Source organism: Pseudonaja textilis, chromosome 1 (genome assembly GCF_049901715.1).
Source record: "Pseudonaja textilis isolate UNSWEBS1 chromosome 1, rPseTex1.2, whole genome shotgun sequence".
NCBI lineage: Eukaryota > Metazoa > Chordata > Lepidosauria > Squamata > Elapidae > Pseudonaja > Pseudonaja textilis.
The window spans coordinates 243,639,392-243,749,910 of NC_141990.1; the positions used below are offsets into that span (position 1 = coordinate 243,639,392).

Genomic DNA, 110,519 nt, shown 5'->3' on the forward strand with positions numbered 1-110,519 from the left:
ACTTGGATGCAAAAAAATATTGGACTAAAATCCACACATGGTTGGAAAAAAATGATAAAATGACACATAGACTTTAAACCAGAGAATTTTTTTTGTTGGGAATTATACTGGAAATATATAATAAAGAATTGAAGTATTTGATTGTAAATATTTTAACAGCAGCTAGAATTGTGTTTCCTAAGAATTGGAAAAATGATAAAATACCTATGCAGGAGGAAGTTATTAAAAAAATTATGGACTGTGCTGAAATGAGTAAATTGACATTTGAAATTAGAGAACAAGAAGATAAACAATTTTATATGATATGGGATTTATTTTATCAATGGCTGGACAAAAAGACATGGTAATGTAATAGATTTGATGACTTCGTAATAGGTTTAATAGATAGATATAAAATATAATATAGACATATATAACCATTGGATGAAAGTATAACATAAATTTTAAAATAAAATTTGAAATATCTTATATGAAGTGATAGAATAAATAGTTTGGTCATGGATGATTAATAATTGATAAATATATAAGCATATGTTAGCTTGATAATGTGGAAATTTATATAAATTGAGAAATGATTACAAAAGGATAGCACAAAAGATTTGTAACCAACTGACACACTGTATGTATATAAGATGGAAGATGGTTTTTATGTTTTTATGTTTTGTTTGTATATGTTTATTTTAAAAAATAAAAACTTTTTTTTTAAAAAAAAAGCAGGAGTCATCTATAATGCACAGTGCAAAGACTATAACAGCCACTACTGTAACTAGGACAGGCAGGCAGAAAATTAGCAGAGTGCATCTATGAACACCAACTATCTTTCAGTAGACACAATGAAAATTTCTTAATCTTACATGGACAGAGTCAATCATAGTTTCAACTGAGAAGCAGTGAGCATCCTAGACCAAGCCAAATAAAAAAATAATAAAAATTAAAAAATTAAAAAAAATAGCAAAACTGCTTGTGAATTCCTGGAAGCTTGGCAATGAGACAAATCAACCATCAATATACATGTAGAAACAAACCATATTTATTCAAGAGGGAAAAAATGTTAAGAAGGATACAAAAAGACCAGATCATATCCTTCCCAGCAGCCTATATCCAGATAAGCAGAGATTAACATCAGGAAAACCATCAAATAGAAAACAATACCCAAATGAAGGAACTACCACACCCTCAACAAAACAGGCAAGACAAACCCACTTCCTTCTAGCATTGATGATATTACCTAGTGAGGTAATGAAATGTCTGCAAGCAAACAACCAAGCTTATAGAGCCCCAAGGACTCCACAATTCGAGCCTGAGCTATATATGTTCCATTTTACTGGAATTTAGCTCTTGTATACATTGTGGCCCTCAGCTATTTGTATTCTATGTGTATGACACCTGGAAATTTATTTATTAATTGGATTTTTTATCCTACCTTTACACTTTTACAAGTAAGTAAAGGCAATATACCTAATATTCCTATCACCTCCTATTATCCCCATAGCAACAACCCAGTGTGTGTGTATGTGTATAATGTATATATGAAAAAAGTATCAGCGTTTTACCATTTTTTACATCACTTGAGCTAGAAGGGGAAAGTGACAAAATTCTTGTAAATTTTACTTAGTTAACAAAATCTTATCTTGGACTATTCCATCAATAAGTTTGCTTTTAAAAAGTCCTCTTTTCCCTGATTTGTGAATGAACAACAAAACAGCTTCTTCTTTGTTGTATTTTTTTTTAAGTCAGTAGAGATCACTGGCTAGTGACCAGAAGGATTGGAGCATTTGCACCATAGGCCATAGTAGCCAGCTTCATGCAGGAGTTTTCAAGGAACTGAAACACCACACACAAACCAAGACAATGCAACTTGAGCCAGAAGAAATAGAAGGACTACTGTTGATGCAGAACCAGGAAGCATGGTTGGAGGTTCCGTTAACTGATAGTGGGCAGGGGGATTAAGTTAAATTTCATGTGTTTCTGGTTCCAGAAATGGTAGACAGCTGATGCACAAAACTGGGATAAGCTGGCAATGTGCTACTTTCCTGATTCTGCAAAAAAATGAAAATAATGCTAATTTCCCCACATCCCCTTTTTGTGGGATGTGGGAAAACAAAAGAAATATATAAGGAGGTAGAACATAAACATAAAAGGGGAAAATTAATTGAATGTCCTCGCTTCCATACTTCCAAGACTACGCACATTGTCCTTGCTGTTAAAAAACAAAAATCCAACCAAAAACTGAAGAGCTCCATTGGAAACTTGTTTTAGCATTTTATGTGATTTTTAAAAATTCTTGTTCTCTATTTATGCCATTCAAACAGGGATTCAGCCCTAGATTTATAATGGAAATAGGGTAGATCCAGGGGTGGGATTCTACCAGTTCACATCTATTTGCTAGAACCAGTTGTTAACATTCTAAGCAGTTTGGAGAACCAGTTGTTAGAAGAAATTACTGGCCTAATCTTGTAAGGAAGGCAGGAAGGAAACTTTCTGGTGTTGCTTACAGAAACTGCCTCTCCGTTAACCCTTATTACATTCTTGGCAGGACTAGACTTCCTGTCTCAGGAACCTCTCTGGAGTTCTTTTCCCCTCCTTTACTGATACTTTGCTTGTGTGGAGTGACCATTCAAAGTTACAATGGCATTGAAAAAAGTGACTTATGACCATTTTTCACACTTACAACTGTTGCAGCATCCCCACAGTCATGAGAGGCCAGGCGAGGAGATGCGTGCCTCGATGTGAGTGATATTGAGTTGGCCACTAATAATATGACCACCAAGCTTTGTCCCAGTCACATGACCACCAAGCCACGCCCATCACTTAAGCCACACCCACAGAACCAGTTGTTAAAAATTTGAATCCCACCCCCGGGTAGATCTATGGAAAGATCTGTGGATTATTTTCAGTAAATCGACTGAAGCATCTGACATCCAGTATATTATCAAAAGTTTATTTTGAACATGTGTTAACTGCTCTTCCCTTGGCAGAAACATGCTGCATCTCAAAAAGGACAGAATTAATGTGTTGGCTTTGAGAAATTTTCGATCACACATAGACTTTGACTTAACAACCATCATTAAACCTGCCAATTATGGTAGTAAATTTGGATGCTTGTAATGTGCGTCATCATATGAGGTACCCAATTTTACCACTTTTTTTTCTCACCAATTGTTAAGTGACATTTTTTCTGATAGCCATAAATGCCAGTTTTCAGCCAAAACATAACTTGGGGTTGTATGATCACAGAATGCCAGAAAGAGCTGTAGATGCTGTTGGTTGCATGTTGTTGGTCAAAATACAGTCACATGACTGCAGAGGCTTTCAGAGTTTTAGATCCAGGTTGTTTTTGGGAGGGATCCATTATAACTTCAAACAGTCACTAAATGATTGTTGTAAGACAAGGACCATCTGTATTGTATAATAACTTGCAGAATTGTTGTTAGAATTCCCAGTCTAATTCAGGAACAAACTGCATGATATTCAAAGTGCTTGTTGCTCTGTACTGTTTTCTGCTTGTATCTTTGTTTTAATGTTAAAGAAATGGGATATGATACAGATTGGAACCACTGTGCATGAGTGAGGAAAGCCTGCTTATCCATGTACTTTTAAAAAAGTATTTGTCCCATGTATATCTTACACTCATATTTTTTTTCTTTTCTTTTTGTCTGTCCAGTCCTTTGATCCTTATCGCCACCACTGGTTTCTTATATGATGCAAAAGGTTTCAAACATTTTAAGATCATTAAGTTTGCCCCTCGAGTATGGATCTGCCTTCCATTGTGGTTTGTGCATCTGCAGAAGAAAAGAGGTGTACTCCTCTAATTTGTATCTGACGCTACTTAGGAAGAAGACAGAACAGATGCCTGCCTACACAATCTTTGTTTTGTTCTCAAGAGTTCTAAATGATCCTTTATGTGTGTATTCTTTGTTTTCCTCAACTCAGGTTGCATCATGACATGACATGACTTGACATGGACAGAAGGGGTTGCTTCCACGAGAAGTGGGGGGGGGCTATTGACAAAATGGCTGACAGGTCAGGCATGCCTAATCCTAAAATGCATTTCTTTACTAGAAGATAGATAGATAAATGGTCTCATCATCACTTTTTTGAGATGATCTCTACCATCCAAGCTTATTTTTCCAGGTGAAGAACTGAGCTATTTGCCATTTGTATTTTCCAAGACAGTCCATGGCTCATGGGAAGTCCAAAGATAACTTGTATATATTTTTTTAAAAGCTGTGGTAGGCTAGCATTTTTTAAGTAGCATTGTCAGCTTTGTGTTTCCCATTTCCACAGGTGAAGTGAAAAAAAGAAACCCAGCAGCATGAAAAAAAAAGTCTGTCTGTGGGTACAAATGCAGAACGGCAGATTTCCCTTCTTTTGTGAAAATCATGTGAGAATGCTTATAGAGAGGGGCACGAGATTAAAAAAAACTTGAATGGAGTTAGGAAAGAGAGAAAGGGAAAAATGGACTGTAGTATATGTACGTTTTGTCATCTTTGTGCCTGATAATTTTGTACAAAGAGCCCATCCACATGACTACATGCCCTACACTATGGCAGCCATGTTCAAGAGCTGCCCATTTAAAGTTGCCATTCTTTATATGAAAACTCTGCTAAGTCAGCAATTTTTGGCTTTTGAGGCCATATGTGGGGAATCAGTGCTGCCTCTTTTTCCCACACTTGTCTTATGGCAGTTGTTTTTTGTTTGTGTTTGGCAGACTGAAATCATTTTTATGCAGGTTTCACAAGCTAATACAACTGGAGTGAAACCTGCATAAAAACTATCTCAGTATGCCAAAGACAAACAGAAAACAACTGCCACAGGCAGTTTTATAACTACATTCAGAGATGTAGAAATACACATCAAACTAATGCTCCTTTCTCACTTGCAGTCTCAATGTTGATATGGGCATATCATATCTAAATTAGATATCTCCCACCCTTCACTCACAATGTTGAGGTTTTAGAGTTACATTCTGGAACAACATTCTTCAAAAAGAACTTTTGGTGGCCAAAGATGTGCATTGATGTTACCGTTTGCTAAGATACCATTTTTATACGAACTTTTGCAAAATAAACTCAGGAGCTTAGCCAAAGGGTGGGGAATTAAATACATATGCAACAAGAATAAAATTAACATAGGATGTAATTAAATAAAACAAACGTTTAGAGGAACTAAACAGAATCATCTTAGAAATGCCCATTGCATATCTATTTTTCAGATTATTCATCATTCTTTATTTTTCATAAGTCAAGTGATTTGAAGAGGCACAGCCTGTGCCAGCCTTGTGAGGTAGTCCAGGCAAAAAACAAACCCAGAAGTAGTAGTTCTAACTTTATTGCAAGGATACTTTAATTGAATCTTGCATGTGTGAAAGACATATCTCCCCTTTACAATCCAAGAAACCAGGGAAGGTCCCTTCTGACATGTATGCATTGCCCAATTCAGTGGTGGGATTTTTTACTACCGGTTCTGTGGGCATGGCTTGGTGGGCATGGCAGGGGAAGGATACTGTAAAATCTCCATTCCCTTCCCCACTCCCTGGGGGAAGGTTATTGCAAAATCCCCATTCCCTCCCCACCTCACTAACCTGTTTTCCAGCTCCATTCTCCTGTGCAGGGCAACAAAAGAAGACTCAGCCGATCAGCTGGGACTCCGGAGGCAGAGAATAGATGAGGGTGGGACCAGTCAGAGGTGGCATTTGCTGGTACTCCGAACTACTCAAAATTTCCACTACTGATTCTCCAGAACTGGTCAGAAACTGCTGAGTACCACTTCTGGCCCAATTCCTTCTGCAGACTCAGCTGTCTCTTTTTTGACCATTGTCTAGTCTACAACACTTCCTTCTGTCTCCCATGATCATTCTCATATACCATTACAGGCCAGAATCTTATTCTCACTTACTTGGGAGCAAGCCTCAGTGAACTGACCTGGAATTATAGGTGAGAAAAATGTGTAGGATTGTGTTGTATGTAGTTTTTGTCCAAGATAAAATGGATAAGATGGATAGGATAACCTACTCCTAATGCAAACATTTTATTTAAAGCTTCCAAAGAAGATTTGAGCCATATATCATGTAACCAAAATGAGATATATTTTACAAAAACTAAAGGGACATGATATAAACATCTAACATAAGCAAAATAGAGGACAAGACAACATAAGAAGAAAGTATATCATTGTTTTCTTGACTGCTTTGACTGTCAATCATGCCAGAATGCAGAATTAATTAAAACTAACAAGCACTAATCATTCTTCTGAGGAAACTTTATAATTAAGAAGGCACCTGTAAGACCAAAATGTGAGGAACCTGGAGAGTCAAACATGACTCCGGCATCTAAATAATTAATGGAGAAGAGGGGGAAAAAAGTTACCATAGAAATTTCCAATATGATCAGAAATTGGGTCAAACGATTAGAAAAGGGATACATGCTGTAAGATTGACAGCATCAAATGAAGCTGTTTAGTCACAGATAATAGATCACTATCACACCCTCTGTTTTATTTAGCAAGAGGCTGATGAAATAAGCCATATCTTATTTTATGCAGATAGGAGCAGAAATTAAGATATAATAGTCTGGAACATTCTTTTGTTGTTGTTGTTTATGTGCCATCAACTCATTGTTGACTTTTGGTAACCACACGGATAGATTTTCTGCAAGATTTCCTGTCGTTTCCCCCCCCCTCCCGCAGGCTGATCCTTAAAAGTATTTTCCAATGGTGTACCCCCTTGTCACTATAATTGAGTCCATCCACCTTGCAAAATGTCCATTAGGACAGAATTGTCTTGAATTTAGTCCCAGAATAATAGTGTATAATGTGAGTAAAAAGTGACAGGAGAGATCACAATTAGGAAGCCTAATTTACAGTATGTTCATATCAACTGAAATGGAAAAAAATATTCTGCAGTGAAGCATCAAAGATGTTGCTTACATGTGATTTCTGCCTTGCAGCATTCTATTTCATGCAATTAGCTTCTACCCTACTAATTCTAATCAATAATAATAAAAGAAAAATCCCCTTTAAGCATTTCACAAACTGGGTTTTGGGTTTTTTTTTTTGTTTTTTTGGTAGATTTGGATTTAGAATTAAAAAAAGTGAGAGGCCACCACCTAGGACATCAAAGAGATCTGCTAAAATCCTCCTTCTTAAAAAAAAAATAACAATGATGCCCTAACTGTGATCTTGATTCTACCTAGGACTATGGCACTGAGTTTGAATTTTTATCATCCCACCCCCACCCCCCAAGCTGGTTAATTATTTATATTGGAAGAGAAAAAGTACTTTCTTACTGGGAAACAATAGAGTAAAAATGTTTTGTTTTCCTAGATCAGCCACCCTCTTATAAAACATTAGATCCAACAATGGCTTCATCTATGTGTAAAAAGTACACATTAAAAACCATATGTAAATGTTATAGAAATTCCATACACCACATGTTATTTTACATTTGTTGGATCTCACTAATGTAAGCCTCTTTCTCAATAGCAGGCTGAAAAGAAACTGTGTTTAGTTTAAGTTAATGAGCCCTTTTCTAGGGAGAATTGGTAGGTAGTTTTCTGCCCTGTACTTTTGTATTATGGCTGGCTTTTAACTTCCAGAGTTAATAACGGCCTTTCAATTGGCCCTCAGCACTGAAGGAATTGTTAAGAAGAAAGTCGTGTCTTTAGGAGCAGCATTGCAGCCAACAGCCCTAGGAATGGTAATGGCATTCTTATTTGCTGTTCTGCTTCTGACCCACAATTTGACCTTGGGATGATTTCTTCAGCTTCATTTAAGACCATGGGAATTCATTTCACTGCATTTTCCCTTTCATTTCTTAGTTACAGAGATAGACTATGTATCATGGCGCACTAGAAAAACAGTACTGCCACATACTTTACAAATGACAGATGGGGAAACTACTTCCTTGATGAATTCAGTGATCGCTCAAAGTTAAAATGGCACTACAAAAAGTGACTTATGACCATTTTTTTCTCACTTATGACCAGAGGTGGTATTCAGCCAGTTCTGACAGGTTGTGGAGAACCGGTAATGGAAATTTTGAGTAGTTCGGAGAAGCGGTAAATACCACCTCCGGTTGGCCAGAATTTTTGCTTTGAATATTCAGTAGGAACAACAGTTGTATCTATTTATATAAGTTTCCATAAATCAATATTGCATTCAGCCACTGCAATCCATACACAATTACAACCCATAATTATGAATATCTGTGCACTAGTTTAGATAAAATGTGCTTGCTGAATGTGCACTAGTTTAGATAAAATGTGCTTGCTTATTAATGCACAAAATAGAATATCTGTTTTTACTACAAGCTAACTTCCCAGCAGAGCTTAATCTATGAGTCATGGAGATTAAATGCATGTTTACAGATGTTTTACAATGTGTTGATTTGGGACCGTGGAAGTTAAGATCTGTACAGGAGCTGTGGAATGAAAGTTTTGCAACTTGGCAGTGCCATTCTTTTCAGCAATATAAATATTTCTCAAATTTAAGGATTAGAGCACGAGGGTGGAGTCAGAAAGAAGTCTGTCAGAAATGACAGCTTTATCATGAAATATGGCAAATATGACCTAATTCAGGAACCATATTTGTTTTATTTGTTTTACTTTCATGTTAGGAGTTCAAACTTCATCTCTGTTTTAAAAAAGGAAATCTTATAAGAAGGTGACTACTTGGAAGATCCTTTCAGTTGACAGATTTTTACCTGCTGCTTCTCATTTATCATTAAACCCAATATTCAGTTGCACATAATTACATGTCTTTTGTGTGCATATTTTAAAAAAAACAGTAAGCAGCACCAGGCTGATCAAGATAGTATCCTGTTATAGAGCTCTGTAGCAAAGAATAGCAACTATTGTGATTGTTCTTGTTGATCTTAGTGTGCTTATGCGCCATTTGTTCTTCAGTTTCAGGCAGCAAAATATTTCTCACTGACTTGGACAAAAGAAAAATGGTCATTGAAGGGAAAGCTAAGTATAAGCAAAGATACCAATTTGTTTTAGCAACAAAAAAACTCTGGTGAAGAAGTAGTATTTTTCCAGTCTCCCTGCTAGTTTTCCTTGGGGCAGACTGGGACAGTTTTCAAGGAGACGAAGCCTAAATGACTCAGTCCAGGGAGCTAGACATCAGGAAGGTTAATTGATGCTGCATTTGTTTAGAGAACAAAATTAATTCCTGTTCAGAATTAATTCCTGTTTCAATGGGAAAACTACATGACCTCATTATAGCATTTCCATGAAATCCAGCATCTACCGTGTTTCTCCAACAATACGCCCTCCACCAATAGGAAGGCCCAGCATGTTTTATTGGCATAAAATCAAATTAAGCCCCTCCCCCCAAATTAAGGCCTATATTAAACATGTGAAATGGGGGGGGGGAATGGCGGGGAGGGCTTGCCATTAGGAAGTACTTTTGTTGCATACCCGGATATGGTGTTGCCTGCGTTGGTGGGGCACTTCATATCGGGAGACCTTCTGCCACCATTGCTTTCCCTTCTCCCTTGCTGCTGCAGCGTTTAGAAAAACGCTGCGGTGTTTGGCGCAGCCATGCGTGGCCAGCCAGGGCTCCACCCTGCAACTGGAGCCCTGTGGAGACACTTGGCTTCAGGTGCTCCTGCCTTCCCTTTGCCTTCGAAGGTAAAGCCAATTTTTTAAAAAATGACACCCTACTACAACAAAGCCTCCCCTGCCCAAGAGGGCAGGCCAACCCCACGTGGGGAGGTGAATCTCCCGGGCTGCAGCGCAGGAGTACCCAGCCACTATCCCTTCCTGGCGCTGGGCAGAGCGCGAAGAGCTTCACCTGGGGTGCCCAGCACAGCTGATAGGCGGCCCTCCTTCCCGGCAGCAGAGCTCTCACCAAGGCAGCAAGTGCCTCCCCGCCGGGCCCTCCGCTCATCCCACCAGGACCGCAACAGAGCTGTGTGGGCTGGGCAGAGCTGGGAAAGTGAGCCGTGGGTGCACGCCCGCCTGCCAAGCAAAAGAGCCGGGCTGACCCAAGCTTGGCTTCCTTCCCAAGTCCCTCCAGCCTGAACCAAGAGAACGGGCGTATCAGGTAAGTACCAATGCCCCTTCTCCTTAAAGCTGCTCAGAGTATCCAGTAGTGGGACATACCAAAGCTGGGCCTGTCCTACGGGAGGGGCACCGTCTGGTCTGTAGCCACCTCGGGTTCTCTTAAAAACCTTCTGTAGAACTCTTCTACCAAAGGAAGACTCAGCTGAGGCAAACACATCAATCTTATAGTGCCTGATAAAAGGTGACGGGGAGGGCCACCAGGAGAGGCTGCCTGAGACAGTGATAGCGTCCACCCATCTGTGGACAGGGAGGCAAGGCGATGGCCTGCGCTGCATCCTCCTCCGAGCTCAGCCCCGCCGAGTCAGCGCCTCTGCCTGATGCCCATTCCGCTCCAGCGTTTGGAGCTGCCGGCGCATTTGGAGATGCATGGGGATGGGGATGGGCTGGGCGAGGGGCGGAAAGGACGGGGGGATTTGGGCTCTCTCTGATGGCCAGGGAAGTAGCACTGCCATCACCTCGCCTCCTTGTCCATGGACAGGTGGGCGCTATCACTGCCTCGGGCAGTGTCTCCTGGTGGCACCTTCGGATTCGCACTGGAGGGACTTGGGAAGGAAGCCAAGCTCAGATTGGCCCAGCTCTTTTGCTTGGCAGGCGGGCGCGCACCCGCGGCTCACTTTCCTGGCTCTGTCCAGCCCGTACAGCTCTGGCGCGGCCCTGGCGGGATGAGTGGAGGGTCCGGCAGGGAGGTGCTTGCTGCCTTGGTGAGAGCTCTGCTGCCGGGAAGGAGGGCCGCCTGTCAGCTGCGCTGGGCACCCCAGGCGAAGCTCTTCACGCTCTGCCCAGCGCCAGGCAGGGATGGCAGCTGGGCACTTCTCCTGAGGTGGGCCAGTCCTGCGCTGCGGCCCCAAGAGATTCACCTCCCCATGTGGGGTTGGGCTGCCCTCTCGGGCAGGGGAGGCTTTGTTGTAGTAGGATGTCGTTTTTAAAATAATTGGCTTTACCTTCGAAGGCAAAGGGAAGGCAGGAGTGCCTGAAGCCGAGTGTCTTCGCCGGGCTCCAGTTGCAGGGAGGAGCCCTGGCTAGCCTCACGTGGCTGTGCCAAATACTGCGGCGTTGCTCTAAACGCCACGGCAGCAAGGGAGAAGGGAAAGCAACGGTGACAGAAGGTGTCCCGATACAAAGTGCCCCACCAATGCCGAGGTCAACATCTAAGCTGTTGCCTCCTGCCCACCTGAGGATGCAAGTGGGGGAAATTAAGTCACCGCCGAAAAGACGGCCTAGCTGTTTTTTGGGGGGGCTCAAAAAAAAATAAGGCCCGGCCTTATTTTGTGAGAAACACGGTAGCTAAGGACCCTTCAGGAGAAGACTTCCTGACATGTTAATACACACTGACAAAAAGAGGGTGGAATTATCTCACATTATTCAACAAATTATTCAGACAGGTACTCAACACCATTCGTCTGAGGGCAATTTGAATCACAAGAAACTAAAAAAAAAATAACAACAGGGGAATGCACAGAGAGATTAAGCTGTCTTTCTTGACCTGTATTATTTATTTATTTTTGTTTAGGACAAGACTGACTGTATTTAAATACTGTAGCACCAGGAGATGCGAGAAGTATGTCAATGAATGATGAATACAAATTAAAATTACTGCGGGGGAAGGGGAAGAAATTAAGTTAATTTCAGTGGGGAAAATGGAATCAAGTTCTTCTGAACTAATGGATGTTAATTAAGAGAACTATTATGTATGCTTGTCTATCTAGCCCAAACATGCGCAAATGTTAAACATAACAGAATCCAACAGCCTTCAGCATTAAGAATGAAAGAAACTTTTTAGTATGTTATCATTGGCAAAATATATGTCTCTGTTTTTATTTACCCTTAGGTATAGTGTGTAGCTGAACAATACAAGCAATGTTGCAGTTGCAGTGAATGGTGGCCAGTTCTGACTTTGGTGACCCAAAGAAGTTAGCTCACATTTGAGATATTTTTCAGAATCCAATGCCATTTGTAAAAAAGCTTTAATTAATACAAAGTACTTTAATAAAGTACTTTGCAATTCATAGTATTTGAACAAACCAAACTATGCCAAGTTGACCGGCACCATGGAGTTGGAACTGCTCCATCATCATGAGTAATAGAAAGGATAGGCAAATTTTTGCTAACTGCAATGATGTTCCAGATAAATGGCTTCACTTTTCTTCACGAAATTCAATGACAATTATTTAATTAAATGGGGGGGACACATGAAATTCTATTTCAAACACTGTCATGGGGAGTCTAGCCATTAAGAATCATGTTTGTTCCTGTCTTCATCTACATAGTCCTTCTTCTTTGTTGAGATAACTTCATTACATACTGGAATAGTCAGAATGTTGGCAAATTTTATATGTTCTTGTGTGTTTATTCTGATTTTTTTTTAAAAAAAATCATACATCTAACAACAAATGAAAGGAATGCAATTATTATGGACTACTATATATTCCAGATGTCTTGGAGAATGTCCAAAATTATAAAAGTTGCTTCCTTTTTTAAAAATTGAATAATATGGAAGAGTTCTTGCAAGCTGCATCTTCAACTAGAAGCATACGAAAAGTACTATGAAACCACGTAATTAGGTCATGGAAATATTTTGATTCTGCAAGAAACACAGCAAGTTTCTCTGGTCTAGTACTATATATAGTCCATCCATGTTACTACTTTTAAACAAAAATTATTTGCATTTCTAAAAAATCTGACACATTAGATACCGTCTAGGACCAACTCCCAAAGTTAGTGTGGTTCTTTTTTTCTGAGAATATATTCTATTATTTAATTTATGTAATTAATTATGCTGTTTGAAAGCTTGGAAAACTGCCATTACTTGAGCTGAATAAGTAAAGTGTGCAAGGAAAAGTATACCAAGATTGTTTCTTGTCCAAATTCTAAAAATGACCTGGGAGTAGCATTTCTTAAATGAACACTGTAGTCTTTAAGCAAACACTGCACTTGTTAACTCCTCAGTGGGTGCTCTTTTTCTGCCAAAAACTGGAAGTAAACATCAGTAAACAGCAAAAAAAAATTTACATGTGCTGTAGTTTTGGGACCATGGGATGCTGCAAACAGCCATAAAGGTGAGCCTTTTGCTTAGAACCCAAAATGCAACCAAATGACCATGGTGTGTGTGTGTGTCCACGTGTGCACAAGCGCATGTGCAGCCATTGTAATTTTGCAAATGGTCATAAGTAGCTCTGGGGAAATCCATCATGACTTTGAGCAGTCATGAAGTAACCAACTGTAAGTTGAGAACTACCTGTATTTTATCCCTTTGCTTCTTGGACCATGGGAACAAAGTCAGCCAATGTTCCAGTCAAAGATAATATTGATGTGGGGATGCATATTGGGCTGCTAAGAGATTTATGAAGACTTCTTGTACATAAGCTAGTCCAGTGTTCTCAACCTTTTCTTCATAATCGACCCTCTTTAAATACCTTTTGTGGCCATGGGCCACCAAGATTTAAACTCAATATTTACATCATAACATTTCTTCAAGCCTTTGCAGACCCCAACGTGATGACCATGGTTCCACATATCACAGGTTGAAAACCAGGAAGAAAAGTGTGGGGAGGAAACCAAACAGGAACATTTGCAAATAATTCTCAGCAGAGAAAAAGGCAAGATTATGCTTGGCTTGATGAAAGTTGTAGTCACACATATATAGACTACCAGAGGAATGCTTCTTGGAGGAAAAGGCAAATAAAAATGCAATAAATATTGATTACACTTAATACAAGCAAACTTATTGTTGCACTTATGTAAAAATTAACAGCAAGCTCATTCTCTGATTTTCAAGTAGCCCAAGAGAAGGATTTAGCAACAAGTTCAAGAGAACCCTCTTAGTTTGTATAAATAAACAAATAAACAAACAAATAAGAAAAAACCATTAAGGGATTGAAGAATCCCAGAAAAATAAACCAGTGTGACCTAAATATGTTTAGTGGTTACAGAATTGTCTACTAATTTTTGGAGAATACAAAATCGAGGCAAAGAATATCTTGAAGAAAGAAATAGCTTATAATTGGGAAGTTGAGCAAGAACAGTCAGTCCCTATTGAAATATTTCGTTGAAGTTCCACTTATGTAACACATTTTATATAATACGTTTTACAAGATGGCGGCTCCGTGCTTGGCTGCAGCTGCTTCCGCTCTTATTATAGCATGTGTATATTTGTGTTAGGTATGTGTACACTTTTGAGAGCAGGCAACAGAATTTCATTTTTAATGTGTGCCAATGTGCCCACAGTAAAAAATGACAATAAAGGTCATCTATCTTATTTTGGTACCATTGCTGATCTATTTACATCTAGGTATTCCTTAACATTATATACACAACCAAAGAAAAAGCACTATCAATTAAAAAAAGCCCTATTTATAATCTTCAACTTGAAATGTTACTTTATTTCTCCTCTTTCCAAAGACTGCTGTCAACCATATCCCAGGGACTTGTATGTAGATCTGGAAGACTGCAGAAAGCTGGAGTATTGACAAACCACCTAGCAACCACCCACCATGATCTCTGAGGGAGACAGATGTAAACCAGACAAGAATAACAAGGTTGGGAATTCTTGGCAAGAAGGATCCAGAGCAACATGTGCAACATATGGGAATGCTGAACAAAAAAAGAGGCAACATCTCAAGACAATCTCTCAGCCAATTCAAGCACAAAAAGAATTATACATCTTAGCCTTTCTGGTAAATCAAAAATAGATGTGGCTATGTTACACTAATTTTTGGGATTAAAAAACGCCATTGCTGAATAACATGGTGTTTGCACAGAACATGCCTTCACAAAGTCAGGCCATCACTTCCATCTCTCTCCATTGGCCTTCTTCAGTTGGCAGGAATTCTATGAAGAGTCCCTGGAGCTTCTCCACCCTGGCCTGGAGATACCAGGGGCAGAGAGGTAGATCTTCTGATTCAAAACATGGGCTCTATCATTGAGTAACAGTCTTTAAGAAACTTTTATGGAATTTCCAGAAAGAAGTAAGTAATAGTTAATAGCAGGGCTTGGTAACACAAACAGTGTGGCTTTATTGGCCTCCTGCGGCCATTTTTCTTACTGTTTATCTGATCCTTCACCCCACCTGACTTTTTAAAACATTTATGTTAATTAACATATGGATCCTATCTCTCTCTATCTCAAGATGCAAAATAAAACACCAGCAGCTACAGCATCTAGTAGTAACTTTTTAATATATGAAAATGCATGTGAATTTAGTGATTTACCGCAGTTGCACATTGACTATTCATATGAGTTTGTCCTGTATATGTTTTAAGAAAATTATAGTGGCAGGTACTGCAGCTGACTGCTTGGTCAGGACTAATTTGGTCAAGACTAATTTAGGACTGGTTGGTAAATAGTAACTATTTCATTCAAAGAGATCATGGCAAATCTAGTCAGAGTAGCCATTTTGACTAAGCTCTAACATTCCAAATTAGCCACCACCTTGAAAAAGATTACCTGCCCTGATTTTAAACTATAGTTTATTGAGAAAAGTTGTATATTAAATGTAATAAAGATACTGTGGAAAGGGAACTTCACGAAGACAGAAGTGTCACTCAAACAGGAAAAGCCCAAGGGGAACATCAGGCCAGCCATAAAACAAACTTACATAGGAAAAGGAATCAAATAAAAGGTATTAAAGAATCCCTATAGACAAAAGCCTAAGTAATTAAGAAAATTAGACAAATAAAAAAAGGAAACCCTTACAAACACACACCAAATAAGCAAAAGAAACAGACAAAAGACACAAAAAAATATAAAGAGACAGACAGGAGATTGCCACAAAACAAATATGAAAAAAACCATTATAAAGCTAAAAGAGATTAGGAAAAGAAACCGATAATACAATCTAACTACCCCACGGAGTTTGCCTTCCACACCCCGCGGAGTCTGCCCTCTGGCGGGACTAAAGACAAACTCAAACAGGATTTGAAACATTAAGCACAAATGCAAACATTCGCACGAAATCAACTCACAAAGGGAGAAAAGGGTATAAAAACCAGAGACTTACCATAAGAAGCCAGCTAGCCCAGGAACACAGACTTCTCGCTGTCCCTGGCCTTCCTGAAAAATAAAAAGATCCAGCTTTCAAGCAGTTGTCCGTATCCTTGCGCCAGAGCTCTCCCAGCGGGAAAATCAAATCCTCAAAGGAAAGGCGTTTTGACACCTTTCAACAGTACATACACACAGGCAGAGAGAAATATATAGATATGTAAAATGTGTATGTGTGAAATCTATCTGCCTGCCTGCCTGCCTGCCTGCCTATCTATCTATCTATCTATCTATCTATCTATCTATCTATCTATCTATCTATCTATCTATCTATCTATCTATCATTTTAAATAAATGCCACATTCATTGAGAAATACTTTCTGTAAAACCAATTTGCTTCTAGGGTGTTTTTAACAGAAGAGATTCTATCCAAAGTAAAGACAACATTCTGTGGTTTATACCATTCATTTTTTTGAAAGATATCTTCTGGGCTGAAAATGAATTCCATCTAGCATCATTTATTATCATTATTATCATTAAAATAGCAGGTGCTTTCACATAATTTCCTAATTATACAATTAACACTTTTAAATATAGTTTCAAAGTGACATTTCTTCTTGCATGAAGGTAATGCCAAATGTATTTTTCCATTAAGCAAGCAAAAATGATTGATCTTTAGACTTATAAATCACCCTCTACTTTACAAACAATCCAGATATTCAGGGCACAGTTGACTGAACATCAACTTAGTTCTTTCAACAGAGTGTCCCTTCCAATTGAAGTTGGCCAGTTCAGACATGTAATAAATAAATAAATAAATCAGAAGAGATGACATTTTTAGCATTAATTTGTTTTGTTTTTTCAATGTAGTGCTAGGCACTGATTTGTAAATTGTCCTCCCAACACATAGTTATTATTACTGTACACACCTAGGTGAACTTATGTGTGTACATCACACCCATGGAAGTGAAAGGAGGTGTGAGCCTTTTTCAGAGGTGTGGTGTTCCCATCAAACAGTCAACAAATCGCAAATAACTACAATGCAAATAATTTGATGATGAATTAAAATAGGAGGAGAAACTCCGAATAACCACCCAAGTCAAAGAATACCAATTTTATTTTTAATTTGCATGGAAAGAGGAAAATACCATTACTTTTTAAAAGTAGTATGTTTGAGCTTGTTGATTGTAATATTGAGGCAGAAAAGGGTGGGGATGTGGGAAACCTTGTCATACATATAAACCTACATGCACATACATTAATCACATTTCAGTTTGGCACTAAAATAGCCACCAGTAATAACAGTAGTGCATGACGGCATGACACAATTTTGAGCATGGATCAGAATAATGAGTTTCTCCAGTTTTTGGTGAAGAATTCAAAGTTGTATACCAAGGTCTACAACAGGCAACCTCCAAGGTGATGTAAGACTGAATAATGTACTGTGAAGGTTCAGATACATCAGAACAAAAATAGCTTAGTTGTAATGAAGCTTTTAAACAGGGAATGTGAACATGAAGATTCTTCATAGCTTTTCCTTCATGCTGTGAAAATAAACATTTGTAAAAGGAAGGAAAGAGAGTGGGAAAATGGAAGTAAGAAAGAGGAATTCTGTTAATGGTTACCTCAAAGCTAAAACACTTGTATTGTACTAGAGACTATTTCAACAAGTGGGCAGTTTAACAGAGGCCTTAGTTGCCATTTGGAATGAGTAAGTGTGGATTGCTCCAGATCAGATTTACTCCTATGAACTCCTCCTGCATGTCATCCTGGAGCCTTTGTAGTTTACTAAATCCTAAGCTGAAGGCCTGCCTACCAGCAAAGATGGGAAAGAAAAAGAAGTAAAACACATCAAGGAAGCCCTCAGAACGTGAGGCTATCCCAAGTGGGTCTTCATCAAATTCCCCAAAAGACCCAGCAGGAACTCCTCCACAACAAATAAAAAAAGAGAACAATAAATGAAGCAAAGTTGTCATTCCTTATGTTCCAGGAATATCTATAAAGCTCGGGAGGCTCTTTAGCCAACACAACATATGTACATAGTTCAAATCCAAGAATACACTAAGGCAGAAGTTTGTCTACCCCAAGGATAAAACACTAGGCACAAACTGAGCAATGTGGTATATGCAGTACAGTGCAGTGAGCTTATGTGCACATCTGTATATTGGGGAAACAAAACAACCACTTCATAAATGCATCACACAACATAGGAGAACAAACCCATCAAGACATGATTCAGCAGTCCATCTGCATTTAAAAGACAAATGCAACTCTTTTGAAGACAGCAAAGTCCACATTTTGGGCAGAGAAGGCCTCTGGTTTGAAAGAGGGGTCAAAGAGGCCATCTATGTCAAAACTGAACAGCCCTCTCTCAACAGAGGGAGAAGGATATAACATCATCTATCTCCAGTCAACAACACAGTCCTTATAACAGCTCTAAGAAGGCTCCATGTTCATTTGCACTACTCAGGTGACCCTGAGGACACAGATAAAGCTCCAGGTGGCCTCAACAACTCTCTAAAAGACTGCAAATGACCAGCTGTCTGCAAGGAGTATAAATCCTTCCATTCCCCATCATCCAGTCAGAGCTGAAGAAGCTTCTTGGATGAGAAGCAAAACATTTTCAAAGGGAAAAAAGAAAGAAAGTCCAGTTGGCTCTTGAAAAAAGCACCTTTGGGGTAAACTTATAACAGTTATTTATTCAGAAAAAATATTCCTCTAGTTATACCCAAAAGGTATAATTCTAAGAGATTCAATGTCATAGCATGGCCATTAAAATACTTTAATGATCAGATTTTTCCCACCTTTTCTTGTAATTAAGTAATTAATCCTATTTCTACTGCTAGAGTACTTTTAGAAGATGATTTTAACCTGCACAATATGTGGAAAGAACATTGGCTAGAAAAATGTCTCCACAATATCAAAGTTTACATTGCATTTCAGAAAAAACACCTAGATTTGACAAGCCCTGTGCAATATAGACAACACTGAATCAAATTTGCACTAGCCCTGGTAGATATACAGATGCCCTCTATATAAGTGGAGCAAAATACCTTCATGGAATTGTAACTAAAAACAAACCATCCAACATATAATGTCAGAGTGCCAAAATAGAGCCTATAATGGAAACTTTGCTGATTTCCTGGCTGTAACAAATAAAGCCAAAAATTATTAATCTAGGCATACATCTATAATGCTTTATATTTTATATTTTGTATTTTAATCTCTTGTGTTTTATCAAAATGTGATGTGAATGTGCCATATATTAAATACATAATAATTATAATTAAGTTCCAAGGATTATATTTTTGGTTATTGATTGCTGCAGTATATTCATTATCGTATTATAAAAAGTATACATACTGTATATATGCTAAATGCAAATTCATAATATAATATAACAGTTTATAATCTCAGAAAATTATGGTATGGCATAAGCCTGGCATAGGAGTGGCCAGGGAACTGGTAACCACAACAGTATCTGATCTGGAACAGAGAAATGAATACATATAAAAAAACAGAAACCCGGCTGAGGCAAGGAAATTTTTTGTATTTCTTGGAGATATAATTACCTGTATTTGAAAGGAAAATAATTTTGCTTTTAGAATTGCATAAATAGGAGCTTCTTAATAGGGACTTCTGGAATAACATTCAATTGGCACAAATAGATCATTGGCAATTAATTCCTACAGCAAGGACAATTTCAATCTTGATTTAAGAAAGAAACTAAACCTATTGTCATTTAATGTTACATTTAAAATTGATTTAAACGTAAGTTAATATGATGCTTGGATTATAGATGTGCACAAGATATGTAATTTGAAATAGCAGATGTGACTTTTTGAGACTATTAAAATAAACTGTTCACGAAGATGTCATAATGAAAATCATTGTGGCTACTGATACTAGGATGAATCCAGAATCCAGAATATCTTACAGGAGTTCTTCTGCATTGGACAAAAGAATAATCATGGCATAGCATAGTATCTTTAAGACAACTTCTTTCCCCTTCAGGCCCTTATAAGAGCCCAGAGACCCTTTAGAGCGGGCATGTCACACTCAAGTCATCATGGCAGTGTCATGACATATCAGGACTTTTCCCCTCTTTGGTAAACCAGGTGTGGGCATGGCCAGTGCATGACACATCCGGCCCGTGGGCCTGGAGTTTGACAGTCCTGCTCTAAAGAAATTATGCTGAGATAGTGATGTTTTCACTTAAGAGAATAAGCTTTTTATTCATTGAATAGTTAATCCAAATATAGATTGGTTAAATATATTGTTGTTACTATCGATTGCTTTAACATTAATCAGATCCGTTAGAAAAGATGCATTAAGTAGTTCTCAAGTTATGACCATTTGCTCAATGACCTTTCAAAGTTACAATAGTGCTGAATAAACAGTACTTACAATAATTCCTCATAGTTCCAGTCATCAGAGGATCTCTACAGTCATGTAATTACAATGTGGGAGCTTGGCACTTGGCTCGAGATTAGGTAATGTGATCATCATTTCCAATCCTTTTTGACTTCCCATAAGCAAAGTCAACATGGAAGTTGGCAGAAAGTCAAAAGTCACAATCATGTGCGGTCCTTGTTTTATGATCTGCACATTATTTCATTAAAGGTCCTCATTTAATGAAAGCAGTTGGGATTGCCAGGTTTGCTAAACAAGGTAGCCAGATTTAATCCCAGTTGCTGTTGTAAACCAAGGAGTACCTGTAACGTGATAGCTGATTAAAAGCATGCCATTACCTGTTTTTAAGTGACATGTTTATAAAGGTCTGGTTGACGTGTATGCAGTTGATTTTATCTGCCAGGTATTATTTAAATTTTAGCTGGGCTTTAAATTAATTAGTGATCTCACAGATCATAAAATGACCTGTAGACTGAAAACAAGGCCTAAGATGAAGGCAAGAGGAATAGCTTAGTTTTTTTATTTATTGGAATTCATAAGACTCATTTTTTCTTTCTAGAATCAATTATTCTGAACTATTTTTGTCACTGTGGTAAAAATGTATAAATATGTTTGTCTTTTGTAATCTTTGACATGTGAATATATGTGCAAACACAGCCGGGAGAGACACTACTGATGACTAAATATTTTCTAAGAAAAAGTAAATATCCCAGATCTAGAAAAGGATGAGTCAGATTCAGGTTGCCTTTGCTTCTCATTGTTTGATTTTTAAATTCTGTTCTTTAGAAACTTTATTTAAAAATATGTGGTTGAATGCTTATAAAACAATTAATTAATTACTTGTTTGTTTCTTCGTTGGTTTATTTAAATAAGCAAAGCTAGGTAGTAGTGACAATTTTGATTTCTCTTGAGTTGAAAAATTAGGGATCTCAATATTCTTTCCTCCTCCTTAACTCTTGGGCTTCAAATTCTCTTGCAATGCAGTAGGCACTGCAGTTCCAGTAAACCTTTTCGAACAAGTGGGAATGATTGCGTTTGTCTTCCTGTCTTCATAAGATGTAAAGATTTAAAAAGTAATTCCTGACACTGCAAGAGTCTCTGACTTCGTCTATCCTCTCACTTCTTTAAAACCAAGTATTAAGATAACCCAGCCAGGAGATCCAAGGAGCAGAAGCTTGCTGACTTTCAACGTGGAATAGGTGCCTATAGCTGAGGGGGGGAAAATACAGAGCTACCAATGGTGGCCTGCAGAGCTTTAGCTTCCTCTGTTTTAAAATGTCGTGAATATTTTCTGCAGGTTTCAAGAGTTTTTCAGTGACTAGAAAGGACTTCCTACTTTATTCCCATTCTGCTCCTTAGTGACCAATATTGGTTTTTTGAAGTTTTCCTCATCTTAGTGATACAGGATGTGTCAGTATTGCTGACAATATGGAGACCTTGGTGTTTCTCAGCCTAGTTGTTTGCTTGCAGACATTTCATTATCCATCGTTATTTTTTTTTTTAAACAATGGACATGCAGGACTTAAATTTTGGAAATCTGTGTCATAAGATCTTCATATAGGAGGCATGTAGGTGAGACTTTAATTCACTGTATTTTAAACACTTTTTTTGCATTGAATACAAATAAATGTACACATATGCATGTATGTACCCACACACATAGATACAATGGCCAATGTAATGTGGCTTCAGCAACAAAATACATGGCAACATATAATAAAATCTTCCTCTTCGTCTCAGTAAAACCATTAGATCAGAACTGTAATCAATGGGAGAAGTTCCCAAAAGACACCAAAAGAGATCAAGGGCCTATTGAAGCAGGACTGGTTGTAAAGATTATTATTATTTTTTGAAAAGCCAACCAATTAAAAGTCAAACATATCTCCAAAAGTGAACTGTTCTGCATTATTGAGTCTGCCACTGACCTCTGAAGCCCGTTCCCTTTAATTTCTCATGGGTTCAGAATCCTAACATTCCCTTTCAAAGGGATTTTCTGGATGGGCAGATTCTATTTGGAAGAGGCATCCCTGAAATGACCTTGCAGTCCAAAGCTCAAGAGTTTAATAGCACAATCTGAATTGGACCTGGAAACCTCTTTTAGTCCACATGAAAGAAATTTGGGAACCCATTATTAAAGAATTGCTTCATCAGAGCAAGATATTCTTGTCCTTCTACTGCCCAGCCCATGGTTGGTGTGCAAACCAGCTTAGGTGACAAGTTGCAGTCCTTAGCTTTTTGTCTGCAGTTCAGTTTGTGACTCTCAAAGGATTTGTGCCACAGCATTATCTTAATGTTTCTGGAAAATGCCTTTGGTGGATATCTAGACATCAGGTACTTAAATTTTTATGTAGGCAGATGATTGCATATTAGTGGGGTGCATATATTGCTATTTAAATAGCCACAGAGAGTCAGGTATTTATCTCAAGTCAAACTCCTCAACCCACGAACCTTTCAAACAAAAGGAAGCAAATCAGCTGTTGTGATCTCCAGCACTTTTACTCCACCAAAGAATCTGCACACAGAAGCAAGTTTCTGTATATCAACTGCATTATGACACTCATGTGTTTCTTTGCCCAGAAATCAAATATTATATTGTATTCTCCCTTTGTGTCTCCTTCTGTGAACTATTGTATTTTTTGTCTTGTTTCTTTTTGTTCAGTTTTGGTTCTCTCATACACTTTCTAGCATTTCATTTTTAAAATATTTTATTTGTATCGCACCTTTTTTATTTTTACAAGTAACTCAGTGGCAAACATCTCCAACACAACTTCTTCCTCCTATTTTCTCCACAACACAACACCATGAAGTGGGGCTGATAGACAATTGGATGAGAGAGTGTTCGTGACCCAAAGTCACCCAGCTGACTTTCATACCTAAGGTGGGACTAGAACTCACAGCCTCCCTCTTTCTAGCCTAGTGCTTTAACCACTAGACCAAGCTGGTTTTTAAATGAATGGCTGGGGCTAACCTGTTCCCAATGATATAGCCTGTAAAGTACCTCTTCTCCATTTTTCTCATTTTCCTCAACTATAAAATCTAATTCTCTTCTCTGTTACACAAAAATTAATTCAACTGAGTCTAGTTGACAGTTATTTAATTAAAAGCACTTACAAAATGGGACGCTGGGTGTAATATAGATAAGTTTCAAATTAAAAAGCCATATCTGTAATCTCTTCTATAATAGGAGTAATTTATTGTGTTGATGCAAAAAAAAACAAAAAATCCTCTACCTTTTTATATCTTCTTCCCGATCTTAACTTTCTTTATATTGTGCAATTTGGAGCTTGAACTGCAGCTTTCAGTGATTTCCCATTGGCTTTAGGGACTCAAAAAATGAGAATTGTAAAGAAGTTGGCCTTCTGCCTGGATTGCCACAACAAAATAAAGAGTTCTTTATTGAGGACTGGTGCAAGTATGTCTTCACAAATCTTAGCTATTGCCAATGGTGCGGTAGTGTCAGCTCACTCTGCTTCACCAGATTTTTAAAATAGCTGCCATTGTTCATATTTTGAAATGCAGTCAAGATGCTTTTGCTGCTTCCTTTCTAAAGGATACATCCCAGCAACCAAGGAATTGATATATCGGGAAACGAGTTGCTCGAAGTAAAACAAACATTTTCATTCGATTTCTATGCAAACTGCAGCTTTAGAGAAAAAGCATGCATTTATTTTAAAGCACTAGGTTTGCCAAGAAGCTAAGAAACTGCAATACAGTGAAAGGGACAGAAGCTCTATCAGAGAATTCTACATACAGCCTTCCTCAACTTGGTATTCCCCAAATGTTTTGGAAAACAACCCCATAATTAGTCATTTTAATTTAAAAGCTCTTTAAGTCAAGTTCAACTCTTGCATTTTCACCCTTGCAGTTTTCTTGGCAGTGTTATAAAGTAGTTTGCCATTGCCTTCTTTTGAGACTTAAAAAAACCCTCTATCTCTAGCAACAGTTCAGGAATTAAGAAGTGCTCCCGTCCAAATGCTAACCAAAACTAATAACAGAACAGATAACAGATGACAGATAATCAGAGTTGAAAGGGACCTTGTAGGTCATCTAGTCCAACTGCCCATCCAAGTGGGAGACCCTACACCAGTGGTTCCCAACTTTTTTTCGCCCCGCACCCCTAAAGAAATTTCACTCGAACCTCGCACCCCCTGAAATAAATAATAAATAAAAATGCCAACATATAGCCAATATCCTATTATTTACCTGGACTTTTCTCGCACCCCCTGGAATATCGTCTCTCACCCCCAGGGGGTGCGAGCACCCCAGGTTGGGAACCCCTGCTCTACACCATTTCTGACAAATGGCAGTCCAATCTCTTCTTGAAAGTCTCAAGTGATGGTGCTCCCACAACTTCTGAGTTTAGTTTCTGAGATGAGCCCAAAGTAATTAGAAGAGAAGTTATTACAGTTAAAATGAAGTCATTGAAGTGGGTTGGGGGTCAGAAATCAAGAAAAAATAACTGTTAAAGGGAACTGCAATGGAGAAAAACAACACAAGTTATAAGTACAGTTGCAGACATCTTCAAAGTTTATTTAGAAGAACTTCATCCCAAGACTATGGAGTAGCAGTGACAATCAATGCCTGTAATTCTGTATTAGATGGATGAGTGATTAGGGCCAGTTGAAAGAGATTTTTAGGCATAGAAAAATGTCACATCAAACTTGTTCTGTTTCTTTTGGTCAAATAATTAGTCCTGAAGCCATTATCTTCCCATATAAAATGATAGCCATGTGCCGTTACATATTATGTTCTGTCTAGACTTATACTTGTTCATGAGTGGGAAGTCCATGTTTTTACTTCAGCTATTGAAGTTATCTACAGCTTCAACACCATATTGTATTTTTCTCCAGAGTCTTTGAAATAGTATTTTTGCAATCAAAATGCATGGTAGGGATTTGATTTCACAAATTCCTATCATGCACAAGCATAATTAAAATAAGAGCTAGAATCAGAAGCTTTAAACTGTCTGGACTTCAGTTCCCAGAATTTTCCAGTCAGTTGAAGTCCAAACATTTCAAAGTTACTGAGGTTGCAAAAAATTGCTTTAAAGCAGGGGTGTCAAACTCAATTTCATTGAAGGCCACATTAGGGTTGTATTTGAGGGCCGGGGTGGTGTCGGTGTGGCCAGCTCAATATCATTTGTGTCAGGGGCACCTGTGGAGGCCAAATGCTAAGGCAAGACTTCCCTGAGACCCTCCCTCACTCTCGTAATCTCCTTCCTTCCTTCCTTTTCTTCCTTTTCCTTCCCTCTTCATTCTGCTATCCTCTTCCTCCCTCCCTTTCTTTATTTTTCCTTCCTTCCTCTCTTCCCATCTTACCTTCTTTTTCTTTGTCTTTCCTCTTTCCCTTTCTCCTTTCCTGTCCCTTCTTGCATGCTCAAATGCAAAAGGGGAAACATTTCTTCTTTTCTTTTGTTTTTAGTTTGTTTAACTAGCCCACTGTCAGTGAAAACCGACCGCTGTTTTTGGCTACGACAGTCTCCTGCAGCCCTCTGCCACTGAAAATGGAGCTCGGGGGGCACATATGGCCCCCCATGCCCCGGGCTGATCCTTTGCTGTTTCCAGGCCAGCCTTATAGGCCAGATCTAGGGCCGGAACTGGCCCACAAGCCTTTAGTTTAATACCCCTGCTTTAAAGGAAGTCCTATTGAGTTGAAAAATTTCTGGTTTCCCCCCCCACTGGATTTTGGCTTTAATATATGATAGATAGGGTGCACTATCATTGTAGCAACTACCTTTTAAGAATGGATCATACCTCAGAACAGTTTTTCTGGGGCCGGCTCTCATGTTCTATAATTCCCTACCAAAGAAGACCTCTTAATTTTCAATTGACCATAGATGGATAGCAGATTGACAGATAGATGGATACAATGTGTGGTTTGTGTTAGAAAACTATTAGTCGACTCAGGAAGGATGGAGGCAGGCAGGCTGGATGGCTGCTTGGAACCGTACAAAGTAATCTTTTTTTTAACCTAGTGTATTGATAGTCCTTCCCATGAGTCTCTACAAGGGAGCATGGGGGAGCAATTGATGACATGTGCATCATGACATCATCATACAAATGACACAATTTACATAGCTGAACCAGACTTGCATCACCCATTTTTTTTTCATTTTTACTTGCACTTTTATATTTATTTTAAAGATAATATATTACATATAAAATAGACAATTAAAAAGAAACACAAAAATTACAGTCAAGACAAAAAAGGAAAGAAAAATTAAGAAGTGTGCACAACATGTATAGAATCAACATGAAACATATATCATCCGCCCTGGTTGAATGTTGACAAATATGTCTCAAATCAATCTGATACGTTCCCCCTTCCCCTTGCACAGTGGCTCTACAAATAATTATAAGCTTCTTAGCTATACTTGCTATTTTTGGTTTATTACTATTTTACTTGATATTTTTGCAAATTAGCATTTTGAGAATGTTGACATGCAGTTCTATTTCTTACTTGTTTTTCTTCTTAGTTTTAAGTAATGCTTTGTAGAAAGCAATAAAATTAAGGATAAGATTTATCGTTCATCAAACAGAAGCAATATACAGGTTGATAACTGTTTTGGTACATGGCTTAATTTCTGCATACCAAGTGTTTTAAATTAAAAATATACAAAAAATTAATCTGGTTTACTCACTTATTTAATTATAGACTTCAGCCAAATTAAGAGAACTAATTCATGAAAAACAAAGGAACAAAACAGTCTCTTATCAAAATCCTTGGGTGTTTTTCTTCTATTCATGAAAGTTCTTTTGGTCTGAGGTTGTACAACTAAATCTCTGTTTTGATAATCTGGATTAAAATTCTCATATCCATCCTTTGTTGTTTTTTTAAAAAATCTAATTATGTATATAAACTAAATTGCTCACCGCTACATTTGTTTATCTCTCAAAAACTTTATTGCTGCACTGCCTGTGTTGTACTCCTGTCACAAGGTAAGTCTCTCTTTTTTAACATATGCTTATGTAGATATAAGTAGTCCTTGACTTACAACTCTAATGGAGGCCAGAATTTCCATTGTAAGTCATGATGATCATAAATCGATGCACTAGTGTGACTGAACCAATTTTATGATTTGCTTTTTGTGGTGTTCATCAAATTATTGCAATGGTTATAAAGCAAACAGGGTAACTGTAACAGAATTGCTGTGGTTATAAAGCAAATACATTCATTCCTATGGGTGCTTTTTGCCAGAAACTGACCTACAAGGTCCCTTCCAACTCTTTTAATCTGTTAGATCTGTTACTTCTCATTCAATGCAGTGTTTCCTGGGGTATACAGGTATACTCCGATGTGCTACCAGTAATGTAATTCAAGTCAAGATAAACATATTTGACATGTTAGCATAAGAAATTTGGACCATTGATTTTTTAACACTCAAAGCCTCTGGACAGCATCTTTCTTTTTCTCTCTCCGGAGACTTTGTATATATTTATGGAGATTAGATCCTACAGGCTTTGAAAATAAGAACATTAGGGGTGGCTGCCTTGACGTTCCCCAGAATTTTAATTTATAAAACTGGCATGGACAACTAACATAGCATTGCAGGTTGCTTCTATTCTTTTTACTGCTGCTGTTGCTACTGTTTTACTGTTGTTTTTCCTCATCACTGTCACCATACACCCCTGATAAAAAGGATCACAAGGGAGAAGCTGTGAGGAAGGATACTTTTCCCAAAGGTTGCAAAATCAAGCATTGATCTTGATGCCAAATAGATCTTGATACCTATTGATATCCATTCCATTCTCCCTACTTCAGATGTACTTCAAGGACTTTCCAATGTGGTTGTGCTGCCAGCTATAAAGATAATCAAGACTGTAGAGGGCAACTCAAAAGTAAGACTGATATGTATTATTCAGCAGTCTAGACTGCAATGCTAGGAAACAACTATTTATATTACCTAAGTAGGAGGAATACATGCTTAGAAAAAATGAAACAGATGTATGTAATTCTATCTCCTTCTCCACTAGATGTACTGGACTTAAATACCCACAGTCTCCCAGCCAACAAAACAGATTGTTGAAGTGCAATATATATGGTGCATCTAAACCAGGTATATACAATGATAATGTGCCTGATAGATCAAGTCAAAAACCTGGGGTATATCAGAACCAGAAACCAAAGCGAATTTGATCTTATCAGAGAAAAACAATCAAGATATAAAGAGTAATCATTCCCATCCCTCCCAAATTCACACACTGGGATATGTCCCATGGTGACATGCTTGATAAACATGAAATTATGAGTTGGAACCCAACAGGTAAATCAAAGTATCCAGAAGCTCAGATGAAGCTTTGCAACAGGATGTGCAATATAATTGTGACATTCCCAACCCGTCCTTAAATCCAGTTGCAAAATAGGACCTCACTTCTGGTTATCTTCCTACAGAACCTCTTGTATGACAGTTACTACTCCTTTTATCATACTATGTGAATGTGATTGATGTAGAGAGGAGAAAATACACATTCTGCACCCACCCAGTTCTCAATAAGACAAGTCTGCCTTCTCACCAATGGTACTTAAACATTTGTGTACCCTTGAATTTGCAATATTTCTGTATACACTTGTCTTAAAGTGTGATCTTTCTTTCCCACATACATTTTTACACTAGAGAATCCAATTAAACAAATGAATCAAAAATGTTATACTTTTAATTTTTTAATCATTTTTGAATAACAGAAAAAGAAAAGAGACAAAGTACAAAAATAATGATAGAAATACATACATTATCAAAGAAAAAAAACACATAATTGCTTTAGCAAAAGATGAACCCCCCAAAAATCCTGGGCCAGAATACTTTACATAAGAAAGATCTCCAGGTAAAGCTATAACAATTGCCAAAAGCCCTTTTAAGGGCATAAATCACCCAGCAAGGCTAGACCAAGCCTGGAACTCAGGACAGCCTACAGAGTTGCCCCTGGGAGTCTGACAACCAATCAGAATACAAGCTCCAATTCAAATCCCAACAGAAGGTATAAAACCCAGGTACTCTCAGCACCTCAGTCCTTTTTTCTTGATCTCTTCTCACCTTGAAGCATGGGATCACCCTTCTCTGAAGGTCCAGGCCATGTGGTCCTGTCCACCATTAAACCTTCCAAGCAGCCTCCATGTTTCCAGTGTCTTTTTCCCCACTTGCAACTGAACCCAGAAGGATATTTCTTCCAACACACTTATGTAAGTACCATGCTTTTTTTGAACCTACTGTATTTTGTATAAATGAACCCCATATTTCTTTATACTTGTCTATATAAAGTCTATGTCTATAGGCAATCCATAAGTCTGAAACCCTGTACTTGCTCATTTGATTGTTAGCTACATATTTGCTTGTGGCAAAAGTCTAGAAAGATTCCCACTGGAAGAGGAAATTAGAGTCAAGTGTTTCAACCAATGGGATGATACTCCAGTGGGAGGCTGGGAGGTCCTGCCTTGAATTAAAAGAAAAGAAAAGAAAAGAAATTATGGGTACTGAATATCAAAGTGTGATCTTCACAACATAGTGCAAAAGTGTGCCATGGCTCGAGCATAGGAGCTAGTTGTTGACACTCAGCAAGATGGAAAAGAAGACAAAACTATTTCCAAAGAGTTTTGGCTCCATCAGACCACTGTCAAGTAGATTGCGTACAAATACAGGCAATTCAGCATCCCCGTTACCTTCCCCAAGAGTGGCCAATTAACCAGGATTATACCAACAGCAAGGTATGTAACTCTCCAGGAAGTGATCTATGCATGTCTAAACAATATGAATTTGTCTGCAGCCTAACCTTTCAACCTTTTCTGCTACACCACCTACCTGGCCCTCATTAAAATGTAGCTCAAAATCAAAACTCATTGTTGGAATATTACATTCCTGAGCGAGTGACTCTAATGTGAATGTAACACCACCCATATTCTAAAGGTCACATATTTTCATTGTGATTCCCGCCCCCCCCCCCGCCCCATCTTTGGTCAGGTTGTGAAAGTATCCATGGAAGTGTACCAAAGGAACTGCCTACAAACACCTTTACATGATGCTTTTTCATGCAGTGTTGACAGAAGAATGAACAGAAAAACAAACATCAGCAAAAGAGAAAAAAGAAGAGGAAACAGCAGACATTTTGTCAGCATATTTTCCTTACATTGAAGCCAAGGACCCCATGCCCTGTAAGAGAAACAAATTTATTTCCCCCCCAGTATGAAATAATATTCTTTCAACAGTTCATTAAAAAGCAGTGGCAAAACAGGGGAAGTGATGGATTTCTCTGTGATTCTTGCTTCATTTCCTTTCTCTTTACCTTTATATGTAATAACATGTTTGCTCAATTTGGCTTTGCTAATATCAAGCAATTTCAGAGTAATACATTTCAATTAATTGCTTAGGTTGAAAACCAGATGTAAAGATCTACCAGTTCTTTTTTAAACAGCGCATTTGAAGGCATCCTGCTCAGTTTTGAATCTGAAATCTAACAGATTACAATTAGGTCAATATAATACTTTTTTAAATGTAAGTGCTGTGCTGGGGTTAGAAAAAAGATGCTGACTTTAAATTATCCATTTACTTTGGACTGGCATTTTCTAATTGGCTTTTTGAACATTTATATTGACGTCTCACTATTGTAAATTAAAATAAATAAAACATGGTTAGCACATTTATGGTATTATCCTTCATTTAAAATTATCATTTGAAATAATACATAAAAGTAATGTTCACTTTAAAAAAATCAGAGCATTAGCCTCCAGCTGTCTTATTTGCAGGAACATGTTTAAACTCTACTGAGGCCCCAAAAGCGTTTTTTAGAAAACACAAATAGTTGGTATGTGTAATCCAAAGCCTTCATGAAAATACTTTGGATAGAGAATGAATGAATGAATGAAGGGAGGGAGGGAGGGAGGGAGGAAGGAAGGAAGGAAGGAAGGAAGGAAGGAAGGAAGGAAGGAAGGAAGGAAGGAAGGAAGGAAGGAAGGAAGGAAGGAAGGAAGATGAGCCAGTAGGAACAACGTTATCAGTTTGTAGTTTAGTAAATAGATGTTTCATGGCCATAGTTACTGGGGCAGCCAACTGGTAACCTGAGCTCTTTCTTAGGTAGCTATTTTGTAAAAGTACCCAATACACTGTATATTTCTATCATCTTCCTCCTCTCCTGCCCTCATGTGTTTATTTCCAACAGATAACCTACATTTTTAAAAGGAGCAAAGAGGTTGCAGAAAGGGGGCATAAAATAAGTAATGGTTGGGGATGTGTAGTTTATTTTGCTCAATAAAGTATAAACTATTTGATTTATTTAATGTATTTGCTAATCATGGGAAAATTTTGAATTATGTAGTAAAAGTATTCTGAAATAAAATCTATGCTTCTTCCATAGACAGACATGTATTCAATATTATTGGCATCATGTATTGGTATATTATTGGCATCCATGCTCAAGAAATTTTTTAAAAGCATAACATGGAATAATACGTCAAATGCCAGAGCAATTTTAAAAATGAGATAAAATTTCTACAGCCTTCATTACTAGTTTCTTATCCATATGAATTAGGAACAGTTTCAGACACCATTCTCAAAAACTGACTTAATATATGGTAAACAGGTAAGAAAAGGATTTGTGCAAGGTAACTGTGTTTTTGTGTGATTTCCATTTATTCCTGGCTGAACAAGATTGTCAATGGATTGACTCCACCCCCGAAAGCAAACAAATGGCTTATTCAGGTAAAATTAACAAGACAGCTTTTGTGCAAAATATTCATTGGAAATAGAATCCATTTTAATGAAGCACAGGGATGCAGTTTTCTCTTATTTTGCTTTCCAGATGAAGCAGGGATAAAAAATAAGAGTTGAATTATAATCACATTGCTGCAATGTTTTGTAAGGAACTATGTTCCTCCCTGAATTGTTACCAGGCTTCTGAACTAAACAGCTGTTGACATATTTCTCAAGTAACAGCTTTAGAGTAATATTACTGTTAGCAGTTTTACTTTGTTTTCTATTCTTGGCCCTGGTTTCCGGGATAATGTCTGATCAACTTGACTTTTGTTAACATGTTTACCACTATCTCCTTTCTTTCTCACAGGTCTTATTACTTTAGGTTCAAATGACAAGGAAAGGAAACTCTCAAAAGAAGGGCTGCAGAATAGCTATGGCAATCTACAGTTCAAAATTACCACTGAATGGGGCATTGACTTTCTAATAAAGAAGGAACAGTGAACACAGTGTTACCTGGAATGTTTTAATGCTGGATTCATGACATGGTGCTGGAGGTCAGCTATGTGCCTTTGGATACTTCCCTTGAGGTCTGCCCGGCTCCCTGACCTCATATTTAAAATGTTTTTCTACCTCTTCCTTACTACCTCTCACACTGCCCACCTCTCCTCCCAGATGATGCTGGAGCTTTTTGCTTTCAGAAGTTGCATGGTGGAATGAATGAATTTTGCAGACCAGAAATGAACAAAATACTCACTGTGTTCTGACCAGTCCTGAGAGAACTGCTACTATTTTTTCCTTTTGTATGAAAAATCCAGTCCTATTATGCAATCTAAAATTGCATGTCTCATTGTTGAAGCTTCAGGATCAAAAATTTCACGGTCCTTTTTAAATAACAAATTTCTCCTACCCACTTCTTGTGCATTTAACTCTTTCAAAAAATGGGGCAACTTCACTCTTTTTTTTGCATTACATTTCATTTTTTTTATTCTCTTCTACAATGTCCAACCTATCAAGAACATTCTGAATTTATTTCTAAAGTGTTAGTTATCCAGTCAGGTTTTTTTTTGTTACCTGCCAACTTAAGAAGCAGATCTTTATCTCTTTTCCAAATCCTTAATATCAATATTGCAGAGCACACGGCTCATTAGAGAGTCCCTTGGGGTCCCCTGCTACAACTCCTCCAATTTGATGCAGAATTATGAATAACTATTTTAATATGCTTCTTCAAACAGTTGAGGGCCAATGACATGGAGCACTTTTGATATATCAGATTGCATGGTTGGTAGTGGTACTGATTTTTCAGAACCACTCCATAATTTCAATAGGGGCTGCTGTTGTCACTTCAATGACTCTGAGATAGTGTCAACACAGACACTAACCCTAACCTTAAAACAATTCTTTTTGGCTTGGTACCTAAGTGGTTATAGGACAACATACTGTAATTGATCTGGACCCATCCAGTAAGGTTTTCCCAGGAAAACCTGATAGTTGTGTTTGATTTTCCTTGAACTGAGAGAGTAAGGCTGGAAAATATTCTTCCTCACTTATGGGTCCTCTAATTTGGAATAGTGTAACATCTCCCCCTGTATAAACTTTCTGAAAATGAAATAAAGTAGTCTTCTGCCAGGTAGGATTAAGATCAGGGGTGGGATCCGACCAGTGTACCTACCGGTTCGGTGATTTTACATTTTGTCTGAGCATGCACGTTTCGTGCACACGCCTGACGTGCACTGTGCGTGCATGTATATCGTCATCATCTAGCTGCCTGGTCAGCTGAGCAGCGCTGCGCATGGGTGTGCAGCGGTTGAAAAGGCACTTTTTCCTGCTTTTTCAACTGCAGCTGTGTCGCACAAAGCAGTTGTGGTTGAAAACGCAGGAAATAAAGGTCAGGTAACAACCTGGGCGGGCGGGCAGGCCAAAACAGCAGCAGACATAGAACCGGTTCTATGTATGCTCTCTGTTTGTTGCTTTTCAGAGCAACTGGTTCTACAGAAGTGAACATAACAGGTAGAATCCCACCCCTGATTAAGATCTTGTGAGAGGCATGAAGGAGGATGATTGTGTTTTTGATTTTCTTCTTGTGGTTTCTTATCTAATTATGTGTTATCCTGTTTTTTTGCACTGTATGTGTTTTAATTTATAGTTTGCTATAATTCATTGTGTTATTAAGCATCCGAAGTCCTTGGAGACTGTGGCGCCTACTTGATAAATAACGAAACGTGTTTCATCATTCTAGGTGCTGGAACCAGGCTTGAGGCATAATTCATCATTCGTGTGTTACTGAAATGGAAAGGTGAGAAAACCTAAATCAAACTTTCTGTCTATCTAGTAGACAAACTGATAAGGTATATCTAGTAGACATTAAGGATCAACAAGCCTCTATTCATCAAGCAACTCTTAATATCGTTTACATTTTATTCAGTGCAATTACAGTGCTTAGCGTTGGGTTTCTTGCTCTTCCTTAGTCAAAGCCCAATATATAAACTTTGGCAAGCACTCCTGTGCTCATCAAAGAACTCTTTGAACTGCCAACTTGATTAAGGCAATTTCTCTTTTTAGGATAATCTTTGTCATTAGAAAAGAGAAAAAGAAGACCTGTTAGCACTGATGCTTGGTTTGCAACACTCACCACTAAAAGATCTGAGAAACATACTGAGAAAACAATTCAATGAAGCCTTGCTGGCAATATAAAATTGTTCCTAGAGAACCAAAACATGTGCTTGTCATCAGCCAAAAGGCAGCTTAAAAAACTGAGGTTCAATGAGTGCTTGATGAAGTTGCACTTTTTAAAAAAAGTGTAATTCTGGAATCAACCATGACCTGGATGACATCTGGGATCAATCGTAATCTGGTTAATCAGGAGATTGAACAAATCCCTAAAGTTTTTATTATAAAAACATACTTCTGATTAAAGATGTCTCTGTTTGATTTGAAGGCGTAACGTTTTATTCCCTCCGCCCCCCCCCCCGCCTTTCCAGGAGTTATTCTTACTTTTATCCTATGCGGTTCTCTTCTATTGGTCAAATGAGGAGAAAGTAATAAAAGCCCTTATCTCTTTCCTCTACAGTCTCCAATGTTACTCCTCCTGCTATTCTGGACAGCCCCCACATTTCTGTGAAATAGATTTTCTTGGGATAGGGTTAAGATTGAATTCCTTCCCCCAGTTAGCAAATAGTTTCTACTAAATCAAAAGTTGTCCATGGATAAAATCAGCTTTTTCTGGAAGTCTGGCAATGATATTTATTAACCAATTGGAGTGATATGTGTTGCACATGAGACAATATTGTAATATGGCTTGGGGGATGCTAATTCATCCCTGTGAATCATTTTTGCTTCATAGTATATTTCAGAAAATATACAGTAGTGTTAAAAAAGCTCTGAATCCCATAAAAATCTTTCCACTATATAAAGGGTTGGGGTTGGAAGAACAGGCCATGCTAACTGCATGGAAAAGAAAGATTTTGCACTGTACAAAAGAAAATTTTCATTAGTTCCTGTAATGAACAAGTACAACGCTCACTTGATTCAGCAGAGTCTTGGGCAGATCCATCCAACCTGAATGGTGCTCACATGCCCCTCCACAAATCCCCTCATTCTTTTGCTAGAAGATCCCCATATATGTATTTTCACACATGGAAGACTATATCTGTGGGTTGTTGTACCGTTTGAGTTCACTCACATCCCATTTTTGAAATTTGAAATCTTTGATGGCCCTGCCTTCTTTTCCAGGGTAGCTCTGCATGGTCAGTCACATGCAAGACTTTACTTAACAAAGTTTGTATAGTCCTTCCCTGTGTCAACAAAGTTGAGTGGACCAAACATGAAGTCCTCTTCTATGATTATATAATGACCATCTGCATTTTACTTGCCTTAAAACAAGTTTGCACAGGCAGGCTCTTCTCAAAGTGATTGCAATCTTGGCAAGTCTTGAAAGGACTTGGAAACCCATTTGGAAACCACTTCTCTAGGAAGGTCTCCTATTGTACCAATTGCGTAATCTCTCCACTCTGTGCGTGTGTGTGAGAGGGGGGAGGGCAAGTGTGTACATACACATACTTGGAGACACACAGATATGTCTCACTTCACTGTCAATAAACATGGTCTTCAACATAAAGCAACTGTAAGGCTTTTGAAGTAATCTCCCTTATAAGTTTTTGATTCATACACAAAGCTGTCTGCTGATAATATCTCTAGCTCAGCACTCTGTAAATTCTTGAGAGAAAAGAAAGGCTCAGCAGCTATATGATGAATGTTCATAGACCAGATTGTGCCAGAATCCTGCCACCTAATTCTCTTAAGCAAACAAATCTGGAACAACTGGCATGCTTTGTTCAAAGAAGATTTTCAAAAATAATAATAATAATAATAATTCCAAAATATAATATTAATATTCAATTGCACTGCAAATACTTTGAAATATCAGGAGTACACATCATATACTTCATGTACAGCCTACACTTGAGTTTTAACTTCAGTGGCGGTAGCAGCACTCCAAAAAGTAAACAGAGTCAAGATTTTTATAGTATCAGTGGTGGGATTCAGCGGGTTCACAACAGGCAATGGAGCAGCCAGTGCAAGGAAAGGAGAAGGCCGCTTTCCCTCCTCTTCCCCTTGGGACAGCCACTCTGTTGCCTGTTTCTCCATTGCAGCACAGCACCCAGGATCCACTTTGATAGCAGGGGTGGTAATTTAACAACCGGTTCGCCCAGGGCCAGATTGGCTGTCACGGGACGCTCGTCCCACATTTGCAGCAAAGCTGGAGGATGGGGGTGGGCCATGCCTCCCATGACAGCCAACCTGACCCTGGGTAAACCAGTTGTTAAATTATTTGAATCCCACCACTGTATAGTATGATATTGACAATAAGGTGGTGGAACAGAAGAAGAAAACACTGGTTTCTGACTACATTCAGCCATGATGCTGATAGAGGATTTTTGGACCGATCACCAACTTAAAGCCCAACTACGTCATAGGATTCTGAGATGCAGAAATGGATGTAATCTAATTGATCAAATATTAATTAATGGTGTTAGGATAAAAATAAAATCTGATTCACTTTATGTTTAAAAATGCCATGAAATAAATACAGTTAAGATTATTGTTAAATACAAGGGAGTTATGCTCTCTTGTTCTCACAACAAAAGTTACAATTTGTGGAAAGAGAAAAGAAATTTACTTTAAGGTAAAAAGCAAACTAGTTATGGATGTCACTCCAAGCCAGTGGAAATTATATTCAGTCGGAGGCTGAAAGTGGTTTCAGCAGCTGCCTCTGCCTTTTTTTTTTTCAGCTGCTCACTTAGAGTAGCAAGATACTAAAGTAATGACAGCATTTATTGATCAAATCTCAACATCTTTCAGGATGAACACAGAAGTGTTTCTGCATTCATAATCTCTAAATAATTAGGTATGTAAAGTATCTAATATTATTTGCAATCAGTGGTAGCATGTTTTTTATATTTTCCCCAAGCTTTATGGATTTTCCCTCTGATATATATCTGAAAAGTTCAGTGGTACCCAAATAATTTTAAGGGAGAGAACAGATATACCTGTGGAATTTGATTCCTAGCTGAAATGAGGGGCAAATTCCTTATCTTTTGGAAGATGTCTAATGGTAGCTTGAGGAGAGGTTATTAGCTGTTTGGAAAGTGATATTTAAGTTCAACAAAATATAAAACAATGCAAAAAAATAAAAATAAAAGATTGCGGTATATTTATTCAATAAAGCTTCAGTGAACATTTTTTAAATGATGGGCTTTTTTGCTCTTCAGTAACTTAGTCTTGTCTAACTCAGGGGTGGTATTCAGCAGGTTCTGATCAGTTCTGGAGAACCGGTAGCGGAAATTTTGAGTAGTTCAGAGAAAATACCACCTCTGACTGGCCCCACCCCCATTTATTCTCTGCCTCCCGAGTCCCAGCTGATTGGCTCGGTGTTCTTTTGTTGCCCTGCACAGGAAAACGGAGCTGGAAAGCTGGTTAGTGGGGTGTGGAGAGAATGGGGATTTTGCAGTAACCATCCTCCAGGAGTGGGGAAGGAATGGAAATTTTACAATATCCTTCCCCTGCCATGCCCACAAAGCCACACCACGCCTACAAAGCCATGCTCACAAAGCCATGCCCACAGAACCGGTAGTAAATTTTTTTGCAGTGGTCTAACTGTCTGTGACTTTAGGCACATAGCACATCAAGGTCCCTGTCTTCCACTGTCCCCCACTTTTTGCCCAAATTCATGTTCATTGCATTGATGACACTATCTAACCATCTCATCCTCTGCTGTCCTCTTCTTCTGTTGCCTTCAATGTTTCCCATCCTCAGGGTCTTTTCCAATGAGTCCACTCTTCACATTTAGGTGGCCAGAGCGTTTGAACTTCAGCTTTGTATCTGTCCTTCCAAAGAACAGTCAGGGTTGATTTCCTTTAGCATTAACTAATTTGATCTCCTTGTAGTCCCAGGGAGCCTTCTTCAACGCCACAATCTGAAAGCATCTTTGGCATTCAGCCTTCCTTATTAAAATTATTGTTATTAATTCCTTATTAAAATGATTGATGTGACTTCATACTATGATCTTGCATTTAACAAAATGCAAATGCTGAAACAGTATCTGTTGACTTAGTAGTAAGCAAATATATTCACCTTAAATAAGTAGATGCATATTTAAAGGAGGATATTTGTAGCTCAGGGTTGAAATGAGGGGTCCTTGGTGTTCTCTGAGCTTGCTTGTTTTCTTGCAGATGTGTCATTACCCTAATTAGGTAACATCATCTGATAAACTAGGGGAATAGTTTCCCTTCATAAGTTGTGGGTGCTTCATCACTGGAGGTTTTTAAGAAGAGACTGGACAGTCACTTGACTGAAATAGTATAGGGTCTCCTGCTTGAGCAGGGAGCTGGACTAAAAGACTTCCCAAGGTCCTTTCCAGCTCACCCTAAGTACAAGACAGAGCTCGCCATCTTCCTTCAAATGCCAAACATTGTATCTCCTTTACAAAATATACCAAAATAACAGAGGGGGAAAACTAATTGTGTGTACAAAAAAAAGATACAGCTAAATATATACCTTACATAAAGTACATTCTTAATCTGTGGGTAACTAGGTGTGTATGTTATATTACTTGCAATAAATGCTTGCATATATTTACCTTGTTTCCTAAGTTTTATGTTTTCCTTTGATATACATCTGATACTTTGTAAGAGCCAACTAAGGAATTTTAATATAGAGAATGAGGCTAGAGATGAGAAGAGGCCTATGTTGTATGACCAAGGGGAGAAAACTAGGGCTGTTAAGACACGAATATGCCAAGACAGAACTGCAAGTCAGAACAGAAACAAAGACAAATACAAATGTCCACAAAAATGTCCACACCCTATATACCCCAAAGACAAGGCAATCTTATCCCCAACAAACATTCCTTCCCAACACATAAATATAAAACACACCATCCAAACCGACCCATTGCACCTTTGGGAAATTGGACTCAGCATCACACGGATGGAGCTTACTTTACTGTAGTGCAAATTACATAATGAGTTCGAGATGACTGCTGCCCACATGGATACAGATCCCTCCTTAGACCAGAAAGTGAAATTTTGCTAGGGTAGCAGCAATAAAATGTTAGCTCCTCGTCCCTTGTGTCTCTGGAACTACACTGCTAGGAATTACACTAAAATAGACCCACTACCTCTGACTACAGAAACCAAGGAGATTTCTAGATGGAAGCAAGAAAGGACAGCAGACTCTCATTCTTTGCTGCCATCTAACAGCCATCCAGATTTTTTCAGCCTAGATCTAGTAAGCCTAGTTGTTGTTGGAGAAGGGGAATTTTTTCTCTCATTGTAAAATATAATCTCTGACAAACTGGCAGAAAGACAAAAAGGGTCTAGAGACCAGACCAGAAATGAAAGAAAACACTGCAGTCCTCAAACAGCAGCTCCTAAGCAATGGAAGAGCCAGGAACAGATGTAGATGTGTCCCCTCTGTCTGAGCCTGCTAAGGGAAAGCAAAGAGGATGAAATTTACCTTCCGTTTCTCCTAAAGCATGCTGGGACCTGGACACCGTGTCCAGCACTGGGTGGGGGGCTGCTTTGACGTGGGTTGGTCCCTCCACTCTTCCCACTTTTTTTATTTTGTAGTTAAGCTTGTGTTTGTTCATGTGTCAGATCTGGGATTGGCATTATGCACTCTTGGGCATGATTCCTTCTCTATATATACAGGAACATTAAAGGAAAAAGGAGGAGAAAAGGCAACCTTATACTTAAAACTGGGAAGTGGGTAGAGGAAGGTCAGGTTCTCCTGTGGGAAGGGAGGGGGGAATACATTCTGGATCTGGTCCCTGTATGTGAGGTTTGGGGAATATTCTTTCACAAATAACTTTTCACCCTTTTCAATTAAAAAAAAGACGAGCTTCCTTAGGAACTGAAAAATAGGGTTCCCAATTACAGTATGTGTGGTTTATAGTTCTACTGCTTCATTAGCAACAATACTAAGCAATCCTTTTAATCCATGGGATTTATTATTGTGCCTAAGTCTGTAAATGATATGTGAAAATGAACTATACATGCCCTGACTCTGCCTTTTTCTAATTTTCATCACCTGAACTTTTGATTTCCAAATTCCAGAGGGGAGAAATGTGTTCCTTTTTCTTTTGTTACAATAACTTCTATTAATACATGTTCATCCAAGGAATTTGGACATTTTGAATGTATTACATTATTATAATTGGTAAAGTCACAGAAACCCTATGATTTAAAAAGAAAGAAAAAGAAAAGCCAGTTCTATGAAAGAAACTTTGATACGAATAGCAAATACCTGTCCAATGGAAAACTGGAATAACCTATTTCTCTGGGAGCATTTTTATGATCACTGTGAACAAACAATTGCAAAGTGTACCACGATTCTTAGTGATTTAGATACACAGAGGCAATTCTCCAGATCCTGCTCTTTTATGTACAAGAATAAGTGGGAAGAGGATGAGAACAGAGCAGCATTTCCTGTTGATGTATCTCTCATACTAAATAGTATGAAATAGAAATCCTAGTTCCAGAAATATATAACCAAATTTGTCTTTTATAGTAGCAAGGATGTTTGGAAAGATATTTTGGGACAGGCAAAAAAACTGAAGGAAATTGAAACAAAAATTAGCTGTTTGTCCGCAAGACAAATTCTGCTTTGTGTGTGTAGGAATGACAACTTCTAAAAACAAATCTTAATGTTATACTATAAATTAAGGCAAAGGAAGTAGGTAGAAGCTCTCTGATTGAGGCAATTGGATAATAATATGAAATCAGAGTTTGATTGTGCTTTTCACATGTTACTACTACCAGCAACTTGATTTTGTTACTACTTATAAACTGGAATGTTTGAATGAAGGGCATCCTTCAGAATTACCTCAGAAATAGATTTGATTTTTCTGTACTGTGTGTTAAATAACGAAACTATGTTTTTAAAAGGCTAATTGAAATATGTATTGGAGTGAACTTGCCAAAGTAAGTAACTTAGTAAAATTAATTAGCATCTGCAAAGACTTTAATCTGAGACATATGAACTATTGCCAAAATAAAATGCATTTGGCTAATGACATTAGGTGTCACTCAGTAAAATTGGGTCCCATTAGGCCTCCAAAGCCTGAAAAGACAGACAGACAGACTGCTGGTTATGCATTCCTCCTTTTAATACACAGGCAATGTTCTTTCATCTTAGTTATCTTATTATCTTTTTAGTTGGGATATTGAGGTGTAATTAACACTAAGGTAAACAAATCAATAAGGCATTATGACTTTGAAATGCATAACTTCAGATAGCTAAGACTCATTTCTCTATTTGGCACTCAGTGTTTCTATGATCAACCGAACCCTGTGCTAAAGCTTGACAAAATGAGGATCCCAAAGATAAGAATATTTTCAAAAGAATCAAGTAGTATATATTCTACATCCCTCAATCAAGGCACTGGAGGTATTGTTTGAAATACAATAATGCAAAACTTTTGAAAGGTGCTTTGGAATCATTAAAGCAGCCACATCTTGTGCTTTGCAATCTGGGCTCTGAGCTGCATATGCCTGAACAGGCTTTTTGCTTTGTTGGGAAATAAGCAAAATGAAGTTGTCTCTACATGTACATACAAGCATCGACAGCCAGGAGCAGCTTCCAAAGCAGCCAGAAATACCTGGAAAAAGACACAGTCACTTTAAGAAGTTTGGAAATTCCTCTGTCAAACAGCCCTACTATAAAGGACTCTTGATCTCGTAGTGGTTCCATTGTAATTGAAAGTGTACTTGTAGTGGCACTGTGGCACTGACATTGAAATAGAAAGATTAAATAAAATGGATTAATATTTTTATACCCAGCAATTGAAGAAAATATGACTCATTGCCTCAATGGATAAAGATATGCTAAAGAAAACCTGCCAAGAAAAAAGCCTGTCCCACAATGGAAAAACACAAAAGACTGAAAAGTGCTACTGTAGTTCCAAGTCATTTCTCCTGTTCACTTTTCAGTGTCAGATCAAGTAAATCTGGGGGTACATCTGGTAAAGGAGGAATGTTTGTAGCTTAAGACTGAATTCAAACAACTGAAGATCCTGTTACGAACTCTATTTTTTTTTAGTTATGACAGCACTGTCAAAAATAATGCAAGTATAAGGATCACAACAAATAAGAGGAAGCATGAGGCTCACCAACAGCCTGCGAAATAGGTGGCCCATGACAAACTGCCTAGCAGAATCACATGTATTCCTTCACTTCTTTTGTTCCACAAGAATAACAGAATAACAGAGTTGGAAGAGGCCTTGGAGTTGGAGGGCTTCTAATCCAATGTGGACTGGCACTGGTTCGTGGCATGCTGCGCAAACAAGCAAAGCCCTATCCCTGGGATGCAGGTAGCACACAAAACCACACCTCCTCTGGTCCACAGAAAAAAAAAAATTCTCTCCACAAAACCAGTCCCTGCTGCCAAAAAGGTTGAGGGCTGCTGCCCTATACCATTTTAGATCAATTGTTGTCCAATATCTTTTTGTAAAAAAAAAAAAAACCCTTCAGTGTTGGAGCATCCACAACTTCTACAGGCAAGTTGTTCCATTGATGAATTGTTCATGAATCATTCATTAACAAGATTCGTGGAGTTCCCTGACCACTTTTCAAAACCTGTGAAGAACGTGATGTTCATTTCTACATGAAGCTCATTCCCAGTTCTATAGAGAAGATGGCTGAGACACTTAATTGCATGCCAAATACAATTTGTGAATCAACAATGGGCTGAATAAAAATGGTGTTAAATAGTATGAATTGCATTTAGAATATTTTGGAAAAGGGGGAATCAAACAGCAGTGGTAGAATTTAAGGCTGAATTAAAAATTTTTTTTCTGAAAATGGATTAAAGCTGAAAAAGTAAGCACCTTGGGAACATCATTAGATTTAATTGTTGATTCAGCAGTAGACAAATGTAATAAATACTTTCTATAATATGCAGAGAGATTAAATAAATACTGGCAGAGCTCCAGAAACCATAAATCAAATGGCAGAATGTGCAGAACAAAGCACATTTAATCTTTTAGAATATAACTTTTTGCAGTTATTTTATCAGAACCAATGTAATTATTGGACAAGCTGAATATTGTTGAAGAACTTGCTGCTTTAGAACAACAGAGTACCCAAACCATTTTCTCCCGTTTATTTAAAAACCGCAGTGCCCTCATAATGAAAATCAGAGTTCACAAAGTGAGTCATAATGCTAGATCAACATTTCCAAAGATAACTGCGTCCCACTGGTTTTTTGCAAAGAGCAACATAGTGCTGTTTTAATAAGTTAAAGCAGGGGTAAGAAACACCTTTGTGGTGAGGAGATATACTCTAGTGAGGGAAAAATACTTTTGAGAGCTATAGGGAGCATGGTACAAAGGCGTGGTACAAAGGCAACTCAGTCAGATAAGCAATAAGAGTCCCTTTATTATCTCCAACTTTGCCCCCAATGTCCAGTTTACCTTTGGCTGAAGAAAAACTCTCCCAGGAACAGCCTTTGATTGTAGAAAATTCAGTCCAAAACAAGGTACACACAAGCTGTAACTTAAAATCCAAACAAAATGAACTGAAGTAATTAGTTTGGCAGGGCAGGAACAGGAATTTCAAACTTGAAAACACGGCAAAACTCACACCGTTGGGCAGATGCCAGGAACACAGATAAGCCATGACAATACAAGATAAAGTCAATACAAGATAAGTTTGCTCCCAACAGCTTGCTACATACAGCTTGCCTTTTTTATACACTGTTCCCAGCTGCAGCTAATGAAAGGAATGAGGGCCCTTTCCTATCCCGTAAGCCACGCAAACCCATGTTGCTCTCTTCTTCATTCTTTCCTGCATGCCCTAGGATGAAGGGGGTGGGGGTGGGCCTGGGTCTTCCTCTGAATTCCCTCTCTCTTGTTCTACCTCTTCACTGCTCTGCCCAGCTGGACTTCGCCCTTCCCCAGTTTCTTCCACAGCTAAGGGAGCCACACTCCCACTCCCTGTCAGCTGTTTGGCTTCCTCCTCCAAGTCAGATTCTGACAGAGGCATGACAATATGTCTTTGATAGTACTGAGGTGGGGAGGCCAGGAGTGGACTTCAAAAATATCAGCAAACGGTTCTCTGCCTGGTTGCTGGGTGGGCGTGGGCATGGTGGGCATGGCCTAGCCGGCCTCCTGCACCATGGTGGGGTGGTGTTGGTGTTTTCTTCAAGCCTCTATGAAGGTGAAAATGACCTTCGTGGACTCTGGAGGCCTTCTGGAGGCTGGAAATGGGCCCGTTTCTGGCCTTCCAGAGCCTCCGGTTTTTCACCTTCCCCAAGCCTCCTCCTGGGCCCTGTACTTACCTGGCACCCAAAATGGGCCATGTGGGGACTCCTGGAAAGGGTGGGGTGGGGTGGGTGGGGCCATCCAGGGGTAGGATTTGCGGGTTCACCAAACCATGCAGAATCTTAGCTAGAGGATCATCCAAATCCATGCGAACTTGCAGCAGCCCACCCCTGGGAGAGGCTGAACTTTTCTGTTTTCCATTTGTTTGAGTTGGGTAGTGTGGGTTGAAAAAAGTAAAATTTAGCACAAATAGTTTGCCTCTTATTTCTATTAAAAAAATTCTGCCAAATATTGGCAGTTCACTAGTGAATGTAAACATTAAGATTAGAAAGGGGGAGACTAATACATTGTGGACGGGAATTTTGGAGGGTCAAGTGCCTACTCCTAAGTAAAAGATTCAGAAGAAATTAATATAAACACCCCAAAATATGTTAATTTATTCCAAACCTTGAACTCGGGATTAGGCACCTGGCCCTCCAAAATTCCTGTCCACAAAGAAGGGAAGGATGTGTACTGGAGAGGTGTCAAACAACATGTGTGTGATGATTTCATTAATAAAGGATTACAACTTACATACTAGCACCAAATTTAGAGCACAAATATAGATCTTGCATGGGGTTTTGCTCTGAATGAATCTGGATGTTACATATGTTTGTATGTTTGTTCGTTTGTAACATTTCTATCATTGCCCAGATCAATCAATTGATTCCAGTTACAGAAAATTCAACAAAACCTAAGGAAAAAAATATTAAAATACAAACCAATAAACGAATGCAGTGGGGTGATCCAAACAGAAATGACAATATCATCCAATCAAGGCTCCCCCATATAATGACCCAATTGTATGTGAGTTGTTTTCTATTCTAGAATGGATACACAATGTTTTGTTTTCCAGGTTAACTGATGTACTAGTAACTTTCTCCAACAATACCCCCCCCCCCAAAATAGGAAGACCCAGCACTTCTTTGTATGCATGCAGTGAAATTAAGCCCTGCCCCCCAAATTTGGGCTTATTTAACATGAGGTGAAGAGACATGGGGGGAAGGGCAGGGGGGAACTTGCCGAACTCATCCCACGTGCAGCCTCATTTAGCCTAGGAACCCAGCCTTAAGTCCTTCTTCTTGTCCCAGGAATGCATCTGGTACTATTTATTTTTTGCAGGAAAATCTTAACGCCAAAGTCTCCCAACTCCTTGGCGTGTTTTAGTCTACTGATGCCCCACAGCCCACTTTCCCTTCCCTGCTCTTGTGCAGGAAAGATGGGCCGCACCAAAAGGCAGATGCTTCCACTTTTCCATATGCACAAAGGGTACCGGCTTCCCCTTCCCCTTCCCCTCCCCTGCCACAGCCCCGGCAAGGGTGTGGGACCTGACTTTAAAATGGATTCCATCCATGTCCTCTTGGGCAGCCAGAGCAGGGCTTGGCAGAGATGCCTCCAGCAGAACTGCAGAAGAACGAGCCGCCCAGCCTGCTGCTGGCGTGCTGCCCTTTGACCAACGCTCCACTCTGGGCATGAGCTGGTGCAGTGGCACCCCAGCCCAGCACATATGGCCTGCTCCTCTCAGGGACCACAAGCTCACTTGGCCCACTCAGCCTGGCTTCCAGTGCCACTGCCAGCTGCTCTTTCCTTACATGGCAGCAGCGCCTCCTGCTGGCCATGCCTTGCAGGCTGAAAGCGCAGCCCAGCAGCACCCAAGCAGGGGCTGTGCACTTTCGCCCCAGCACCCAGCAGAGCAGAGCTGCGCTCCACCAGCTCCTCTTCTCCCGAGCATGGGTGAGACTCCTTATTGGGGTCCATGTGGTGGGCAGCAGATTCCAGTTTTGCTGGGCCCTGGGGCAAAAGCATGCAGCACCTGTTTGGGCTGTGCTTTCGGTCTTCCTGCAGGCACTCTTGTGTATACTTCAGCGGTGGCTCTGTGCATCTCTGGGAGTGCCTGAAGCTTGACGGGGGCTGCCTGGGCACTTGGTGGTCCCATGCCCTGTCATGAGCTCAGAGTCCATAGATTGGAAAACAACCCCCGGACTCCCAAAGAGAACTTGTTGAGAGAAGAAGTCGGGGCAGGTTGGTCATGGCCACAGCACCTGAACAGCACAACTACATTCTTTTGGAAAGGTCTGGCTGAGAGACTTGGGAAAATCCCAGGAGGCAGAGCACGGAGGTTAGGGAGTGTAGAACAAAATCGGTGCGTGACTGGCTGGCTGGTGTTCATGCTTGGGGGAAGAGGAGCTGGCGGAGCACTGGCCATGGCAGGAGTGCCAGAAAGGCGGCCCGCTTGCCTTTGTCTCTCACCCAGTGGCAGGAAGCCAGGCATTGCCGGGGCTGGGGGCCTCTAAGCAACCCAGCAGTCTTCCCCCCCACCCGCTCTTCTCAAGCAGGGCAGGTTAAAAAAGCAGCCTCTTGAGTAACAGTTCTGAGCACTGCAGCTTGATCCGAGCTCGAGCGTGTTCACACAGCACGCTGAATTTGGCGCTTAATGGAGCTCTGCAGGTTTGCCAACCCACTGGACCAAGAACTACCTGTACAGGCTAAGCTGGCACGATGCACAGGGTGGAACACAACCATTCACTGATAAGGGTATAAATACACACGCGCACACACACACTACCACCAGGCTGCGCATGAGGGGGGGGGGGAAATTAAGGCATCCTCGAAAAGATGGCCTAGCCGTTTTTGGGGGTAAAAAAAATAAGGCCCAGCCTTATTTTCTGAGAAACACAGTAAATTGAGTTAAGATCTATAGTGAGATGTGAGCACAATTATAATTTTTCTCACTTTATTTCACTGGGTTGTTTTGAACAAGAGAAGGAACCTCTCTTTTCATTACATTGAATGTCTAGTGTGATGTTAGAATATAATATAATGTAAATACAATATCCAAACAATCCTCAGAGAACAAGGGATCTTGATAGCTAGTTACCCTGGCAGATGTTTTGCTGAACAATTTGTCTGAAGCAATTAAAACTACCCATAATAACATCTCACACACATATACAGTACTCTAACAACTGTCATGAATTGGAGTCTGTCTCTTTCCTCCATTTATGACAATGTTCCATAATGAAGGTATGAGGGCAGCTCCAAAATAGAAAGAAAAATGCTCCTAAATTTGAGTTTAATATGTTTAATTTTATTAGTAATGCTGATGTTTGTTTTCTTTCTCCTTTTGTGATCAACCCATTGATTAATCAAGGAATATTTTAGTCCCCATGCTGTTGTTTCTAATTGGGATATTTATTTAATGACATCTTTTCCATTTAAGGCTTTTCCTGAGAATTCTTTAAGGGGTTTGGGAGTGTTATTGGGTGAAAGGAGGCCGGTTTAACTCAGGTCATCTATAATGCTCTGTGGTTATGCAATGCATTGTCTGTTTTTTTAGTATGCTTTTGAAACTAAACATAGTTAGCTTTGGTCTGGAAGTCAGGCCACTTAATATAGATAAATTGTTTTGATCTTCGTATTTTGTGATGCTAATCACATATACATGCTAGTATTTGCTGTAAACAAACAAACAAGTTGTAAGTAAGTTACCGTACTATCCTTTGCATCTGCTAGTTGGAAAGTAACTTGCAAAAATAACTTTGTAAGTTACTGTATTACCCTTTGCATCTGCTAGTTAGAAACAAAGAGATCCATCATCTAACAACCAAACATGATAGAACAAGGCTGAACAGCACTTCATATAGTGTTATGGGAGGAATTCAGGGAGCAATTTGATCTAATTTCTCCAAAATATTCACACACACAAATATTGTGTTAGAAATAAAGATTTCTCTATTCCAGGCTTTGAAATTCAAATCAATCATTCATGAGATTTTCTTTTGCTTTGCATCTCTCTATAGACAGTTGCTTATCTATAATCAATGGAATATTACATATCATGATGAACTTGTCATAAAAGTGATTAATGGTATTAGCATCCATCTTATGGGACCCACAACTTTAACTTCAGTTTAGCCATTAATGCTAGTTCATTGGTATGTATGGAGAAATCTGCTAGGGTGAAGTGATTTGGAGCCAGAGAATATAGAGCAAACACCCAGGCCTCTTTAGAGTATTCATTATCTTTCTGACAAATCAGAAGTAACGTGAGTGATGTGATTTCATCTATTACTTTTTGGTCTCCAGGTTTTTTTGGAATGAGAATGATCCAATGCCATTCATTCTGTTAATACATAATTTCTGACCAATCCGAATGAAAGTTTCAGCTAAACTGCCTCAAAATGCCAAGAATGGTAGAATAACTAGGCTGCCTGTATTGTTTTTTATTTCCTTGATTTCACTTCTGATCATCAAAAATATGTAGCAGCAATAGAAAAAATATGAATTACTTAGTTCTGTGATATGAAAGATTGTGGAGGAAAGGAAAGGGCAAAGGGGAACGGAAGAGATAGCAGCAGGCAAGTCAGTGGCCACGTTTATTTCATAAACAGCAACTCAACCCAGGTCAGGAGAAAATTAGGAAAGAAGCTGCCTTATTTAGGTCATTATAAACGAAGCTGGGAAATTTCTATTACACTCTCCCAGGTTCTGCATTAGCCTAAAAAGCACTTGAAGAAACTTTATAGAAATGTGAGGGCCTCACCTCTTGCCCCACTGTATGGGGCTTGAGATGTATATGATCATTTCTTGTCTTACAAGGAAAATATTTTCTTCTCCCTACAGCATTTTTTACAAACTCCGGAAGCAATAACCAAAGAAGTATGAGTCACTCACATTGGTGCCTCTGCTGCCTTACAAAGGCACCTGAAGCCACACTTCCTTTGTAACAAAATATCAGGGATCCGGTAGCACCTTTTCTGAGTAACACATTTTATTACAGAGCCCAAGTTTTCATTACCTGATGAAGTGAGCTGTAACTCACAAACGTTTATCTAGAAAAGCTACCAGATCACTGGTTTTTTGCCACCATAAATTAGCTTTACTCCCACAACTTCTTTTATAAAACAATGTGAATATTAGCAGCTGCTCAGTATTAACGAAGGAAGCAGATTAATCCAGATCACATAATCAGCTTAAGTGTCTCTTTCTTTTGTACTGCGAACCTGATTCTGGATCCATTCCAAAATAGATTTTGAAATCCATCCAATGGGATTTTGAAGTGTTCTTGCGTGATTGAGGATTGAAAAGTCTGTTTTTTTCAGGAATTCTAGGCTGGCAAGTTAGGAATTTAGTGTTGGTCAAATGGTGCAGTTATAGGAATTAACAAAACTTGAAAAGCTGGTGTAAGAGGGTTTGTCACTACATTACATTCTGCCCCAGAAAAGTGAAAACCCCTAAGAAGGGACTGTGTCATGTCTCCAGGGCATGCTGGAGCTGTGACACCACGCATTGTGCCATGTCAGACTATGCTATTGAGGGGGGAAGTGCTGTTAACCACCCAACCTGGGGCTTCGACTGTTCCACGGAGATAATGAGCCTTGCTGACATCACACGCTGAGCTGTTACAGCCTGCGGGCGGTTGTAGACAAAGTGATTTGGTTGTTGCCTGTTGAACTAACGATCTCGGGAGGGATGGAGGGTCACTTCATAGGAGGTAATACAATGTTGGAATATGATATTTGTACAAGTATAGTAAATAGGGGTAAATAATTAATGGATAAAAAACACGGTGTTTAGGTGAGCGGTGAGCGGATGTGATCCAGTAGCGCTCACCAGATGGCGGATAAACTCATTAAGTTGTTAACTGGTGTATAACCTCTGTGAGGTGCGCCAGAGCTGACTTTAATTCGTTTTGGTTACTCATTGTTACCTGAATCCGGAACATTGTATGGACGAATAAAGACTCATTTGATCATTACCTTGAGACCTTTGTTTCCCTTCCTGCCTGGAATCCGGCGAAACAGCTGAGAGACTGTTTTCCATTACTCCATTTCTCCATCTCTGCAGTGTGGATAGCTCCTGTCTATTAGGTCTATTACAATCATCAACTGTAAAGGAACAAACAGTCAATAAAATACACCACAGACTTCTTCAAATGCTGTGATGTGTCTCTATCTACACAGATCAGAATCATGCCAGCCCTGGTATTCTCTATGACACTCTTTGGAAGCAAAAATTTGAAAAAACAGAATATTGCTACTTTTACATTTTGGTATTGCAGAAGACTTCTGAGAATATTATGGACAGCCAAGAAAACAGACCTTTTGATCATCAAACAAATCAACTCAGAACTCTCATTTGAGGCATATATGACTACACATTTTAGCACTTTAGGTAAAATCCTCTGAAGAAGTCTCTAATCCTGGGAAAAGTGGAAGGAACCATCAACCTGAACCTTCAGTTCTTCATTGCCACAAGGTTTCTGTGGATCTACGGTGGAATGAGGGTGTGGTTTAACTCACTGTAGTTCCGCAGAGGGCAAAAGCACCTGCATAGCATCAAAGGAGGAAAAGGGAGAAAGGAATGTGAAAGCAAAAGAAATTCCCTCAACACTGTCCAACTATTTACTAAGTCTGCATTACTATTACTATTAATCTTCTCATTGATCCTATCACCCATCTCCTCTCACTTGTGACTGTATGACTGTAACTTTGTCGCTTGTATCCTTACAATTTATATTGACTGTTTCTTAGTATGATTTGTTTGCTTATTTGTACCCTATGACTATCATTAAGTGTTGTATCTTATGATTCTTGACTCTTGATGAATGTATTTTTTTCTTTTATGTACACTGAGAGCATATGCACCAAGACAAATTCCTTGTGTGTCCAATCACACTTGGCCAATACATAATTCATTCATTCAAAAGAATGAGGAGTAGTAAGGAGAGAACAATTTCTAAAGGGAGAAGGCAACCCATGACAGATCTGCCCAGTTAGGGATGGAAGGGCAAGAAGCAACAGTATACCAGTCAGGGTCTATGGTGGCCAGAGCTTGTAATGGGCCATTCTGACTCTGTGTTGGCAAACTGCTACAATCCAGACATGAATGTTTTAAGTTGGCTGGAGGAAAAGTTGCAAGCAACACAAACAGAAGTTAAACAGTTTAGACTACTATGTGGAATTCATCTCAGAAAGATTAAACACTGTTGTCACTAAAGGTTTTGGTTTGCTGTCCTGCAACCTGCCTGTCCAACCTGCTATGAAGTGGGTTTTGGAGACTTGAGGGTAGGTATTAATTCTGGGCCATATCCTGGAGAATCACTGAGAGTGAGTTGAGTGGCCCTATAAATTTTCTTAAATAAAAATAAATAATCACAAGATGATAGCAAAAGACATACAAAAACCTCTAACTTATCTAGATTTTTGCAACCTTGTCTGGTAGCTCCAAATTGTATATGTGGCATTATGTGTATGAATGAGATGGGGGGGGGAAACAAGCAGAGAAAATGATACTGTTTGCTTTGATCAAATAGAAAGAGAAATGTGTATGGTAGCATTTTGCCCATGGAAGAGAGAAGTTTTGGTTAGAAATAGCACAGGTTAGCTGACTTATCCAAAATGCCAAAGCAAAAGGTTTCATTTAACCCAGAACAATAAAAATAACTTGTTTCTAAGAGGGAGATGGGTGGTCTAGAAACATGAAATATGAATGAATGAATGAATGAATGAATGAATGAGCAAGGACGGTCACCATATGTCCTACATCACATGTCACTATTGTCTGGGCATGAGCAGCAAAGGAAAGGGCACTCTGTAATTTGACCAGACTTCAGAAAGCTGCCAGGCACTGCTAGGGAAGACAGTAAAGATCAACAGTGCTTAATACAATTCATTGAGTAAACATTACAGGGTGTTTGTAATTGAAGGTGCATTTAGTGCTTAGGTATAAAAAAAAAATTATTCCTCCCTGTTCTCCTTTTTCTCATCATGTACTTTTTTCTTTTGGTCACTGTTTTGGGTTCAGCAGTTTCAGAGAAGTTGAAAGGAAAACAGCTTTATATACTATAAATACATTTTTGTACCAATACTAAGTAATTTTGGTACCAATACTAAAAGAAGAATTTGAATCTTAAACAGAAGACATTAAATGTTTCAGTCTAGTGTCTTATATGTTTCTTCTAAACACGTCTTTCATTTTTAATTCAGTTGCTATGGTGCTTCATTTCAGAAACACAATTTTAGCATCTCTTGTTGCAGGAATCCATCTACAATGTCAATTTAGGGCAGGATGTTCAGTGAGGAAGAGACTTCCAAACCTGATGTTGCACTTGGCTCCAGAATTCTGTAAACTGGCCTTGATGGCTTATATATGATTGTACTTACAGCATGATTTCAAAAAAGTAATATTAGTTGCAAAATGTTGGCTCTCTGCTAAGTGCACTGTTGCCTCCTTGCTGCCACAGGAAACACTGCAGGATCAGCTCTCAGGTGTAAAATCTGCAAAAATCCATGGTCATATAGTATAAATCATTTATTGGAAAAAGACTGATTATACACTAATGATGTTCTTTGCCAATTAAAAAACCAAGATGACATCAGGCAGGAAAGAGGAGATAACAACTCATCAAATTGTTCATTAAAATGTTGTACCTGCCAATGGCACAAAAACCAGCTGGGTGATCTTGGGTCAATCACTCCCTCTCAGCCCTAAAAAGAAGAAAGCAAGGGCAAACCACTTCCGAAAATATTTCCTAGAGAATTGCATGGACTTGTCCATGTGGTTACCAGGAATCAAGACTGATTCAAGCCAAGAAGCAAATACATAAGACTTAAAACATTTTCAGGAGTTATAGTTAACTCATTATGGAGTTGTGTTCAGGAAATTATACTCATCTCAAGATGTTGTGGAAATGTTCTGTTTCAGATGTTAGAATCTCTTTCATTTTGGTACCCATATTCACAATTGACCATTTTTCATTACTGTATATAATGGTAATCCCAGGCAAATTCACATATACATTAAATGAACTGAAAGTTATTTTGGAATAATTCTGTACAGGATCAGCCTATGAAGAAATCATGGTCTGGAAATTAATTTATCTGCTTATGTTTTCATTCACAATTTATTTGAATGAAGGGGTTTATTAAAGGTACTATTATTCACTGGTGGGCTCAGCTAAACGAGCACTTAATTTACTAATTTAAAAAGTGTAATCTGAAAACCCCCATAGGCAAGTAGATTTTCTTTCTTTCTCCCTCATATAAAAAAGAGCTGAAAACCAAGCCAAACAGATTCTTGGAGCAAATTCAACTGCTAGAGGGTTTCAGGAATAAAAGTGCTGTAAAATACACTTCTGCAAGTCATTCCAGCATCTGCATGAAATATTTGCACTTTCTAAATCTAGAATGCTTACAGCAAATTATTTAATAAAAACAACACATAGTGTGGCTTATTTGAGTAAAAATGAACTAAGAAAAAAACTAAAACAAATCAGCAACCATCAATTATTTTACCAGTACTTATTATTATAGAAGGATTCCCCCCGTCCCCCAAAAAACCATAAATCCACATAGCTCTATTGGATTTTGACTCCCCCCCCCACTTGTAATAAAGATTTCTTGCCAGTGTCAATATTTTAAGGTATAATATATGAAGTGGAGAGATATGCAGCATACCTGAGTAACTTGCCAAATACAGAATCTTTTACTGCATTCAAATCAAATGAGATCATATTTCTTAGAAAGATGAAATATGGCAAACTTCAAGTTTCAATAAAGAATGAATAATTGACTCTCAAAATTCAAGATAAATCCATTCATATTTGTCAGTTAAATGTTCTACATAAGTATATGTTACATTCCAGACAAGATTAAAATATTAAACCAATTCTTTTCCAACCAAAAGATCTATAATATTTAATCCGTTGGTTGAAAACAAATTTCAGCGAACCTTAACTGGGAGTGGCCAGTTGCCATGTTTGTGTTTGTGCCATGCTGTGGCTTGTTACCAAGTATACTAATATATAAGAGGATGGATTATGTTATTATTGAAGGACTGAGAGTTGCTGGTTGTTTTCTTTCCTCTTGAACCATTATTCTTTTTACTGATCTGTTTTCATGTTCCTTAACACTCAATAGTCACTAACTCTATAAATCACAAAACAAGTCCAACAGATAGAACTTAACTATTTTCCAGACTTAACCCAAGAAATATTTTTATATTTTTGAGCTCCCAATCAGTTTCTCATTTGAATGACCCATCAGCCTTTCTTTGAAGCAATATTGGAAAAATCAGCCTGCTCTATAGGATTTTGTTGATCAGGCATTCATCTTAAAGATCTCTCCTTAGTATTAGCTTCAGGGAGAGTTTTATGCTTTTTGCTGGGATAGTTATATTCAGCATCACTGATACCAGTTTCCATCACTTGAGTTGGTGGAGATGATCGTGGCTTTGAAGATTTCTCAGGATGAAATGTAATGTAAGACTGCATAAGTTTCAAGTCCAATGTTCTTATTTATTGGAATAACAGAGCTCATATTGTCAATAGAGAGTGTTGTTCGATTATAATATAAGAGACCTATTTGTACATTTATTTTGACTCTGTAGTACATACAGCTGATTTTTTTTCAGGCATATTTCAATAAATGTAGTATTAGGTTTTCTATTGCAACAGAAAATAGATAATGAAACTGTGTTTGAAAGGCTACAACAGAAAGTGTTCAGCAGGGATGGGATTCAAATTTTTTAACAACCAGTTCTGTGGGCATGGCTAGGTGGGCATGGCTAGGTGGGCATGGCCTTGTGACTGGGTGGATGTGGCTGCTTCCTCTTTTTTGCAGAAACTTCCCCCCCATTTTTTATTTTTTATTTTTGCCTTCTGGGCCTCAGGGAAGCCTCCTGGAGGGCTTTTGTTCCCAGTATACTTCCCTGGGGCCCAGGAAGGCAAAAAATGGAAACTGGGGAGGGCATGCAGGCCCCTCCCATGCTCAATTTTTGAGCCTCCTGGGCCTCAGGGAAACCTTCTGAGTGAAGCAGTAAGACAGCGAGGGGGATCCCGGCACAAACAGCTGATCGTAGGGAGCAGGGAAAGAAATACTGTAAGGAGTGACTGGGTGGGGGAGAATGCAGTCAGCGATGTTGGGCATGTGTGCAATGTCACACATGTGTGATAAGGACTGACTGGGCGGGGAGGGGAGGGGCGGGTGAAGAGGGGTGGGGCCAGCCAGGGGCACAATTTGCCGGTTCTGCATAGAATCATAACAGCTGGTTCTATAGAACCGGTCCGAACCAGTAGAATCCCACCCCTGGTGTTCAGTGTTTCATTCTTCCATCTAAAATAAAGAGTAAAATATTACTCTTTGAAATTTATTCCTCAACTTACAACCATTTGTTCAGAGGTCATTCAAAGTTACAACAGCATTGAAACAAGTGACTTATGACAGTTTTTCACATAATTGTGATAGCATCCCCATGGTCACATGATTAAAAATTGGACACTTGGCAATTGGCATGTATTTATGATGGTTGCAATGTCCTGGGGTCATGTGGTCACCTTTTGTGACCTTCTGACAAGCAAAGTCAGTGGAGAAGGCAGATTTACTTAACCACCATGTTACTAACTTAACCATTGCAGTGATTTACTTAACAACTGTGTCAAGAAAGGTTGTAAAATGGGACAAAACTCATTTAACAACTGTCTTGCTTAGCATCAAAAATTTTGGGCTCTGTAGTAGTCATACGTGGGGGCCTATTTGTAAGTCATTTTATAGCTAGCTAATAATCTTACACTGGTGTCCAGAATGGTGTGGTTCCATTGTTTATTTTACTTTTTTTCTTTTTTGGTATCCCATCCTATCAAAACATTTAAAATATGAAATGTCTTTATTTTTAGTACATTAGAAAATTTACATGTATCAATTTGAAAACGGTAAAAGAAATAGGTGTGGAAGTACGCTTAACTTTGCAAATTCTAATCAAGTTGAATAATGCCAAAAAGTATAATTATTCATGTGCATTTTTAAATTGTGGCTTCCATCTCACTAATTTCCTAGCTTGCCTATGAACTAGCCTTAAAAGTCTCTAGAAAGTATAGCATGGATCCTAATTAGCTTTTTGATTTACTTTAAACATATCATAAACTGGAACAGTTTTTTGAGAAAGAGAAACCTGGTGAATCCTTCTGCATCTTCATTTACAAAAATTTCTACCAAGCTCCTTGGATCCAACTATATATTAATTCATGTGTGCACTTGTAACTTACTAGATGATCCTCTTTACTCCTGGGGTTTGTTTCTGTTGTGTTCAGCATTAGATTGTTGAGGTCTGATAGATTCAAAATCATATGGGAAATGAAAGGGTAAGCTAGCTTTAAGGCTAGTATCAGTATCTGGGGAAATCCATAAACATACAATGATAGCACATTAGAGAGAAATTAAAGTTAAAATCCACTGCTAAGCAGTTTCTATTTTGCAATGAGTTGTTGTATTGAAAGTTTTCTCATCTGTAATCTAACATGGTGTAATCAAGGAACATGTAATTTGTTGTCCGCATGAGTCAAATAAGAAACAGATTTTTGCTTCCATGTATGTGTATGTTGTGTGTGTATATATACAGAGAGAGAGAGAGAGAGAGAGAGAGAGTCAGTCAGTCAGTCTTAGGGAAAAGAAACGAGATTGTCCCTTATACCTTGCAACTATGTCATGCAGCTGAATACACTCTATTCCAAGGTTAGGGATACTTACAAGGGTGCAATTACATAAAGTGGTATGAACTCTGTGTGAACTTCAATTGTCAATTGCAAAGGAACTGTGAGGTGCAAGACTGGCCCTGCCTTTAGGGCCAGTCCTGCATCTTCCAAATCAATTTGCAGTTGACAGGCAAAGTCAGACAAGCATATTTAAATACTCTTGTTATTGTTCCTTTAGATTCCAGGTTGAGTTCATTGATAGTTTCAACACTCATTGGGCATTCTAGGACTTGAGTAACTTTACTATTTCAATATCTATGAAAGTAACAATGGTCCCAGAATCCATGACAGTAGAAAGTTCCATCTTCTGCCTGGAATCTAAAGGAACAATAACAGGAGTAATTAAGTATGCTCACCTGACCTTGCAGCTTGAGTTGTCCTCAAGTAGTGGATGACTAGATTTGGGGTTGGGACCAGTAAAGTTTCCCTGAGGTGCTGTCTAAGACCAAACTGGGCACTTTCTGGCTTCATGCTTTGTCGATGTATAATTTCTGCATCTCTTTGCCATGTCAAATACTGGTACTTTTAATGGGTATGATCTGCCTTTGTGACCTAGAGCAGGGATCTCCAACCTTGGCTACTTTAAGACTTGTGGACTTCAACTCCCAGAGTTCTTCAGCCAGCTTTGCTGGCTGAAGAACTCTGGGAGTTAAAGCCCACAAGTCTTAAAGTGGCCAAGGTTGGAGACCCCTGACCTAGAGCTCCACAGCAAAAGCGCAGCCTCTGGTCCCTTCCTTTTCTTTTTCTTTTTTCCTGATGATGGAGATCTCCTGGCTGCTCTGATTTACATGGGTTCTCCTATGAGGAGGCCATTGAAAGGAGTGATATGGGGGGAAAACAGGCTATAGGTTCTTTTCTTCTTCTTCCCATTTCTCCCTTGCCATAACTCTTCCAATTGGACATCTACAATCACCCAACACTCATTGAGGTCTTCCAGGGTATTTGGGGTGTCTTGCCTTACTGGTTCATCTCTCAGGTAATCAGCTAGTTATTCACTGAGCTAATCAGGGATAAGTTGTTCCATCCAACAGTGCCAGCAAGTACCTTAAAATCCAAAATATATGCCCTCTGTTCCTATTTTGAGTTTCTGAATTTGACTGGTTGTATGGGATCTTTTATCCTTTGAGTTTATGCATAAAGCCTTGACAATTTTCCAGCCCTGGATCATTCTCCTCAACAAATGGTATTTCCCATTTGGCTACTGCTTCCTTTAGCAAGCACAACACAAACATCACTTTGGTGTGATCCCTTGAGGATGCAGAAGCATTTATGAGATGCTATCTGTTGTGCTGCTATGGGTTAAATTCTGCCCCAGGTGCTGTCTTTGTTGTATTGTAGCATTCTATAAGTTGGTCATTTGTGCATCTACTTGCTATTGATGCTGTAAAATGCAGCTGCTAGATGCTGAGCAGTTTGCAGTTTTCCTTGAGAATTGGAGGCCATTTTTGAAATTCCTCTCTTTGGAAAAGAATAGGGAGACTTGCAAGATTGATGTTAGCCCTCCTGAGTAAATCAGACAAGAAAAATATTAGATGAACTTTATTGTAAGGCTACATTAACAGAATCTCCTGCCACCACTTTTATCTGTTTGATCAATTACGGCAGGTCATTTTTAAGGTTCTCTTTCTGACCACTAAGTCACTGGGACACACTCACTCTCTCTCTCTCTCTCTCTCTCACACACACACACACACACACACACACACACACCTGATTATTTCCTAGGCAGTATCTTTTCCCCCTTTTCCTAAGGCAATTCACACACTCCATTACACATTGAATCCAACACTGTCAAGTGAGGACATCTTGTAACCACAATTTGCAACCTTGTGCCAGCTTCCCCATTGGCTCTGCTTATAGGGAACTGGCAAAGAAAGTCACAAATGTCAACCATGTGACTGTAGGCACTGCAGCATCATAATTGTGAGCTGAATGTGGATCACAATCACATGTCCTCAGGGATGCTGCAATGACAGGAACTTTGAGGACCATCGTAAGTGCCACTCATTCAGCACCATAGCAATGGTCACTGAACAAGTGGTGCTTAAGTGAGGGCCATATGTACTACAATAATGAAAGAAGAGGATTTTATCCTAAATCACAGGTGTCAAACTCTCAGTGTCACATTACCATCATGTGACATTGCACGACATTTTCGCCTTGCAGGAGCTAGGGTGGGTATGGCCTGGGCGTGATGCTTCCGGCCCACAGGCCGCCAGTTTGATATCCCTGTCTTAAATGGTACATGTCTTAGGGTTGCAAATATTTTTAATGAGAATTATTCTTAAAGGGCAGAGTAATGTACATAATATGTAAATAGTTGGTGTTCAGTGATGACAACAGAAGTCCTGTGTTTTATTTATTAAACCACAATTTTGAATTGAATTTATTATATGAATGGAAAAGCCCCAAGCGTACCAATTGCTAGGCTCTTTCAAGAGAAAAAAAAAATAAAGGTGTTTTTTTTTAAAGCATGCAGTGATTTAAGCACAAAACCTTTCTTGGGATGTGTATGGGAAAGATTTTGGCAGATCTTCAGGCTCATTAAAATGGAAATCCATCATCATGTTAGGAAATAAACTTAGAAGACAAAGTACCGGCTTGTTAATCTTACAAAACTATTGAAGAAGTAATTCAGTCACAAGTGAAGTTGAAAGTCATGACAACATGAAAATGAATGGAGAAACAGAATATATATTAAATGGAGAAACCACAAGACTACAAAGACATCCTAAATTTTTATCATAATTATACAAATATTTTGGATGGAATTGTCTTTTATAGAACAGTGCGCGCGCGTGTGTGTGTATTCCTGTTGTGGAAGCCACAGAGGCAAGTTAATTTGAGACTGTTGAAGGTAAGAAATTATACATATCTGGAACTCCCCTTAGTGCTATGTTAAGGTCATAAAATGGCTGTGGGGCTTTGAAAGACTTCACTAAGTGTTAAAGACTATAATTTCAGGAGATTATTTACAAATGTTATTTTCAAAATCATTGTAAGGAGCAAATGAAAGTTCCAAAATGTATCATTGATTCCCCCTCCCCAAAAAATAAAAATAGGTTGCTTTTAACAATCTGACTTGACAAGTTCAAATGTAAACCAAAGAACATCTCCCGGAAAAGACAGCTTAAAAAATTCTATGTGGGTGGCCATTATTAAAAGTTCCAGGAACCCTGTAAGCATTAGAAGATTGACACTTCCAGTGGAAAGTTGAGAGAAAATTCAGCAGAACTTATAAGAGCTTGCAGTTTTAAAACGTCCTTCTCCTTTGAGGTAAAACCACAGATTCTTACCACTTTCATGTCATCTGGTGCCACAGTTTAAGATCTGACTGAACACTCTTTTGTTGGATATAATTTTAAACCACATATATTGTTGTTACCTTTGTTCTTCTTCACTTCTTCAGATTCCTCTATTTTTTGAGTTGTTTTGTTTCAGATATTTTTTTAAAAAAGCATAAGCACAGTTGTCTTTTCTATCTTTTTCTCTCTCATTATTCTCTCAATACTCACCTCTTTCATCGTTCTCATTAACATATGTTTTTCCTCCTTCAAATTTTACTATTTGATCCAGTATGTTCCTATTTTTCTCTTTTAAAAAGTTGCTTTCTTCTTATCTTTAATACTTGCTATTATGGTATCAGAGGTAGCTAAAACAAGTCTAAAATGGCAAGGATTCAAACACTGAATATACTGTAGAGTTATGGTAATGAGAAAATATATTTGATTGGCTATGATTGGCATATAATTGTAATATTACAATTATGTAATATTATTTTGTGTGGCAATCAAGTCAGATATGTAATGGATTCTATGAGATAAGGGAGTGGATCTACAAAATTAAATATAGTTGCTTTCTAGAGAGTTACAGTCTTGGGTTTACATTTACCTATTCCTGGTTTCCAGATTCTTTGCTCAGATCCCAATATCTTCTCCTAGCTCTATTAACATTTCTTAGCCTTCTTAATCTTTTTATGGGGTGTCAACCTCCCATCGTCACAGCAGCATCACATGACTTATTAGGACTTTTCTCCCCTTCAGTAAACTGGACGTGGGTATGGCCAGGATGTGACGCATCTCGCCCATGGGCCGGGAGTTTCACATCCTTGGGCTAATGGATAGATCAAAAAGACATTTTCATATATTCCAGTTTTATATACTTGTGATGACCTGGAGTGTAACACAAATACAAAACAAATAAATGTCCTTTAATGCCTCCAACTTGGCCCATAATACAGTTGCAGAATCTGAAGAAATGGGGAGCAAAATTCATGACTCTTCTGTCCTAAAAGGGTCACCATAATCAAAGTATTTGGCAAGTTGAATAGGATAAAATTCCTACTTATTTATAAAACCTAAGTTAGGGGGCTTGCCAGTTTGGTATGCCATAAAGTCAAATATAGCCTAGTGTTAGAGGCAACTGCAGGGAAGAAGCCAGATAAAGTTACAGAACTTCTTGATAATCACGTAGTGAATAGAAGAATAGTCATAAATAGGCCCAGACCTGAAAATCCTGCCTTCCAGTGGTTTACATCACAACCAGGGGTATTATAAGTTGAATGGGCAATGCATATTTTTGTGAAATGGAAAAGCTGATGAAGTTGGCATCAGAATTTACTAGAATGTGAAGATTTATTTCAGAGCCAATCAGAATATAAAGAATAACAGAAAGGACCAAAGGTCACAGCTTAGCACAACCTTCCAAAATCCTTGTATCTATTTATAAAATGCCACCCTTTCCTGCAAATATGGCACATAACTGTTACCTCAGACAGGGAGGTTTTAGCTGGGCAGTCCTGTGCAAAACGCCCTAAACCTGAAAATGTAAACACAGACCATGTAGAGTGATGGCTGCTTCTGGCTACTGACAGTAGAGCTTGTTGACTCCTAACTTTATGGCATTGACCTCTGATTAATGATGAGTAGAAGAGAAATAGAATAGAAGGGGGGATATTTTCTTCTCATCTGTACTCTGTCATAATTCCTCCTATAGTCATGCAAAGCCAGATTAATGCTTCCAAGTTTTCTAGGGTGCCCTGTGAAATTAGCTCATCTTAGTCATAAAGATAGGCCCAGACCAGAAAATCCTGCCTTCCAGTGGTTTACATCACAACCAGGAGTTCTATAAGTTGAATGGGCAATGCATATTTTTGTGAAATGGAAAGGTTGATGAGGGAGGCTCTTTTTAAATTAGTTGACTGATTTATTCCAATCCAAATCCTGAGCAAGCAACTGAAACTCAATCACGTTGTAACTCATACTTTATTTCTACCTTGTTGTATGTATCAGATTTCATCCATATCACTGTCATCTATATGGGCTATACAGTTAGTATAATTTCTATGTCCAGGATGTTCCACTGCAGAGGAGGTTTTGTCTATTTTGTAAACTCTTCAGGCAAAAGACTAATTATAAAACCTACAAGTGGGAAATTATTCTGATCTCAAGAAGATATATAATTTGTACTGAGTGAAATTGTTTTGTGCCACATTAGTTCCATTCCTATTAGGATGTCACAGCCAGAAAGAAAGTACTTGGAAGCATCAGCCAAGCCCCACACGTTGGTAATATTGGGATCCACAGGAGTTTAGTTTTCCCGCTGTACTATTTAAGATATGCATGAAACTGATGAATTAAGATCTTTTTGAGCATGTAGAATAAGATACCAACAATAAAATGGCACTCACATCTATTTTCCTTATGAGAAATGCTAACTATGAGAAATTCCTCATGAAAAATGCTAGGTTAAGATATATCTGCATGAAGATGGGCTGGGTTCTCAGCAAGCCAAGATTCTGCTGAACCTCCATGGCTTACACAGATTTAACAGTATTTTTAAATGTTCTATTCCTGTTCTTTATTATATACTTTAAAAGAATATAAGGATAAGTAAAGAAAATCAGGCCCGGCTTCCAAAGTTCTCTACTTTGGAAGCCGGGCCTGATTTTCTTTATTTATCCTTATATCCTTATCTGGAACATCACAAAGCTAGTATATTCTAAATCATCTTTAGAAAATTACAATGTTATTAAATTTTCTTATCCATTTCTGGATTTGTCGTACATCCAGAATTTGATTTTTAGAGTCCACGTTTTAACATTTTGCCTAATTTATAATATTAGTAGAACACATCATTTACTACTTATAGTTTCTCTTAATGATTTGGATAGTGTAAACCAAGTGTTTTAGTTTAGGGCAAGATATTTGTTACATTTTAATTCTATCCTTCCATCAAGATGCCCAAAGCAGAATCCATATACGAGTATATAGTATTCCACTCATTACTGGCTTCCAGTCTGCTTAGCTTCAGAAGGAATTATTTCAGATAGGTGCCATACATCAATGCTTATTTGACTTGGATTCAATTAATATATGTTCATATTCAGTATCAGAAGATAAACAATTATGTTCCTTGCAGCTATCTTCATCATCGTGACCTCTTCGGAAGTATTGAATTACGGTTCCAGGAAATTTCAGCCAATATGGCCAACAATTAAGCTGGCAAGGATTCCTGGAAGATGTAACGCAACCTTTCTGGAAGGCACTATTCATCTGTTTTTATGAGGCAAAATCCTGCTATTTATCTAGGATTAGAATATAAATATGATCTATAATTAAATACAGGGGGAAAAAACCTCTGAAGTTGCAACACAGAATCTGCATGCACATACAAGTTGTTTCATTCACAGACAAGAATTTGGGAACATGGAAAGGATCATGTCATATATAAAATAGTCATGCAGGTATATCATTGAATTCATGGAACATTTTGAATTCATACAGCTGTGTGATCCTGGATAGAACTGGTTAGAATATGGGGGGGGGGGATCCACAATTAAATGAAAACTGGAAGAGACAGAACATCCTAAAAACATGCAAACATTTAGAGGATAATGTCACCTAAAAAGAAATTTCCAGAGAACTGAAAAATCTAAAGCTAACTTTTCAGTTCCTAGGGATATGCAAGGGCTAACCCATGTCACAAATTCCTAACCCAGTTTTTCTAATCTCATATATGAGAAGGAGAGATCTGTTTACATGGCTGTTGAAACTTGCTCTGTAACTTTGGAGCTAAAGCCAGGAAGACAGAGTAATGACCTTGAATGGGTAATTAGTATCTATTAAAATAGTATACAAACTAGGGCGTCGTCAAGGTGCTAGCATCTGGTTTAGCCACCTGGAGCAATTTGGCTTCAAAACAAAGAATTCAAGATGGATGGTGCCTCTGCAAAGTATTTTTTTTTATAAATTATTGAGTGAGGAACTATCAAAGGAGAGACAAAACACTGCTTCATATTCTATGCCATCAAATTTGAAGCAAAGAAGGTGATTGTTTCTTATTTTTGATTCACTTAAATGAAGAGGGGGAAGCCTTCTGTTAGATACCTAGAAGGAGGAGGTTTGCCTAGGAGGTATTCACTTCAGTGAATAATCTTCTATTTTCTTTTTATACTTTAATAGGAACATAAAGACTCTGAAATTAAGTGTGATTCGCTGTGTGAATATTTATAAAATGGAGCCAGGGGTGTAAAGGGAAGAGGATTCTTGTTTTTTCCTTGCTGGACATAGAAGAAACAATCTTATTTGGCTTTCTTCTTCAAATTGGGAATGAACAGTAGTGCTGTATTCTTACGTAGAGAAGATCAGATAATTTCTTTTTTTGAGGGAACCATTTAGCTACTATCTCATAGGTGATAATTGCAGCATTCTGAAAGGATTAGCATTCATGGCAAAAACTCTCTTATGTTGTTAGATCTGGAAGAACACCCAGAATTCATTTTTTAGAAGAAAACTACTGTTTGGACAACTATTGGAATCACTGGAACAAATTTGTTCTAACATTCCCCTTCTCTAAGTTGTCCCTTACATGAGAATCTCCATACATGAGAATCTCCCTTCTCAAAACTGTCCCTTTACTCAAAGGAGAAGACAGATGATCTTTCCTAAACTAGGAGTGCAGTTTCCTCTACTTTAGTCACGCAGGATCAGAGGTACAAAGAATAACACAGCTGTTGCAGTATGTGTTTTTCTGAGCTGTTCCACTATTAAATCAAGTAAATGAAGTGGCCAAGTTGATTTATATTCCTGGAAGGAGATAAAATAGCAGTTCCCAGGGCCAAACCACAGGTTATACACACATCTTATCCCCTGGAACATCAGGCTATCAGATGGATGTAAGGGCATATTTACCCTTGTTCTATTCAGGTTCTCATCAAGTTAGTTTTTCTCCCTTTTGATTTTCATGTGCATGTTTATCAGCATTTGTAGGCAAGATTTTGTTTGGCCTAGAATCAAAGTACTTCTTTTTTTAGAACAATCCAGCAATTATTGCACCCATATCTAAGGCTACCTGATCTGGACTGCAGAAATCTAGATGATCAGTAGATAGCAGCAAGGAAATAAAGAAAACTCTTACCATTTTGCTGCCATTCAGTCTGTCATCTGGATCTTTGCCAAGCAGTGAGCCAACTCTCTTCTTCCAGGCTAAGGATAATCCTGAAAAAGAGCGGATTTCTAAAGCAATTTTTTATTAGTTAGCAAAGATAAATACCACAGTTTCTCTTTGATTCTACCAATTTGCATTGCATGTACTGGTTTATAATCCATGAACTTTCTTTGCCATAATCATTTTACTGTCTTTGAAACATTACATGGCTATTCATTCATTTCTATGCAATTATCTTATTTGATGCAAGAATAAATATAATTATTACTCTGAAAATGAACATGTCCAGAAAACGGGTGCAGATATATTTTTCATGTGTGCCAGAGATCACCTTGACAACAAATGAATCCACAATTTATGGAATCATGAAGGTCATGCCTAAAGCTAAAGTTGATTTCACTGAGTTTAACATAATATCTTAATTTAACTTATAGCATATCACTGAAATATACCTAATATATCTGGATTTAATGGTTGCCCCATTCAGCCTAACTTAAAACTACATTTAGGTGGCCACGCTGGAGTCTCTAGGAATAAACCAAAGACTTTGAGAAATTACATGAGGCCTGGATATCCTTGCATAGAACATTGCATCTTCAAGAATATGAAAGTGGTCAATTGGTTAAGAGATACAGAAGATTCTAGAGAACAATCAAGTAGCAAAATAGGGAATACAGGTCTTGAATATGCTTTCAGTGTCTCATAAGTCTGAGATATGTTTTGGGAAAAGATGTAGCGATTTAAAGTTCAAAGCTATGTTAAGTTTGACTAACAAATCTAGGCTACAACAATCTTCATGACCTAGGGGTTAACAAAGAGATACCATACGGAAAACTCTTTCCTATCATTGTGTGACTGTCCTGATTTTTGCAGCCAAGAGATGGTAGTGAGGCAGTCTAGCGCTTTCAGACTGTTTATAAGAGCCTAAAAATATTTTTGGGACTTGTCTGGTTTTTATACACTGTAAATGTGAATAATTGTAACATCTCTCTAATGAAAACGTATTTTATTCATGTGTGGATGTTCTCATTACCTTTAAAGATGTCTAATAAGCATTTAAAGATATTTGATCCCTTGACCCCAATTATATCCTGTTGCCAGTTGTAGTGTTATAATTACATATTAGTTTGAGCCTTTCTTCTTAGGGCTTAAAGTGTGCTCCTATTCAGTTTATATGAATTTATTCCTCTCTTCTTGAAAAGAACAAACAATTATCTTAACCCCCAACCTCACCCCAACTTGCATTCTCTAATTTTGCTTTGACTCTGTCTTGTGTTAAGTGAAGGGGAAGTAACTGAGTCTACTCAGAAGATACATGGATATTCCAAACCAGGTTTCTTTAACAATTGAAATTGTTCAGATTTTCTCTTACTCATCCAACTGCTTTTCTCAGGTTTAGAATTTGTCATGCTGACATATAGGAAGGAGGCAGACAAGAAAATGTTTAATGATTGTCACTATTATTCATAAAAGTTTTATTTACTTGGCCAAGAAAATTACAGCTACCATCTGTGTTTCCACAGTCACTATTGAGGTAAAGATCATAAATCCTAAATCATCCTTCTAAATGGGATAACTATCATATGATGAAAACAGGAGCCCACAGCTTCAATATCAATTAGACAATTACAATTGCAAGAATTGTATAGAATTAAGGTAGCATGAGTCAGTGACCTGCTATTTTGTATGTAAACGCCTCTGAATTCTTCTGACATCATCTACCTACATAAAGTCGATTGTTACAAATATTGGCAGATATATGCAAATCATTTATGGACCGGGAAACATAAACCTAGTTTGCATCTGAATAGGAATGCTTTTTAGAGGATGTTCTTTTGTGTAGGCACTTCAGCCCACATTCTGTCCACCTAATTGAACATTACTGTCTTAAAATAATGGCAAGAATTGGATCAGAGCAGATGGCTTCAGTTAATAGCAATTACCTTTAGATAATTGCATACACACAATAAATTTGTCTTTTGGGGAAGTTTCTCCAATTAATTTAAATGCCTCATGCAATCTGTACATAAGGGCGGGGGAAACATATACGCTGCCTTATTTATTCATCCACCTTACAATCCTTTAATTCATTTGAAAGGGATTCCGTTGCATCTGCTCATTGCTGGTTATGATAAATTCAATCAGTAGGCTCTGCTACTTTGAGATACTAATTTAGGAATGTCCCTGAAACAAGAGGCCTAAATCATGCATGATTTTCATACTTATTTTGAAACTGAGATTATAAGATCCCATGAGGGTGACTGGCAATTTTCTTTCTATGATTCAACATAGTACACAATTAATAATAACCGAGGAATGAGAATGCCAAAGAGCCAAATTGTCTGATGGAGGGGCTGTTCTTGGTACTACTGAAAGCACAATCAAAACCTAATCATTATTGGTATGGTGGTTCTAGACTATATTTGACTATCTAAGAATAGGTCCAAAGAAACTGAGTTATGTGTATAGCAGAGTTAAACTCAATTTTCACCTGCATTGAATTTCCTGTAATTCAAGCATGCACTACCGTGTGCCATGTAACTCCAGTCGCAAATGGGAGTTTATAGTTAACCTCATTATCTAATTCCCTAGGCAGTTCCCACTTAAATATTCAAAAATTCAGAAAACCTCAATGGTTTCTCCCTTCTTTACAGCTAATGAAGAGCCCCACATTCTCTTAGAACCTCCTGTAGATCTTGTTCTCCTATGCAGAAATTAGCTTGAGGCATCTGTTGTCAGTTTTGGGAAACTGTTGTAACTCCAAACAACTGTCTATCAATTATGGTAAAACAAGGGTGGGGATGTCGGTAGAAAGTTATTTTCTCTGATGAATTTATAATTATGCAGTTCAACAGGTCTGGTCCTACTTATAAGAAGGTGATAATCTCTGCACGTGGCACTTAGAAACATGTTGTGGAGGGTTGTCAGAATAAAAATCAAATATTTTATCAAAATATTTTTAAACTAGGCAGAATGAAAGGTATCACACACACCCTTAATATCATTTCCATTCATAAAACTTGACAAACTAACATGTATTCTAAACATTTAAATGAGACTATACTTTGAGGAATGCAAATTTAGAACAATGAAAAAAAATTGAAGTATTTAGTGTCTAGAAGAGAATTTTTACTTTGTACATGCTAAAATAGTTGTACTGCCATTATTTCTATAATTTGATTAACTGAATAAAAACTTAAAACCCTGACAGATACATAATTTCTCAAACTTTCTCATAAAGAATACTCTAAGCCAGGGGTGGGATTTAACCGGTGTTACTACCAGTTTGGTATTTATGTTTAGCGTGCATGCGTGCCAGATGCATGCTGCGCACACATGTATTACACCGAAAGCTGTGCCTCCCGGACAGCTGATATGTGCTGTGCACAGGTGCGCAGCATTTGAAAAAGCTTTTTTTTACTGCTTTTTCAACCTCAGTTGTGCTGCGCAAAGCAGCTGAGGTTGAAAAAGTAGGAAATAAAGGTCAGGTAAGAGCTTAGGTGGGTGGGTGGGCCAAACAGCAGCAGACACAGAACCGGTTCTGCTGCTCCTCGGAGCTACTGGTTCTATAGAACCGGGCAGAACCGGTAGGATCCCACCCCTGCTCTAAGCAGCCTACACAGAACGATGTTTATAATATATTGTAGTGGTTATTTATATTATGGAGTGGCACAATGGCTCAGCAGTTAAGACTCTGAGTTGTTGGCTGGAAAACAGGAAGCCTAGGTTCGAGAACAGAGTGCCAGGTGACAGGGTGAGTTCCTGTCCTCACCCCAGCTCCTGCCAACCTAGCAGTTTGAAAGCATGCACATGTGAGTAGATAAAAAAGTACCACTTTGGTGGGAAGGTAACAGTATTCGGTAATGCCACACTGGCCATATGAACACAGAAATGTCTTTGGACAGCCCGATTAATGGCCTTGGAACGGAAATGAGCATCAATCCATATAGTCAGCAAGAACTAGCGGAATAAAATCCACAGGGACTTCTTTTTATTTATCATTATATATTGTCTTCCGAAGAATACTTAGCATATTCTTGTTGGTTAAGAATAATTCAACTTTAACCCCAAAGCCTAAGACATGACCATATAATATAATATCATCATATTATGTATATAGTTGCAAGCAAATCTATTTTTTATAATCAGAATAATTCTACTTTTTCCCATCCTTTTGACAGATCTAATGTTATAATACCTAATGCTCCAATAACTATTGTAAAACGTTTGCCAGTTTATCCTACCCTCTCTATGTTTGATTATTAAGGCCCTATCCAATATCTTCTTTTAGTCTACTCTAGTGTTATTTGGCATTGCCACATCTATATATAAAATTGTTTTTTTTTCACCCACTGATGTGCATATGGAATATTTTTCAGTGCTAAGGTCAAATCAATACAATGCTCTCACAACTCACATACAGCTTGTGTCAGGCTTCCCCGGGCCTCTCCTATCTCCAAGCAGCAACATCTCTTTATCTGAGACTGCTTCCCACTTAACAACCTGTGCACTTTGGGGTTAGACTGACACCCAAGAGTAGCTGGATTGCCAGTGATGCAGTCACATGGCATTGCACTTTCCAACAAAATGCTCATGTTAATCCTGATCCCAATTGCCATTGTAACTCTGTTGTTGTTGTTGTTGTTACAAACATTAACATCTCTTAATGTGGGGGAGAGTTAGAGCTAAGCATTTAGTGCCTGGATGCCCTTGCTGATATCATATGGAGTTTGCAGCCAATATTTTTTTCTTGCACCCTAGGAGAGAAACATCTGCCACTACCTAGGATTGAACTCATAATCTTCCAAAGGGGAGGCGAGAGTCAAGTTTCCATCCATGTAAAATACAAATGTTTTAAATTTAATTTCAACCTCTGGGCCATGTTGGCTGGGAATCCAAGTTTTCACTTGGATATATAGAGACTGCTACAGTTTTTGGAGGAGGCTGACATGATCTTGGGTCACAATAGGTCCCCACTTTTATTCAGAAAAAAACAGAGATCCATCTCATAGTGGTTCAGTTTCCTATGTTGATTTCTAAGGCTTTGCATGGAAGTTGGAACCTGCTATAGAATCTTTCAAGTTATAACTTTACAGCAGTGCTAAAGGCATATTATTTACCAGAGTATTGAAGTGGTTATGAAAAACTTTCAGAGAATATCACCAGGCAACCTTTTTAATGTAATTATCTTGCTTTAATTGCAGTTTTTGGGGGGTGAAGGGAGGGGAGGCATCTAAACATTATCAGTGTGCCCTTCCAACTCTCCTTTATTTACTTATCTCTTCTAATGCTCATTTTTCTTTCCACAAATGATTGTGAAGCGTAAAAGGAATAGCTGAAAGTGGGCTGTGTTCACGTATAACATTAAGACAGAATATAACACAAAGATGGGGTACTGAACAAACCAGGAGCAAGTAAGCTGCCACATTTATGGAATAATTAGGGGGATAGTTATTACTAATAAATTTGCAATACCCTCAGTATTTTAATGCTGGATTCTGGGTGTTGAATTTCCATATAAGCAGATATAGATTTAGGTATAAAGGCAAACCAGAATCTATTTTTAAATGGAAATTACTACTTCTATACAGGGCTTTTTTTTTTTAAAGCATAGCATTTCTGGGGATCATCTTCTCTCTCAGGATAGTTCCCTATCACTGGCTCACTATTGAGAATGATCCGCTGCTTATTTGGCAACAATTAGTTTTCAATTTTAATGTAAAAAAAAATCCCAGAGCCTGAAGATTCTTTGTGTGCAATTGAATATTCATGAGAGTGGGAAACCCATTTGAGCCATGACTAGTAAGGCCATTTTTCTAACTATAACAGAAAAGTGATTTATTTACAGAAAACCCATAGGAATAGTTAAGGCCTAGCTCCTACTTATCTAGCAAAGAGCATGGGAATGTGTGCTTGGGAAGAAACGAAGAATCTCAAATAACCAAATCCTTAGGCAGTAATAGGCAAAGAAAGGGCATAGAGTCAGCTCTTAACTCTCTACACATTATTGCCCCCTTATGTCAGTAGGCATGAAGTGCTGAGGAGTCAGTGTCACTGAATTAGCACCTGCAATGCAAATAATATTAGTCAATAACATTAACTGAAATTTTAATCTTGAACCTATTGCATGTTCTAAATCCATTTTTATGTACTATCTACTTTGACATTTGTCGTGATCAGTATTTTAGAACGTGTTCAGACTGCCCCGTAATTTACATTTCATACTATGTTGATTGTGCATCACATTAGGTCTTTTTCACAGTTGCTAATACTTTAGTTATTTGTTCTGTAATTAGATTTTTATTTGGTGCCCATTAAAGCTATCAATGCAGACAGATTATTTTCCGATTTCCTAAGGAACAGTCTTGATCAGGCTAAAGAGAATTCCTGTATCTACGGTATCCTTTGGTCACAGTATTTGGGGAAAACCTTTGGAAACACCCAAGAGCAACACTTCTTGTTGCTTCTCTTACAAAATTGAAGTTGCAAATGAGATGTCAATTTCTCAGTCAATATGATCTGTATAAAAAACAATAGGGTATTTCAGTTTTCAAACATTATTTCATTTGGATGCAGAAATAGTTGTCCAGGGAAAGGAAATAGATTCAGCATGATACGACATATTGAATCAGAAGCAGAGTGTTTCATTCAAATGGATGGGTTTGTTTTTTTTTTAAAGTCCTACCTAACTTGTTTCTGAATTTGACTTCCCATCAATGAATTGCACTGATTTAATAACCTCATAAAATGAGTTAAGCCTCAAAGGAACTGAATCACAAAAGTCAAAGAAAAAGTTCATTCTAACAATTTGGCAGGTGATCAAAAATTTCTGCATTCTTTTTAAAAAGACCAGTCAGAGGCATCTGACACAGTTATAGTCCTGTTTGTTGCTAACACTGTACCTGAAAAAGACAATTTGATAGAGACCCGGAGGAAGATCTCCAGTATGATACTCATATTATAGGCCATCAATAATTCATCCAACTACATTTTCCAGCAATGTATTTCTGTACACATGAAGCTCTTAACACATCTGGTTTGATATTTCTGTTTGGCTATTATTTTTTTCACTACCATATGCTGTCTTAGCCCAGACCACATGAAATTCTGGAATTATACAACAGACAAAAAACTATATAAGAAAGTATTTATATATATATATATATATATTTAAACATCTATCCCATAATTCACCTTATTTAAATTCTGCCAAGTTAAGAATTAAACATTCTTAAACATTCACATTGGCAAGGAAAAATGACCTGCAGCATTATGGAATCATTGCAAAATTCCTTTGTATGGATAATAATCATAAGATTACAAATGTAACAGTCATTAATGCTCCATAAGCAGTTATAAATTAGCTACTTGAATAGCTAATTTCAAATCCTGCTTTGCCATAAAACTTTGGATTTTTCTTTAAGAAAACACTAAATCTAGTTTGAAAATGCACAGGCTCATACCAGTGTGCTGTTGCTGTAGAACTAAAATCCTTTATTTTTTAAATTAAAACAAGAAGAAAATATTCTCATCTGCAAATCTGGTTTTAAAGGTAGTTAATAACTTCTGTTTAAGGCAGCCAATCCAACAACTTTGATTATAAATGAGAGAATATGTAAAAAGGAGGTAATAAACCTTCATAAATTGGATTTTAATTTCAAGAGTAGTTACAAATTAAACTATAGTTTAATGCTAAAGTTTTCACCTTTAGGCCATACTAAATTAATGTTCGATAAGAGCTGTCTATCCTCCTTGTCATGCTTTAGAAAACAAAGCTGTGACATATATTAAATGAGAAGAGACATGAAGGCAATTAGAGCCATATATGCCAATTTACTGAAAAATATTGTACCAGCAAGTCATTTAATTTAATCCTCAAACAATCCCTAGTAAATCTCTATTGAGTTTTCTTCTTAATGCCTTAGTTAACAAGCCATGAAGTTGTGTTCAACCAAGCAAAAAGGTGAACAAGAGAAAGACAGGAGGCCACCTCATACAATTGCTTTATAATCAGAGTTACACACAGGCCCACACCTATAGGGTGAGGATATTCCAGCCTCATAACTACAACCACAAGCTTATAAATCAGCTTGATGTGAACAATAGTCAAGTCCTTTGAGCAATAGCTATGAATGGACATAAAGATATACTCCTTAATGCAGTTGAAATCATTGGCACTTCTGTGTAAGTCATGCTTTTCTTTCCAATTACTACAGATAATCCTGAACTTACAAGACTTCATTTAGTTACCGAAAAAGGTGACTTATGACAGTTTTTCATAGTTATGACCTTTGCAGCATTGCCCATGATCATGTGATCAAAATTCAGATGCTTGGCAACTGGTTCTGTTAAGTTTGAGCAATGAGAGGCTGAACCAGAACATGAGTGCAACAGTACTTTATTTTACAAATAAAGGGCTGACCGTGCTTGCCAAGCCTGGAACTGGCTCGCAGCAATCAGCAACCGGTTGGACCCCGCAGCCTGCTTTTATAGCTGGCTGCTGGGGAGAACCAACCAATGGGAATGGGGGAATAACGCCCACATAAAGTGAGTGGACCTGAGTGAGAACTCCTTGAGTCCTCAGGACATAACACCCCTTCCCCCAGATGCGAACATGCATAGTCCTTGAGGTAGACGGGGTTTGTGTTGGCGCCCGGAAGGCGCAACTCGGGACATTGTCTGTCTGTTCGGTATCAGTCTGTGATGGTCGAGCCGGCATAGTGTCGCTAACACTCTCTCTGGACTGGGCATCCTCGGAAACCACCGGGTTGGTTACTGGGGTCGAGCTCTCGTGGGTTGGATCAGGCTGGTCAACTCTCTGGGCGCTGTTGTCCGAGTTTGGGCTGACCGGAGCGACCGCTGGTGCAGACTGGTCGCTGGGTGCGATGTGGCTGGGCGGCGGATGAGGCGGTTCCCCTTCGACTGGAGACTCTGGATTCTTGTTGGCAAGGGTGCTGAGGCGCCTCCTAAGCTGGTCTATGTGTCTCCTCCAGACGCGACCATCCTCCAGCCTGACTCTATACGATCTCGGCCCGGTGATGGCGATGACCTCGCCTGGAATTCAAAGTGGGTCCCCAGCGAAATTCCTTGCGAATATCGGCTCCTGTAACATAAAATGTCTAACCCCCGAAGTAGAAGCGAGGGGTGAGTCAGGGCAGTATTGTGGGTGCAATCTGTCCAGTACAGTCCTCAGGCGCCGGCCCATCAGAAGTTCCGCTGGGGACTTATTGGTGACTGCACAGGGGGTTGAGTGCTGGCTCATCAGGAACCGTGCGAGTTTGTGGTGCCAGTCATCCCTGCCAAACCTAGCGAGGGCCTCTTTGGTGGTCCTGACGGCCCTTTCAGCCAACCCATTACTGGCAGGGTGAAATGGGGCTGTGAAAATGTGGCGAATGCCCAGGTTGGCAGCAAAGCGGCTGAATTCTACTGATGCGGTGTGGGCCATTATCGGAGACAATGGAGTCGGGTAGTCCATGTGTAACGAACAGGCGCGTTAACACGCTGGTGATTGCTAGTGTGGTGGTCGTGGATAGCTGTGCCACGTCTATCCATTTGGAATAAGCGTCCACGACCACTAGGAACATCTTTCCATGCAGGGCCGGCCAGATCGATATGGATTCTAGACCAAGGGGCGCTGGCGCTCTCCCATCTGGTAGGGGTGGCGATGGGGGGAGCAGGACGGGATTCCTGGCAAATGCTGCAGGAACTTACCCAATTGACAATGTCCTCGTCTAGACCCGGCCACCACACGTAGCTGCGTGCTAATGCCTTCATTCTCACAATGCCGGGGTGTCCCTGGTGCAACGCTCCAGGACTCGGGTTCGCAGCGAGGTCGGAATGACCACTCGAGTGCCCCACAGTAGACAACCCTGCAAACTGGACAGCTCCTGCATGCGAGTCTTAAAGGATGCGAATTTGTTATCAACGTTGCCTCCCGGCCACCCTCCTCACCCAGTCGAGCACCTGGGCGGCGTTTGGTCTGCCTTGGTTTTAGCGGCAATGTCAAGGGCGGTGATGGGCAGGTCCAACTGGGTGATTTCAAAATGGCGTTGACAGGAGCTGGGTCTTCAGCCGGAGCGGGTAAGGGCAGCGACTGAGAGCGTCGGCGTGGGATAGAGTTTTGCCCGGTGGTGAATAAGTTTGTATGAGTAGGCCGCTAAGAAAAGTGTCCACCTTGTCATCCTAGGGAAAGGACTTGAGGTGTCTGTTTGTCGCCGGCCAGTAGGCCCAGGAGGGGCTTATGGTCGGTGACCAGTTCGAAGAAGTGGCCAAAAAGGAATTCGTGAAACTTTTTCACGGCTGCAACAGCTGCTAGGGCTTCCTTGTCTATTTGGCTGTAATTTCGCTCCGTGGCCGAGAGCGTCCTGGAGAAAAAGCGATGGGGGCCTCGGCGCCATTGGGGAGTCTGTGACTAAGGACCGCCCCAATTCCAAAAGGGGATGCGTCTGCTGCCAGCACTAAAGGAAGGTTGGGGTCGAATTGGATGAGCACTGCCTCTGACGTAAGTAGTGATTTGACGGCGTTAAACGCCTGGTCTTCTTTATGCCCCCAGTGCCACGGTGACTTCTTGTCTAGTAATCTGTGTAGGGGCTCAGCTACTGAGGCTTTATGGGGCAAGAAGGATGCATAAAAGTTCAGCAGCCCTAAGAAAGCTTGTAGCTCCGTTTTGGAGGTTGGTGTGGGAGCTTCGTGGATTGCCCTAACCTTGGACTCCAGGGGTGAATGCCAGAGGCGTCAATTTTATAACCCAGAAAGTCCACCTGTCTAGTGGCAATGGCGCATTTTTCTTTTTTTAACTTGAGGCCATGCTGTCTGAACCTCTCTAACACTGCTCGCACCCTCTGGAAGAGTTGGGGTCTGTCCCTGGCCGAGACCAAGATGTCGTCGAAGTAGGGTACTACACCAGGGAGGCCCTGTAAAATCCGCTCCATGAGGGATTGAAAAATACCCGGGGCAACACTTACGCCAAATTGGAGACGCTTGCATCAGAAAGCACCCCTGTGAGTGACGATGGTCTGAAGTTCCGCTGTTTGGTTATCAACAGGGAACTGCTGATATGCTTGAGACATGTCCAATTTAGCAAAAATACTGCCCGGCTCGAATGTGTGCAATAAGTGCTGAATGACGGGCACAGGGTAGGCGCTAACTTGTAAATATTTATTGATTGTTGTCTTGTAGTCCGAGCAAATTCTCAGGCTACCATCTTTTTTAAGGGGTGTGACAATGGGCGTCTCCCACTTGGCGAAATCTGTTGGCTCAATGACCCCTTGTTTTAGTAGTTTATCCAATTCAGCGTCTAGTTTAGGTCGAATAGCAAATGGAATACGTGGTTTTAATCTGATTGGGACTGCCTGGGGGTCAACTGTGAACGAGATGGGGGTTCCATTATAACACCCCAGCTCCTCGCTGAACACATCTGCGTAGTCAGCGAATAAGGAGTCAGTGTCTGAGGTTGAGACAGCATGGACTCCTGTTAACCCTAGGCCGAGGTGGGGAAACCAATTGAGCCCCAATAAGGTGGGTAGATTGCCGTTAACTACCACTAGAGGAAGGTGGCCTTTAAAAGCTCTAAAACTGACAAAGAACTTGCCTCTGCCGATCACAGGAATGGCCTTCCCCTGGTAGTCCTTCAGACCGAACTGGCATCTCTGAAGCCGGGTAGTAGATAGGTTGGGGTGGAGTCTCTTGAGGGTGTTCCACGAGATTATTGAGAGCGCTGACCCTGTGTCAACCTCCATGTGGCACGGTTTACCTTCTAGGGAAACAGAGAGAGAAATTTTACTAACAGTGTGGCAAGTACGCCTGGCAAGGCGGTGCGTGCGACAGTTTAATACTTGCCTCTGTGGTCCCGAGTGCGAGGACGGGGGTCTGTGTGCAGCGCTTTGGGGGAGCTTGGCAGACTCTCGCGATGTGCCCCCTCTTATGGCAGTTGTTGCACGTGGCTCCTTTAAACTTGCAGGTGGCCCTTTGATGCGATCCCCACAGGCTAGGCACAATGTGATGTGCTTGGGTGGACCGGTGTGTATTCTTGTTTGGCCCCTACCTGCGACCGTCTGTCGTTTGCGAGGCGGTGGACGTCGTTTTCATCGTTGTGGGTTTCCTCCGCTTCCACCTCTTCGGAATGGACTGGGAACGATGCTAGCTTGGCACTTGGGCCCTGAATTTCGGTGGCTGAGTTCGTTGCTAGTTCGGCTGCTAGGGCCTCCTCGACCGCTTCGCGAGGTTGAGGTCTTTTTAGCTAGCAGGCGCCTCTGTAGGTTGAGATCCTTGACCCCACAAACTAATTGATCGAGGAGCATGTCCTCCAGGTATGTTCCAAACCCGCAGTGCAGGGCTGCTGTTCTGAGGGCGGCCATATATTGATTGATGGTCTCCTTACTTGACTGCTTCCTCATACGGAACGTGAACCTCCTGGCTATTTGTGAAGGCCTGGGAGCGTAGTGGTTAGTGAGGATCTCAAGCAACTCGGACCACGGAACGTTTTTCAATTCTCTCGGCGCCACGAGTGCTGCGGCTGTATCGTAAACGGTGGCTCCACAGTAGATTAGGAAATAGGATTTTTTCCGATGTTCTCCCGCGTCCGCCAGGCCGACCGCATCGATGTAATGATTGAAGCGGTTCTTATACGATTCCTACTTCTCTTCGTCTGGTTTAAACGCCGGGAATACTGGGTTGGAACTCATGGTGCTGGAATGGCTGGGCTACCTGCGGAAAAAATCTCTCTGGGACTACGAGCGCTCGTGCATACTAGTGATATCAGCTCTGGAGAGGTTTTTTGCTACCCTCTCTTTCTCTCTCTGGGTTACCACGTTGGCTGCTAGCCGTTGGAGGTGTCTTGATTCGCGCCAAAAAGTGGGCGTTAGTGACTACCTACAGCGCTGTGCTGTGTTTCCTACTGGCTCGAAATTCAAATGACACCCGTTTGAATTTCGCGCCAAATGCAGAGCGGCTGCGGCTCGCAGCGCTTCACTTTCCCCGTAGCGGGGCTAACAAGCGGCTACAGACGCTTCTAACTTTTGAATCAGACCGCTTTCTCTGGCTGCGGATCAGCGTTTTGCTCTTTTTGATCGCTCGTTTTGTTGGCTGACCGCTCTCTCTGGCTGCGGATCAGCGTTTCCCTTATCGCCAGCCGATCGCTCTCTCTGGGCTGCGGATCGGTGGCTAGTGACTCAGCGGTTGCAAGGTGCTTCTGGTAGCCATCCCACCCTCGTCGCCAGTGTTAAGTTTGAGCAATGAGAGGCTGAACCAGAGCATGAGTGCAACAGTACTTTATTTTACAAATAAAGGGCTGACCGTGCTTGCCAAGCCTGGAACTGGCTCGCAGCAATCAGCAACCGGTTGGACCCCGCAGCCTGCTTTTATAGCTGGCTGCTGGGGAGAACCAACCAATGGGAATGGGGGAATAACGCCCACATAAAGTGAGTGGACCTGAGTGAGAACTCCTTGAGTCCTCAGGACATAACAGGTTCATACACAAGACTGTTGCCTCCCAAGGACGTGATCACTTTTTGTGACCTTCTGACAAGCAAAGTCAATGCGGAAGCCAGGTACACCCAACAACCAGGTTCCTAACTTATCAACTGCCGCGATTCACTTAACAACTTGGCAAGAAAGGTCATAAAATGGGGCAAAACTCACTTAACAAATACCTTAACAACAGAAATGTTGGGCTCAATTGTGGTCATAAGTCGAGGACTAACTGTACTAGATTTTCATATTATTGTAATTATATGGCCTTTATCCATTATTTGAGAAGGAAAAAATAAACTGCAAATTATATTCATTCTCTCCCTTAAAAAAACTTAACTTCCTTAAACAGGTATGGTTCCATTTTACTGTTCTGAAAACAACAAGAAACTCAAAGGAAATTTTAAAAATCAGGAAAGAATTAGAACTGTAATATATGAACATATATCACACCAGTGGTAAGTTGAGAAAAGACAAAGAGAGATGATACGAGATGATATAAGATGCATTCATTTGCAAAGAGATTATACATGAAACAGCTCTGCTGGTTAGCTTTGCATCTGGTGATGTACAGAGTAGAAGAGCTGTAGGTATTAGGACATATGTAGAGTACTATACATTTGGGCAAATTCACAAATGTAATTATTTATTTATTTGATTTATATTGCCGCCTATTCGCCCATGGTGAACACCTTGAATTGGGGAAAAGATTGGCCACTGAACACCTTATGAAAAATTGGTCTTCCTACCATTGGGTAACAACTTCCCACCAATATGCAAGGCAGGGAAACGTCTCAGCTTCAGTATCTGATGTCCTATTATTGGATGTTCTGAAGACAAATCTCTGCATTTCCACTATTTACAATGTTGTCCTCTAAGGAAGAAATTACAGAGAAAATAGAATGTAGCAAAAGAGCTATAGCAATATGGAAGTTCACCATGGATTCTGTTGAGAAGTACCTTGCTTTTCTTATCCCAGTGGACCAAGAAGGAAGTTTGGATAGCAACTATTTCTTATAAAACAATAATTCTGACTCACTTTTGACAATCACTAGGGGTTGTCATTGTCTCTTTTTTTCCCCCCTCAACCAAAACAACCCATGTACTCACAATCACATATAATGTCTGACTTAATGCCTGCAATATTTCACACGCTGATCAGATGATTATGCCACATTGTGTGGTCATATAATTATTTCAAGAAGTTATGCAAAGAAGAAAACCTTCTGAAGGAAGGCATCCCCTTCTACTTTGATCACAATATTATGAAAGAAAGTGCGGGGGGAAATCAAGCGTCTCAGCCAGCTGGTACATTTTTAGAAGCAAACTAACATTCCCCCCCTTCTCTCCCCCCTCCCCCATTCATATAGTAATTGGACCTGAAAATATGCTTAATATTTTATTCCAAATCTGGAGATGAATTTACTGGAACAAAAAAATCACAAGTACCAAAGTGGAAAGTAAAACAAATTGGATTTATACCCATTGCTAATTACTGGTAATTGCTGCCCTTTTTTGCAAGAGGAAAAAAACAGAGCAATGACTAAAAATCTCCTAATTATGCTTTGTTCTCCTCTCTCCATACCACCACCCTTTGCATTTTGTTCACGAAAGCAGCTGTTGAAAAAATGCCAAAGGTGGAAGAAAAAATGAAGAAAGAAGAAGAAAAGGTTCATCCGACAGTGCAGTTTTACATGGAAAAATTTCAGCTCAACGCAATTCATTGTTATCTCATGAAGGACCTGATGCTAGCAAGCTTGAAATTTTGGACCTGGACAACCTAGAGCTACGCTGCCTATGGTCTGATTTAAGCTTAGTAGACAAAATTGTCTGCTACGTCTTACTTGTCAATGACTACTTCAGCTTCAACTGTAATAATACATGATCAAACAATAGATACAAAGTAAACCGCTCCAAACTCGATTACAGAAAGTACAACTTCAGCAACAGAGTGGTCAATGCCTGGAACTCACTACCTGACTCTGTTGTTACGTGCTCAGACTCCCAAAACTTCAACTTTAAAGTGTCTATCATAGACCTCACTCAATTCCTAAGAGGTCTGTAAGGGGGGATGTATAAGCACACCCTGTGTTACTGTTCCCATTTATCCATTTATTCGTATTCATTTATTATGTATATACCTGTTCATACTTATATATTTATATGTTATGTTCATACTTGTTTTCTCATACATGCTTGACAAAATAAATAAATAAATAAACATTTACAGCTTCTACAAAATATGATGAATTCTAATTTACATGGAGGAAAAATGTCAGAGACTTTGAAAGAGGCTAATATAGCACTGATGCTTAAGAGGGACAAGATTTGACTTTAACAAGGAATTTCAAAGCAATAAATAAATTGATACACTAATTTTATAACTGCTGTAATGGAAATCAAATGCTACTTCTTTATATTTTCTTTCCTTTTGCAGTTTTAGCTTTCCTTTTTTTTCTTTTCTTATTTTGTTTGTTCTAAATATTTCTAATATTTATTTATTAAAATCTTAAAGTTCTTTGAAATCATTTGAATTTATATCATAGCAATTCTAATATATTAGAGCAATATATTTAACCTGCTAGTCACTTTTTTCTCTCATTAGCACATAAGAAAATACTTGTGCAGTTCTTTGTCCTTTTGAGAAATAAGACAAATTATAATAGAGATAATAATAGGGAAATAATTGTTCATGTACAATAGCCTTACAAACCTAAAATTAAGGCTTAAAAATTAATGTTTTCTTTACACTTCAATAAAAATAGAATACATTCTCAGCAAGTATTACTACATCTGTTTTGTACAAGGCATTCATCATATGCTTAGGAAATTTCAAGAGAGATTTTTCTCTGCTTACGTCAGGAAATTTCAGGGTTCTTGTCATATGAGAAAGTCTTAACATATCAATTAAATCTGAAATTCACTTCACATAATTGCAGAGAAGCAGATATGCAAGCTGAGCTTGTCCATTTCTTTATACACACTTCTTAAATGCAGCCTTAAATGAGGAGCTGTTTACAGCAACCATGATTCACACTTTGTGAGCTCCGACTCATGAAAGCTCATGTCCTTTAATAAACATGTTAGTTGGAAAAGGTGCTACCTTCTCCTTTTTGCCATCATGGACTACAATATTCTACAATATTCACAGATTATCATTCTTTGTTCATTATTTGCTATAAGGCTATAAGATTAATTGGGTGCCACTGAATCAAATCCAACTCTTCATTAGTATGCAGATAAAAATCTCTCCATCTCAATCTGTTCCTGGACATAACCAGCATACTTTCCAGAAAAATAGAGTTGGAAAGGACCTTGGAGGTCTTCTAGTCCAACCCCTTGCTCAGGCAGGAAACCCTATACCATTTCAAACAAATGGTTGTCCAATCTCTTCTTAAAAACTTCCAGTGTTACAGCACTCACAACTTTTGCAGGTAAATCATTTCACTAATTATTCTAACTGTCAGGAACACATTTCCAGAGACATTCCAGTAATGTTTTTAATTTTGTCCATCCACTTGTCCATTGCTTCATGCTCAAACTTTCTTCAAACCTGATAAACATATTTTTTCCTAGACTTATCATCTGTTAGCATAACAATGCCCAAATATGTGCATTTCTGCTCGCTAATAATCAGCTCAGGAGAGAATACACTGTTTTTATTTCTTCCATAACTGTTTGATTGAGTCTGCTTAGAGACCATGATTCTCTCCTTGTAATCATTTTCCAAATGCAAAATTCATATTTATTTGTCTTCTTTCTCTCAATGTTCAATATTCACAGCCATATATTGCCTCTGGAAAAGCCCTTGCTTTAATTAATCTGATCTTTCTGTCATAGAATGTCTTTATCCTTCATGGTCTTGTCTAAGACAGTTCCTTCACTATGAAGGATCTTTTCCTTCTCCAGCACAGTATCCATCTATAACTAAGCATATACCACCTTTGCTACTTTACTGACAGCTATGACTTCAGTAAGTATATTTGTTCACGTTATCACTTTTAATATTATCTCAGATTAACATGAGTTCTGTTCATTATGAAAATTCTCAGATGAACAGGGGCTCACCCCATTATTTCTAATAAATTTCATATTCTGGCATAATCCAGTCAGAGATTTTGCTAGGTGAAGGCTTTTATTGCTGGTATCTGTTGGGCAGAGTTGAGCTTCAGTATTTACTGACTGTGGCAGATTGTCAGATTTAGCAAAGCTTTTCTGGTAAATTATTGGCATCTTCAGAGGCAAAATGGCTGCAAAATCCTATTATTTACCCTACAACACAACAAGAACCTCACCAAAAAGCAGGACCAACCATAAATCAGCTCCCAAAAATGGCTGATCAAAAACATACATATTTTGTATGTTTAGCAAATGAGGTAGTCAGAGGGATCAGGAATGGAAGACAGGGCAGAGTTTAATTTCAGCACCTAATTGGGCACTGGGAGGAGAGAAAGATCAAGAAGTCTATCCATCCTATCTTTTGTTCTGTTTTCTTTATTGGGAAAAAAAATGTGGATTTGTGAGGGAGGGAAGAGGTAAAGCGAGAGAAAAGGACAAACTTTGGGAAGTTTGTCCTTGAGCTCCCCCAAGGGGCTGGCTTCCCCAAAGACTAGCAACGGTTAGGAAAGGCCTGCAGTCTTCCAACTGCCATCTGGTTGGAGCAGAGGCTTAGCCCACAATGGCAGCCCACAAATGTCACCAGTGAATGGATCGCTCATGTTTCAAAACTTCTTGTGACCAAGCACCAAGAGCCGTGATGGCACAGTGGTTAGAATGCAATATTGCAGGCTAATTCTGATGACTGCCAGGAGTTCGATCCTGCCCTGTCAAGGTTGACTCAGCCTTCCATCCTTCCAAAGTTGGTAAAATGAGGACCCAGATTGTTGGAGGCAACATGCTGACTCATGAAAATGGCTTAGAGGGGACTGTAAAGCACTGTGAAGTGGTATTGCTATTGGCATTTAAAGGCCTGCTGGGTCCTAATCTAGCTGGGTTCTCCCCCCACCTTCTGTACTGGCCTGTTTTTTTGGATTCACAAAGCCTTTTGCTGTTTTTATGCCTCCTTTTTGGTCCCAGCTGGTTGGCAAGCCTCCCAGTGCATGCCCCATCCCTGGATCACCTCCATGCTTTGCTTAATGACCCATGTGCGTGTTTGAGGACTACAGGGAGAGCATGGAGTGAGGCTCATAAAGTTAGACCTTCTAACTTAAGGACTGACCCTAATGAGCAGGCTCCGTTACGGTCATAGACTTATATACCTCCCTATAGTTCTTTTATAGCCTTCTCTAGGCTGTTTATAGAGTCAGCTTATTGCCCCCCCGCCCATCTAGGCCCTCATTTTACTGACCTCAGAAGGATGGAAGGCTGAGTCAGCCTTGAGCTGGTCAGGAACAAACTGCTGGCAGAGGAAATGAAGAGTCAGCCTGCAATGCCTCATTCTAATCACTGTGCCACCACATCATCAGTAAAGGACTATTTGTATAAACATAGGGAGTTCATTAGATCTGCTCAGTTGCCTGTAGTCTCTGTAGCAGACCGATTTGCCTTTGAAGATGCCACAGTTGCTGGAAAAACGTGAAGAAAACTGTTTTGTAGATCATGGTCGCTAAACTCTGAAACCCAGCATTGGCGACCAAAAGGTTTTGCTGAAGTAAATATCTTTCTTAAACTGCCTTATTCTCTCCATTATCCATCTTATCCTAGCTATTTGAGCCATATAAAGTATATCCTTTTACTTTAAATAATGTCCATTCCTTTGACATTTCCCTTTTCGTGCCTAGTTCTATTTCTCGTGGTACCATCTTAGGCAAAACTCTCAATTACAGCGAGTTCAGAATCTGCAATCCTTCAACCTATCAAGGCCCTGTGGCATTTGATGTGCGGCCCCTGCTTCCTGACTCTGTTATCAGCGTAAGCCCTGCTGATTACCCCACCTGAGTACTAATGGATGGCTAAACCACAGGTCTCCAACACCCTCCACCCCCCACAAGTAATTACAAGCCTTTGTGGTAATCCAGATAAATAACTTTGCCAAGTTGTAAACTAGAGAGCCAGAGTACAGTTTTTAAAAAAAACACAGCTTCTTCCAGGTGTATCCTTCCCTTCCCTTTTTGCCCATTCCATCTTAACCGCTGTGGTACCAGGTTGGTTTGTGCATCAGAGCAAAGGAATGGATGAGGAAAGTCCTAGCTACATACCTCTCATTTTAACTGTTGCTTCAAAGGTTTTAACACAAATCTCTGTGCTGAAACTACCGGTAGTCCTTGACATACAACAGTTCATTTAGTGACCATTCAAAGTTACAACGGCACTGAAAAAATGTGACTTACGACCATTTTTCACAGTTATGACCTTTGCGGCATCCCCATGATCATGTGATCAAAATTCAGAGGCTTGGCAACTGCTTCATGCTTATGACTGTTGCTGTGTCCCAAGGTCACATGATCCCCTTTTGCGACCTTCTCACAAGCAAAGTCAACGAGGAAGCCAGATTCACTTAACAACCGTGTTACTAAATTACAAACTGCAGTGATTCACTTAGCAACAGTGGCAAAGAAGGTTGTAAAATGGGGCAAAACTCACTAAACAAATTTTCAGTTAACAACAGAAATGTTGGGCTCAACTGTGGTTGTAAGTTAAGGACTACCTGTAGTACTGGGCTGAAAAGTACCATTGTATCTTTTTAACCATCCATATTCAATGTGATGAAAAAGAAATTCCTGTTAATATTTTTAGAAAGAAAGAAAGAAAAAGAAAGAAAGAAAGAAAGAAAGAAAGAAAGAAAGAAAGAAAGAAAGAAAGAAAGAAAGAAAGAAAGAAAGAAAGAAAGAAATGGAAGGAAAGAAGAAAAAGGAAAGAGAGAGAGAGAGAAAGAAAGAGAGAGAGAGAGAGAGAAAGAAAGAGAGAGAGAGAGAGAGAGAAAGAAAGAAAGAAAGAAAGAAAGAAAGAAAGAAGAAAAAGAGAAAGAGAGAGAGAGAGAGAGAAAGAAAGAAAGAGAGAGAAAGAAAGAAAGAAAGAAAGAAAGAAAGAAAGAAAGAAAGAAAGAAAGAAAGAAAGAAAGAAAGAAAGATAGATAGATAGATTACGATATTTGCATGGTTGAAATGCAATAAGATCTTCATTGAGTGGTTGCTGAAAGCTTCCTGACCTTTGTTGTACCATCAACCTCCTGCTCATCTGTAGCCCCCTTGGCTACCCCACAGTCCTTAGACATAGTCAAGGGAGAAACACTTCAAATCAAAAATCAAGAAAGCTAATAAGGCTGCTGAGTGTTGGGGAACCTGCAATTGCTGTAGTCTTCACCATCTCTTCATAGTGAAGTGAAACAATGGCAAAAAAAAAGAATGACATACATTCTAAAACACTCCCAGAATGGTATATAGACAAATGGAAGGCTCTTTTTTCAGGGGAAAAAAAGTTAAACGTTTTGGGTACAAGAACCGAAAACAAAATGTTGGGTGAAGTCAATAGGCAAAATGACCAACGTCAAGATTCTTGAAAGAACATGCGTATTGCCTACATAGTGAAGAAAATAGACTGAAGAGACGGAGAAAAAAAAGTCAACCTGAAACAAGCAACTAGAAGGAAGAAGATTCCCTGCTGCTGTATTGACTGAATGAAGCTGGCAAAGATGGAAAAGAAAGGCTGGAGTGTGGCTAGTTGGAATCCCCCATTCAGGTGCCACTCTCCTCCAAGGCCACTTCTGTCTTCCCCAGTCCCTGTGTATCACCTGGCCGGGGTACAGCAAATCAAGGAAGTGTGTGTGTCTGTCTAATTTTTAAGCAATTGTGAGAGAAATTTTGTAAGTTATGTGAGACTCTCTGTATGTTGCATTCCTGTTAATATCCTGTTAATATTCCTGAGTATCTCATTGCTGTGTAAAATCTCAAAATCCAGATTTATCAGAATTTCTGGAAAATTGGAGAACAAGCTTTAGCACATGGCTTGTTTAAACCCGGCAATTTTACCTGTAAATTCCACAACTATGTTAGTTATGTCAATTATGGATATAGGGAAGCAATTATATGATCCCCTAACTCTCTGGAAAGCAGCAAAAGTAATCATTTTTATAATAAGTAGTTATATATCACAGCATTTTTGAGACTTTGCTTTTATTTAGTCAGCTTCCTCTAAATGTTGTTGACTTTTACAAAAACATCTTTCCAGGAATTTTTTTCCAAGATCCAGTATAAAATGTATTTTTTAATGTAGCTCTTCTCCAAGCAAGCTGAAATAAACAGTGTAACACCTGGGGTTCCAAATCAAAATAGTGTGTTGAGGTTTCTGTGTTGTTATTGTTGTTGTGTGTAATGTGTGTGTATGTGTGTTTGTAGCATAGCCAGGTGAGTACTGAAGGAATGAAGTGGGAAGTAGCACAGCTGCATATTTCCCTCTGCCTCTAGCACAGTCACCATGTCCAGGCAAGTACTGAGCAACCTTAATTAACTCTAATTAATAAAAACATATAACGTTGCTCTAACCTGAATCTGGTCATCTAGCTTTTACAGTGACTCTTCTCATTATCTATGACTCTTTTAAGCAGCAGTAAGTCTTAGTAGTAGCACAGGAACCCCCAGGAAGCTGTGGAATAGCCTGTAATGTCTGACTGTCATCTAACCATTACTATTTCAACTTCAGTAACAGTGCTATGAGAGCCAGTTTGGTGCAGTAGTTATGGCATCAGGCTAGAAACCGGAAGACTGTAAGTTCTACTCCTGCCCTAGGCATAAAGGCAGCTGGGTGACCTTAGGCTAGTTGCTTTTTCTCAGCCCTAGGAAAGAGGTACAGAAACATTGAAATGTGGAATCCTATGGCTGGAAGGGATCATCTCAGAAGTCTTCCAATCCAACTCTCTGCTCAAGGCAGGAATCTTATACCATTCCAGTCAAATGGTTGTCCAGTCTATTTTTGAAAACCTCCAGGGATGGAGCACCCACAACCCCCAGGATGCAAGATATTCCATTAATTAATTGTTCTTATTGTCAGAAAATTTATCTTTACTTCTAGGTTGGACTTCTCTTTAATAAGCTTCCACCCATTACTTTGTGTCCTGCTTTCTGATGCTTTGGAAAATAAGTTAATCCCCTCTTTTCTGTGACAGCCCCTCAAGTTACCATGTCCTCACAAATCCTTCTCTTTGATAGACATACCTAGCTCCCTCAACCCTTTGCCATACAATTTAGTCTCCAGATCTTTTATCATCTTTGTTGCTCTTTCCTACATAATTTCCAGGGTCTCAGTATCCTTTTTTTCATATCACGGCGACCAGAACTGGGTACAATATTCCAGGTATAGTCTCACCAGCACAGTCTAAAGTGGTAGTATCACTTCTTATTTTGCTGCTGCTATTCCTCTGTTGGTTTGGGCAAACCACTTCTGAAAAATCTTGCCAAGCATGGACTTGTCCAGGCAGTCTCTGAGAATCGGACACAATTGAATGGAAGGGGAGGAAACAGTGCTATGAATAAGATCTTTTCCTAAGGAAACCACAGTCTTAACAATTCAGAGCCAAAATATATTGATATCTGCTATCTAGACAGAGATGAGCAAATGAGCGACATACATATGCTTTGGCTATAGCTCCTGTAGTCTTTTATCATTAGCCTTTTAAACTGGGATTCACAGAGATACTTAACCTTGCCTTCCTGAATATTTCCGTAAGTATTTTCATTCTTTTATTTCTTTTATATTTTAGATAATTTGACCACTGTTGTACTCGTGAGAAGACTTCACAGAATGCCTACTCTTTGGGACTTCTTTTTATCAGTGGTGTCAAATCTCTTGAAAGTTTGAGGATTTATCTGGACCCATATCATCTTTAAGGACAGAAGTAAATGCTAAACCATACAAAGGTAAAAGTAAAAAAATGCAAAAAAAAAAAAAACCTTAAGGAGGAAAAAATGCACTATATTCAGATTTAAAATGTCAGCATACTCAGAAAGTGTAAACATGTATTTCATTTCATGTTATGATTACCTCCAGTTCAAACCCAGTGCAGGCTAACTTAGTAATCATCAAGGTCTAATCCCATTCTTTTTTATGTTTAAAAATGTGTTCTTTCATGCCACAGATCTGGGCACAGTTCCCAGGATATTTTTCTTCCTGATACAGGCTTTTCAGCCGTTCATTCATATAAAGGCCTCAAGTATGATGTATGGGAAAACTATTTCCATTTTGCAAAACTTTTGGACTTCTTCAGTTTATTACTTTGATTACTCTGTGAGTGATCTACTTTTCAAAAAAAAGAGAGAGAATACATAGTAATATTCTTGTATGATTTATAGCATAAGAAAATTTTTTTCCCATAGATCTTGTTAGCTCATTAAGAAACCTACTTTTTTTTATTTTAGAGAAAAGCAATTGAATCTGAGATAGAATCTATTGTTGAAAATCAGCTCCAGAATAAAAATAGAAAAATGTGTTAAATGTCTTCTTAGTTTAGTAACTGAATATTTAAAGAGAAAAGAAATAGATAACTTCAATGCTTTATGGTGCAATGAGATTTTTAAAATAGTCAAAAAATATGTTCTTTTGGTTAAACTTGATTTCTCAAAACAATATTACTTTGGATCAACTGAATTCTGCTGTGATTGTTTCTTTTTTTAAAAAAATAAATGTTATTTATTTTACAATTAAAACAAACCAACAACACATACACAAATGAAAGAGAGAAAAAGAAGAAAGGGAGAAGAAAATAGAAAGAAAAAAATAGAAAACAATTAAAAACATTCTCATCTTCAACAGTTTGTAAGACCTCTTTTTTATCCTTATTTTATGCCATATACACACACCTAATCCTTACATATATCTGTGTATCACTACTATGGATTTATCCTATCCTCTTTTGCCTTTTAGTGTGAAGTCTATCTTTGGTCAATCCATTTGTACCAGCAGTTCCAGCTGTTGTAGTATATTGAAGTGTCTTTATTATTTAATGCCAAAGTTAATTTGTCCATTTTTGCACACCTTGAAATTTTTTGAAAGATCATCTCCTCTGATGGAATATGAGGCTGCTTCCAATATTGTACAAAAGCCAATCTGGCTGCTGTCAAAATGTGTATTATTATATATTTCACTTTTTTTGATATTTGTTTATCAAAGATCCCTAACAGAAAGGACTCTGGTTTGAATTCGATCTGTTCTCTTGTCATTTCTTCCAGCCAATTTCTAATTTTCTGCCAATATTTTTGAGCTTCTGTATAGGACCATCAAATATGGAAAAAAGTTCCCTCTTTTTTTTTGCATTTCCAGCAATTCGGACTCATATTGGGGTGCCTCTTTGCTAATCTCGAAGGAGGAAGGTGCCATCTATAAAACATTTTATAGGCATTTTCTTTGTATGCTACTGATTTTGTAATTTTATTATTTCTACCCCAGACCTTTTCCCATTCTGTTATGGTGATGCTACATCCTATATTCCTACTCCAGGCTATCATGTTCCCTTTTACAATTTCTTCTTCTAATTCTACTTCTAATAAATAATTATAAAATTTTGTTATATTTTTTTTACCTGATCCTAATAAAATTTTATCTAATTGCTGGAGTTTATTGTTAATTCCAAATTCTTTCTTGTCCTGTTTATATCTACTTTGAATTTGAAGATATGCCCACTGATCAAGTTTTAGTCCCCGCTCTTGAAGTTCTTGCCACGATTTCAAATTTCCTTCTGCATCCAATAGATCCTTATATTTAATCATTTTAGTGATATTGTTTCTTAATTTTTTTTTCATACTTGATTTAGTTGACCTGTCTTACCTCTTGGCTGTTACAGTAATTCAACTTAAACATTAACTGTTTGTAATATTAAATGTTAATATTTAATAAGATATTGTTGCCATTATTATCTCTGAATTTCCAGGTGAGTTTTTGAGAAACCAGAAGAGACTCGTAAACTGGCAGTCCACTTTTGCAATAAACTGGAGGAAATGTAAAATAGATTATTTTTGTGAATGTTGAAATAATAAACTTGAAAGTTTTGCCTTTGCGACAGACTGAAGGGTTACCTTAAAGTAGCTGAAACTGTTTTTAATTTTAAAATAAAGTTAACACAAAGTATTTTTCTTGTGTACTGGACATCTCAGATAATATTTACTAAAGGTTGGTTGTAATTACCTCACAGCTGGGAATACAATTCAAAAATTGTAACAAATATGGATTCTATTATCACTATACTTTCAGCTGAAATAAAAAGAATTGTTAACATGATTTTAGAGCAATCATTGCTGATTATTTCTGCTTTTTCTTTTATATTTTTTTTAACTTAGGATCTGTCAAGACACTAAGAGGTGTGGATCTCTCAATGACACATACAACATTGGAAAGACAATTGATATCTGACTTGGAGCAATATCTTCATCTGTCAACATCTTAATATTTGTTTATTTTGACAAAGGGGCAAGGCAGAAGGTTTTTGATCCATTTTGTTGTAATGTTTGAGATTGTTTTTAGAGTTTATTACTATGTTTTTGCCTGCTTCTAATGCTCAGAATTCTGAGTTATAGTCCATGCATATGGTGGATGCTCAAGTAGAGGGAGGTTAATTTACAAAATGAGAATTTTATTCAAGCCAGTGCTTGAATTTAATTACATCCTAAACTTGCACAGAGACAACAAATCCTTTTATTTCTTGTACTTTTCCAGAAAAAAATATTTTAAAATATTATTTATCATGTTTTTTGGTTTTCCTGAAAAGTATAATCCATCTCAGTGAAGATTGTTTTTTTAAAAAAATTTCAGAAATCCACATGTTAGCAATCAAACTATAGAAATAACTAATCTTACTATTATTAAAGTTTATTTAAGTAACACTTTTCTGTTCAAGCACCCACAAGAGTAGCTATTAAAGAACTGTGGATATACATTAAAGATACAACTAGAATATTTATTTATTTATTTGATTTATCTTTGCTGCAGTCAAAAAGTATCTTGGTGGCTCTTAATACAAACAAACAATAAAACATCCATCATACAATAAATTATAGGAGTGATTTCAAAATAACAAAGGCCTCTGTACAAGTTTACATAACTAATGGCATTTCTTCCATCTCCACAAGCTCTCCAACATAGTTTTAAAAACATATGGAAAGCCAGCAGCCTTGCCATCAATTGAATTTCTGAGAGGAAATATTCCACAAAATGCATGGAGACGCAGCTTGTGTGAGCCTCACCCACTCCCCTCCCTTCCAACAATTCAAAATCAATGGCAGGTTCTCCTGAGATTTCAGAAAAGGGCAGGTTGGAACCAGTGGTGGGATTCAAATTTTATTACTACCGATTCTGTGGCCCTGGCTTGGTGGGTGTGGCAGGGGAAGGATATTGTAAAATCTCCAGTCAGAGGTGGTATTTGCCGGTTCTCTGAACTATTTAAAATTTCTGCTACCGATTCCACAGAACTGGTCAGAACCTGCTGAATACCACCTCTGGTTGGAACCCATTGGAAAAGATGGCCTTCCAAAAGCTTCCTATCAACATAAGAACATTAGCAGTGCCCTAATTGGACTCCTGGCTCATCCAATCCAGCGGTATGTTCTCACGGTGGCCAATCAATTGCACAAGAAAGTCTGATTCTTCCAGCTGAGAGCCTTCACATGACTTTCATGAATGGGTCCTACCATTTTTTGAAACCAGCCAAGCTGGTAGCTAGCACCACAAGAAATGTATGGTTGTATAGGTTGAATTGTTCTTCTAAAAATATAGGGAGCCAGTGCAGGGCCTCACACCAATGAAAAGAATTCATGTCGGCATCTACCCAGCAACACCCAGGCCACTGCATGCTGGATCAAGTTTGGCTCCTGGGGGATCTTTAGAGGTGGCTGTATATAGACAGAACTACATACTACAACCACAGATGACAATCTTTTTTTTTTCCAAACATTTTTATTAGGTTATAAAGTATTATAAAATGTAAACTGCAAAGGGTAAATAAAAGAGCAGTGAAAGGAAAGGGGCAGAGAGAAGTGAAGAAAGATCGGGAATAGAAAAGAAGCATTGACTTCTCTCTGTTGCAGTAGAATAGGGCATTAGCATCAAATCACAACTTTTTGTTTTTCCATAATAATAAGAACAAGTTGTTTCTGTCAATCTAATCTGTAAAACCCAAAGTCAAAATTACATTCTTTTCCACATCAAACACGAAATTCTGAAGCGATTTCCCTGTGGAAACCAAACTACTTATGTTTTTTTCCTCTCTTTAATCAGAGTAGTCAGTTTTACCATTTCAGTCATTTGGCTGAAACCACAAATGACAATCTAATAAGAATAAAACTTATTAAAACATTTTGGATGTGGTTATATTCCAACATGATTTAAAAAAAATTGCAGGTATATGCTAGAAAATAAGGAACTATACCAATCTAGTATATCTTCCTGAGAATAAGTCCCATTTAACAAGATCTGAGTAGATGTGTACTGGACTGTACTCTAAAAGATACACTTATGCAATCCTGCCCTCTTGTGCTTTATTTAATGTATAGAAAAAACAGCCCTTTTTTTTCAGTGAGGGAGCTGATATTTGTTGAGGTTGGCATTTGAAATAAACTTTTAAAAATATGCATACCAGTCTCAATCCAGGCAACCCACCGAACCTTGTTTTCTTTTTATAAAATCCTAAACACATTAAAGTCAACATGCATATTAAATGTCACCCAACTAAGTACCCAATCAAGCTTGGTTTATTTCAAACATTCATACAGACTCGGTTAGTTAGTGCTTCAGCTGGAAACCATCAGGGAATCTCAGGGCTGAAAACTAGAGTGGGAAATAGGAAAAATCATAATAGAAGTCAATGGTAAACTGGCTTACACATGTAGACAACTCTACGGACTTGTCCTGAAATAATTGGGAGTCAAGCTCAATGTGGAGCTGCTCCTTGTTATTGCTGTTCAGTTGCTAAATTGTACCTGACTCTTTTTGACCGCAATGGACAGCCGCACCTCAGGCCCTCCCTCCTCCACTATCTCCTGGAGTTCACCCAAACCAGTGGTGGGATTCAATTTTTTTTACTACCAGTTCTGTGGGCGTGGTTTGGTGGGTGTGGCAGGGGAAGGAAACTGAAAAATATCCAGTCAGAGGTGGCATTTGTTGGTTCTCTGAATTACTCAAAATACTGGTTCTCCAGAACTGGTCAGAACCTGCTAGATACCACCTCTGAGCCCAACTCATGCACACCATGTCAATGACATTTTCTAACCATCTTATCCTCTTCCATCCCCTTCCCCTTTTGACTTCTACCTTTCCCAGCATCATAGGGTCTTTTTTCAATTAGGACCTGTTCCTACTTTATTACAAAAACCAAATGGACATTATTTGTTTTATAATTTTCTCTATTTTTCCAGAGTCCTCAACCGAAGATAGACCTTTCTGATCTCTAACACTTTTCAACAGGTTGCTCCTGAAAACAGAGGGAAAGTATAAGATAATCAAATGTTTTCATGCGGAGCAACTACACTTCTCTTCCATCAAATTGCCACTCGAGCTTTGCTTTCTGTATTGGCACAGTATACCCATGATTAACGGATGATACGTATTTTACTCAATCAGTTAGTTCATATGATATACTGAATTGTAAAGGAATTGCAGGCATTGAATTTGCACAACATAGGCAAAATGTGGGTTGCAGTTCACTGTGGCAGCACATGAACTTACATGGGAAGTTTGGTTACTGTGGGACAAGTAGAAAAAAAAAACTTGATTTTGTAATCTCAGATAATCTGAGATTTCAAGCAGCCCTTTTCTTTTCTTCCTGAACGCAGATAGCATGTTCACATACAATTTTCCATCCACTGAATTTATTCTGAATAGATAATACATAGATCCAGGGGCAGGGGGAGCAAATATGGTCCCAGGACCCCCAGAGATCTTCCGAGACCCTCTCTGAGATTTCAAAAGCAAAACTATTTGCCAGCCTGTGTTGAAAAATAAGCAATATAAAAATCCCATCAAACAATGGTGAGAAGTTGCAGAGGCAGTGAATGCATCCATTTTAAATTCTAATATGGAAAGTATCTATAAATATAATCCATACAAATAACAACTGTTTTGGGATCCTATATGGTTTTTAAATGTGGGAAGAGGTCTTGAGAGAAAATATTTAAGAAACAGAGGATTTTAAATTTAGTTATTCCCAGTTTTGCACAGCAGATGGCAGTACATGACTGTTGTATTGAATGAAGATCAACCTTGGCTACTATCCTTAACTTTCCCAATAACTGTTAATCATTCCGAATCTTAAGCAATTATCAGCTTAATACACCTGATAAGATGGCAATAGTCAGATAAGCGAGCTCTAGTTCTGCAGTTATCCAAACAAATGACAGTGCAAATAATTAAAAATAAAAAAACACACCATCAAACTGTGTAGATTGCATTGGAGTTCTTGGCCAGGTAGGATGTTTGGTTAGTAATACAAGCAAAGAGAACTTCATGTCCCCCCCCGTCCCCCCCCCAATATTGTCTTCTTTATCTATGATGTTTTTTCTTCTAGAAAACATATTTTTTGAAGAAGTTGGAGAGATCTTTGATCTTTGCATCTAGATATTCTCATTTGTTCAGGATGGTAAAAATGTAAGTACCGAAACGGTAGTAACACCGGTTGAATCCCACCCCTGCATACAGACCTTGCAAAGGATCATACAACTTTATCAGCCAGTATCTCCCTTTCTCACTTCCTGAGGAAGCCCATTGTCTCTAGAATTCCAGATTCAGCTTCCTTGCTAGCTTCTGTGTTCCAGTGTATTAATACTGAGGAGCCCTGCTGGTGTAGTGGTTAAACTGTAGTACTGCAAGCAAACTCTGCCCACAGCCTGGAGTTCGATCCTGATGGGGCTCAAGGTTGATTCAGCCTTCCATCCTTCCTTCTGAGGTCTGCAAAATGTGGACCCAGAGAGTTTGGGGCATTATACAAATAATGCTGACATTGTAAACTGCTGAGAGAGAGCTGTAAAGCTCTAAGGGGCAGTACATAAGCCCAAATGCTATTGCTATCCTAACAGTCTCAAAGGTGATGTGCTTCTGCTCAGAACAGGACTCTTTCTCATTTGGTTCTCATCAAAATTCAACTAGGTAGGGCAGGTTTGATTGGTCCCAGTTCATTCAATGGCCCTGTAAATACGTGCAACTTCTAAATGAAACTTCTAAAGTAAATTTTATTTGAAGTCAAGCTAAGCCCCCGATAAGCCTCCTATTTATTTTCTATTCTGTCTACCTTACCATATAGGGTCGTTGAACTTTTGTACAATTGTAGAGGATGATATCCATTATTTTCTACCAATGATCAGAAGAAAAATATACAGGTAGTTCAGCTAGAATATGAACACCAGAGCTACATAATTTTGCATCTCAGGTGATTCTGAACATCACTCTTTGCTGTATTTCCAACTCTCAGGGCTCTAGGGAAGGACCCAAATGTCTGTACCTCCAATTAGCTCCCTTAGGTGCTTCTTCATTCTAACATCTGCGATGGAATAAATTCCATTCTTCTTCTGGTAAAAGAGTTAACTTTCTAAACCCCACATCCTCTACTTGTGTAATATATTGGTACAGTGCCCATTCCTACTGTAAGGGAGATGGTCAATTTCTAAATTTGATAAATCTGTTAAAACTACACATAATATGAAGGATGTCAGAAACATCTTGCTGCATCAGCCCAAATACCTTTCTACTCCAGCTTTTTATTGCTACAGTAGTGAAGCAATTATTTGTGGAAGGCTCATAAACACCGTATCAGCCATTGTCCCTCCTCTTGTCCCTGTTGCCCAGCAACTGATTAGGAAAGACAAATTGCTTTAAAAAATGCAATTTGCTGGGGTTAAAAGCCACCAATAGGCTTACCTGTCATTAATTTGGTTCACCCCTTTGTAAAGCTGGCCAAATGGTGTCCCTCACATCCGATGATGCCGAGTTCTTTGCCCTATGTTGGAGTGGCAGTCTTCTGCAGTTGTGTTTCTGTAATGTGGCCCACAAAATATCGACATGGGCAGTTCACGTCATGAGTGAACGGGGCTGGCATCTGAAGGTGGGATCTTTATAGCTGGGTTTCTAAAACTCATGTGGATGTGCCAAATGGTTTAAGCAATTTGTTTTGTTTGCCTCTGAAACCTGACAAGAAGTATCACCTTTGGAAGTTTGCCACTGAATTTCAACTATGTGGTCTTGAGATATCCAGGGTCCACACGTAGATATGGCTTGCCCAAAGTGTTCCATCAAAGGATTTGGAATTATGAGAAAGGAATGGAAGTTTTTTCCTATCCACTTTTTCCATCTCTGCATTTTTCCATGATCTGCTCTACTGTAGTAGATTCTATTTGGTCTTATTAACAAAAGTGAAGTTAGATGACATACCTGTGGCAAACAATCACAGCATAGGAAAGGGTTGTAGAAAGTTAGCACCCACCCTTCTCCTAGAAGAATGAAATATTTTAGGAAATATTAAAAAGGCAGATTATTATATTTCCCTGGATGAGAAAAGGAGAAACATGTCTTTAAAGACAAAGCAGCTTCCTACCGCTCCCTGCTCTCCCCCCCACCCTGCCTTCAGCACCAGAGCATGATAGGATTAGCCCTCTACCCATCTCACCACATGGCACCTGGGAAGATTGTATCACCCAGCAATATTCAACCAAGCTATCCCTGCATGGCCCCATGGGAGTCTGACAACCAATCAGAATACATTTCTTGCCACAGGAACCAGAAGCAAGTTCAAAGCCCAGAGATGGCGTAAAACCAAGGGACTCTCAGCATCTCTTCCCTTTTCGCTCAGGAGCTCCAAGGCATGTGGTCCTGTCCACCATTAAAACCATCTTTCCAAGCAATTTCCATGAATCCAGTGTCTTTTTCCCACCTCGGAACTGAACCCAGAAGGATATTTCTTCCAACAGGGTCATTCTTCTCAAACTCAATTCCCACCGTAAGTGTTTGATCTAGAACTTCCAGAGCTCCCAAGCAATACAGATGGAAATCTATTTATCTCTTTTGGGGATTTATAATCTTCATCTCTTTCAGGAGTAGAAGATGATATATACTTCCTCCTATATATACTTCCTCCTACCTTTTTCCCATATCAACACCTCTGTCAGGAAGGATGGGCTCAGAGAGTGTCTGACCTTAAATGATCTGACCCGGGGAACTTCCATGGTGTAGGATGCCCTAGAACCTGTTAGTCCACCTCCTTCCCCTCTGGTTTATACCTACAGTTCCAAAATATGTGGATGACAAGGTTGGGGAAGGCGTTTTATCTTATTTGTAAAATGAATAACATCTTATTAACGATATTTAATGGATAGATAGCTTAATGAATTGGAGAAATAGGTAGAGAGTAAAATGACATTTTGGTAAAATCTAATAGGTTTGTGTTATGTTAAAAAAAAGAAGAATAATCAGTATGCTAGTTGAACAGATTTAACATAGTGAAGATGACTAAGAGTAACTATGGAAATGAAAAGATTTCATTTTCATTTGCCTGGTATATGTAAAGCCAAGTAATGTAAGCTGTATTGGTATTGTCTCAGAACAAGAAGAGCATAATTAATTTTATATCTATCAAAGCAGCCTCTCTCTCGGTGTACAAAAGACAAAGAAAAGAGTCCTTGTAGTGGTCCCTCCTGTGAACCATAAAAAATACAAAGTTGGAGACTGATTTCTGTTGATAGAAACCCAAATTGACTAATGTCAATAAGCTCCTATTTCTATCAGGAGAAGGGAAGGGGGGAGGGAGGAGAAGGAAGGAAGGAAGGTCATCTTAATCTGATTTGTCTTCAAAAGTGCTTTCAATGATTTGTAAATTACTCCTTGCCATTATTTCTCTTTGCTAGGTTGCCATCTGCTATTAACAGATGGTATATCTTACAGTAGCAGAATGGCTACAAAATAAAGACACATAGAAGGAAAACAGTAAAAATTAAGAGGGGATATGAAGGGTTGGAGAAAATAGATATCTGATTAGTTTTCACAAGAGAAAAACAGAATCTGCACAGAATGATTTAGCTGCTGAACACTTCATACAAAACATTGACATCATTTGGAAGAGAAGGCAAATGCAAGGAAAATATCTTTATTTTGTGCATTTAAAAGCAGCACATTTATTGACACTTTGATTTTTTTAAAAACCACAGCACCTTGACTACATAAGTGTTTGAAGCTATGTGAGGGCGATGTGGCGGCGACATCTGTCACCCCACTGATCGCCAGGGTTGATTCAGCTGATCTGGCTGGCTAGGCGGGTGTCCCCTTCCTCCCTCACGGCTCCATGGGCATCCCTCCCAAAGCTGCACGCTTGGTGGAAGAGGACGACCATCCCAGGTAAAAGGAGTGTACCGATCTTTGGGCAAGGGTATACAATAGCTGCGCTCCCCCGCTGGAACCTCCAAACAAGCTCAAGTATTGCTGTTTTAAGCGGGTGAAGGAGGGACAAGAAAAAAAAATTGACTTGACTGCATATCAAATCTGATTTTGATCAGATATTTATGATGAAATTTTGGCTAGAGCTAAAATCAGCCCACCTTGGCCCTTTAGTTGCTGAGAGGATTCTTGCATTATCAGGTAGCAAAATGTATTAAACTAATCTTTGTGATTAGTTTTGTCTTTAATATGATCTATTTATTCCCTCCCTTCTTTGGGACAAGCCTGAAAAGTGTAAAAAGGATGTTGGTATATTTTATAGAACTGGATATTTGATTTCTTGGGGGCGGGGGGGTGTTTTGCACAAGAAAAATATCACAAGAAGGCATGGATCATTGAAATGTAAGTTTCTGGGCATTAAGCAGCTGTATAAGATACACTTTTTATGGTTCCCAGAATTCATTTGAGGTATTAAAAAAAAATTAGAGGGAAGATAAGTAAGTAAGTCCTGTGATTCATGGAGGAAGCCGCTAATGAAAGAATCTAAATGACATCAGTGTTGAGAGGGCAGAGTAGTAAAGCTGGAAAAATCAGTGGGATGTCATCAAGCAATAAAAACTAAAATGTCAGCTCATAAGGCCAAAGTGGACTAAAAGATCTGGAGGTGGGTGGGGTACAGCCAGGAGAACTAGAAATGAACTTAGACAACAATCAACACTGGAGTAAAACCAGAAGGCATCTTGGTCCAAGAATAAAGGAATTGTAAGTTGATACAGGCAGTCCTCAGCTTACAACAGTTCACTTAGCAACCATTCAAAGTTACATCGGCATTGAAAAAAGTGACTGATGACCATTTTTCACACTTACGACCCTTTGTAGCAGCCCCATGATCATGTTGTTAAGATTCAGGTGCTTGGCATACTTACGACCATTGCTGATTCATACTTATGACCGTTGCTGTGTCCCAGGGTCATGTGATCACCTTTTGCAACCTTTTGACCAGCAAAGTCAATAAGGAAGCCAGATTCACTTCACAGCCGGATTACTAACTTATCAACTGCAGTGATACACATGACAACTGTGGCAAGAAAGGTCATAAAATGGGGCAAAACTCAACAAATCTTTGACCCCAAAAAATTGGAGCTTATTTGTGATCATGATTCGAGGATTCGGATATCAGAACTCAGAAGAAATTGACATTATAATGTTAGGTTTAGAGAGGTTTATACCAATGTAACTATGAGAAAGATCTCATTTCTATTTCCAAACGGAAACATCTTCAATGTGAATTGATGAGGGTATTGCAAATCTTCTATCCAAACTTCTCAGCTGTGAACACAAAAAAAGTGTAATATTTATGGATGGATGGAGCAACCTAGATTCTATTAACATGATTCTATTAACATGAAGACGTTGTTGGAAAATGTATAATGGGTCAAAATGCAATGCATTTTTCCAGGTATCTGGGAGCAGTGATGGAACGCTTCTGGTCCCAGACACAGATCATCCAGATAGCCAATGTACCTTTAGTCTAAGCATTATAGTATGACAGTGTCATTAGTTTTATCCTGGCTACCTACAAGCTCTAATTTACTTTAGTAACAGGGTCAGCAAATGGTTCTTCCAGCTTGATGTGAGACACATTAAACAAAGGGTCTTCAAACTAGACAAGTTTAAGACTTGTGGACTTCAACTCCCAGAATTCCTGAGCTAACATGACTGGAGAAGGAATTCTGGGAGTTGAAATCCATAAGTCTTAAAGCTGTCGAGTTTGATGACCCCTGCATTAATGAAAGCAATAGGTAGATTTCCTGTGGATGGGGATAATACATGATGGGAGTAGAACTAAGGTAAAAGGTTATTTTTGACAGATAGGTTAACCTATGGGTGTATTGGGCAGGCTATGTAATTTGATCATGGTACAGTAGATCAGATATTCAGTAGTTATTTTAACATTTCTCAAGGACTGGTAGCAGGTTGTAAAAAACTCTTTACTGCCAAAAACTCTTTAGGAACTGGTTGTGGCCTGTTGGCCGCTCTGACCCTTCCAGCAGCTGAATCAGAGGAGGAGGAGGCATGGGAGTCAGCATCAAGGCAACCTATTGTGAGGGGGAAGAGGGAGGAGGGGGCTGATGAGGACGAGAAGGGACAGCTGGGTCCAGTGCCTGACGTGCAGATGTGCAGAAGGGAGAGGAGAGGAGAGCAGTAGAAATCCATGGGCCGATCCTTGGGAAGGAAGAGCCAGCTCAGTGAAGCCCCACCCTAGCTCTAGGGATAAAAGACAGGGGGTGGAGATGAATAGATGTAGCAGGCAACTATTCATCTCCCCGCCGGCAGACTTGTTAGCCTGCAGTGAGAGGGAAACTTTTTTGCCAGGGCTGCTGGTGCTCCTAATAAAGGAATCTTAATTATAAAAGGAATAAAAGATTTCAGACGGATTGTTGTGTTTAGGGAGCTGGGTCAGTACAGAAACGTTGCCTCAACCTTTTTCCTCTTACCATTCCAACATAGTGGAGATTTGGCAGTTCAGTTGAAGACCTTGGACCACTTAGAGGTATTTTTTGTAAATCCTCTCTACTCTGGGAGCTGCAGGCTGCCACCTTGCCAAAGTCAACCTTACACATAGGTCTTGCGCATCTCTTTATCCTTTTCTCTCAAATGGATTTTCTGTGTGAAGGAAAAGAATAAGAACACCATGTGATGACAGGAGAGAGGGAAAGAAAAGCATCTAAAACTCATTTCCTTCCTTAAAATTCCTTGAATGAAGCAAGTCCATTCAAACAATGCTGTAAAAACTTCATCTGGAATTCAGCGAAATGCTTTGTTAAGCTACAAAAATGCTTTGTTATGCTACCAACCCAATACCATTGATAGAAGTTTTAATAATGTTAATGAGTATGACTAAGCTGGGATGAGTTATTTCATACATATACTGTGCACACTATACTGTGAATAATTCATTTAACATTTAACGAATTGTGTTTTTCCCATAACAAAGGCTGATCGAAATTGCAGACAAAAAAGGATTTGGCCCTTGCTTCTGTGTTTATGACACAGAAATCTGATAATTTAAACATTCACCGCCATTCCAATTGACTACTTCATATGAACACTGTAGTCTTCTCTGTCTAGAGAAGATGGAGCTGTTGCCATCTGATATATAAGCTGCTTATTTACACAATAGTTTATCAGATTGTTTAGCATCACAACCACCCTGCCATTTACAGCTGCTTTGAATAAACATAATCCATATTGAAAGAAAGAAGAAAGGCAAACATGCAGACCAGAGATAAAATTCAAAACTTTTCCCTTCTGGCTCTATGGGTGTGGCTTGGTGGGTGTGGCTTGGTGGGACTCAAGTCTCTAAAAGGAAGAAGGTGGGCAGGCGTGGGCAGGGCCAACCAATTCAAATAGTCCCTACCACCTCTCCTGGAGTGGTGTGAGGTGTTTGAATTTCACCACTGATGCAGACCCTACTGAGCTACGTGACAGATATTGGCAGATAGAGACCGGATTGGTTATTAGAGACATGTGTTTGGCCTACCATGTTTCCTCTCAACAAATCCACACTCTTTGGATGGGATGAGAGATACTGGTTTATCACTGGTGCTGAATGGAGCCTCAATTTCCTGTCTGAATGGTGTGGGTTGGACATGATAGGTTGGACATGATAGGGAAGAAATGCCATTTTCTCCTTTGTCCAAGCAAGAAAATCTATTGGGCTAGTCTTGCAACAGTTTCAGCACAAATCTCTTTGGGGAATATACAATACTTATTTATTTCTATTTAAAATATTTATATTGCTGCCAATCTTGACTCAAAACCATGGAAGTTCACAACCCAAAAATAAACAATAGGACCAGGTGGTCCCACATTTAAAATATGTCTCTTTCCCTCTCTCTCTCTCTTTCCTTCCTTCCTTTCCTTCTTTTCTACTTTCTTCCTTTCCTTTCTTTTTTCTTTTCTTTCCCTTATATAAATATGCATACACCATTTTTATAAATAATATAATTATTTGTAGTAGAGTGTTTTAAAAACAATTGCAACTGAAAAATCCAATAGATAACATGAGTTGATTGATTGATTAATACTAAATATAAAATTTGCATTGGGTCATTCTAATGGGAATGCTTTTTTAGTCAATAAATATTATGACAAATGTTCAGATGAAGCATGATTTCTATATGAAATCACATTGCAAAACTGGAAATGATTATTTAATTTTTTTCAAAGCGTTTGATTCACAAAAGGGTCAAGGATAGGTTTTTAAGTTAACAATCTCTCTTTTATCCCATTAAAACAATATGATTATTTATTTTACTGTATTTATGCTCCTATTCAGGAAATTATACCCACAGGAAGAAATTATCAGGAATCTGAATGCAGCAAGTTCATAATATTCTGCTTATAGTGCTGATTTATTATTCTAGTATTTCAAGTATGAACTTGTAAATGCTAGGTTTTATAATGATATTGTTCTGACCAAGGCTTCCTGAGATCATAATTAAGCCCATGCTTAGTTCAAACAACTCTTGTTTTATTTCAGTGCTGGGAATTATGTTCATTCCCAGCCCATAATGAGTCCCAAACAGTCTCTCAAGATAAGCTTTATCTCCTTTGAATTGCTGCCAATAACTAAAGTGCCAAATTAGCTGTAAAAAAACAACCGAAATACAAAGTCCACACAGAGCTTTAAGGTTTAACCCGAACAGAGTGAACAACTTTGCTTCCTGCAAAGGTTTCTCTATCTTTGCACTTCCTTTATACTTTAGGGGAGGGGCAATCACCTCAAAGCCTTACTCCCGAGTTGTCCCTTGTCTTAGCTGCTCTTGCCTTCTGGCAGCTCTGTGCACATGCGCACTGGGAATAGACTCCCCTTGTTCTTCTGCCTCGCTGCTGCCAGATTCTGGAGGCTCTAGAGTCACCACATAACTCCCAGATGGTCCTGGCCCCATCTCTGTATTGGACATAGGACCCTTGTCCGAGTCCTCCCCAGACACCCCCACTGTCCCTGTTCTTCCCCACTGTCCAATTCTGCTCCCGTCTGCACAGGCTGCCGCCAAACCACAACAGATATTTAGAAAGTTGGGTATTTGGGGATAGTTGTGTTCTTTCTTCAACGATAAACTGTTGCCATCAGTATTATAGTAGTAAAAGATGGGGGGAAATCACCATAAAGCTGTAGCTCTTGTCATTTACAATAATGTTGTGGAATAATATTTTTTTATCCATGTCAATAGTGATTTCAACTGTTTTGAGTCCTGGTTCTTATAATGTTAAAATAGTACCACCTACTAAGAATATAATAGCAGTTGATTTGGGGGAAAATATATAGAGCATGTGCACGCACGTATGCATAAACACACACACACACACAGATTAGGGGAAGAGGCCAATAAGACATAGAATGAATATGAACAGCCAAAATGTATGGCTCGATAAATGTTTAAAAAACATAAAGGAGCTTCTAGAATTCTGTACAGAGAATATTTCACACATTTTCTCCCATCCCCTTTTCTAAAAGTTAAACTTCAAATGAAATTTAATTTTAAAAAGTGTGAAATAAACTGTAAAAGAAGCTTGAAATAATTCACTTCCTAAGTGTGTGCATGATACCTAAGGGAGGCTGTCCAAGTTTTCCAGGGTGAATGACTCTGTTGCTCATACGGGTGAGATCAAGTTGCAAAGGATTGTTCAACACTTTTTGGAAACTCCCTTCTTAACTACAGTCTGATTCACCAATAGGGATGAATAATTCCCCCGGAATGCTTTTCCAAGTACTTCCTATCCGTCTCTGTGCAAGGAGGATAAATACAGGGTGCTTCTTTGTTTTGCATTAGCCAGTTATTGGGTGTTAATGCACCATTATTAGCCAGTTAATGCACCCTTGGGTGGAATGGGACTACATTCCCTGGTATGTTACTTAAAACAATCGGTATACAATCCAGACATTTTGAATCCCATTGACTTAATAACAGCATAAACACTATTTTCTTTAACTTATATTGCATCCATAAGTGGAACAACAACTGATGACTTCCTTTTACTGGTCCACAATAGAGTCCTCACATATTGCATGACGGTATGGTATGCCGGCTTGACAGCTGTGAATAGAAAGACATTACAGAGGGTGGTAAGAACAGCACAAAACATCATGGACTGTTTGCTGTTACCACTAGATGACATAGCTAGGGCTTGCTACCTTAGAAGAGTGAGGAAAATCCTCAGGGACAACTCACACCCCAGTCAGCACTTCTTCACTCTCCCACCATCGGGTGGGAGATATAGAAGCATAGCCAGCCACACCAACAGGTTGAAGAACAGTTTTACTTGTGGGCTGGCAGACTTCTGAAAGGAAAATAACTTCATGTCAACATAGTATGACAGACTTGCAGGGCTGGAGCATTGTGCAACAAGGTCACATAGTGTAATAAGATTGGGACTGGATTAGGGACTTCTTTTCCTCACTGTGAGTTGTGTGTGTGTGGGGGTGCACGAAGGGAGGCTCAGCCAATCTCATTGTACACATGTTGTACTCTGACAATAAAGGTAATAATAATAACAATCCCTACAGGTTTACTTCTGTTTTGAATGAGTTATTTCCCAGAATAATATTGTGAAAAAATAATAATAAAGAAACAGTACCCATAGTTAAGATAACATTAACTGTATGATTGACTAAATATTCCAATCAAATGCTTTATATTTTGTCTAAAAAAGAAAATCTCTGTCTATAATGAATGGGTGGATTTGTTTATTTTATAGTATTCCTGTAATACAGCTCCAAACAAGTTTCACAGGGGCACTTCTCATTTGTAGCGTTCAATTTCCACAATTTTGTAGTAATCATCTCTATTTTCTAAAACTTTAAACAATTGAGAGACAAGTAACTCCTGAGTTGGAAAGAGAGACTTACATTATCTACTGTTTTCTTTTTAGCCACAGGGTGATGTTTATTCCACTTGTTTCTGTACTGTGTTCACATTTCTCCCTCAAGGTATTTCATGATTGCAGTATAGGTTTTCTGGAGGAGTCTGTTGACAGAATATTTATGTATGCCACTTCCTAGTTATAATTTAAACAACTGAGAATGCAGGGACTGGATGCCCTCAAGAGTATTCTAGTTATTTTTTTCTCCTGAGTTTCCTTATATCTCCAAAACATAAAGCAAAGAATGTTCTGACTACAGTGTTCCCTGGCAATGAAGAATATGGGGCAATTTCTTATGTGTAAAATAGACTAATACACTGAGTATCAATATATTTCCAGCTATAGCATACAGGTCAAAGGTGGCTTGATCATCAACCCCAGTGGTCTCCAACTTTTGGGGCTTAGTGGTCCAGGGATAAAGGGAAAGAAGGCTGCGCACATGCATATGTGCAGTTCAGCTTGCAAGAGTGGTGGGCTGGCATGCACATGCAAGCATGCACAGCTCAACTTGTGCAAATTGAGCTGTGCATGCAGTGCACATGGGGCAGATTGCTGCTTGTGCAAGTCAAATGGCATGTGTGCAAACCAGCCCACTGCTCATGTGGCCCAATGCAAATACGCCGTGGCCTGGGGGTTGTGCACCCCTGACCTACCCTTTATGTCCATTTGCCCCCATTACAAAGCATATGTGAACAGGTGTGAACAGAACTATCAATTTGGTCTTGGAACAATTGAATTAAAATCTTTATTCAATTATATAGATCACTGGGTGACCTTTTCACACATTACATTACGCCATGGTTTAATTAGCAAAGTGTTTATTGACTAAGCATTATTCGGCTGGGTCCATGTATCACATGACTCCTCCCAATGTTTTTTCCTCACTCTAACCTCTTGCCCCGGAGCTCTTCCCTCCAAGCCCTAAACAGCCAAGTCCTCTTTAGTGTTTTGAGATAAGCCAAGGTCATCCAGGTGATGCCATCTACAAACACTGGTAGGCCCTTAATTAAGGATGTTCAACATTATTATGCATCAAAATACAGAATCAGAACATTTTATACCAAGGGTATCAAACTTGCATCGTCATGGCATCATCACGTGATATTTCGTGACTTCTTCCCCCTTTGCTAAAATGGGTGTGGGCGTGGCCAGCATGTGACGCATCTGGCTTGCAGGCTGTGAGTTTGACAGCCCTGTTTTATACAAGTAATAATGCTGCAGCAACGTACAGGGATATCTAACGAAGTAGACTATCAGTTCTGTCAGATAATGCTGGTAGAGAGAGCAGTACTGAAGTTGTAGAAATTTCAATGTCAGGAAAAGATAGGGTAGCCATTAGAGATAATGATTTCAAAAGAAAAAGAATTAGACTCATGTATGCATTCTTTTGCTGATATATCATCCACAACTGTTTTATAGTCAATATGTTGTTTTGTCAGCCATGTCTTTTGGTGCCTGCACTACTTGATGGCACGGTTGGACAGCATGATGTCATTTTTAGGCATTGCAGTACTTATTCTAAGGCATTTTGTGGGGGTTGATGTTGCCATGGCAACTCAAGTTGCAACTCTGGAAGTGTGAGGGGGTGGATGTAGTTACTACTGTAGCAGTGACATTGACTTTGGGAAAATCTTACAGCATTTTGTTATGATGAAGAATCAGAGATAGGCTGCCACGGAACCCTTGAAGATGAAGAACTTCTAGAATGACCAATTCATAGGCATCATGTAACCTCTTTTTTGCTTTAATAAGAAAGGGCTCATCTCTTCTGTCATATCATTCTATGAAATCAGAGGTGATTGCAGAAGAAAGCTGTTGTCTTAAAAGTACCCTAAAAATCAGAGGACACTATTAGACTCATAACTTGTGATGTCAAACGTCATGAAGAGGACAGAAGAAAAGCATGGAAAGAGATTCATGTATGCTAAAATGTTCTTATTGGTCTCCAAGTACAAATTTGCTGCTAGATAAGATTAGTTAGCTGTAATGGCACAATCCACACCAAAGAAGATGGGTGGACTGGTTGAATGAGAAGATTGTCACAATTAAAGGACTGGAGGGAAGAACCCCTTCTGTTAACTTTTAAAGGGAGAAGCAAACAAATCCAAAATATCTGAATTAGGGCTGAATATGCTCAGTGGGGAGGAAAAAGAAAGGCCACAGCTGACTGCATCATTGAACAGTAACACTGCATTGTGCATTTTATTGCAAGTTCCAATTGTCTAAATGCAATACCTCCAATTTCCTGTTATTTTGCTATGCTTTAGAAAAGTTCTTTTGACATCCAGTACAGTAATCATTGCTGAATCCACTTAAAATAATAAAGAAGAATACACGTGTAGAGTAGCAGAGAGTGTTTTAAGATAGAGAAGTTTTAGGCCAAAAATAAATAAAATAGAAATTACAACACATTTTCATCTATGTCAAAGTTATAAAGTAACAGCAGTGGGATTTATTTGGTTTACAGTTACATTCTTCACAATAGCAACTTCTTGTTTTATTTCTTGTTTCCTTAAAATGCTAAGTGATTACCAAACATTCCTTTACTTTGACAAAATGACATAATTTTGCAGAAAGTTCATTAACTACGATAGCAAAGAAGCATTGAATTAGGGGTTCTAATTCATATTTCTGCAATGGGAAGACAGTAATATGGAATGGGCAGATTACTTCATATATGTGAAACTGGCCTTTTTTCTATTTGCTCCTCTCTTTTGCTGGAACAACAATAATTTTCCCCCCCTACAACAGGGGTGTCAAACTCACAGCCTGCGGGCTGGATGTGTCATGTACTGACCCCCCCAGTTTAGCAAAGGGGTGGGGAATCCTGATATATCACATGACAACGCCGTGATGACATGAGCTTGACACCCCTGCCCTACAATCTTCAAGTTTCAAAATTATGAGAAAGACCATGGACAACTTTCTTTTGAAATTCAGTGGAGTAATCAAAGGGGACTTTAAAATTTTGTGTAAAATAAAATTTACAGAATATTGCATGAGTATTCATTTTTAGTAAGATTAATTATTAGTATTGTAAGATATTTTATGTTGTTTAAACTTAAAGAGATGGTCTTATTTTTATTTCTGTACTAAAAGAAAGCCAGAGATCAACTTACAATTTGTTTGATATAGTTTTTTTGGTCACTTTCCATTGATTTTGTTCCCTTTTATGTTGGCTTGTATTTTAATCTTTGATGTTGAAATTTAATAAATGTATGTGTAATGTTGTTTTCTAGGCATGAACATAACTTGGAGGTCACAGATTATTTCGGATTCAGCTTTTATCTGATTGTTTCTGATTATTATCTGAAAGATTAATTCCTTTAGCCTCTCTCTTATATTAAATCTTAACTGGGACATATAATTATATGACAATGCATATGACTCGACATGTACTTTTAATGTTCCCTGTAAAGTAATAGATTATCAAATGCATTTTCTCATTCCAGGTGACTCTGCTCATTGACGTATGGCAACCAGGAAACATCAGTTTATTTGAATATACACTGTTGTCTACTGAGTATTTTGGCATGCAAGTAACTAGGCAGCATGGTGTTGACTGGTTATACATTTATGGGGCTGTCATCTGAACACATATGAGAAAAAAATTAATATTGAAGAGGAATTGGGAGCTATATTGTTGGGAAAAAATAATTTATCAAGTTCATTATGACAGTCAACCAGCAACACTTCAGTTTAAGAGACTGTTTCACTTGTTAATTGTAGTTAAGCAGCAAAATGAGGATAATTCTATACAAGGAATGAGGCAATTGAGCATAATTTTATCGAAAGTGGAATAAGCAAGACTTTTTACAGTTC

At 38.9% G+C, this 110,519-nt stretch overlaps 1 long non-coding RNA gene across 1 annotated transcript; it reads left to right on the top strand.

Moving 5' to 3' along the window:
* Positions 1-29,463: 29,463 nt before the first annotated feature.
* LOC148128133 (uncharacterized) lies at positions 29,464-92,086 on the top strand. Its single transcript, XR_015741370.1, has 5 exons — positions 29,464-29,633; positions 32,504-32,690; positions 34,373-34,429; positions 89,131-89,287; positions 91,700-92,086. It is a non-coding gene; the product is annotated as an uncharacterized LOC148128133 (long non-coding RNA).
* Positions 92,087-110,519: the final 18,433 nt, after the last annotated feature.